General features: G+C 43.9%; 1 protein-coding gene, 3 long non-coding RNA genes and 1 other non-coding gene across 7 annotated transcripts; 3 read left to right on the top strand and 2 right to left on the bottom strand.

Annotated features, from left to right (window-relative positions):
- Positions 1–5,734: 5,734 nt before the first annotated feature.
- Gm42195 lies at positions 5,735–9,166 on the top strand. The gene is made up of 2 exons (XR_880708.2): positions 5,735–6,891; positions 7,482–9,166. It is a non-coding gene; the product is annotated as a predicted gene, 42195 (long non-coding RNA).
- A 411-nt stretch (positions 9,167–9,577) lies between these two features.
- Positions 9,578–39,904, top strand: Tmem212 (transmembrane protein 212). Of its 3 annotated transcripts, none has more exons than XM_006535431.1 (4): positions 9,578–9,784; positions 19,462–19,521; positions 21,024–21,176; positions 39,756–39,800. In XM_006535431.1, exons 1-4 carry the CDS (start codon positions 9,626–9,628, stop codon positions 39,774–39,776), a joined length of 393 nt encoding a protein of 130 aa, XP_006535494.1. In that variant the 5' UTR covers positions 9,578–9,625; the 3' UTR covers positions 39,777–39,800. The 3 variants fall into 3 exon arrangements, with proteins under 3 accessions (XP_006535494.1, XP_030108377.1, NP_001157909.1); XM_030252517.1 differs by having other exon boundaries at positions 9,589–9,784; positions 20,965–21,176; NM_001164437.1 differs by having other exon boundaries at positions 9,601–9,784; positions 20,853–21,176; positions 39,756–39,904.
- Gm26040 lies at positions 37,696–37,856 on the bottom strand. The gene has a single exon (XR_003954833.1). It is a non-coding gene; the product is annotated as a small nucleolar RNA SNORA81 (small nucleolar RNA).
- Positions 39,905–65,049: 25,145 nt separating the features above from the next.
- Positions 65,050–128,110, bottom strand: Gm42194. Its single transcript, XR_880705.2, has 3 exons — positions 127,838–128,110; positions 94,561–94,696; positions 65,050–65,740 (listed from the first exon to the last, which is right to left on the bottom strand). It is a non-coding gene; the product is annotated as a predicted gene, 42194 (long non-coding RNA).
- Positions 90,587–108,765, top strand: Gm32795. The gene is made up of 4 exons (XR_389630.3): positions 90,587–90,700; positions 105,203–105,271; positions 107,086–107,169; positions 108,002–108,765. It is a non-coding gene; the product is annotated as a predicted gene, 32795 (long non-coding RNA).
- Positions 128,111–129,265: the final 1,155 nt, after the last annotated feature.

Below are 129,265 nucleotides of genomic sequence, written 5' to 3'. Positions count from 1 at the left end.
GGTAAATTGAAAATCTGCTTTTGTCCTAGACTTTCTATGACACTTACTATTGTCAACTTGGGAGCGTCTGGAGTTCCTAGCAGACAATTATCTGAGGAAAACCGGGAGTTTCTATACTGAATTAAGTTAACATCCTAAATGTGGGTGATGCCACTGCGTAGGGTTAGGGGTCCCACGATTTAATTAAGAGGTGACAGTCGGCTAAAGAGCAGCATCCGTCACCCCACATCCTGGCTGTAAATACAGTGTGACAAGACACCCCCCCCCCCCCCCCGTCACCACATGTCCCCTGCTGTGATGTTCTGTATCCCCTTAAACCGGCAGGCAAGATACACCCTTCTTTGCTAATGATAGTTCTTGTCAAGTTTCAGGGCACAGCAATGGGGAAGGCAGCTGATACACTGTCTCAGGATGGTGGCTCTCCGTCACTAGATGGGGTGAAAGCATCTTTGCCTTTTGTCAGTAGAGGAAAGGTTGTAGGGTGTCTTCCTCCCTCCCTCCAGTGTGTGTGGGAGCACAAACCCACAACCAGGACAGTGTTATTTCTATTTCATATTTTGTTTTTCTATAAACAAACTTTATCTGTGGCCTTGTGGCAGTCAGTCAGTTCCAGGAAATGCACAGCTGACAATGTCATTCCCCTTGAACTGCACATAATATAAAAACAGACTTTAAGTAAATATTTGAATTAGGACAATTACAAAAATTTAACTTTGGGCCAGCCTTTCCGAGCACGTATCGATCACTCCTTCCCAGGGCTGCTGTTTCAATGGGCACGGTGAGTCACACCTGCTCCATTCAGAGGAAGCAGAACGTGACAATGGCTGTGCTGGCAGAGGATGGTTGAGAGCGACTATAACTGGGAGGTTAGGTTCCTGCCACCTGTCTATAAATAGCAGCAGAGCGGCACCCCGTGCTAAACAAGGAGAGAGCAGAGAGGTGCTAACAGCTGACCCTGGAAGGCCAGAACTGGCGGCCATTGGATGCTTTTTCTTGGGAGTTTAACAATGGATTCAGTCCATGAAATGACAGGCTAAGCATGGCTAGTTCTTAATGTCCGCCTGAGACTCTCCAGTTGGCTTACCCCTTCGTGCTTTCCACTGTTAGTAACACACCCGTTTCCGTGAGCTCTCTTGTTAGATAAGGTGGCCTTGCTTGGCCCCAGCTTTGTCAGTTTGTTTTGTATAGACAGTGAGAAAAAAATGTGAATGCTTTGTCATATGGAAGTTACTCAAATGCTCTTTTGTTGTGGTTTTTCTTTTCTGTTGTGGAAACAAACAAACAGCAAGGATGGAAATCTGGGTGGGTTGAAAAGTAAACATTACTAGCCTTTCTATACAGTGCTAATACCATAGATATGCCACCAAAGCATGATGCTTGTAATGAGACCTAGCTCCTAATAACCTAAATGCTATGTTCATATTACCAATTTCTTCATCTCAGAAAATATTATGACAATTATGATATCATCTGTATGGAGATACAGTAGGACAAAGAGTTTGCACAGTTCAATTCCCTTGCTTGTCTTCTCTTCTCTCTCTTCCTTTCTCTGTCTTCCTTTCTTGTCTTTCCTCCCTCCCTCCCTCCCTCCCTCCCTCCCTCCCTCCCTTCTTCCTTCCTTCCTCTTTCTTTCTTTCTTTCTTTCTTTCTTTCTTTCTTTCTCTTTCTTTCTTTCTTTCTTTCTTTCTTTCTTTCTTTCTTTCTTTCTTTCTTTTTTCCTTCCCCCCTCCCTCCCTCCCTCCCTCCCTTCCTTCCTTCCTTCCTTCCTTCCTTCCTTCCTTCCTTCCTTCTTTCCTGTCAGGATCGTAGGCACCGGAGGCTGGCTTTGAACTCTCTATGTGGCTGAAGATGACTGATCTAATTCTCCTGCCTATATGACATACATACCACCACATGAGGTTTGTTCAGTGCAGGGGATGGAACTCAAGGCTTCACACATGCTAGGCAAACAACTGACTCTGTCCCCCACCCTGTTTGATTACCATGAGCAGGGGCTAGATTTCAGATCAGCATCACTAGTAGATTAAAGAACTGCCCATCAGAGCTCTTACTCAGAGGTGACAGTCCTCGCTGGACTCTTGAGAGGCTAGTCTGTGACTTGTGCCTTCTTCTGTTCACCACCAAGTTATGTGATTTTATGCTGGTGCCCATACAGCAGGGTTAAGGCAATCCCAGCATGCTTACTTCAATGTGCCTTTCCCCTATGCCTGTATCTGATGCACAAATGATGTATTCCCAGTGCAGTTTCCCAACTGGTTTAGCTCTCCCTGAAGACAACGCTTGTGCCTCCATGTGGGTTTTCAGAGAGGAGAAGCTGGAGGGGTTCAAGGGAGCAGGAATCATGTGTCTCTCAGGGAAGAACTGCAGAACTGGCTTCTATAGCAGATAGCTTACATGCACTAGCAACTGTGAGAGACACAGCCTCGTTCATTTAATGATTCTCTTTCAGCCCACCAGTCTACCCTCATCATGTACTCCAGGCTGGATAGTGTTCTTGTTTCTGGTATGCAGTAACTAAAACAAAGGCTTTGCATTCACAGAGCTCCACTCTAGTGGGGAAGACACAATTAGCACGTAAGCCAAGAGCTATGAGAATAAAATCAGTACGATAAAGTCATGCCATCATTTGAAGTAAACTCCACAGACTCATGTAATCTAAATACTTGGTCTCCAGCTGGTGGATTAGTTGTGGAACCTTTAGAAAATGGAGCCTCACTAAAGGAAGGGAGTCAATGGGACAGGTCTTGAGATTTTATAGCCTTGTCCTCATCTCTGTCCCCTCTCTGTTGACCTTTTGCTTCCTGACTGCTACTGCAGTGGGACCAGCTACCTCCACTATAGTCACCATAGTAGGCCATGTCACCTTCAGGGGTGAGCCCAGACAGGTTGGCCCTCCCCCAAGTTTTCTTCCTGTCAGAAATTTGTTCACAAAAAAAGTAATAGAGCCCCAAGAATAGTGGGGGTGGAGATGGAACACTGAGTGAGACCATCACTGTGAGGGAGCTTTGAGCAGAGAAACTGGTGGCTGAAGGCATGAGACGAATTATTTTAACACCTACCTGCACCTCACCTGGCTTCCCTTATAACACCTGAGCCTCACCTGGCTTCCTTTATAACACCTGTGCCTCACCTGGCTTCCTTTGTAACACCTGTGCCTCATCTGGCTTCCTTTATAACACTCTACCTTGCCTGGCTTTCCCACCTGGAAAGTACAGAAAAAGGACTTTGTTTCCACACTGATCACAAATTTCTAGAGGTCCAAAAGACTTTTATACAATCCTGTTTGAGGCTCAGAGAACACTGAAGAAGAGGAGTCAGATAAAAAGGGGAAAGGTGGAAGACAGGGAGAAGGGCTACAAAATGGCAACCGAGGAGACAGAGCCATGGCAATATGAACTGGCAGCAGCTGCCTGCGTTGGGTGAGTACAAGAGTGGACCATTCAGCTGTCAGGTATGGATGGAGGAGGGCTGCGGCGTTCTGCCCTCGCTGCTGAACCACTTACTACTAATACAATTCGAGAGATGGGCAGTCATTGTGCATTTCTGTGTACCCACCCATACATAACCCTACCAGACCCCATTGCTATTTCTAATCCAGTCACAGAGCTGGTTAACTAAATAGGTCACAGGACTAAACTGAAAGTCATGAGCCTGGGAGAGGGACTGGTTGTGGTATGTTATGTGGTAGGGGTGAAAGAGAAGGGAGGGAAATAATGTGGGGGTGGGGAAGAGAGTAATCGGAATACATTACGTGCATGTATGAGATTATCAAACAACAAAGTTAGTCAGTAAAGAATGATCATTTTTTTTTGTAGGTGTCTGTTCTACCCAGTCTTTGCTTTCGGGCTCTTCTCAGGAAGATGGGGAAAGCACCCACATGGAAGCTCACAAGCATCTGTAACTGCATCCCAAGGGATCTGATGCCCCCTTCTGGCCTCTGTGGGTAGTGCACACACGTGGTGCACAGATATACATGCAAGCAAAACCTTCAATACATAGAAAATAAAAATAAAAGAAAAAATGTTTAAAGACGATGGGAAAAAAAAAGGTAGTGGTTCTATGTCTGCTGTCTGCTCGTGTGTTTTGATTTCTTTATAGCACAGACAGCCATGAGTTCAACCATTAGCTGATGGCTGAGGTTAACATATACTTTAACTATGACCGTATGTTTTGTTATGGGCCGGGGTTTGTGCCATGTGGAGGTTAGAGGATAACTGTGGAATTTGTTCTCTCTTTCTCCTTTTACTTAGATTCTGGGATAACTTGGGATGCCAGGCGTCAACAGCAATGTTTCCCTCAAGAGTCTCTTACCAGACCCTGGATGTTTATATGGTGTACAGGAGCAGTGCTTTGGTATCAGCTCTTTCCTTTAAGATAAAAAGAATCAAGAGAATGGTGAGAGTGGTGGGGAATACAGCAAGGAGTCTCTCATTCCTTTCTTTTCTTTTTTTTTAAACTGTGGTGTAAAATCCTTATCTGATGGTCTAGCGCTTCCTTGTTGTGTCTGCCTCATTGCCGCTCCCTCTCAAGTGTGCTTAGACAGAGCACGGCTCTTTATGCTTAGCAAAACGTTCACATGTACACACACAAAGCTGAAGAGGGTGGGAGGGTGGGAGGGAGGGAGGGAGGAGGGAGGGGAAGAGGAAGAGGAGAGGGAAAGAGGGAGGGACTGAGGGAGGAAGCAGGTAAAGAGGGAGGGAGGGAAACAGAGAAAAACACCTGTATTCTAACCTAGTTTTGATCTTTAGAGTCAACCAAGCACAACTCAGAATACAGTGACTACACAAAGGTGTCGGCCATGGGCCTCTACTTGTCCTGCCTGCCTTGCTGCCTTGGCCTTTGACCTGGCCTTCACTGGATCAAAAAGCACATCAAGTATCACATGGAAAAACTTGGTTCTCTCTTCTTCTTCTTCTTCTTCTTCTTCTTCTTCTTCTTCTTCTTCCTTCTTCTTCTTCTTCTTCTTCTTCTTCTTCTTCTTCTTCTTCTTCTTCTTCTTCTTCTTCTTCTTCTTCTTCTTCTTCTCTTCCTCCTCCTCCTCCTCCTCCTCCTTCTCTTCCTCCTCCTCCTCCTTCCTCTTCCTCCTCCTCCTTCTTCTCAAACATTTTAAAACAAGGAATTAAGCGATCATACATTTCCTATTTAAAAGGACCAAGAACTACAGGGACAAAATTGGAGAAGAGCCTGAGGGAAAGGAGGCCCAGTGACAGGCCCAAAGTGGGATCCAGCTCAAGACTCCAAGTCCTGACACTATTACTGATGCTATGGTGTGCTTACACACAAGAGCCTAGCATGGCTGTCCTCCAAGAGGCCCAACAAGCAGCTGGCTGAGACAGATGCAGATACTTATACCCAATCAGTGGCCTGAAGTCAGGGACCACTGTGGTTAAATTAGGGAAAGGTTGGAAGAAGCTGAGGAGGAGGGCGACCCCGTAGGAAGATCAGCAGTCTCAACTAACCTGGAGCCCCGAGATCTCTCAGACACTGAGCCACCAAACAGACATCATACACCAGCTGATATGAGACCACCCCACACACACATATACAGCGGAGGACTGCTGGGTTTGGCCTTAGAGAGAGAAGATGCACCTAACTTTCTAGAGACTTGAGGCCCCAGGGAGTGAGGAGGCCTGGCAGGGGGTGAGGGTGGGGAAAGTCTCTTCGAGAAGGGAGGATGAGGAACTGTGGGAGGGTGGACTGGACTGTAAAAAAATAAAAAGAAGAAGAAGAAGAAAAGAAAAACAAAAAAAGGGACAAGCCGTAGGTGGTGGAACACAGGGGTAATCCTAGAACTTGGGAGGCAGAGGCACATTCAAAGCTAGACTGGACTATGTGTCAAGTTCCAGCATGCTCAGGGCTATATAGTGAAACACATATGTATACGTACATACATAAGGGAGTGCAATGGGTACATGAATGCAGACATGAGGCACAGCTGCTCCCTTAAAGCAATCTGTAAAACAAACAGCGTCTGAGGGTTCTTCAGGCACTCAGAGTTTCTCTCCCCATTTTCTCCCCACTTTTTGTCCCCTTTCTCCGAATCTCTCCATTTCCTCCACTCTGCAAACATGTCTCGACCTGTTTATGAGACGCTCGCAGCTTCCTGGATTCCTGTGTCCCCCAAACAACTCTGCTTTAAAGTCCATGAGACCTTAGGTTTGTGGAGAACACAGAAAGCTGGGTATGGCCCTAGGAGTCTTTTCCTCTTGATTCCATCGTGCCTCCATCCCTTCCCTTCCGGTCCATCTTCCCCACACCCCTCTCCTCAGATACCCTTTCTATGCCTCCTTTCCTGTCGTCTAAGCTCCTTATCCCTCCTTGGAGGCCAGAGAGCCAAGCCATCACATCCGTGTTCCATCTGTGAGTTCTCTATTTCCGTGGGAAAACAAGACAGGAGTGACCATTGCAGAAGACAATGCCCGCGGTGGCCTGTGGGAGGCTGCTGGCACGGACCTGAGCCCAAGTCACAGCTGTTCACTGCAGCTGAAAAGACAGGTTGACAAACAGATGACTAGTCGCTCGAGCTTGCTGGCAGGACAGTCAAGTCATTTTGCCAGGCAAAGCTAGGGAAAAGTCTGATAGCTTCCAGATGATTTCCAAACACACTTGAGGGGGAGACATACAATTGGAATTTGGTGGGTGCAGCAATCTCTCTGTAGTATCTTGTAAATTGGAGGGTTTACAATAGAAATTTGACAGTTTCCAGTTAGGGATGATAAACATTGAACTTTGTTCCCCATCAGCCCCGGGTCATTGTGAAGAAAGAGTTCACTCAGAGTTGAAACCGAACAACCAGGAAAAGCAGAAGGAAACACGCTGCGTATGAACACTGGAGAGGCTTAAGTGGGTTGAAAATGGACTCTTTGGAAAGGAACAAAAATCTCTGAAAAGGTATGACAAAGCATGAGGTGTTCCTCCACACCTGGCATGCCTCCTCCGTCTCCTGAAGGAAGCAAACAGGCTTTAGCAGGCTGCTAAAGGAGACAGGGGAACATGTCCCCTGCACCGTCAGCCCATCAATATCATCAAATATTCTGAGCCAGCACTCTAGCAGGCCAGCCATTCACTTGAGCCTTTCAATTTATGCAGTTTGTAACTCTACCTAGCTGGGCTTGCAGGCACAGGCCTGCGATCCTGGCTACGCAGGAGGAGCTCCCCCATGGAGGTAGCCGCTGGTGCTTAGGGACAGTGCCATGGCTGAAAGAAGCTGGGGACGGGCACACATCCATTTCTGTTCTCACTGAAAAATGTCCTTGCTTCAACACAGTTAACAAGAAGCCAGCATCTCTGGAATCTGGTCGGAGATGTCTCTGGATCTACCTCACTCTCATTAGGTCATATTTAGCCATGCCACCCCTTAATCACTAATAAAGTTATGGTGACATCTGTGTTAATCCATAATGTTACAGGCACGTAACGTCTCCCCAAATTAAAACAAAACATTCTTTCTTTGTTTTCCTTTCCACTGTGTGCTGCTGAAGACTGGGGATTTCAACAGTCTTTGTTTTCCAAACGTGCTACCAGAAGAGAGTGAGCTGACCCACAGTGTGCTAACACACCACAGAGCTGCAACCTTGAGATAAGGAGTAAAGGAAAAAGTCAAAATACCACAGCTGAAGTTGAGTACTACAGACAAATCCGTCTTTCCTCCAGACCCTTCCCCCGGGCATGAGGGAACACACTGGCCTGGGCATTCGCTCTGATGAACTTGAACTCACATATATCCACCCCCCCCCCCCCCGTGCGGCCCAAATGCAGACTGGACAGGCTATCGGCTTCGTGAATTGACCCACTGAGTATTTACTAGTGTGTATCTGCTTGGTCCGAATGCCATCTGAAGTTGTCAGAGAGGCCATAGATATTTACAAGGTATGGAAGACTCACAAGTTCTGTGCCTTCCAGAAACTTCTCTAGTTTATATGAAAAGAAAATAATCTGAGAATCTAGCCCACAGAATTGAGAGGAAACACAGAAGAGTGGCCGTGTCAGACAACCAGAGCGGCTTTCCCCGGATTCTGAGTATCTGGGCAGAGACTGCATTGAAATCTGGGTCAACTTGAGTGGGATAGCTACCATAGATCAAAAGACAGAACGGGGAAAGAGATGCAGAGAACTGGTGGGAAGGGGAGGGCCCTCGGGGAATCTGTATCAAACTGATCAAGGAGTCAAGCCTAGAGTTCTGAGGTGATAGACAAAAGAACTAATACTGTCTGAGCCAGCCGCAAGAACTCTGAGGTGAGGTGATTTCAGGACATTTTCTCAGTACGGAGCTTGCTCCACGCTAAGCATCTACACACAGGAGTTCAGCTGATGCCCTCACCCAAGCGCCTGGTGAGAGAAACATTCCTCTTACCTGTTTCTCTTACGAAGAAACAGACCCAGAAAACACAAGTAGCTCGCTCTTCCTCTAGGACAAACACCTAGAAGGGGTGAAGCCAGAGTCAGATTCCTGCTCTGCCTGCCTTAAAACCCATGTTCGGGCCTGGCGACAAAGCCCTTGCCTCTATCCCCGATCACCTAAGTTCTATCCCTGGGCCCAACATAGAGGAAAAAAGAGAACTGATTCCTTCCTGCAAGTTGCCATGCTATGGCATGAACATTCCACTTCAATGCCATACAGACACACACACACACACACACACGCACGCACTCTCTCTCTCTCTCTCTCTCTCTCTCTCTCTCTCAATGTAATTATTTTAAAAATGTACTTAGTGTGTCTGGTTATTTTGCCTGCATGTATGAGTGTGCACCTCATGGACTCTGATGCCCAAGGATGCCAGAAGAGGTGTCTGACTCCCTGGGCCTGTAGTACAACTACAGCTGTGAGCCCTCAATTGGATGCTGGGAATCTAACCCAGGTCCCCTGGAAGAGCAGCAGTCAGTGCTCTTAGCCAGTAAGACATCTCTCCAGCCCCAATAAATTTAGTTTAGTTTTTTGTTTTTTTTAATTAAGAGTAGCTGAGCTTGATGGCTATATTCTTAGCCCTTGGGAGATGGAGGAGGCAGGAAGATCACTGTAAACCAAGGCCAACCTGCTCTCCGTAGCAAGGTCGCAGACCTTCTCTAAAAGAATAATCATAAACAGTTGTGTGGAATTAAACTTTGAAAGGAAAGACTCCTTTGCTTTCAACCATTTACGTTAAATATAATGATCAGTGGACCGTGATCTGCATGTGTGATTCTTGCTTTGTTTTGTGGGAACTTTTGCTGGGAATGCGGCTCTATTGTGCTCAGAGGATGTTGGCTTTCTGCTGTAACCACCAGGCAGGTTGAGTTCAGAAACAATTAGCTCAGTCAGTGAGCCTTTGAGTCTGATTAAGCCAGGAAGTGGTTACTCCCTGAGACAGGGCAAATGAAGGAATCAAGGCGGCCACTCCAGAATGAGAAATCTCCCGCCCTCCCTTCTCTCTGAAGAAGTCGGTGTTAGAGTCTAACCCACAGTCAGAGTTCACTCCTTCCACTTACCTTGGTGGAACAGAGTAAATATTGTCTGCGGGATCTTGTTTCCCATGTTCACTGTCATCCCAGCTACAGTCTCTAAGAAACTTGTGTTTATAGAGGCCTGGCCTGGCCTTGTGTTTTGGTAACAAGTATCTCAGAGCAAAGAGTCAAGCCGCAGAGGAAGATGAAGGGCCTCTACCAGGCTGCTGGCAGGACCCTGGTTACTCTGGGGGGCCTCAGCATCTTCTCAGGAGCCATTGCCTTCTTCCCTGTCTTTTCCTGCAAGCTTTGGTACACAGGATGGAGCGTTTGGATTGCCTGTCCCATCTGGAACGGGGCTTTGGTAGGATCTATTTCATTAAACAGGCTGGCATAAATGCAAGTGAAAAGAAAAGGGAAATAAAATAATATACCAGTTAAGAGTTTTCCAGTAATTCAAAGAAGTCTATATTCTGCCGAAAATCATAGTCCTGAACTTAGAGCAGGAATTTCTGTTAGTTGCATTTTAAGTATATATGTTTTCTTAATATTGTTTCATTTGTATTTGTATGTCATGTATATAACGATGAAATGTTTGGGAAATTCTCATGGGGTACAGTGGCAAAGACCTGTAACCCCAGCACCTGGAACACTGAGGCTAGATTGAGAACTGGAGGCCAGCCTGGGCTACACAGTGGGGCTTTGATTATTATGTAGCTGTGAGCTGGAGCCTCACCTGGGTTACACAGGGAGGGTTTGATTGTTATGTAACTGTGAGTTGGATTCCAGCCTGGGCTACACAGGGAGGCTTTGATTACTTTGTAGCTGAGAGCTGGAGTCCAGCCTGGACTACACAGGGAGGGTTTGATTATTATGTAGCTGTGAGCTGGAGTCCAGCCTGGACTACACAGGGAGGGTTTGGTTATTATGTAGCTATGAGCTGGAGCCCAGCCTGGGTTACACAGTGATGCATTGATTTTTATGTAGCTGTCCATCCCTTACAAGCTAGCATCCTCACAGTGGACTTAGTTTTGACTAAGATTTTATATGTGTGTGTGTGTGTGTGTATATATATATATATATATATATATATATATATATTATGTTAGATGTAGGCTGAATGTATATGTTAGGCATAGGCCAAGAGTAATTAACTGAGTGTGTATCCTGCCACTACTGAGTGGCTACCTGAGCTGGACAGAGGCAGTCTGGGGCAGGCTCAGAGTTAGAACTATAGGCAGAGGGAAGTAGTTCTGACATTGATGCTCTTACTATGTGGAGTGAGGCAGGAGCCTCAGCCAGCTAGTTCTTTCTTGCTTTTTCCTGTGCTCTGGGGACAACTGCCCAACACTAAGATACTTGGTGAGGATGAAGGCATTGACTGATGGCAAGAGCTTTGTGCTCGATTGCTAGCAAACACCAAGCCTTTAGCCTGTGCTCTGTGCAAACTCTCTGCCGTGAACCACTTGCTATGAGCCCTGCTCAGTTCCCCTGATACCCACAGTGCTGCCTCTTGGGACTCATTGCCAGCCAGCTTGCCCTTATGTCTGTGCCTTCACATTCACGGCTGCCATTCAGAATGCCAAGGCATGTTCCTCCCTAGGCCTTTGCTCTGGGGGCTCTGTCTAAACTCTTCCTGTGTTTGGCTGACTCCCAAACCTCTTTTTATTTTTTTTTTTTTAAAGGCAGGATCTTAGGTACCTCAGGCTGTTCTAAGACTCTCTATGAGCTTCTGATCTTTCAACTCCCAACTTCCCAGTGCTGGGATCGGGAGCAAACAACACTCTCAGTCTTTGTGGTGCTGGAGGTCCAGCCAAGGGCTTCACGCTGTGAGTGGACTGAGCTACACACCCGACTCCTCTCATCAACTCTCAACTAAATGTCACTTTCTCACCCATGCCTTCCCTCTTGACCCTCTTCAAAATTGCAACCCCTTGGAGGCCAGCAAGATGAGCCAGCAGGTAAGGGTGCTTGTCCCAAGCCTGAAGATCGGAGCCCAATGCCTGGAACCCACCTGGTGGACGGTGAGAACCATTCCCCATTGGAGATCCCTGACCTCCACACCTGAGCTGTGGTATCCACAGCCCACTCCCCAGCCCCACACAAATAAATAAAGTAAATGTGAAAACAAGCAAAACTCTTTAAAATTGTAACCCCTGCCCCCATCTGCCGTTCCCAATCCTATAGCCCCACTCACATCTACATTACTATATAATTTAACCATTTAATATGCATTATACAAGGACAGGGGTTCAGTTTCTCCTTTCTTTTCTACTCTATCCCCAGAGCATGCAACAAAGAGAGCTGCCTGCTGGATTTTGACAAAGTAGCATTTGATGAATATTGTTGACTAGAGTAGATGACTCCTGGGCCCTGAATTCTGGTGACGGAGAGTGTGTTGTAGAGTTCAAATCTGATAAGGTTACAAGGAGTACAGGTGAGGCTGCCATCTATGGGGGAGAAATCTTCCCCAAAAGGAAAGCAGCAGACTGTTCAGTTCTTTTATGTTTAAATTTAGAATAATACCTTTTTTCCTCTTGAGTTTCTTACTAAGCCAGGTTTGTCTGATGAAGGTCAGCTCCAAAAGGCCTCTGCCTCAGTCCGCACCACCCCTACCAACCACGTCCTTGCTTGCTGCTGAGGTGCATCTTCCTCTAGTGAAAAGGTGGCTGGTATAGTTCAGTCCGATTCCAGTTTCCTTCACAAACAACTCCGGGTTTCTTATGAGACTTATAAGAGAAGTTTTCTTACAGATGATACAATCCCTTGTATTTGTTCAAAGGTTTTTATTCAAGACTTACTAAGTCAGGTCTAAGGTTTGGTCCACAGACTCTCCTAATTCTGTTCTGAAACCCATATGGCTCACAATTTTTCTAGGATGTCTGAGCAAGGTTATTTATTTAAAGGCATCAGCTGCTAGAAAGCATGAAGCCAGCAGGCCATAGTAGCTTAAGAGCCCTATTAATCCAAGGCCTGTGGAGCCATCTCAGATGAAGACACTGCGTCCCATGAGTTTGATCACAGGACTCAGACCTAGAGAGTCCAGGGTCTTGGCCAGAAACAAGCCACAACCCGGCTCCCGGTAATACGCAGTAATGCAGTATCAGGATTCCATTTGAGCCCTGCATGTCAGGCTTCTCAACTGCTATAGAAATGGCTTAGCAGTCTAGGGACTTCCATGCACCAGACAGCATCAAAGAAAAACCAATGTTTGTCAGTGAATACAATACTGGAAGCAGATCTTATTTGGTCTATTGCAGAATGGAGAGAGGAGATGGCATAGGACAAGGTTCAGGTCCAGATATTAGAGCATAAGAGATAATTCAGGTGAAGGAGCATGGTGTAGGGCAGGGGGTAGGAAATGCTGAGGGCAAACGAGGTGATCAGACCTGGTCTTCAGGGTGATGCTGAAGAATACAGAGAGAAGTACATGGTAAAGATCACCAAATATCACTGGCGCTGAATATGGACTGCTCGCTGAAGCTCTCGGTTATGTTTTATTTATTCAATCCATTTATTGTGTGTATGAATGCGCACGTGTGCCCCTGTGCACCTTGGAGGTCAGAGAACACCATTCAGTAGCCCGTTCTCTCCTTCCACCGTGTGGAATCAAGCTCAGGCCTCAGCTTGCTCACAAGTGCCATCACCTGCTGCGCCATCTCATAGGCACCCTACTAAGATTTTACAAGGAAGTGCAGAGTCTGGTCAGGTTGATCTTTGTCAGTGGTTAGTTTTCCACTCAAATAGTCTAAGCTTTTTTATAGTCAGCTCGTCTAAAAACCAATTAGTCATCTCGTCATCCAAACCAATTTTTCCTTCTCCAACTTCCTTTTCTTTGTGTTGGGAAATCAATTTCAAAGCAAGAATGACCTTTGACTCAATTCTTTCCATTAAAGTAGCCTCTTTAAAGACTGTTTATGCAACTCACTGAGGACCTAAGATGGGAGGGTTAATGCTAGGAGACCTATAGGTATCAGGGTCAGCGCTGGGGACCTATGGACACATGGTCAGTGTGTGGATCTATAGACGGCAGGGCCAGTGCTGGAGGATCTGTGGACAGCAAGGTCATCAGGGTCAGGGCTGGGTTTAGCTGGGGCTCAGCAGTGCCTGTCAGGCGGCTCCCACTTTACCAGCTTTGGCAGGAAGGAAGATATTCTAAAGACAGATTGGTGTGCCCCTCCCTTTGGCCATTGGGCTATTGAAACAATGGGCCCCAAGGAACTGGAATTTCCCCAGGAATCTCATGCCAAGTGGGGGAAAGGCACAACTGGTGCCATCAGGGAAGGAACTTGTGTCCATTAAGATGGCTTCTGGCAACTTGTGAGACCATCTCAACAGATGGACTTGAATCTAGACAACGATGCATCTATCATGAGTGGGTGTGCGTCTTGTCCCACACTGCTTAGCTATCCTGACCTCTTGTCCTCTGCCTAAAGATAAACGTCATGTTGGGTCCTGAAGGTGACTTGGAGGGTTCTTCCTTGTTCCTCCTTTCAGCATGGCCACATTTCCTTAGTTCTCTCTACTGTCATTTTCTGTCACCTTTGGAGGACAGGTGGCCTAGTTTAGTTTGCTGGTCCTGTCATGGTGGAGGCTTTGTCACTAAAACCTTTGATAGTGCTAGAGAATGCCATGCTGTCAGCTCTAGGCCTGTGCTGTGGAGTAATGACCTAAACCAGTCCTCTTTAAATCACCTGCCATGGGTCCTCAGATTTTCCTAACGCATGTCCCAGTGCTCACTTTTCTCTTCTGCTCACTGTGTACCTTCTCCAACCCTACTAAGATGTTATTATCTCGGCAAGCATGAAGGCCAAACTGTACAGGACCTATGCGATCGAAGATAACAACACCAATATACGGGGTAGCTAACAGCAGTTTTAACGAACGGAGTACAATAGAAGAGATTAGTAGAGTTTATCACATAATAAAGCTCTGGTACTGAATCTATTAGACACAATATTAGATGGATGGGACTCAGAATGTAGCTCAGTTACTTAGCAACAATTATCATGCATGAAACCGTAGGTTAGATCTCCATCACCACATGAACTGGGCCTGGTGGTACTTAATCTCGGTACCTGGGAGATGGAAGCAGGAGGATCTGAAGGTCTAAGTCACCCTGGCTGAGCTGGAGGCTGACCTGGGTCACATGAGTTATAACTGCCCCAGAAGGAATGCAGATGCTCTATGGAGACCGTGTGACCCTCCTTTTGATCATGAGACCATTGAAACAATGACCTCTAAGAACTGAAGTATCCCCAGGAATCTCAGACACCCTGACAGAGGAGTCTGGAGCTGGGACAACAATGGGCAGGAACACACCTTGACCAAGACTGCTCACCTACGCCTGCCTACCTCTGGCTCTCTGATTAAATCTAAACCTTCTACTGAGACCCTGGAGATGAACTTGGCAGAGGGGGATGGACCTCTCAGTTCTTCTTCCCACTGTGAGGATAGGTAGCTGATGAGATGCCTTAAGGCTGCAAGGGTCTGGGCTCTGACCCTGATATCACTGCTAACAAGACCTGTCTCAAAATAAATTAAAAATAAATGAAAAACAAATAAACAAAAAGGTTTGAGACTAAACCAAGATTCAAGATGCACTGCTTACCATGGGTGGAGTTTAAAGTCTAAAGAACAGGGTCCTGCAGGGACCCTAAGACCGTACCCGTTGTAGTTCAGCTTGCATACAACATCTGTCCCCCAGGTCAACATTCTTGTGAGTCAGATTAGCTGCTTCCTTTTCAAAAGCCACCAGCATCACTTGGCTGTCCCCAGATAAACCCAATATGTACTGACCGAGATTTTGAGGTCCTCTTCATCCTGGCATAACACAGCTTTGGAGTCTGATTTTCTGCTTTTCTCTTCCAAGACCCACCTACCTCCCCTGTCCCCGCCCCAAACCACCACCACCACCCTGCTGCAGGTCTGGGATCCCTCTTGTCTGGGCCCCAAGCACAGTGTAACTTCCTCACCTCTGCAGATGCAGGTCTTCAGCCGAGCCTGCCCTCACCTGTCATGGCCATGAAAATCAAAGCCACCCTTCAGACTTGTCCCAGGCCACATTTGTCCTGAAGTTTTGATCTGTCTTCCTCCTGAACGTAATAACTAAACTCTTCTTCTGTGTCAAACACTCTTTCTTGTCTATTTTTATTTGATTTGGTAAATTTATTGTTTTGTGTTTAACATGTATGCATCAGAGACAGAGGCAGAGAGGGAGGGAGGGCAGGAGACAGGGAGAGGGGGCGGTGTTGGGGAGGGGCAGGATCACAATTGCGGGTATCTCAGAGGCCAGAAGAGGGCAGGGCCTCAGACCATGGGTGCCGGGAACTGAACTCAGGTCCTCTGTGAGAGTCACACATGCACTCTTTACTGCTGAACCTTCTCTCCTCAGCCTCTTCAGTGGAGACATTTGTATGTGTCCATTATTGCAAATCCCATTGAGCGCTGGAATCAGGGCTCATGCAGTTATTATGCGCTGCTTGTATTGATCTTTTACAGCCTCGTAGCCTCGTTTGAAAAACAGGAGAGTAGCTCCATGACAGTTTCTTTAACTTCATGCTTGAGACTCTAGTTTTGATAGATAGTATCCCTCATAGGCGCATGGGTTTGAACACTTGGTCCTCAGCTAATGGGAGGAATTAGAGAAGGTTATGGGATGGGACGTGAAACCTGGTCTTAAAAAAAGCCAGTCACTGAGGACAGACTTTGAGGCCTTATATATAGCTCAGTCCTATTTGCTGCCCACTATCTCCTTCACAAGTAGAGATGCAGTGTGAATGGCCGGCCTGCTGCTCCTGCCTCATGACTTCTCTGCCTGCTGCTATGTTTCTCATCCACAGTGGATAGTATCTCCCTGGAATTATAAGCCCAAATAAATCCTTTATCCCTTAAGCTGCTTCATCGGGATATGTTATAACAGAAATAGAAAGAAACTAATGCAGGGTCTCATGTAGCCCAGGCTGGCCTCAAACCTGCTGTGTAATGAAAGATGACATTGGACTTCTGATCCTCTCGACTCTACATAGATCTTGTAAATGACTAAGCTATATCCTCTTTTCATTGATGCCACAATAAATGCCACTAAAGTTTCCATTTCTATTGTTTCCTTCCATCCATCTGCTTCCAGGAACTGCATGCTGTACTTAGGCAGTTTAAACTTCTAGAAAAAGGGCTCACAACTACCAAGCTATGAAAGTGTTAGCTATTCCCGGGAAAGCAAGCCAATAGCATGGGGTGGAGGTGGGGCACTCTCTACTACCACCTGGCACCTCTCCTCCCCGCCCTTCCCATAACCATAAGTTTTCTCTAGCCCTTCACTTTCCAGACGCCCTACTCTTTCCTCCTTTTCTTTTCCTCTTGAGGTCTCTTCTCCACTTTCAAATCTCTCCCATTTTAATTCTTTCCCGCTCCTTATCTAAAAATAGAAGAGAGCAGCGGGCATCAAGGAGGATAGATGTGCTCTGCTCGGCAGCCCCATCCCATCAGCCAGGTGAATTTAACAAGTTATGGAGCAGCCAGCATCCCAGGCTACTGCTCAGTGAAAGAGCCTTTTCAGAGCTGTGTGTAAACAAGGCAAAATCCAAGCTGGCTGCTAGGACCAAAATAACAGGAAACTGCAGCTCTGTAGCACTTTTCAATTTTCAAAAGGAAAGAAACCCTGGCCAACACCACACTCAAGGCAAGCTAGAATCTCCGCATCCCATAATGTCAGCTATCTTCCAGAACTTCACCAGCAAAAGGGCAGCAGCAATCTCCTGCTTCTGAGCTCCTGTGACTGATGACAGGCCAGCCACAGGTCAACCTAGACACTTAGACAACCCCGGACTCCATTTCTCTGCTCTTCGTAATTCTCCCATTTGTTGGGCTATTAGCACGGCTCTGCCTCCTTAGCATCCCTTGGGAAGGTTTCTCTTGCAGAATCAAGCCAGGAACCTCTTTTGACTGCAGATGCTCCTGTTTTTATCCACAGGACTTTCATAGTAGAGCCACAAGTCTGTCATCTCAGGCTCAGCAACAGGAGCCATAAGTGAGAGGGTGTTTCCCTGTTTCCCTCTCCCGGTTTCTCTAGATCCAAGTTTCAGAACAGTAAATGCCCTAAACTCGGAGCTTTGCGAACAGCATCCCACTAAATCACATGGGTGAGGCTCTGATTTCTTTCCTTACATTAACGGATGAATTCTGGGCAGACCATCACATTCAGTCCTCTGTCAAAATAAAAACTGTTATTTTTAAATCAGTCTATACCTAGTATCTAATTTTAGGCTCATCTCTTCCTGACTTCCATCTCTAGCTGGACCTCAGAATTTGTGCTTTGAATGGGGGGTGGGGGTGGGTAAGGATTCTGTGGTTTGAGGATCACTGATTTCTAGTCTCAATAACCTCAAACAGCTCCATCTTCAGACCTCGTGATGAATCCAAGATGAGCTCAGAGATTCTTTTTCCATTATCTACTGCAAAGTTCTGGATACACCATTCCCTCTTTCATTAACCATTTCTTGTTCTGCACTTTGAGTATTTTTCTTTGAATGGGAACTATAGAGAAAATGCCTTCATACAAGAGGATGGCACTGCACCCAGAGCTCTAAATGCCTTGCCATTCTAATGACTGTCTTTATTATTTAGGAAACTGAGGTCGTGTGTCTGCACCCCATTGGTAGTTAAAGGCAGAACAATTAAAAAAAAAAGCAAGCTGCAAAAGATCAGACCATGGCTAGGAATGATTTCTGGGCTTGAGGACAGATCTCCATTCCAGTTTGTCCTGTTTGCAGCTTTATAAATTTGTTGGAAAGATGTAAACATGTCTCAGTGAGCAAAGATGTTTGTAGCTAAGCCTGAGTCTGAATTCAGTCCCCAAGGCCCCACATGGTAAGAAACAGCCAATGCTATCAATTTATCTGACCTACACCACACACACACACACACACACACACACACACACACACACACACACACACACAGAGAGAGAGAGAGAGAGAGAGAGAGAGAGAGAGAGAGAGAGAGAGATTAAAGATACATAAAATTATATAGATAGATGTAGATAGGATATAGATATAATTTTATGTTCATCCCTGATTTTTTATCTGGACTTCAAAATTCATGCTTTGGTGTATGTAAACACGCATACCACACACACACACACACACACACACACACACACACACACACACACTCACACTCACACTTTTCTGTTGCTGTGATAAAAAAAAATATAGCATAACCAAAAGCAACTTAAGAGTTTTTTTCTGCCGGGCAGTGGTGGCGCATGCCCTTGATCCCAGCACTTGGGAGGCAGAGGCAGGCGGGTTTCTGAGTTCGAGGCCAGCCTGGTCTACAGAGTGAGTTCCAGGACAGCCAGGGCTACACAGAGAAACCCTGTCTCGGAAAAACAAAAAACAAAAAAACAAAAAACAAACAAACAAGAGTTTTTTTCTGGCTATGGCTCCAGAAGGTTCAAGTCTATGATGGCAGGAAAGGAGGCAGATGGTTCTTTATATTTCTACCTTCACACAGGAAGCAGCAAGCAGAGGGAGCAAGCAGGAAGTGGGGAAGACTACAACACAGCAGAGCCTATCCTCCACTTTAACATACAACCTCCTCAAGGCTCCAGGTCCTAAAGATTCCATGCTCTTCCCAAGCATCACCACCAACTTGGAACCAAGTGTTCAGATGCTTGAGCCTACACGGCCATTTCTCATTCAAACCAGCACGCAAAGCCTAGGGCGAGATCTATGAAGCCAAGATTTAACTGTCGTGACCTAACAGGAGCGGAGGTGGTGCCAGTGACGGCAAAGTCAACAGAGAGAATGGAAAATAAGTTGGTGTGACTCATGTCCTGATGACTCTAATGGCTGCTTTTCCTCCCTGTCAACACAGCTCCTTTCACAGATGAAGAGGGGACCAGAGCCGTAAATCCATTTCCCCCTTTGCCCTGCCTTCCAGCTTGTGATAAAGCTGTCAAGCTGTGAGACAGATAGAACTCTTAGCAGAGGTCCCTTCGATTGTGGATGTTATTTTTTTTTTCCAATTTTCTTTTCACAGGCTGTCACAGCTGGATCACTTGTGCTGCTGGCTCACAGAGAGTGGACCCAGAGACACTTGGTAAATACAAAATGTCTGCAGGGATGGTTCAGTAGATTTGACACTGTGTGTGTGTGTGTGTGTGTGTGTGTGTGTGTGTGTGTGTGTGTGTGTGTGTGTGTCATGGATCTCAAGCCTGGGTCTCATGGATCTCAGCTTGTCCTTGAACTTAGTATATAGCTGATCACAACCTCAAATTTCTAATTTTCCTTTCTCTACCTCCCAAGTACTAGGATTACAGGTGTATACCACCTTACTCAATTCTGTAAACTATGTTTAAAATGTATAATATTTTTTTCATTGAGTTCTTACTCCAAATAGTTTCTCTAAGTTCATGAATATTGTTTGGTGTCGTGTCCATACTCATGAATTTAATCATGTTGTAGTAATGAAGTATAGGTGCTGCTGCTTTCAATATTCCATGTGCCCATGAATACTTCATGTTCCCACATGTGCGTGAGTGCATGTGTGCATGTGTGCATGTGTGTGTGTGTGTGTGTGCACGCGCTATGGAGTGCATAGGCAAACCCTTTACCCACTGAACTACACCTCCAGTCTCAATGCAGTTCACATCTCAACTCTGAGGTCTCCTTCCCAGCCCTCACAGACTGGGAAAAGATGAAAGGTCCGAGCGATCCTGTTTCTAATAGTGCTGAGCTGGCTTTTTCCAAGCTACAGAAAGAGCACAGCATCTGACCTTAGGCCTGTTTTCCATAGCAAAGGCTGAAGATGGGAGGTCAGCTCCGGCTGCCATGGATTGATTGAGAAGGTCTGGACAAGGTGAAAGGCAACCTTTCTGAGAGACTCCTAACCTTGTACGATGCTAACCAACCAGAGATGATATTCTGAGTAGCAAGTCCTAGAGAAGGGACTGGTTCCACTCATTTTGGTTTTCCTAACCTGAACTGGCACTTTGCATCAGATAGGAAATAAAACGTGACTGAATTGATTTCATTTTAGCTCAGGTTGGCAGATGATGTCCTCCTGCAGCATAGATTGGCAGCAAGGGAAACAGGACCTGAAAGGAAGGCTGAGAGGACAAGGGATAGAGGTCACAGGTAGTATGGGTCTGGCATTCAGGAGGCCCGGAGCTTTACATTTTAAACGGCGGTACTGGGATGGGGGTAGGGTGGGATAATCCAGCGTGGCACTTGGGAGGTAGAAGCAGGAAAGATCAAGAGTTCAAAGCCAACCTTAGCAACATAGAAAACATTGCCTGGACTTCAGGAGACCCTGTCTTGAAAGTAGAAAAAAGAAGTGAAAGCTGTGTGCATGTATCTCTCTGCCACATAGAGGGAATTAATGACCATCACTCTTTCTCCAGGTAACAGTTCGTTTCTGCTTGTTTTCAGTGGGAAGCCGTGTTCACCTTCGTAATTCTGAGCATTCTGGGATGTCCACTTCATTTCACAGTAGCCTTGCAATCTGCCCTCCTTGGTCCATATTGCTTCTACTCTTTCTCAGGGGTTGCGGGGACCAATTACCTTGGTTACGTGGTTACCTTTCCTTTTCCGTACACGAAGTTCCCGTCGGTCTGTGTGGACCCGCTCCACTATGAAGAGTATCACCTGACCCTTCAGGTCCTGGACCTGTGCCTGAGCCTCATCCTATTCTGTGTGTCCCTGGCAGTGTTCATCAAGCTTTCTGCAAGACTGATGCAGACCGGATACATAAATGTAAGTCTCAACAAAGAGAGGCTGGGCTTGCTAGGTCCTGAACAGCCAAGGGAGGGACTGGCTATATGGTGAAGGGAGGGACTGGCTATATGGTGAAGGGAGGGACTGGCTATATGGCGAAGGGAGGGGCTGGCTGTAGGGACTCCCTAAGTGTTCTCCCTTAGTCTCCTCTATGTCCTGCCATGGTAACCAGTGTCAAGAATGTTCCAGGTACTCAGTGATTGATTTTGGATGCATGTGTGGACGTATGTAGAGGGCACAACTGGTTTTGCTGTAGGCACCACTTGCCAGTTTTTCTCTCAGCCTAGAATCTTAAAACTGTGTGTGGGAATATAGCAATGGTACCTATTCCCACCTCTTTGGTATTTTTCTCTCTTTTTATAATTTTTTTAAATTAACTGACAATTTCACACATATTTATAATGTATTAGATCATACTTATGTCACGGTCCCTTCTCTCCCCTCCTTTATTCATCCACTGAACCCCTCTTTCCATAACTAGTTCCCCTTCTACTTTTGTGTGTGGTGTAGTGCGGATGTGTGTGCGAGAGAGTATATGCAGTGTGGATGGGTGATGTGGATGTATAAGTAGATGTGTCTGTGTGTACATGAATGTGTGTGTGGTGTGTGTGTATGAGAGAGTGTATATATGTGTATGTGTGGTATGTGTGTGTGTGTGTGGTATGTATGTATATGTATGTAAGTGTGTGTTTGGACATGTGTATATGCATAACCTCACTTGGCCTGATGGGTTTCATTGAAGTTTTCACTGAATCATGGTTGAAGGGACATTTACTAGCACATGGGCAGTTAACCAGTGGCTACACCACTGAAGAAAACATCTCTCATTACTCCAGCCATCATTAACCACCAAGAGCTCCCCAGGAAGGGGTGGGACCTCCAGATGATGGAGTGCTGGCTGATCCAGTCTTATTCTGGGAACTAGTAACTGTAAAAAAAGATGTGTGCCTCACCCTGTTCTGCATTGGTTATAAGAGTTATTTTTCTCCTGGGAAAATGTATGTTAAACAAAGCTCAAATTTCAAACCTTAAAAAAATAGTTTATTTGTTTCATTTTGAGAAGTCTCTTTTTGTAGCCTAAGCTAAGCTGGAACTCACTATGTAGCCTAGGATGGCCTTGAACTCTTAGCAATCCCAGACTCCCACATGCTGAATTATAGGTGTGCCTCACCATATATTTTTTTCATTTTTAATTTGTGTGTATGGGTGTTTTGCCTACAAGTATGGCTATAGAGTTCATGCAGTGCCCACAGAGACCAAAGAGGGTGTGAGATCCTTGGCACTGGAGTTGCTGATGGTTGTGAGCTGTCACTTGGGTGCAGGGAACAGAATCTGAGTGCCTTGCAAGCGCCAGGCTCTTGACTGCTGAACATCTTGCCAGGCACAAACCAACAATTAAATCGTGCTTTAGCATGTTCCTTTCCAATTTTCCTTGGTGTTAGAATAGTTAATCGTTTGCTTTATTTTACTGTATCAAACTTTATAATATCAGAAGTTTTGTGGAAACTGGATGTGCAAACACCCCTTATGCTTTAAATATTAGTCAAATACAGATGCTTTAATTTGGCATCTACCAATGAGTTCCAAAAGGTGGCTTTGCTGCTATTAAACAATGTATGTCTGTTTGGGCCATGATGGAATAGTCTGTATATTCCAAACCAAGCAAACTTTTTAGCTTTATCGAGAGAGCTAATAATAGTGCTAGCAAGTGGTCCTAGCCAACTTTGGACTGTGTGGAGCTAAGCTTGCATCTTACAGCTTGTATGTTCCTCCTAACCAGTTCATTTAAGGGCTGGGGTGCTGGTACAGTGCTTACCTGGTAAGCACAAAGCTCTGCATTTGATTCCAAGCACCACACAAGACAGATATGGTTGGTACCCATCTGTGACCTCAGCTCTTGGGAGGCAGAAGCAAGAATATCAGGGGTTCAAAGTCATCCTTGACTTTATAGCAAATCTCAAGTCCAGTGTGAGTTACCTAAGACCCAGTCTTGAATAAAGTGGGGGAGGGGGAGGGAGGGGAGAATTTAACTTGTCTCAAATCACACAGCTAAGGGGCAGAACCCAATTCTGCACCCAGAGCACCTTCTGACCACGCCTGCCCTGCCCCTTCCTGTTACTACTGCTGGTCTGCTGGCCCTAGGCCCAGCCCATTGCCACGGGATTGAAGGTGGAAGAGCCCCAGCTCCTAACTCTTCCAGGTGTGGCTGATGTCCATCCTCTGCTTCCTGAAGAGCCTTCTTTAGACAGAGCTTCTGTGATCCAGATTCCCATCTGTGCAGTCAAGTGAACCTAGGTAGTGTTGGACAGCTTCCTTTCTTCCAGTTCAGTTCTATCTACCCCAAGCAGCCAAGCTGGAGCACAGGAAGTTGGCACTCTTGATGCCTTTTGTGGTCAGTCCTGTCCTCTTCAGCTCCTACATGAGTCTGCAAAGGAAATCCTGTACATTCCTAGGAACAGCGCTGATTTTACAGGGAGGCCTGCCAAGCAGAGCGAAGCCAACCCACATTCCCTCCCCTCCCGACACTGCCAGGGCAGCTGGAAATTTAGAGCTTGACACTCCTCCCAGGTAGCAACCAGTCCACATTTTCTAGAGTTCTTTGTTATGAGGAGCCCATGGCTAAGAGAGCCAGTGAGGTGCTGGCCACCATGGGGAATTCATAGACATATGGCCACCCTCTGATGTATGTAACACCTACATTTAGTACAGATGGAGGGCAGGGAAGAAGGAAGGAAAAACTGCATGTGGAGTTTGGTCAGTGAGACTGTTTATTGCAGGAGCCTATCTGAAATCCCGGAGAGACAGAAAAAATGAACAGGAAGCAGAAGTGAGATCCCTGTGGATCCTGACCCCTTTGAGGGGGTCAAAGAACCCTTTTGCAGGGGTCACGTAAGCCCATCAGAAAACACAGAAATATACATTATGATTCCTAACAGCATCAGTGTTACAGTTATGAAGTAGTAATGAAAATAATGTTATGGTTGTAGGTCTCCATAGTTCCTCCATGTGAGGAACTGTATTAAAGGGTCACAGCAGTAGGAAGGTTGCGAGTCACTGGGGTCCAAGGTAGAAGCTCCTCCGGATGCTCCAGCAGAGCTCCTCAGCCCACAGGGCCCACCACTGCAATTTGCTTCTCAGGGGAGAAGACTGCCAGTAGACACACTCAGGCAGGATGTTAAGCCATTTGTTGTTTGTTTTGAGATAGTGTCTCACGTAGCCCAGGCTGGCCTCAAACTCACGGCATAGCTGAGGATGGCGTTAGAGTCCTCTTCTGCCTTTACCTTCAAGGTAAAGGATTGCAGGCAGGCTCTAACATGCATGAATTACAAATAGGCTCTAACTTGCCTGGCTTCTGGGTTCTTATTAAAACAAATTTCTGGACCCCCCACCTGAGCCCTGCAATGTCAGAATCTTGAGGAAGAACATAGACAATGTACATTCATGACACACATCCCGGGAAATTCTCATGACCGACCACGGAAGTCAATGAATTGACATTATAACTTGTTTATTTCCTCCCTCCACCCCCTTCTCTGCTTTAAAGACAAGCTATGACATAACCCAGGCTAGCCTTGAACTTGCAATGCAATTAAGGTTAACCTTGAACTTGTGGCCTTTCTGCCTCTACCTTCAAATGCTGGGATTTCAAGTGTGAAGCGCCATACCTGCTTTATGAGGTGCGTCGAACTGAACCTGTGGTTTCATGCATGCTAAGCAAGCACTCTACAACTGAGCTTAGTCCCCAGCCTCTTAAATCTTATTTCTCTACAAAAGCATCTCTTCTTACTGGCATTTCTGGACAGATTCCCTGTTTCCCTATCTTCCTATAATGTAGCACCAATTTAGGTAAATATCTAGATAGATTTACTAAGGTCATTTCTCTTGAGTGCATCTTTGGATGATTTGACATGGCAGATCGAGTTTCATTAGCCATCTTGTGGGACTGACACAACAGGACCTGAAGGTCTACATTAGCTCATATGGCCCTGCCCCTCAGAGCTAGAGGATATCTTTCAGGAGGTGGATCTCTCCTAGCATGTGCATCCCAGGAATGGCCTGGTCTTCAAGCTTGGTATTGAACCCCCTTACCCACTGACCACTTTACTGGCCTGTGTTGCTAGATTCTCTACATAATGAAAGTGATGTCTTTTTTTTTTCTTTTTGTTTTCTCTTCCTAATAATAATGCCCTGAATTTTCCTTTAAACTATGGTTCATATTATAAAGCATGCTTCTGGCTGGTACTTTTTTTTTTCTCTTTCAAATAAAACACTGATAACCGTTACAAACAGTAATCTGAAGTGTCATTTTGAAAAATCAATATTCTTCTAGGAAAACAGAACTATCATGAAATTTGAGGGTCAGGAGGATTTGTTTTTCAAAAAGAGAAAACAACGATCAAAATGCATTGTAAACATGTGCACAATTCTCCAAGAAATAATAATTACATTTGGAAAACAGAGAAAGGTAAAGAAAACAGCAACGGTCTGAAGGAAGATGGAGGAAGTGGAGGTAGCAGGCTGCCTGTCCCCACTAGCTGTCACACCCAGTGCTGTGTTCCTCACGGGTTTTGTCCTGTAAGTTTTCAGAAATGAGCCAGGCACTCCCTAGGGCATTCCACCCCCCACCCCCACCCCCACCCCATCCCCAACTGTCTTCAGTAGGGTTGAGGTCATCTTGTTATATAGGTCACACAGAGAAAGGGCAGGGCAATCCTAACCTAGTCACACTGAAACATGCTTGCAGGAGGAGGGGAGCATTTGATGACTCTGAGAATCATGAAGACCTTGCTGACACGCCAGCCTTTCTGTCTCCAGGGGGCTATGTGCCGAGGACTGCAAAAACAGGATGCCCCATGCAGGCCCACGCAGCCCCTAACACACAACTTACATAGGACAACCGAACCAGAAACACAGCAGTTATCAGCATTCTGCGTCCATTCAATAAAGGAGCTATAAGACAATAAGGATAAGGATTTCTGACCCCCTGCAGCAGTTCCCTGCATCTGCTCCAGATGGAGTGTCTCCTTTTATTTTTCTTTCATTATTTTTTGTTATGCTTTGTGGCTTTTTTAATGAAAAAGGGAAGGAAAACACCCCCCCCCCTTCTTGTCTCATGAGTTGATGGTTTTACTTTGTCTAATGAATGGAGATGTTTTCCTCACAGAAAAGATGCCGGTAAACCCTTCAAGTGCAATTTAAAGACACTTGAGCAAAATATTTATTAATGGGCAGCTCTTTCCTATAGTAGGAGACAAATGAGCTGGCATGTAATGGCGCATGTCTTGAGCATCATTAATTCTCTGCATCAGTACAAATATAAATGGGTTAGGGAGGTATTTTGAGACAGTTCTCACAATGTAGATGGGGCTGGCAATCCCCCTGTATCTGCCTCTGATGGACTGGGATGGAATAACAGGTACGGTTCACCACACCCAGCTTCTGTAAATGTGCTTTGAAATGGATTCATCTGAAACTATTTTTATTTTTTGTCCTTATATAGTACTTACACACCATAATAGGTTCTACTGTGACGTGTTCATATTGTGTAAAATCCACTTTGATCATATTCACCCATTACCTCTTGTCCCCACCCACAAACTCCCTCCTCTTCCAGTTAGCCTACCTTCTGCTTTCATGTCTTCAGTTCTTTTCTTGGTTCGATGAGTTTAATGCTTACAGGGACACGGGTGAGGGGTTTCATCTATAACTCTTGCATAAGGGCCTGAGGCCTCAGGCTGAACTCCAGTAAGATCTCTGTAGGAATACCGGGAACTGTATCCCCTTAGGCAGATAGAGTAGGGTTGACTTGAGGCAGGTCCTTGTAAGAATTAGAGTCCACTATATTTCTCCCTCTTGCAGTCTACTGTGCTGTCTTCAGATTAGTCAGTAGAGAAATCAGAAACAAGAAGAGTAATCCCAGAGGCTGGGGAAGTAGCTCAGGGGGTAAAGTGCTTACACAGAGACAGGCAGATCCCTGGGGCTCACGGGCCACCAGTTGAGCTAAAACATGGAGCTCCAGGTCCAGGGAGAGACTCTCTCAAAGTAGGTAAGGTGGACAGAGATAGAGGACGCTGGCTACTTAAGCCTCTGCCCTCCACATGTGCACGCACACACTTACTTGCACATTCATGGCATGCTCACACACACACACACACACACACACACTCATACACACACACACACTCATACACACATACACACACACACTCATACACATACAAACACACACACACATACTCATACACACACATACACACACTCATACACACACACACTCATACACACACACGTACACACACACTCATACACATACACACACACACTCATACACATACACACATACACACACTCATACACACACACTCATACACACATACACACACTCATACACACACACACACACATGCACACACACACACTCCATAGTGAGGATGGGGAAGAAAGAGACAGAGAGAGAAGAGAGGAAAGAGACGGAGAGAAAGAGAGAGAAAAGACAAACACACACACATACAGAGAGAGAGAGAGAGAGAGAGAGAGAGAGAGGAGAGAGAAGACACACACAGACAGAGACAGAGAATCATACAATGTGGGTATTACCACTTCTGCAATCTCAAGTTCTGTGAGAGAGCAGCAGCATGAAGACTGGTCAAAGGAGAGTAACAGTAGCTGTTGCTTACCAACTAATTACCAGCTATAGTCACTACCTTCAAGTATTAGCTGTAGCTGCTAGTTAGTTGCAGGTACTAGCTATAGTTGAAAGCTAGCTGCAGGTACTAATTTCAGATATTAGTTAGCTGCAAGTACTAGCTAGCTACAGGTAGTAGCTGTGGTTACTAGCTATCTGCAGGTATTGTTAGCTAGTTACTAGCTAGCTGCAGGTATTGTTTTCTAGTTACTAGCTACAGGTACTAGTTATCTTTAAGTACTGACCAGCTGCATGTGTATTGCTTATTGCTCAATACTCAGAAGTTCATGTGTCCATTTCACAGACAAGGACACTGAGGTGGCCCCATGAACCCTTGCAGAGTCTGGAATGTAGGCCCCTGACCCTCTTAGGTAGGGTGTTGTCACTCCTGCCACCTTGCTGAGGCATGCTTCTCTCGCTCCCTGGCTCCTGGATGACAGCCTTTCTGAGGCTTCCCACTGGTGCCCAGTCTGTGTTCTTAGGGTGCTCGTACCACCAAATCAACAGAACATGCCAAGGACAACAGCAGCTTACAAGGGCAAAGGAGATGAGTATGGTTCTTGTAGTGAACTCTGGTGCGGGCACTGGAGGCTGCTGCATTTGCTCAGCTTTCCTGTTAGAAACCATCTTAAGCTACAGCCTGTGGCCACTTCCCAGGCCCAGTCTCACCTTTTATCAGGAAATGTCCAGGAGGGCTCATTTTTCCTGTCTTCCAAATCATAGCCTAAAATATTATTAATAAATACATGTTTGGATAGATACTAAATACACTGAAAATAAGCAAGTGACAGCTACATGGGGGTGGGGGGGAGAGGCGGGGCAGGGCAAGGTGGCCTGGAGGGGCAGGAAGACAGTTCAAGGCTACAGATTGAGTTCAAGGCCAGTCTGCGCAACTTAGTGAAACCCTGCTTTAACTTTTGAAAAAGTCTGTGACTAGAAGCCTGGGGCCGGAACCAGTACAATGCTTGCTCATCGTGTGTGAGGTCCGGGGTTCAATTCTGAGCAGAAGGAAGGATGGAAGGACAGGAAGCAGGGGAGGTAAAAGAAAGAAGGGCAAGGAAGGGAAGAAAAAAGAAAATATTTAAAATAGGCTTTTTTGTCTCTTTGTTTCATTAAAAGAACTTGGGGAATTCGGAGATGGCTTAGTCAATACTGTACTGCCATGTCAACATAAGAAGCTGAGTTCTAATCCCCACCACCCTTACAATTGGTAGAATACACACCTGTGCCCACTGGTCACTGGGCAGGAGACAGATTCCTGCAGTCCACTGGCATGCCAGCCTGGCTGAATTGGCAAGCTGGTAGAAAGTGAGTGAGGCAGACACCCAGTGCCTTACCTCTGGCTTCTGTAGGTAGACCTCCTTACCTCTCATACATACTAGCAAATGTTCCTCGCTGCACATGCATGTGTGTGTGCACCCATAAACACACCCAAGCATGCATGTAATGCACTCATATCACAAGGTAGAATTTTGATTTAAAAACTCAGAGCTCCAATTCTCTAGAACTCTAAAGGAATGCAAAGAACACTATAGCTACACTTAGATCCCTGGTGATTATAATGGAGATAAAAAGGGGTAAGGGGGGGATCCAATTCCAGTCAGAAGGTACCAGTGTGGGCTTACTGCTTTGCCTTGTATTGAAACCTGGAGCTGTCCTGGGATGCCTGAGTCCATTCACTATAGAGGGAGAAAACTAGAGACATAATTAGGGTGAGAATAGGATTCTGGGCATGAAGAGAGATTCTTCCCCTGCTGGCGGGCTGGAGGATGTGGGACAGACTATGGGATGTGTTGCTCTGTAAGCACACATCAGTCATCTATGGAGTGTGCTGGCTCGTCTTTAGGACTCGGGGTTCTGGACAGGCAGACTCCAGGGATCAGTCCAGATCTCTTACCATCTGTGACTTTGAAATACAAATTTCATTTCTTCTGACACATTAGTCAGGCCCAATCTTCTGAGATCTCAGAAGGGAACATCACGTGAAAGCACGTAGAAAAGGGGGAGGTTTTGTTTGTTTTGTTTGTGAAGGACTGTGCATCTCTTTCCCTCTTTGAAGTCACTGTTGTGTTTCAAAGTTACATCATATTGCTGAGGTACAATGTCAGCCCATGACACAGTACATGCTAGGAGCATTAGTCACATGACAAGCACATGTCAACTCACAGATCCTCAGATCTCTCTCTCTCTTTTTATTTATTTATTTGTTGACTTCAACCACGTTAGAGCAAACTTTATCCAATATTCAATCTGTCATATGAAACTGACAAAAATTTTCATGTTGGCTCTCTGGGAAAACAACTTTCCACTATATTATTGAATACATAAGGGACATATCTCCAGTTTATTTGAAAAACAGAGGAGGAGGAGGAGGAGGAGGAGCAAAAATTTTAAAATATTTTCCCTACATAATCATCAGAAGGAAGAGAGAGCCTGTCGAATAGCAAAAGAACTTTGCCCACTATTCACCAAGCAATCTCAAATATAGAAAGAAATACAGACAGTAAATACATACATGTAATCAATAAGTGGGGCCATGAGCTGAATTGACAGCCTCCAAAAGAAACAATAGGTATGTGATAACTATTTAAAGATGAACACAGCATCCTTTGCCATCAGGGAAATGTGAATTTAGACTGCTGCTGAGATTACATCTCACGCCACTGATAGTGGCTATGACCAGACAACAGCAGCAGAATGCACTGGTGAGGATGTGGGAAAAGAGGAACCTCAGACTGCTGTGAGGGTATAACTAGGGCAGCCACTATGAAAATCAGCATAGAGTCTTCCCTGGTTTAAACCAGAGACTCCATAAGGTCCAGCTGAGCCACTCCCGGGTGTAAACCTGAGCAGTCTGGAGTCAACAGAGAGATGCCCACACATGCTTACTGCTGTCCTATCCACTATTGGCAAGTTATAAATCATCCCAGATGCCCATCAACAGATGCCTGGATGAAGAAAACATGGTGCATGTACACAATGGAATTTTATCAGACTGTAAAGAAAAACAACGCCATAGCCGTTGCAAGAATGGAGAGAACTGACTGTCATTATGCCAGGCAAAGTAAGCCAGAGCCACAAAGAGAGAAGCCACATGGTTTCTTTCATATATGGAACCTGGATTTCCATTTCCATGCATGTGCATATAGAGATAATATTCTGTCAACCATGTGATACATTCTTGTAATCCAATAAGCAAGATTCTGATGCAGGGAGATCTTGAATTTGAGTCAGTCTGCTCTATATAGTCAAATGTTGTCTTTAAAAACTAAAAATAAAGGCCAGAGAGTGGGAATAGCAGACACCTTTAGTTCCACCACTTCCAGAGAACCTGAGTTTGGTTCCCACCACCCACACCAGGCAGTTCACAATTACCTGTAACTCCAGCACCAAGATGCAGACAGATATACACACACACATATACATATACATATACATATTCATATACATATACACACATATATACATACACACACACATATATATACATACATACATGCATACATACATATCTAAAGTAATACTTTGTGTTTATGACCCATATATGTGTGTGTGTGTATGTGTGTGTGTGCATGTGTGTGTGTGCACATGCAGTATGCACACGTGTATAATATTTTAAGCTGTAAAAGCCCAGTACTGCTCCCTAAAATACCTACACTGTAAAACAAAAAATAAATCTGGTATCCCTTTCCTCTCTTATGCTGTGGAGTAAGGTCGCAAGTAGAAAAAGGCTGTGGCCTCAGGGGTGGATTACAATCAGAGCCTTTTTGACAAGAGCATCCTCTAGTTACCTTCTGAAGACTGCCTCCTCTTAAATGACCACGTTCATAAACTCAAAGTATTCCTTCAGATATTCATCATTCACACTCACGTCTCGGTACCCACTTACTGTAAGTTACAGTAAAGCTAGAGGGAGAGGAAGAGACAGAACTTGTCCTTGCTCTACTGACTAACCGAGACTAAAGGGACGTAGACTCTGTTGAATATTCACCCCACTGTAGAGGCAGGGAAGGCTTTCCCTGCTGTGGATTCCCTTTGTAAACTTCGTACACTTTGTAAACTTTGTGTAGTTTGTAAACTTCCTAAACCCTCAAAGCAGGAAAGTGGCTCAAACATCTGGATTGCAGCAGCAGTAGCAGCAGCAATGAGAGCAGCTATTAGAAGGGTGGGGCTTGCACAGAGGCTTCTCTTCCTCAACACCTCTTTGTTTCATCTACGCCCCCAACCCACTGGATAGTTCTGCCCACCTCCAGCCCCTACATTCACTGATCCATATGCCAATTCTCTTTTACAAATACTCTCCTGGTCATGCTCCGAAGTGTAATATGTCAATTTTCCTGATGGCTTTTAATCCAGTCAAGTCGGCAACCAAGATTAAGCATCATAGGGTGAGTATTCAGAAGACAGAACCCAGAGGACTTGGCAACGGTTACCATGGAGATACAGAAGGTATACACAGATGCAAAAGAAGCGTGAGAGATGAAACTGAATGACTGAATTTAATGAGTCATATTCTTAACAGGGTAAAACCCTCAGTGTCCAATATCTCATCATCAGTAAAAAGCCATTGTGCGTACCAAAGATAAAGCAGAGGCCGGTACATCTAGCCAAAGGAGTCCTGAAATACCCCAGACTTATATAGTCAATACAAATGGTGCCTTGCCCTTGAACTCACAGTTCCATGGTCTATAAGGGCTTTAATTTTAGCCAGTATGCATAATGATTTATGCATCTATTTCTTTTCCTGTTCTTTGACAGAGTGCCTGACAAAAGCGCCTTTGGAAGGAAGGTTTATTTGGGCTCACAGATTGAGGGTATGAAGGGCAAGTCACAGCAGCAGTGTGAGGTGGTTGGCCTCACTGTGCCTGCAGTCAGGAAGCAGAGACGAATGTCGCTGCTCAGCTCTTGCTGTCCTTTTTATTCAGTGCAGGGCTACTGCCCATGAAGCGATGGTCCCCACATGGAGGGTGGGTCTTCTCATCTCAGTTAATCCAGTCTGGAAATTCCCTTGCCGACACGCTCAGATGGCTGTCTGCCGGGTGATTCTAGATCTGTAATATTTTCAATACTCACCACCACAATTACATCTGTGCTTCCCTTCTTCCGTGACAAAGAACTCAGCTAAGGACTCAAAGGTGGCCAAATCCCATGGATTCCTGCCAACATGCATGTTCCTTGACTGCTTCCTGCACAGAGCATGTCATCTTACTGTCTTGCGCCAGCCCATGGTTCCTCTCTTCCCCTTTATTAGGGTCACCCCTTAGGATGCAGGTTCCGCAGCACCTCAGGTGTTCAGCTTCACACCTCCAGTTTTAGAACTCTTCCTATTCTAATGAGCCACACAATAGTCTGTTTCCTGGATACTTCCCCTAGGTGTTCACAGGCACATCAATTGATCTTCAAGGTGCTGATGAGGCTCTAGTGGGAACTCCTTTCAGGTGACTCTGGGTGTGGCCAGAGATCAGACACTCTCCAAGATCCTTTGTAACTCAGATCAGCTACCAAATCCTGACATCTACAATCTAAAGGTTCTCCCCTGCCACCTCTTCTCAGCGCTGATGGCTAGGTTAGGTTTTGCACTCTGCCTTCGCCCATGCTAGGATGTATCCTTAAGCTGGGTTCTAGGAAGAACTCTATCAAGTTCCACTCCGCTTTTATCACTCCCTGGCTTTTTATCTGTGAAGGGGAGATTTGAATGTGAATGGCTCTCATAAGGCTCATAGAGTTGAATACAAGTGAGTGGCACTATCAGAAAGGATTAGAAGGTGTGGTCTTTTTGGAGGAAGTTATGTCACTCAGGGTAGCCTTTGAGGTTTCAAGAAAAAAAAAATTCCAAGCTCAGAGTCTCTCTCTTCCTGATGCCAGTGGATTGGGATGTCGAACTGTCAGCTCCTTCTCCAGCACCATGTTTGCCTGCATGCCACCAAGCTTCTTGCCATGGTGGGAATGCACCAAACCTCCGAAACTGTAGGCCAGTGCCAAATCAATGCTTTCTTTCATAAGAGTTGCTGTGGTCAGGGTGTGTCTTGGCAGCAGCAGAGCACTGACTAAGACAGCATCCCTCTATGACATCCCTTCATGCTCAGGTTGCCATCCAGACCTTAGGCCTGATGGTCTCATGCATCCAGCTCTTCTCGGAATCTGAGCATTTCTTGGGGGCAGGGGTTGGCTCTGCTAATCTCTCTACAAGTTTTGAGAGATTTTTTCTTTTAAAATTTTATATGTTAATAATACACACACATATATCATATTATATAAACTCTCTACTCCCCCATCTACCTCCTCCCAGGCCCCCTCCCAATTTCTTTTCTCCTCCCTCTCTCCCTCCTCCTCCCTCAGTCTATTTAGTAAAGCCTGTATACACTTGGATACTGGGCTATTCACTGGAGCTTGGGTAACCTACCATAGGCAACACCTTTGAAGAAAACCGTCTCTCCCTCCCCCTGTAGCCTTCAACTACCAGTGGTTCCTCGGCTAGGGGTGGGGCCTTGTGAGCACCTCTCATCCATGCTGGAATGTTGACTGGCTGGATCTTGCGTCTGGCTTGGTCTTAGGCAACCACAGCTGCTTGAGTTCAGGAGTGCCTCAGTCCTGTCATGTGCAGAAGACACTGCTGTCCAGTGCTCTCTGACATTTGCCTCTTCCGAGTTTCCCATCCCCTCTTCTCTGATGTTCCCTAGACTTGAGTGGAAAGGGATGCAACAGTTCTTCCATTTAGGGCTGAGTTTGTGAGTTGCTTTTCCTTCCTGCCATCTCTGAACCAAGCAGACCTGTGCTTGGTTCACTCCCGGCTAACTCTGCACTCCATACAGATGCCCAGTGACATGTTAACATCTCTTTCATGGTTTGCGTCCTGGTAGACTTCAAACTTTGATGGCAGAGGCCATGATAATTCAACTCTAATTCAGAACTGATTTCTCACTCCTAGGATAATATCTAGTTTAAAAAACTAATTTTTAATAAGATCCTACTTTGAGAGATTGTCAATTGAAGAATAATCTCTTCTATTGATTTTTCTCATCTGGACCTTAGTTCTGAAAATATTACTGACAACCCATTGATCTTACAAATAATAGAGCTGACCCTCATCTGACATGAGCTGCAATTCTCATATTCAATCAACCACACATCAAAAATCTGGGAGAAGTACTGTTGTCTTATATTGGGGTCTTGAGTAACATGGATTTTTGTATCTAAGGGCAGCCTTAGAACCAATCCTCTGGAGTGCCAAGGGATGGGTGGGTACATGTTAAACACTTCAAGTTGGGAGCTACAGAGATTCCTCAGTGATTAAGACCATTGGCTGTCATTCCAGGTACCCAAGTTTTATTCCCAGGACCAACATGGCAGCTCGCAACTCTCTGTACCTCCAGTGTCAGGGGTTCCAATGGCCATGTCTGGCCTCCACAGGCATTCTGAACACATGGTGTATGCATGCAGGCAAAGCACCCATGGGCATAAAATATTTTTGAAACATTTCAAGTTGTATGTAGTGGTATATGCTACAATCTCAGAACTTGAGAGCTGAGACAACCTGGACTACAGTTTTGAGGCCAGCCTGGGACTTATAGCAAGGCTTGATCTAAGGAAGGGGGAAAGGGGAAGAAATGGGGAAAGAAGGAAGGAAGGAAGGAAGGAAGGAAGGAAGGAAGGAAGGAAGGAAGGAAGGAAGGAAGGAAGGAAGGAAGTCACAGAGTAAAACACTATCAACAGAAGTTCAAGAAAACACCCAAGCAAATGGGCAAGATTTATTGACAATGACTCCCATCTTTCTTGGCTGTATATCTTCTCAAAGTCTTAAAAAAAATGGCAATACCACAGGACAAGTGGATCCTTCTAATTATTCCTCGCCAGTTGGTGAGCAAACCTATGGTTTTTAAAAATCATTTTATTGTATTTCTGTACATGTTTATCTGCTTGCATGTGTGAAAGAAGCTCAGAAGACATCAGCGGCCATCCTCAGGAATGTCAGCTTTTAAGACAAGGGTTCTCACTGGCCTTGCAGTTGAGGCTGATCTTGAACTCCTTAACCCTCCTGCCTCTACCTCCCAAGTGCTAAGTTAGAGATCTGCATGGCTATGCCTGTCTACAGTTGTTTTATAAAGAAATAAAAATACTAGAAAGCTCTCAAATTAATATTCATGAGCACATCAATGCAAATAACACAGTTTATCTTGCTACACTTGTTGGACTTTGAGCAAAAATCTAACTCTGGATAATCCTTAATATCTTTTTTCCTTTTAAGGAAGAAATATGTGCCCTGATGCCCTCCCTTGGCATGTTAGGCAGAAAAATGTAACCTAAAGACTTAGTGAAAATAATCTCGAGGCATATTGTCAAAAGGATCATCATTTTTATGCCTTTTTAAATTGAATTTTCACATCAGTGTTTCTTATACCATCTTTCCTTTTCCAAAGAGAATGATAGTTATACCAGTGATGTCAAGGAAATAATTAAAATGGGTGGTAGCTTAAACAGCTGTAGCACAAAGCAATATACCGTCGAGATGAAGCAAATCTCCCCAGAAGGCTGCAAACAAGTCTTTCTCTGTGAGCATGTGTTTATGTTTGTGTCTTCATGTGCATGCGTGTTCATATGTGTGCAGATGCATGCATGTGCATGTATGTAGAGACCAAAGAGCATCTGTAGGTGTCATTCCTACATACTTATATGTTGTTTCATGAGACAGGGTCTTCCACTATCCTGGAATTCACCAAGTAGTGCAGGCTGACAGGCTGGTAGCTATAGAGATCTACCTGTCTCTGCCTCCCCAGGTCTGTAGTGACCAAGTACCACTGTACACAGCTTTTGGTCTTTGTGTGAGTTATAGAGATTGAACAGGTGTGCTCATGATTATAAGCAAGCACTTACCAACTAAGCTACCTCTATAACCCCTAAACAATTCTACTTAAAATGTAAAACAATTGATTCGCTGTGGCTGAGACAATCTTGTTATGCAGGCCAGAATCAAGCTTTTTACACAGAATGTAGCCTGGGGTAGCCTCAAATATGATGAGAAATTGCTTCTACTTTCAGTACTGAGTTCACAGGCTTGCCATACCATAACCTCCCCAAAACACATACGCGTACTGTCAGTGTTCTGGATGGACATGAACTAGACATTCAAACCATTTAATGGTGCAAAGGTTCTGTGCAGAACAGTTCATTGCAGGTCTCCTCAGCCCAAGGGATGTGTGAGAGGTCACTTCCAGCTCACGCAGGCTTTCAGGGTTCTGCCTGCCATTCAGATATGGAGGGCAGTGTGGAGTGCCTGCTATGTTGGCTATTGTTCTCCTATGACTGGGGAAACTAGTAGAAACTACATGGGATATTAGGTTTATCATTGGGACAATCACAGTACATTCCATTTCTTGTGCACCTACCATGTTCTGGGCACTATTTTCTAAACCAGGAGTTGACAAACTGTAGCCCATGTGCCAAAGCTAACTAACGACCTTTTGGGAAATTAGGGATCTAAAGCTAAGAATAGAAGTAGTAGTAGTAGTAGTAGTAGTAGTAGTAGTAGTAGTAGTTATTGTTGTTGTTGTTGTTGTTGTTGTTGATTCTGTTAGAGAAAGTTAACACTCAAATCTGATTTCTAGGCCAGAGAGAAGGTTTATTAGGTAAAGGTAGATGCCAACACTACTGCCCTGAGTTCAATCCCCAAGACCCACTTGATAGGAGAGAATCAACTCCCAGAAGTTGTCCTCTGGCCTCTCCATGCACATAGTGGCGTGTGTGTGCACCTCCACATGTACACTAAATAAATGTAAAATAAACATTCAATGTTCAACTTCCCTTTAAAATGTAAAGGTATATTTTATCAAATATTAAAACACTGGACACGAGAAGAGAGGTCCAACCCAGTCACTGGGGTCCAGTGTATCCATTTCTGCTTTTGTGTGCTCAGTATTACAAAATCCAAGACATGCTCCTAATTTTTGTAACTGTGGCACACTGCTCAACAAAAAGATCTAGCTTTTAAATGGTCTGAGGAGAAGAATCCACATCTCATGACACTTGTACATTCCATCATACAGCAATTTCTGTGTTCACAGACAAAGTCCTGGAACAAGACAACCATCCTGAGCCTGAGGCTGCTCTCCCTCTGTGGTGACAGAGCTGAGCATCAGAGACAGAGATCACGTGACCAGTTAAACCTCAAATATGCATCATCCGGCTCCTTGCAGAAAAATGTGCTTGTCCTTCCTTCAAGCACTTCACAAACAAAAAAAAAGGCCATCTACTTTAAGCAAGAGAGAATGGAGGATAAACAATATACCTCATTTACAAGATAAAATAGAGTATTTACCGGGGCCTGGCAAACACAGAAGTGGATGCTCACAGTCAGCTATTGGATGGATCACAGGGCCCCCAATGGAGGAGCTAGAGAAAAAAAAATAGAGTATTTAAGGGTGGTTGTCAAAACAAAAAAGGGGGGGCAAGAAGTGACGCCAGGAGTACAGGGTCAAAAGGAGAGCAGGCTGCAATATGAAATTTCATTTTGATGTATTCTCAGCTATAGCTAACATCTCACTTAAGCCTACATCAATCATATTTTCAGTCTAAATGCAATTTGCCTATTACAGAGAAATTACTATGGCCATATAATCAAGAAAAATCTCCAGGAAGGACTGTAAGTGGAAAGTGAGTTGGGATTTTTAACCAAGGAGCGGTGGTTGTCTGCAGAGCTGCTTTGGCATTATAAAGGCTGCGTGGAGAAGACAATGCTCTGTGCCATTGTGTATGGGTGAGAATGAATACACAGGCATGTCTATGTGCATATGTGTGTGTGTGAATGCATGTGTGTGTGTGTGTTTGTAGTGCATGCATGTGTGTATGCATGTGGATTTGTGTGTTCATGTGTCTGTGTGTGTTTGTGTGTATCTATGTCTTTGTGTGCAAGCATGCATGCACACACTCCCAAGTGAGCTCGTGCTTGTGGATAGAACAGAGATCATTTTATGTGTCTATTTCTCATTGAACTGGAAGTTATCTGCTTTAGCTAGGCTTGGAGGCCTGCAAGCCCTAGGATCCATTAGTCTTCACTCCACAATGCCAGGCTACAGACACCTGCAGCCTTGGCTGACACTTTACATAAATGTTGGGGATTTGAACTCAGGCCCTCATGGTTGCAGAGCAAGGATTATTACCCACTGAGCCAGCTCCCTAGCCCTTCATTGGCACCTTGACCCCAGGCAGACTGAGATTTAATTGTTCCTCTAACCCTTCCCATCTGGGCTGCTTTAAGCAAATCAGAATCAACTCCACCCCCACCCCCATGTCTGTGCCTCAGCTTTCCTCCTTTGGAAAGTAGAGGGAGCGCTCTCCCCATCCATTGAGGAATGACATCATTTCTAAGGAGAGCAAAAGAGGCCAGTGTGGCCCTGGAAAAGTGCTTGAGAAATGCTCCCTTCCTTCTCTCACTTCTAGTCAAATCTCAGTTCTTGGCTCCCAATTCAAGAGTTCCAAGAGTTCCCTTTAATCTCCTGTTAGTTTTTGAGAAGCCCTAAGCCAACACAATCCAGACAACACAAACAGCAAATGACCAGGAGAAATATTCAGTGCCAAGATCCCCCCACTTCCTCACAGCCCCTGCCCCAAAGGCAATGTCCTGCCTATGCTGTGTTCCTGCCAGAGTCTTTATTGCACACGTATTTCTTTTTTATACCTTTTGACACCCCCTTCACCACTGCCACCACAATATGGCTCTCTCTGTTGATGGCTCTTAAATCCTTCAGTGCTTCCATGATGCTGTTATTTGGGCCATCCTTCAGTGGTTACTGGGACACTAAAAACAGCTAAATTAAATGTCAGAAGCGACACTTGATAAACTGTACAAATAAATATTTTTCTTTTTCCCCCCTCCCTAGGGTCCAGAGAATCCACAATAAATTTGAACCTGTGTTCCCCTTAAATTGGCCTTATTTGTGGTCATTATTTTGAAATATTTACAAAGCAATTTTGTTCTTTAAACTTCCTACCTTCTGGGTTCTTATGAAATAAAATGGAAATGATTGTACATTTTGGTCCTTTCATTGACATTTAAAAAATGCCCATATTATGATGTAGAAATTGAAATACTGTTGTTGCCATAGAAATATGAAAATTAACTATATACACTTATAGCCGATGAATGGTTTGTTTTCATTTTTCTTGTTCTGTGAGGGGCATTTTGTTTGAAGGCACTCCCATATGACATAAATTAGGGGACATTTCTCTCAGTTTTTCTTTATTGCTACCACCAAAGGCGACTCTAAGTTTTCAGGACACAATTAAAACATGGAACTGTGACCTGTGTTGGGAACATTATCCTTCATGGGGTATCTCTCTTCTCATTCTTGTTTTTGACCTAATATCTACTTAAGAACTCAGGTTGTCCCTTCATTAGTAGAATAGTTTGCCTATAGCATGGGTGAGGCATGGGTTTGATCCCTGGCACTCCATAAAACTGGGTGTGAGGGCGACACCTGAGATTCTGGTACATTGCAGGTAGTGGCAGGAGGATCAGGAGTTTAAGGCCATCTCCCCGACATAGTGAATTTGAGGTTAGACTGGAGTATGATGAGGTGTCTTAAAAATTCAGTCAGAAGACCTGCAAGACAGCTCAGCCAGTAAAGAGACTTGTACCAAGCCTGACAACTCGGCCTCAATCCCTGGGCCCCACATGGTGGAAGGAGAGATCCGACTCCTGCGTGCAGTCTACTGTCTTCCACATGCATACTGTTCTGACTGCCCACTGACACAGACACATAAGTATTTTTTAAAGGTACAATACAAAAAAAAATTCAACCTTACAAACAAACAAAAACCAGTTTGTAGTTGGAAGGAACCTTGGATACATGTGAGGCTGAGTTCTCAAATCCCTGAGAACTGTGTGGCCGTTATATGCTGATTCTCAGGAAGACACTCCACGTGGCAGTGAGCTGACTACAATAGAGACATCTTTCTTAGATGCATCAGAGAGGTGCTTCCTAGAGTCTCTAGTCCTGGCCTTATGTCTGTGGCTCTCCACAGCTCAGTGCGGTGGGTTTGAGTCGTTGACCACTCATAGGACCATCAGCATGCTTGGGAAACTGTACAAACTGAGAGTCTTCTGAGGTCTCAGGGAATTGTCCCACCAGGTTGCTGCTGCTACCCATTACAGTCCGACACACGGTTATTCTGAGTCAGAAACTCAACTGGGCTTTCAAATCAGCAGGGAAGCTTCCTCCTCTTCCATTTTAAGACAGACTTCAATTTCCTCCTAGTCAAATAGGGATCATCAGAATTGCTAACTCAGTCTTGCTGAAAGAATCAATGGGATTCAACGTATAACAAAAAGCCCGGTGGTGCAGCTTGGACTCTAACAGCCAGGTCTGTGATCAGTTCTGTTGAACCCATTTGATGGGGAGGGAGAGAACTGACTCCACAACTTGGTCCTCTGACTTCACGCATGCAGTGTGGTGCATGCACACCTGTACACATCACACAGACGCATCATGTAAGAGTTCAAGGCTTCGAGCTTCGTTCCACACACTTAGTACATGTCTTCAAACATCAGTCAGTATGGATCCCACTCATCTGAAAACGGACACATTCAGAGTAAACACTTTAGACATAACACTTCAGACATAAGACATAAACACCTTCATTTTGCAGATCTGATATCTGTGATTGGGAGAGGCTTCGTGACTTCTTCAAGGGCACAGGGCTGAAACATTGCTATCTAGCAATCCAGTGCAAGTCTCCCAGGCCCCGGGTCTTCGATCACCACACTGTTATCTGCCCCGTAATGGAACGATAAGATTTCTAGCCGTGGTCTGGTGATTGCACACGTAGGGACTTGTTAGTATAATGTCCGAGTTAATAACATTTAAGCTCTCCCCTCAGTATGGGGCACCCTGCTTATTCATGCACCTACATCTTGCTTTCTTGTGTCCCACTCAGTGCTGAAATAATTAAAGCTGACCTTCAGACATTTTACCAACAAGCCAGATCTCTGGGTGCTACCACACCCTCAAAGACATGGACAGTCCAATAGTTGCTTTCTAGAACTGAGGGAAGAAAATCTGGGGGAAATGTGTACAGTTTCAGAAACCTGAACATTATCCAGTTTTCGCGGAATTATGTGAAATAGCACAATCGTATATGCCTTAGGTTAACCAGAACCCCATTCACGATGTTAAGAACTGCAACAGGTTGGTGTTTGCCATTCTGGTCACAAAGAAAAGAACAGGCATTTTACTGTGCCCTTGTCTGGGAGAAATCAAAGGGTTAATTCTTCAGCGCTGTGTGCCAAAAAATGTCTAGTTTACAGACTGGAACGAATATGGCACCTTCGTTTTAAACAGCCAATTTCCAGTTTTGTGTGGCTGTCGAGATTCCTGAGCTAGGGACAGGGGCCGGGGCAGGAGAATGGGCTGGGTTTCTTACTTTGAATGTGGACATATGGGCTGTGGGAAGGAAACTATTTAAGATGGGGCTTAGGGAGAGGGGGGAAAAGTCGCCTTTCCCCAGCTGAGATTTTTCCAGGATGTCGTCATACAAGCTCCAAAACCTCCTCTGAACAGTAGATGGCTCTCATTGGCTGTATGCAAATGATGCGCAAGCACTGGTTTCCTGGCAGAGGAAAACTTACACCAGAGCAGCGATCCAGTCCAAGCCTGGCTCTCCACAATCCTGAAAGACGGGGCAGTTTCAGCCTTTGACATGCCAGGAAGTAATTCCATAATGTCACTCATGCTGAGGGCTCACCGGTCCTCAGACAAGAAGACACAAGTGCAGCGTGTAAGATTTAAGTTTTCGGACAGACTTTAGTACAAAGAGCAGAAACCATGGGAGGAGCCAGAATTACACTGAACACCGACACTAGTAATTAAAGCCACCGTAAGGGAAGAAAGGCTTCTGCCAGGAAACTGCAAGCACAACCCGAAGCCATTCCTTCCCCCATTTTTCAGGCAGGGGGTCCTTGCCATGTGACAACCAGATAAGGCTGTGTGGGGGTCATTAACGTTCCTGCCCATCCTGGAGGCGCAGAGGCCTTCCTGAGGTTTGCTGACCTGTATGCTTCAATGTGTTTCATTTTCTCCAAGAGCAGGCAGATGAGAAAGGTCAGGAGACTTAGGTTAGAAGCTGGGAAATGGACCAGGGCCCCACAGTATGACATCATTTTCTTGCAATGCAATGAAGCAAATGACACCAGAGCAGCGATCCAGTTCCATGAAGGAAGAAAACAAAAACAAAAACAATCACAACAGTAGAGAAGCCTGACAGCCACAGCAAGTCCCAGAATCTGCAGAGGAAGGGCCTGCCTAGCTCAGCTCCTGCCTCTTTGTTAATATCCTTGGCTAGAGCACCTTGGAAGAGAGGGTAACAGGGATTGGGGGTTGGGGGGAGGGAGAGGGAGGTGGAGGGAAGAATGAGAGGGGAGAGTCTGGAGAACAGGAGTGGGGAGTCTGGGAAGTGAATGGTAGACTCTCCCTAGACCTAGGTCAGGGTTCACTACTATTTATTGACTGTCTTGTGGCTGGTCCAAGGGGAAGGAGGAGGATTTAAACCTTGCTTCAGTGTCCAACTGCCAATCCCTAGGCAGAGCTACATCTGCCCTTTTCTGACTGAAACAAATGTCTTATGACTCTGCTGTCCTGACTTTTCTGGAGACATGCACAGAAAGGCCTATTCACCTGGGCAGAGAGGGTAATAGCAGACCAAAGAAACAGAACTCTACCAGTCTCTGTACAACTTGCTGGCATCTCCGTGGAAGGGTCTACTCTCCCCAGCACCCATACACTCACATAAGCACTAGAAGGTGTGGGGAGTCAGCTACGAACTTGTGTGGTCCTCGAGAGACATAGAACTTTCCTGTGAGTTTCTTTAGCTCCCCTCCTCCTCCTCCCCCCACTCCTCCTCTTCCTTCTTAGAAAGACTGTTTCAAAGCAGCGGGAGCAGCTATAAAGGCCTTGTCCTAGGACACAGGTTGGAGTAGATGATAACACTTTCCTAAGAAGCTCTGTGAGTTTGTAGATATTCTCCTTGTGGGGTAGACCCAGAAATTTAAATGTGAAAAATCTGCCTGGTTATGAAACTTGGGAAAATGAGCCTCCTGAGTGACCACCCCCAAAACATAGAGATCCTCTTGCAGCATTGACAAAAAGATGTCCTTAAGGCACCAGCACAGGCCAGAGAAGGCTCACAGGCCTGAACAGGAACCCTGAGCGAGCTAGGCTGCAGCCTAGCCCAGTGATCTTGGACAACGTGCCAAGTGCAGTGCCGCTCCCAGCCTCCCCAGTGGCATAGCCTGACCTGGATTCCAGCCAATTGGTTCAGCCCTGAACCAAGGCAAGGCTTTAAGGGCTCTGGCCAACACATCAAGAGGCTGCACCACAGGGCCCTACCTCTGGCTGGTACCAAGGTTTGGAGAACTAGCTTCTGCGTTCTATACCTCTGCTCACTGGCTGGGCGGCTGCTTTCTGTAACCGAGTGCCTGTTACTTGTCATGCCCCAGTAGGGACTGCACGGTGGCTATGAAGGACAGTCTCAGTTAGAGCTTTTGTCGATTTTCTTTGTTCTCCTCACGCAGGTCCTCCTGGGAGTTAGCAGAAGCCACCAAACACTGACTACAGCTAAGACTGAGTATCGCAGCTCCTTGACACTTTAATATATATTTCAAAAAACCAGTTGACAATAAATCCCTTTTATAATGTCATTTCCTAGCCGCCTTGATGGATGACACACTACAAGGACTGTCCCAATCATGCCAGACCAACTGTCCAACAATTGAGCGGTACCAGGTGGCCCCTCTAATCTGGGTTCCAGGGAGTTATTCCACAATTACTCGTGGGAACCACGCAAAGACAGATATGCTCTCTGGGAAAGTCATGGATACCTATCCTCTGGATGGCTCAAAACCCTCGTCTTCTCCCTCAACCTCTCCCCTATTCTCCTGGAGAGGGGAAGTGTCTTCTTTAAATGAGTCACTATCCCCAAGATGTATTAAAAGCTCTAGTTGTTATAAGGCCAGGAAGCACTAAAAAACCCTACAGAGACAGAACTTTACATAAAATGCCCATATTACTGAGGTTGTTTTTTTCCTGCCAAGTTGTCATCCTTATAGTCTCTGGTCACTCCCCTTAAGTAGTTATGATGTCCACAGTTAACTCGATAGGGAAAGGGAATTTATTTTTACATGGGTGTAAAAATCACAAAATTCAAGGCTTGTATTTTTTGCCATCTGAATAACCCCTCATGCTTGTTCACACATGTTGAAAGTGTTGTTTAACTAAAGTACACAGAGCAGACTCATTGAAGACTACCCTTTCCCCTTGCTCTAGACAAGGAGAAAGATCAAAGCTGCCAGTATTTTTCCAGGATGACCCCTGCTTTGTTCTGAACACTCCACCCATCTCCAGTTTGTAGAAGCTCAAACAATCCCCCTCCCCCGATTTTCTCTTCTATAAACCTTCTTATAAACAAGACTCCCATTGCTCCTTTGGCATCCCATGAAGAGAGGATTCTCCCTCACAGGTAGATCTTTACGGTGTCTTCTACAGTTATAGTATCAATTCCTTCAAACTTCTAAAGCTCACAGTGTTAAAGCAGTGAAAAAGCATTGTGGGACTTGGCAGGTGAAATGCATTGTGGGACTTGGCAGGTGAAAAGCATTGTGGTACTTAGCAGGTGAAACGCATTGTGGGACTTGGCAGGTGAAAAGCATTGTGGGACTTGGCAGGTGAAAAGCATTGTGGGACTAGGCAGGTGAGGAAAGGTATTTGAGATGGTTCTGTTCTAATAAGACCGATGTTGAATAATGAAAAGCGGCTTACCTATTAACAACTCTGCCTTAAAATGCCCAAGTGGCTAGCATTTTTTAAAAAAGCAACCCTGGTTTATTAAGTAATTAATTCCTTTCATACTGGAGGAGAGTATAAGGTAATGATGATAACTGATTTCAATTATCTCATAAATTATTATTGATAAAGAATGCACAGGGTACCAGACTGTATGTTCTTAATATGGCATGATGACTTGGAAAAGCAAATCTCCCAGCTCAGGGGCCAGCAGGAGGCTCAGTAGGTAAGGCCTTTTCCCATTACGCTTGCGAACACCATCCCTGGAAAACATGTCTTATCCTCTGAACTGCGTGCATGCTGTGGCATGTGCACGCTTGTGTACACACACACAAATAAATAATTTTTTAAAAAAGATCTCCAGCCCACAAAACACAAATGATCCAGAAGATAACCGATAAAGAAGTTTGAACAAGTTACACACCAATAAACGGACTGAAAACCAACCCCTTTGCCTTTGGGGAGTTTCTGTTTTCCCACACATGAAACAAAGGAGCCAAGATTAGCTGTCATGTCCAGAATCCTGGAACTTAAAATACATGTGCTAGTGTAAAACGTTAAGCCCTCGAATGCTTTGCTTGGCAAATTTCATGAAAAAGATAAGCTCAATGGAATTATGACTTCAGACAGAGAAGTGGATGCTATCACAGACCTAGGGAACAAGAAGAAGAAAAATATGGAACTTGGCCACAGATAGAAAAGAATGCTGGTGTTGTTGTTGGTGGTGGTGGTGGTTTTGGTTTTGGTTTTGTTTTGGTTTTTGCAGCCAGCAGCCTGGACAGGAGGGAGCTCTGGCGAGAGTGGCACAGCAAGCTCAGGGCTCAGAGCACCTTGCTCAGGGCAATCAATCAACAAAGGTTTTATTTGACTCAAGTTACTTTATTTGTCAAGGGACTCTTAGGAGGTGCCTGAGATAACGTGGACGAGGGTTATATGCCCTGCCGAGTGTAGTGGATTGCAGAAATATCCTAGCGACTAGCTCTGTAAGACTAGGGAGGGAAGGGGCTGGGTAACCAGAGAAGGCTCAAGAAGTATTCCAGGAATGCTCTGAGGCTGAGCCTGAACAGTGGGGCCTGGCTAGGGATTGTAAAGAAAGGGCAGTTGCACGCAGACAGAGAATGAGAACCAAAATGGATTTATCCTCTTTAAGTAAACTACCCAGCCAGCACTCGGGAGGAGCATCATGGTTACAAAAAGCACTTTGACAGTGAACTGAAGAATAAGCCACAGATGGCCTCAAAATATAAAGATGCTTCGGTATTCAAGATTTCCCACCAGACTCAATTCTCCCAGAGAGAAATATAAAGAAAAAAACATAGAGCTTCAAGAGACTGGGTTCTCTTACAACATGAGAACTATGACGTCCAGTGTGTCACTCTTGCTGCCATGCCTGCCAGGAAGCTGAAACAGGATTGAGATTTAGTTCTACAACTTGTGTATCCAACTCTTTTTTCTTTATATCCTCCTTTATCTCCCATTTCTATCTTTCATTACAAACCTCATTCTTTCCTCCAATTCAAAGATATTGATTGTGTCCTCTGTGTCAGGCACATCAAACCTTTTGAAGGGCAGATAGCGTGAGTGTCTGGAGCAGCAGGAAGAGTTATGAGCTTTTAATGTTAGCTCTGCTTCTGACTCATCCTGTGTTTAGGTCTTGAGGCTTGAAGTTTATTCTTGGGATATAGTTCAGGCATTTTCCAGATGAGGAAGGGCTCTGGGGTATCTAGCTGGCTTTTCCTAATAACTCACCCAGTGACTGTCTTCCTCTTGTTTAAGCATGGCTTACTTCTCCGAGGGTCTTTGATCCTCTGTCTGCAGACACTCTGGCACCAGGAGCCTTAAAGGTCAAGGAGCAAAGACACACTGAGGTGGGTGAAATCGGGGGACACTTGTCAGCAACCTCTGAGAACCTGTGGGGCACACACTGGCTTCTAAGATAGATGGATGGTGTCATCCTCGGTATGAATAACTGTGTGCTCACTAAGCTTAGGCGGGGACCCAGCAGGTGTGTTCTGGAACATGGCTGTTTGGAAGAGAGCCATTAAGCTCTGTTTCCTTTTATCCATGTGGGCAGCCAAAGTGCAACATCATGAGGTCCAAGAGCAAAGTATGCACTGTGACTCAGTTTCCTCATAGGAATAAAGGACCTGGGCTCATTTATCTCCTGAGGCTCTTTTCACTTTCAATTGCTATGGTGTTTTTTGTTTTGTTTTGTTTTTTAACCCATTGGTTCTCCTTACAGTCATTTGGCTGCACAGGGCACAAAGATAGACAGTTTTGGATTCTCTCCCAATACCATGTGAAACAATACACGAATACAGTAGAAAACTATGCATAATTTGTAATATTGATTGGTAAGATGGCAATTCACTAAGAGCTCTAAGTTATACTAAAGACCTGCTATGCTGGGCGTGGTGGCACACGCCTTTTATCCCAGCACTTGGGAGGCAGAGGCAGGCGGATTTCTGAGTTCGAGGCCAGCCTGGTCTACAGAGCGAGTTCCAGGACAGCCGGGACTACACAGAGAAACCCTGTCTCAAAAAAAAAAAAAAAAAAAAAAAAAACCTGCTACATTTGTGTGGTGGTTAGCTTTAATTGTCAATGTAACAATTTAGAACTACTGGGGAACAGAGTGTCAGTAAGAGTTTGGCTGTGAGCATGTCTGTGGGAGATTGTGTCTATTACATTGATGGATGTGGAAAGACCCAGTCCACTGTGGGTGGCATCATTCCCTAGGTTTGAGGTTTTAGCTGTGTAAGAATGGAGCAGGTGTGCTGAGTACTGATTATGCATCCATAGGTTTGTCCCTGCTCTTGACTATGGATATGATTAGCTAGTTTAAGCTCCTGCCAGCCTCAACTTCCTGCTCTGGTGGAGCTGTGATTTAACATAATGTTTTTTCCCCTGAGTTGATTTTTTGTTGGGACATTTAATCATAGCAGCAAAAATGAATCTCAGTCAGCATGCTTAGCCACTTCCATTACAGCATATTCAAATACTTGATAAATGATGTTTATGCAGGTTGTCTTTGATTGTTTGTTTCAGATACAGTTGTAAGAAGTCACACAGGAGCCAGGCATGGTGGCGCGCGCTTTTAATCCCAGCACTTGGGAGGCAGAGGCAGGCAGATTTCTGAGTTCGAGGCCAGCCTGGTCTATAGAGTGAGTTCCAGGACATCCAGGGCTGTAGAGAGAAACCCTGTCTCGAAAAACCAAAAAAAAAAAAAAAAAAAAAAAAAAAGAAGTCACACAGGAAGAGATCCTGTGTAATCGCTACCAAATTTCTGCCAATTTTGCAAAAACCATAGTACAAATTCACAAACAGGTCTTGGACATTGGTAGTCAAGATGACAACCATGTCTGCCCTGCTCAGGATCCCTCCTTTGCCCTTCATGGTCTCGCACATTTGCTTTCCACCCTTAATCCTTGGAAATTTCTGGAAACCTCTTACCTATTCACAATTTTTATAACTTTATCATTTTAAAAAATGTATATAAATGTAATCACACTTCATAAATGTCTAAAATAAGCTTTTATAGCCTCAGCATCATTTTTGTTTATTAGCTTATTTATCAAGTTACTTTGACACAGAGTCTCATGTACCTCAGGCTGGCCTCAAACATACTGTGAAGCTGAGAATGAACTTGAACGTTTGATCTTTTTGCTTCTGTCTCCTGAATGCTAGGATTACAGGTATGTAAACCATGCCTCATTTATGCAAGGTAGGAATGCAGTCTAGAGTATTGCATGTGGTATGCAAGCACTCAGCCAGTTGACCTATACCCCCAGACATTAAATATGTACCTGCTGAAGTGAGTGACTGCTGGAAAGCTGTTGAACAGAATGGGGAAATGGTCTCTAAATGAAACACCAAGATTAGTTAGTAGATACAGACAGAGGGCTCTAACTTCCAAGATTAGATCAGAACTTTCCAGCTCCTTTGGAACATAACAGCTATAGAGAGCGCCACACTGTCAGGAAATAGCCAGGCACCCCAGACATCAGACAAATTCATCTGTGGCTCTGACTGAAGTTGTATTGCTCCCTTCAGCACAGCTCATCTGCTAGCTGCACACTCCCGAATGATATCCATGATGGCCCCAAGAACACAAAGATTTGCCCAGCTGAGACCTGTGTGGGTACTTGATCCACTGAATCTGGTGGCATGATAAAAACAATTGTTCTTTTAGGCCAACAAACTTGATGTAATAGTTGCATAACTATAATACCTGGACATCAGCTAAATGTTAGCTAAATCCTCAGCCTGGGCCCCTCACAGAGATTTGTTTACACAATGTCATCACTGGAAGCCATAGAGGGAGATTCAGGAGCCAACTCTCTGTCCCCAATCTGCCTCTTCCTGTCTAATGAGTGATACTATTAAGAAAGCATCTGCAGAGGAGGTTGTGTGGCATTTCTATAACCTTGGCACTCAGGGGCTGAAGCAGGAGGATCATGAGTATGAGGTCAGTCTGGTCTATAAAGTGAAAAACTCTGTGGTAACTCTGTGGTGATTTGAATATGCTTGGCACATGGGAAGTGACACTATTAGGAGGTATGGTCTTGTTGGAATAGGTGTGGTCTTGTTGGATGAAGTGTCACCGAAGGGGTGGGCTTTGAGGTTCTATGCTCAAGCTCCACTGAGTACAGAAGAAGTTTCCTGCTGACAGCCTTCAGATCAAGATGTAGAACTCTCAGCTCCTCCTCCAGCACTATATCTATCTGTACATCCCCACCATGATAATAATGGACTGAACCTCTGAAACCAGAAGCCAGCCCCAATTGAACGTTTTCCTTTATAAGGGTTGCCTTTGTCATTGTCTCTTCACAGCAATAAAACCTTAACTATCTCAAAGGAAAAAAAAAAAAAGAAGAAGAAGAAGAGGGAGATGAGGAGAGGCCAGAGGAGAAAGAGGAGAAGGAAGATGAGAGAAAGGACGAGGAGGAAGAGGGAGAGGGGGAGAGGAGAGGAGGTGGAGGAGGAAGAGGGGGAGGAGGAGAAAAATAAATAAAAGATAAAAGAAATGAACTTTTTGAGCAGGGTCCAAAAATCTATTCTTTGACAGGCTACATTTTTATTTCCATTGAATAAAAGCTGAATTAGCCAAAGGCTTTGACATATAAACAAAAAGTACACTGGGTGGCCTTACATGTGTAGTGCTTACAAACGGTGCACATAATTGGGCCATTTGAATGCAACTAGCTCCCAATTAGAGGAAGCAACATGCTGAAGTACATTAAACAAGAACATTCTCCAGTCTCAGGATTTGAAAGCTGTCTGTGCCCAACACACTGAAAGGTCTTTCCTGCTGCAAGAATAAAACTCAGCCTCTATTAATATCAAGCCTGGCCCCCTCTGAACACTTGCTTCCTGGTGATTTATGATGGCCAGGCTGCTTCCTGCTCCTTTTGAAAGTTAGATTTCAACCTAGGAGGAATTCTAAGCAATTTCTCATCCCTTGGCCCCAGGGCAACTTCAGGCGAATCTTTTAAAGAGAATTTGGGTATTTACAACTCACAAATTGATCCCAGTTGATAGCTCACAAAGGAGAAAGGGGGGCTTGTTGTTATGTCTGATGCCAACTGGGACTTGATCCAAGCACAAATAAGTCTACTGCAGGCAGTGTGTGTGAACAGATTTTCTAGGTCTCCTGCCTTCCTGACTACAGTAGAAAGATGGAAACTTTTACCCTTATACTCAGCTGCCCTGAGCAGTCAGCAATCCCTGGTGGACCTCTATTCTCCTGCCGCCTCTCTGCCACATACATCAGAACTGCGAATCCTAATTTGGAATCATAAAGCCGAAGGATAACCATCAGAAATTGGCCACACCAAGATCATCAAGGTTATTGGCCCCTCCCAATACCTACTACAACAGGAACATACAGAAACCAAAGCCATCCAGATGGCTAAAGGTCCTAGAAAGAACACAATCAACAAAAGACAGGGCAATATGATGCCTTCAGAGCACAGCTACTACCCTAATATACCAAGCCCTGGATATCTTAACTGTTAACATTCTTTCTAAGCTCCACCCTACAGTTATCTGGCAACAGCCAGGTATGCCTGACTCACTATATAAGATGCTGCTTACCCCATCTTTGCTCTCTTGCTCCTCTCTTGCAAGACTTGCTCTTCCCTTCCTGCTCCTGCCCTCTCCCCATTCCCTTTCCCCTCTCTCTCCCCATGCTTATGGCCAGTCTCTATTCCTCTATTTCTCTATTCTCACTCTCTCTGCCTTTCTCTGCCTTTGCTACCCTCTTAACTCCCCTCCCCATGCCCTTAATAAATTCTATTCTATAGTATACCATCATGAGGCTGGTCCCTTGGGAGAAGCGATGCCTCAGCCAGAATGGGCCCGCTGAGGCACCCCCTTCCCCCATACCTCACCACACCTCCATAGAACATATTCCCCCTCTCTTTATCTTTTTATAAACACATCATAACACAATGGAAGCACACCTTAAACTAAATCGTATAAAGATAATAAAGACCTACAAGGAGGAAATGAATAAATCACTTAAAGAAATACAGAAAAATACAATCAAACAGGTAGATGTCTTTAAAGAGGAAACAAATAAATCCCTTAAAGATATAATGATATACAGGAAAATACACAGGGGAAGAAAATAAATAAAACTGTGCAAGGCCTGAGAGTGGAAATAGGAGCGATAAAGAAAACACAAAGAGGGGAAAGAACAGGAAAAATCAGATGCAATTATCACCATCAGAATATAGGAGATGAAAGAGAGATCTCAGGTATAGAAGGCACAATAGAAGAATTTAATATGTCAGCCAAAGAAAATGTTAAATGTAAAAAAATTCCTGACAGGAAACATCTAGGAAATTTGGGATATCATGAAAAGACCTAACATAAGAATAATAGTAATAAAAGAAGGTGATGAGTCCCAGATCCAAGACCCAGAAAATATTTTCAACAAAATCATAGAAAATAAAACTTTCCCAACCTAAAGGAAGAGATGCATATAACATACAAGAAGCTTATAGAACACCAATCAGACTGGACCAGAAAAGAAAATCCTCCAGCCACATAATAATCAAAACAAACAAACAAACAAAAATCTACAGAACAAAAAGAAAGAATATTAAAAGCCACAAGGGTAAAAGGCCAAGTAACACACAAAGTAAGACTTATCAGAATTAAATCTGACTTCTCAACATAGACTCTAAAGCTATAAGGGCCTGGACAAATATCTTACAACCTGTCAAAAAAACCACAGATGCCAACCTAGATTATTATACCCAGCAAAATTTTCAATCACAGTAGATCAAGGAAATAAGATATTTCAAGACAAATCCAAATTTAAACACTATGTATCTAAAAATCTGGCCCTACAGAAAATAGTAGAAGGAAAACTCCAGCCCAAGGAAGACAACTACATCCAAGAAAACACAAGAAATAAGTAACTCCACACCTGCAAAAACATTGGAAACACACACACTAAATAACAGGAAAGAACAATTACTGTTCATTAATATCTCTCAACCTTAATGGACTCATTTCCCCAATAAAAAGACACAGTCTAACAGAATGAATTTAAAAACAGAATGCATCATTGTGTTGCACACAAGAAACATACCTCAGCAACAAAGATAGACATTACTTCACAGTAAAGGGCTGGAAAAACGTTTTCCAAGCAAACAGACCCAAGAAGCAAGCTGAAGTAGTCATTCTAATATCTAATAAAATAGACTTTAAACCAAAATTAATTAAAAGAGGCAGGAAAGGACACTTCATAATCATCAAAGGAAAAAAATCTACCAAGATGATATCACAATTCTGAACATGTATGCCCCAAACACAAGGGCACCCACATTTGTAAAAGAAACATTGCTACAGCTGAAATCCCACATCAAACCCAACACATTGATTGTGGGAGACTTCAACATCCCAGTTTCACATATGGACAGATTATTCAGACAAAAATAACAGAGAAATAGTGAAACATTACAAATCAAATGAATCTAACAGACATCTATTGACTATTTTACCCAAACACAAAAGAATATACCTTCTCTGCATCTCATAGACCCTTCTCCAAAGTTTTCCATATATTCAGTCACAAAGCAAGCCTCAACAGATACAAAAAATTTAAATAATGCTTTGTATCTTATCAGACTACCATGGATTAAAGCTGGACTTCAACAACAAGAGAAAAACCTTTAGAAAGCATGCACACTAATGGAAATTGAACAACTCCCTACTCAATGATCTCTGGGTCAGGGAAGTAATAAAGAAATGAAAGACTTTCTAGAATTCAATGAAAACAAAGGTACAACATGCCCAAATTTATGAGACACAATGAAAATAGTGCTAAGAGGGTAGATCATAGCACTAAATGCCTCCATAAAGAAATTAGAAAGTTCTTATACAAACAATTTAAAAGTACACCTGAATGCTCTAGAAAAAGAAAAGCAAGCACACCTAAGAGGAGTAGAAGGCAGGAAATAATCAAAATCAGGACTGAAACCAATCAGTTAAAGACAAAGAAAATAATACAAAGACTCAAGGAAACCAAGAGCTGGTTCTTTGGGAAAATAAACAAGATTGATGAACCCTTAGCCAAACTAATCAAAAGAGAAAGAGACAGCATCCAAATTTTAGAAATCAGAAGTGAAAAGGGAAACATCACAACAGACATTGAGGAAATTCAAAGAATCATTAAGTCTTATTTCAAAAGCTTGCACTTCACAAAAATCTGAAAATCTTAATGAAATGTATGATTTTCTAGACAGATACCACTTACCAAAGTTAAATCAAGATCAAGTAAACTATTTAAACATCCCTATAACCTCTAAGGAAATAGAAGCAGTCATCAAAAGTCTCCCAAGCAAAAAAGCCAAGGGTCAGATGATTTTAGTTCAGAATTCTATCAAACTTTCAAAGAAGAGCTAATACCAATACTCATCAAACCATTCTACAAAATAGAAACAAAAGGAGCACTGCCAAACTCATTATCTGAGGCCACAGTCTCCTTGATATTTAAACCACACAAAGATTCAACAAAGAAAGAGAATTTCAGACCGATTTCTGTTATGAACATTGATGTAAAAATTCGCAATAAAATACTCGCAAAATGAATCCAGGATCTCATCAAAAACATCATCCATTAAGATAAAGTAGGCGTCATCCCAGCAATGAAGGAATGATTCAATATACGAAAATCTATCAACGTAATCCACCATAAAAACAAGCTGCAAGAAAATAAAAATCACATGATTATCTCATTAGATGCTGAAAAAGTCTTTGACAAAAATCCAACATCTCTTCATTTTAGAAGTATTAGAAAGATCAGGTATACAAAGCACATTCCTAAACATAATCAAAGCAACATACAGCAAGTCAATACCTAACATCAAGCTTAAATGGAGAGAAGCTTAAAGCAATTCCAATAAAATCAGAGACAAGACAAGGTTGCCCACATTCTCCCTATTTATTCAGTATAGTATAGTACTTAAAGTTCCCGCCAGAGCAATAAGAGAGCTAAAGGAGATCAAGGGGATACAAATTGGAAAGGAAAAAGTCAAAGTATTGCTATTTGTGGATGATATGATAGCATATATAGGCAATCCCAAAATTCTACCAGAGAACTACTACAGCTGATAAACACCTTCAGCAAAGCGCCCGGATACAAAATTAACTCAAAGAAACCAGCAGCCCTCCTTTATACAAATGATAAATAGGCAGAGAAGAAAATTAGGGAAACTACACCTTTACAATAGCCACAAATAATACAATATATCTAGATGTAACTCTAACCAAGCAAGTGAAAGACCTACATGACAAGAATTTCAAGTTGCTGAAAAAAGAAATTGAAGAAGATACCAGAAGATGAAAGGATCTTCCATGCTTATGGTTCACTATGTTAATCATAGTGAACATGGTTATCTTACCAAAAGTAATTTACAGATTCAATGCAATTCCGATCAAAATTCCAACATGATTCTTTACAGGAATTGACAGAGCAATTTTCAACTTCATATGGAAAATCAAAACAAACAAACAAACAAACAAACAAACAGGATAGCTCAAACAATCCTGAACAAAAAAGAACTTCTGGAGGTATCACCATCCCTGATCCCAAGCTATACTACAGAGAAATAGTAAGCAAGATTTTGCTGAAAGGACCCTGATATAGCTGTCTCTTGTGAGGCTATGCCAGGGCCTGGCAAACACAGAAGTGGATGCTCACAGTCAGTTATTGGATGGAACACAGGGCCCCCAATGGAGGAGCTAGAGAAAGTACCCAAGGAGCTGAAGGGGTCTGAAACCCTATAGGTGGAACAACAATATGAACTAACCAGTATCCCAGGAGCTCATGTCTCTAGCTATATATGTATCAGAAGATGGCCTAGTCTGCCATCATTGGGAAGAGAGGCCCCTTGGTCTTACAAACTTTATATGCCTCAGTAAGGGGGTAATGCCAGGGCCAAGAAGTGGGAGTGGGTGGGGAGGGGAGGAGGAGAGAGTCTGGGGGACTTTTGGGATAGCATTTGAAATGTAAATGAAGAAAATACCTAATAATAATAATAATAAACTGCATAGTATTGGTGTAGGAACATACAAGTTGATCAATGGAATTGATTTGAAATAAACCCACATACCTATGGACACTTGATTTTTTTTTTTTTACAAAGAAAGCAAAAACCATTCAATGAAAAAATGAAAGAATCAACAAATTGTACTGAACTAACGGAATGTCTGTATGTAGAAAATGCAAATAGATCCATAGCTATCACCCTTCACAAAACTCAAGTCCCAGTGGATCAAAGACCCCAACATAAAACTGGATACACTAAATCTAATAGAAGAGAAAGTGGAGAATAGCCTTTAATGCATTAGTATAGGAGACAACTTCCTGAAGAGAACACCAGTGGCTCAGGCTGTAAGATAAAAAAAAAAAAAAAAAAAAAAAAAAAAAAACTGATACATGGGACTTCAGGAAACTGAAAGGCTTCGGTAAGGCAAAGGACACTGTCCATAAGGAAAAAATGGCAGCCTACAGATTTGAGAAAGGATCCTCACCAGCCCTACATATGACTAGAAGGCTAATATCCAAAATTCATAAAGAACTAAAGAAGTTAGACACAAACAACGCCAATAACCCAATTAAAAATGAGGTACAGAGTTAAACAGAATTCTCAACAAAAGGCATCTCTAATGGGCAAGAAGCACTTAATGTTCATCAGGAAAGTACAAATCAAAACAACTCTGGTATTTCATCTTACATCAGTCAGAACTTCTAAGGTCAAAAACTTAAGTGATAGGGCATGTTGGCAGGGATGTGGAGCAAGGGGAACACTCCTCCATTGTTGGTGGAAGTACAAATTTGTACAACCACTTTGGAAATCAATTTGGTGGTTTCTCAGAAAACTGGGAAAGTTCTACCTCAAGACCCAGCTATACCACTCCTGGACATATACCCAAAAGATGCTCCACCATCACAGAAAGACCCTTGCTCAACTATGTTCATAGTCGCTTTATTCATAATAGCCAGAAACTGGAGACAACCTAGATGTTCCTTAACAGAAGAATGTATAACGAAATGAATGTATATCTATCCAGTGGAATACTATGAAGCTATTAAAAACAAAGATATCATGAAGTTTTCAGGCAAATGGATGGAACTTGAGAATATCATCCTGAGTGTGGCAACCCAGACCCAAAAGGGCATGCATGGTATGCACTTACTTATAAGTGGATATTAGCCATAAAATACAGGATACCCACGCTACACTCACAGACCCAAAGATGCTAAACAAGAAGGAAGGCACAAGCAAAGATAATTGAATCTCACTTAGAAGGGGAAATAAAATTGTCATAGGAGGCAGATGGAGGGAGGGAACTAGGTGGGAGAGGGGATGGGAAGGGAGATGAGGCATTCAGGATCAGGTATGGGGAGGGACAGGAGAGATGTACAGATGGCCATGAGAATAAATAGAAAACTGCAAATAATGGGGTGGGGTTGTGGAGGGCATTTTGAGGACATAATAGAGACCCGGGACAGGGGAGGCTCCCAAGAATCAATGGGGGTAATCTTAGCTGTGACTCACAGCATTGCAGATATATAACCTGAAGAGGCCACCTCCTGGAACCCCAGTGGAGCAATAGGGATACCTACCACTCAAAAAATTTAAGCCCAAAATGTATCCTCTCTACAAGAAATGCAGGGAAGGAAGGAAGATGGAGCAGAGACTGAGGGAATAGACAACCCATAACCTACCCAACTTGATATCCATCCCATGGTCAAGCACCAACTCCTGACACTATTAATGATACTCTGTTATGCTTGCAGACAGAAGTCTAGCATGGCTGTCCTCTGAGAGGATACACGTAGCAGCTGACTCTGAGGGATGCAGAGACCCACAGCCAAATGCTGGATGGAGCCTAGGAACTCTTATGGAATAGTTAGCAGAAGAATTGCAGACCCTGAAGGAAATAAGAACTCCACAGGAAGACTAACAGAGTCAACTAACCTGGATCCTCGGGGCTCTCAGAGACTAAACCCCCAACCAAAGACCCTATGCAGGCTGGACCTAGCAGCCCCTTCCCTGGCACTTATGTAGCAGATGTGCAGCTTGGTCTTCATGTGACTCCCAAACAATTGAAGTAGGGGCTATCCCAAAAGCTGTTGCTTGTCAGTGAGATATGTTCTTCTAGCTGGGGTGCCCTGTCTGGCCTCAGTCAGAGAGAATGTGCCTAGCCCTGCAGAGACTTAATGTGTGGGGATGGGGGTGAGGATGGGATATATTGGGGAAACTCCACCCTCTCAGAAGAGAAGGGGGTGGGGAACAGATTGTCAAGGGGATAAGCAGGAGGAGGGACAGTGAGGGGGGTATATAGTAAATAAATTAAAAATTTAAAAACCACAACAACAAAAAACCAAAGATATGATTCTTTTGTTGGTGACAATAACATTGTGCTTCTAAAATAATTCCACTTGAGGAAAACAACTAAATAATCCAACTCACATGCTGCCCATAATTATATCTCAAACAACAACAGTGTAAGGGGTTCAGAGGCTGCAGTTCACTCTATTGCAACATTTTTGCTACTCACACAACAACTTAAGGGAAAGGCTGGATTCAGCTCTATTTTGAACACCTTCCTTGCCAACACCCAGCCTGGCACGATCAGGAAACTAGAGTCAGAGTCTAGAAAGTCCTACTGTGAAGTGTAAGGTACAGGGCTCACAGTGTCACTGTAAAACAGAAGAGGCACTAAGAATGTGGCTAGTTGGTAGAGTAATTACTCTTATGCTTAGTATACACAAGGCCTGTCTTAGGGTTTCCATTGCTATGAAGAGACACTATGACCACAGTAACTCTTAGAAAGGACAATATTTCATTGGGGTTGGCTTACAGTCCAGAAGTTAGTCCATTGCCATCATGGTCGGGAGCATGGTAGTATACAGGCTGTCAAGGTGCTGGAGAAGGAGTTAAGAGTTCTATAGCTGGATTGGCAGGCAGCAGGAAGAGAGGGGGGAGGGAGGGCCTGACTTGAGCTTTTGAACATTAAAACCCACCTCCAGTTGCACACTTCCTCTAATAAGACCACATCTACTCCAACCAGGCCACAAGTCCTAATCCTTTCAAATAATGCCACTCCCCATGAGTCTGTAAGACTCAAAGTGAGCCTTAGCTACTGGGAGACCCCCAACTGAGACTGGAGAACAGAGTTTGGAGTTGGATGCAAAAAGCAAGAGGTTTATTGTTCTAGCAAACTAGAGTCATCCTGCACCCAGGGGAGAGGCAATCCCTTCTCATTCTCTCATAAGCTTTTTTTTTTTTATACAATTTTTGAGGGTAGATTATAGCAACAGCAACTAGGCAGGTAATGACTGGTGGTCTTGGTGACCTTTACATTAATTGGTTGTGCAGGGAGGAGGACTCGGGTACATTCCCTAAGGCCCAGTGGGAAGTTCCAAGTTGGGGCTCTCTCAAGCCCTTGGGGGCTACTTTCATTTAAACCAACAAGGTCCCTGATTCGATCCTCAGCACTACATACACTGTGTGTGGTAGTGTATGTCTGTAATCACACTAGGGAGGCAGAGGCAGGAGGATTGGGAATTCAAATTCATCCTTAGCTACTAACCTAGGCTTCTTGAGACTCTGCCTCAAAATAATTTAATTTAATTTAATGGTAGATCACTAACTCAAACTCATTTTAATAAGAAAGGAAATTTACCAACTTCCTTAATAGAGAAGTCTAAACTGAGGTCTTACAAGCTTTAAATGAGGTGAGGAGCGGAGATACTTGGGAACTCCACTTCTAGCCTTAACTGTATCTCTCCACACTACTTCGTAGATGTTGAACTACCCTGCCCACAATCTTTCGGACCTCACTTCTGAACTAAAATGGCGTTACCCAAGGTCCCTTGTTACCTTATTTGCCAATGCAAATGTCCTTCCCTCTGTGATGGAGAGGCCATGGAGGGCTGCTGCCTACTGGCTTGCTCCTCATGGCTTGCTCAGCCTGATTTCCTGTAGCATCCAGGATCACAAGCTTAGGAGTTGGCTGGGCCCTTTCACAACAACCTCTAATTTAAACAACGAAGTATAGACTTGACCACAAGTCAATCTGGTGGGAACATATTTTTCAATTGAAGTTCCTTCTTCCAAAGGATGACTCTAGCTTGTGTCAAGTTGAAAAAACAAAAACAAAACAAAACAAAACAAAAACCACTAGCACCCTATCCCTAAATATTGATGTTCTCCAAAATTAATCTTGAGTCTTCCTTTATGGAGTCTCATTGACTGATCTCCTCCTACCTGAGGATGTAAGAATCAAATTCAAGTTCTCAGTCTTGGCCACAATTACCTTTACCCACTGAGCCATCCCATCAGCCCTGACTTCTCATTTTATCTGAACCCTTTCACTGAAAACAGGGCAATACTCACACCAATGTTCATCGAATTTTATAACCCAAAAAGGATTCATCTTAAAGTCTTGTATTAGTGAACTCTTCCATGTCTTTTAGCTTCATCTTCTTCCACTCGCCTATGTTTGTCCATCTCTGATTGAACTCCCACATTCTGCCTTCTGTTACTCCTTCATTGCAACTGTATCCCTTTCTTCTACAATACCTGCTCTTTAATTAGGGACCACCTGTGCTAGACACTCTGTAACGATTTTTGCGTTTCTTCTCCTTCAGTGTGTGGTATGTTCTACTCTTGCCTTTTGGGATGAATGAAGCAGCTTTGACTTACTAATCTAAGTGCGAGGGTTGGGGAGATGCCTCAAACAGCAAATGCTTGGCTGCTTGTCCTGCAAGCATGAAGATCGGAGTTTGAGCTTCAGAATCCATTTTAAAAACATACCACGCTTCGTCACAGTGCAGGGGAAGCAGAAGCAGGTAGACTGATAGATCCCTGGGCTCACTGGCTGCCCAGCCAGCTTAACCCACTTGCTAAAGTCTTCTGTCCTTTCCTTATTGATTAGTGGTTCTTTAAGTACTCTGACCACAAGTCCTTGGTGAGTTCTGTGACTTAAAAATGCATTCCTTCCTGTCTTTGCTTTGTCTTTTTAATCTTAATGTTGTCTCTTGATGATAAAAACTATTCATTTTGCTGGAGTTCCACATGCCAATCTTATCCTTGGTTAGCATTTCTTTTACAGGTGTTCTGTTGAATAAGTTTCTACTCCCAAGTAACAACACTATTTCTCTATATTAAGTTCTAGAATTGAATTCTTTTTACATTTAGGTTTTGGCTTTGTGTGTTTGGGTTGTGTGTGTGTGTGTGTGTGTGTGTGTGTGTGTGTTTACATGAAGGAGTCAGGGAGCACACTGTATTATAACAAATGTGTGGACATAAGAGGACAACTTTCAGAAGTTGGTTCTTGACAAGAATAGGGTTAATCTATCTTGTCCTGAGCTTACCCTGACTCAGCTTGTGTCCCTCAACCTCCTGACCTGTTGTCACATCTGTCTTGGTATCACATTCAGGACTTTCCATGGACCTGATCACACCCAGATACATAACCAAAATAACTGCTGTGTATATAGCCAAACCAAATATTGCCAGGTTCCCCTGACCTACCCCTGACAATGATGTCACTGTGGTTTTTACCTTTATATACATTGTACCCCTGAGCTTTGTTGTCAAGAGTTCTTTGGTGCAAAGGACTGCTCTCAGTCACAGGCTGTTAAAAGACTCTACTTTGGCCTTCTATGCATAGTGGGCTGTAACTCCACACCTTGTTGGAGCCCAGTCTCTCTTGTTTCCACTGCACTCTGTGCTGGGCACTCAGGGCCAGGGGGCCTATGGCACTCCTGTCTTCAGTTCCAGTCTTTCTTGTAGGAGTATTAGGATTACAGAACCACATCCCTGCCTATGATGTTTTTTAGACAGTCTCACTGTCTAGCAAGGGCTACTCTGGAATCACTCTATAGACCATAATGGCCTGGAACTCACAGATCCTCTGGCCTCTGCCTCCTGGGTGTTGTAATTTATGCCAACTACAGCCAGCATATCTGACTTTTTACATGTGTTCTGAGTTTTGAACTCAGGTCTTCAGGTGTGTGGCAAACGCTTTTACCCATTGAGTTTATCACCCCAGCTCTCAAATTCAGATTTATAAGTCATATATAATTTCTTTTATAATATAATGTGAGGTCTGGATCAGTGTGTGTGTGTGTGTGTGTGTGTGTGTGTGTGTTTGCATGTGTGTTGTCGTTTGAGACAGACTCTGGGTCTACAGTTTACAGCCGTGGCTGATCTGCAGCTCACTATCTGTACCATGCATGGCTGACAGCATGTCCCGCCAGTGCTGTCATCAACGTCATGAGACACCAGTCCCAGCTTCTCACATTGACTGCATCTGATAGATGCCTCCTATTATTTTTCTGCTATTAGTGCTGCAGGGATCTTCCTGCTTCTGCTGCCGCCTCCCAAGTGTTATCACACTTAGTCAGGTGTGCTGACTACCATGCTTGAATTTTTTTTTTCTTTGTTTGGGGTTTGGGGTCTGGTGTTTCTTTATTTTTTCCTTTGTTTCTTGAGATGGTCTCACATAGCCCAGGCTGTCTTTGAACTCTCTCTGTTGCCAAAGCTAGCCTCTAACTGCCCCTGCCTCCATCTCTCCAGTGCTAGAATTCCAGATGAGCTCCACCTGCCTGGTTCTATCACAGGGTGTTTGTCCCTCGACCCTGTCCTATGTCTCCTCCCCCGCACACCCCAGGGTCTCTCTCTCTAACTCACAGAGATCGGCCTGCCTGTCCCTTCAGTGCTGTCATCAACGTCACGAGACACCAGTCCCAGCTTCTCACATTGACTGCATCTGATAGATGCCTCCTATTATTTTTCTGCTATTAGTGCTGAAAACCAACTAATTAATACTAATAACCCTGGGTCCCTCTGAGGTAGGATGATTTTACAAACTGAAGCAAGAAAGCGAACGTGCCAGCTGTTGGTGTACAGGAACTTAGCAATCTCCCAAGAGTGCCCACTTCTCCCTCGTAGTTCAAAGGCACTCCTTGTAAAAGGAAAACATTCTTGTTAGTTTGCTTGGGTTTGTTTAGCCTGTTTGTTTGTTTGTTTGTTTGTTTGTTGAGACAGTGTCTTACATAGCTCATAGAAACCTCCATTTCACTACATAGCCAAGGCTGCCTTCTATTACACTCTGTGGTTATGCGATGCGATGCTGTTCCAGGGCCCATTCTGCGGCATCATTCTGTGACTGTGTTCTCTAGTTTCATTCTGTTGGCTCCAGTCTGTGATTCTGTGGCTCCTTTCTCCTTGCTTTGGGGCATCATTTTCAAACTGACTTTTTAAAAATTTGATTTTGTATGTCCTGAGGTTGAAAAGGCCTTTCTAACTGAGTGGCCCTAAATAATACAGTAGAAGAAAAATATTAGCTAACTAAAAGAAATCAATATTCAGATTGCAAAATTATTCCAACATTAATTGATATATGAACAGTGACCAGTGATTGTATTTCTAAAGGTTTGGCTGCATGCACACGAGAGTTGAACACAGCAAGAATAAAGGCCTCCTCCTCACCAGTTCTGAGGATCACCGTGACCTTATTTACCTCACGTAGGCAAAAGGTCCTATCTCCAAAGCTGAGACTGGCCACTTCAAATAAGAATCGGTTCTTCCAAATACATACAACTTGCTAAAACCTGCGAGGCAAGGCCGAAAGCCCTTCCTTCTAAACACACTTCTGTTGGTTCTGGTGGTAGCTTCAGTTTGGTTTTGCTGTGGTGGGGGTTTAGCCCAGAGTCACACACAGGCTTTGCAAACTCTCTCCCCCTCCACCTTAGAATAAAACCATGTCTGAAAAGTCGCTATCCACCTAGCTTCCCGAGTCCCAGGAAAGAAGAGATTGCCTTAAAGCCTGGCCACAGTGATCCCCACTGAGTGGCCTGAAAGTGATGTGCACCACAGCTTAGCCATTGGTAAGAGGCTTAAACTGTGTCTTCCTTGCTGCTTCTGTTGGAGTTCTGTATTCCTGCTCTACATTCAGGGATGGACAGAACAACTGGGAACCAGAAACACATGAGCAGAAGTGGCAGTTACCTTGGGGGAGAGTCAATTTTATGCATAGCTGATTCCTCCAGGTGCAACCCACCTACTACTAAGAAAACCAACCACACTGTACAAGAGGCCTGCTCAGAGGACAGATGCTTGCTTCTGCTGTGGCCAAAGAAGATCTATCTAATGGCTCATTTAGAAGAGTAAACTCTGAGGCTCTGAATCATTCACTAAGTCCAGTAGTAACATCTCTGGCAGTTGGCATCTAGAAGCAGAGAGAGAATGGGAAGGGATCGCTCACCAGTTACGCGCTACCTCACCCCATCAGACTGCTTATATCTCTCCTTCTCTCAATGCATAAAATTCTCACCAGCAAGGTGGAAATCTTATTGCCTAAAAGCTGCTCAGTGAGGGATAGCTTTGGTGTCTTTGAAAGTTTTTAAAAACTTTATAAAGTGTGTATGTGCATGTATGTACAGGCATGTGTGCTCCACAGCACATATGTGGGGGTGAGAGGTCAGCTCTGTGGAGTCACTTCTCGTCTGCCTTTTCATGTAGGTTCTGGGCATTGAACAGTGATCATCACACTTGCACAGCAGTGGATTCGCTGGCTGAGCCATCAGTCTCACCACATATTGCTAGTTTCTACTTCTTTTGGCTTTGTTTTTTCTGTTTGTTTGTTGTTGTGTTTTTTTGTTTTGTTTTGTTTTGCTTTGCTTTTTGGAATAGGATTTCACTATGTAGCTCTGGTCTTAAACTCAGAGATCCACCTGCCTCTCTGCCTCCTGAGGTCTGGGATTAAAGGCAAGCACCACCACTGCCCAGTTATTTTCTATTTCTTTAATTGCTTTTATTTTTATGTGTTTGTTTGCTGGGAGGTAGGGGCCACTTGTGGGAAGTCAGAGGACAACTTTTAGGAGTTGTCCCTTGTATCATTTGGGTCCTGTGAATCGACACATGTAAGGACCTTAGGCTTGGCAGCAAGTGTCTTTGCTTCTTGAGCCATCTGACTGGCCCCAGGTCTGAGCTTTTAACTGAAGTCTCCACTTCTGTGACTGCTGTGTCTAGAAAGCTGAGCTGCCGCTTGGTGGATCCCCCTGTGCCTCAGGGGTCTGCTCTATCCTCTGCATCGCTGTAAACATCTTCAATCAGTTCTGTTCTGTGAAAGGGTCTTGAGCTCCTGGCACATAAAAACCACAAACAAATATTTCCACCGTCCTGCAAAACAGCAGCTCGGGCACAGTGCTGGGCGCACAGAGCTGGGACTCTGCCTTCTTCTGAAGTCAGCAAGGAACGAGGGAGAGCATTTTTCACTTGGGAGTTGGAGAGCATTCGTATTGGAGCACTATTAGTATATACGATTACATCTTCAGCAGGCTACTTAACCCGAGTGCCCCTTCCTCCATCTGGAAACTCAGAAGATAAGCAGGAGCAATACTGTTGCACAGGCAACTGGTGAGAGACTGGAAAGCACTCTGCAAAGATTACGTGGCTGCGTTCCTGCTCGTTGCCACAGGCTGGTTTCAGACCCGTCTAGAAAACAAAACAAACAAACAAAATCACCCAGAAATCAGCAACAAACCCTAAGCTCCAAGCTGAGCAGTATGCCCTGGATAAAAGTAAGAAAGAAAGGGAAATTAGTCTGAAGTAGGGCTCTGACCACCATGAAAAAATGGCACCTCTGAAGAGAAACAGAAGCAGAACACTTCAATAGAAAGAGGGGGCACGTGACAGTGTAGTGTGTATCACCCCTGCAGACTTCTAGACACCCTCGGTCCTTCCAGTGAGAAACTGAAAGTATAGCAAGGTGATATACACACACACACACGCACACATGGTGAGTTCCAGGCAAGTTAAGGCTACACAGTGAGATCCCATCTCAGAACATAGAAAAAAATTAGAAAAGAAGAAATAAAAATTACAAAGCAGAAGGAAGAAATCCTCTAGTAGGAACAGAGAGGGACTAACGGTGAAGGAAGGGAAGGAAAGAGGACAGTGTTGGGACAGTCTCGGTGTACAACATGCGCTTCCATGAGAATATCCAATGGACACAGTGCCACGTGCAATTCATGCACAAGGAAAAAGACAAAAATCCCCTAAAAAGCAGCCAAACAAAATATATTCTCTGTTGTTTAATTAGCAGTCAGTCAACAGACATCCTTTGACCAGCAACGACCATGTGTAAAGAAAGCTTCGTGCTAAGCTCACTGTATCAGATACAATTTTAAGAAATAGCGAAATGCAAAACAAAAGATAACAGCGCTTGCTCTGAAGAGCTCTGAACCTAATTGGACAGATAAGACATTCGCCTTCGACCAGATAAGCGGCACCACAAGGCTGACTAGTTCAATACTAAGTGGAAAAGCAGGGGACGAACTGCTGTGGGCCAGAATGGGCAAGAAAGGTTTCTAAGAACAACGAAAGAGAGGCTGTGGTGGGTCAGTGTGGGATGGTAGCTAGAGAGGGAGATGGAGGCAGAGAGGAGAAGACAGGTAAGTAAGTAGTCTCCAGGTAACCTGGAGAATCTTCTACGGAACTCATTTGAAGATGAGTGGGTGTCGGACCACAGAGATGGCTCAGCAGGGAAAGAGCCATTTCTCAGGTGACTGGAGTTTTATCTCTTGGATCCTGAAAGTTGTCTTCAGGCCTCTACACTCGTAGCAAGGCATGCGCATATCAACATGCCTCCCCCACCACCAGCTCCAGCTCCACACACACTATCTCAGTTAGGGTTTTACTGCTGTGAACAGACACCATGACCAAGGCAACTCTTATAAGGACAACATTTAGTTGGGGCTGGCTTACAGGTTCAGAGGATCAGTCCACTATCATAGAAGTGGGAGCAGGCAGCATCTTGGAAGGCATAGTCCAGGAAGAACTGAGAGTTCTACATCTTCACCTGAAGTCTGCTAGCAGAATACTGGCTTCCAGGCAGCTGGAATGAGGGTGTTAAAGCCCACACCCACAGTGACCCACCTACTTCAACCTTTTAGTAGTGCCACTCTCTGGGCGGAGCAGATACAAACCATCACACACAGTGATGCTTTCCTGCAAGGAGTAGATGCACTTCCCATCAGGGAGTGAAGGTGGACAGGCAAAAGTAGCATTGTTTCCTCCTCAGACCCCCTCATATCCAGGCTACCACTGGAGAGGACTGCCCAGTCTGTCAGAGTGTCTTGCCCCTCTCTTAGTCAGTCTTATAAATACCCTCATGGACCCACACAAAGGCGTGTCTTCTAGTTGATTACAAATCCATCAACCATCAAAATTATTTATGAAATATATAGGTAAAATGCTTAGCACCAGAATGAGTTTCAAGTTCAATACAGACCAGCAGAACAGCCGCTTATGTTATAAAGTCTGTCTGACTGTCTGTGGTGCATTAAAAACCATGTTGGGGGCAGACAGAAACGAGGAAATGTCTTTAAATCAGAGAGATTCCCCAGGGACATTGCCAGAAAAGTGGCTCAAGAGTCTGAGTTAGCTGTTGAGACTCATGTTATCTTAGGTTTGGAAATAACAGTTGCCCTAGTTGGGGATTCTATTACTGTGATAAACACCATGACCAAAAGCAGCTTGTGCACACGCACCTGTTAAAGATATACGCGCTTCTGTACACACAAACAAAGACAATAGATTGGAGTTTCTTTCTATTAATTACTTAGAAACCTCAACACAGGCACCATATGTAAGACTAAAACTAGTGAAATCAGGAGATTTCCCTCTCCCCTCTTCAGCAATCCCCTCACCCCTAATCTCACTTGAATACTTAAACCTCTTGAAACACAAGGAGCCTATTGATGTCTTTCAGGACCTTAATTGGAAGAGCAGCTTTATCTCTCAGGCAGCCAGACACTACACAAAGGTTTGGTTTTCCCTGTATCAGACAGTTAGCAAGGTCCTTACAGGTTCAAGGGAAATGACTGTAAGACTTCACAAGGAGGACTCAGCAATTCTGGAAGAAGAAGAAGAAGAAGAAGAAGAAGAAGAAGAAGAAGAAGAAGAAGAAGGAGAAGGAGAAGGAGAAGGAGAAGGAGAAGGAGAAGGAGAAGGAGAAGGAGAAGGAGAAGGAGAAGGAGAAGGAGAAGGAGAAGGAGAAGGAGAAGGAGAAGGAGAAGGAGAAGGAGAAGGAGAAGGAGAAGGAGGAGAAGAAGAAGAAGAAGAAGAAGAAGAAGAAGAAGAAGAAGAAGAAGAAGAAGAAGAAGAACCTAACAGATAAGTATGAGGAGAACCAAAATCTTTTCAAGCTAGAGGTATTCTACAGGGAAAGGTAGAGCGCTGTCCGTTAGGAAACCAAGTAGCAGGATAATTGGTAAGGGTCTGTTCCTGCTGCTCACACCCCCATCCCCCGAGAATGTATAGCAGCTCTCGGGAGATACCTAGTCATTGAACGCTGCCATTCAAATTGTTCCGACCACAGGAAATCCCAATGGAGAAAGCTCTTCAACCAATTTTCCCATGGTGGGAATAGGTTTCAACAAGCTTTAAAGGGCGGGTCTTTGGTAAGCCCTGTAGGCTTCTTTCTTCACTCCCTCCTCAAATGGCCACCAGGAAAAAAAAAAAAAAGGTAAAGAGCTGCAACGAGCTGAGGTACAGCTCCAAGTGTAGAGTACTTGAGTAGCATGCATGCATGCATGATGTCCTGAGTTCACCTCCCAGAATTCCCAGCACCACATAACCCAGGAATGATGGTGCCTACCTGAAGTCCCAGCACTCAGTGGGTAAGGGAGGAAAGTCACAAGTTCAAAGTCATAGGTGACCACATAGACCCTCATAGCCAGCCTGAGCTACATGAATCCTTGTCTCAAGTAATAGTAATAAAATAATAATAATAATCACATGCACACACATTTAGATATAGGTATAGGCATAGATATAGGTATAGGTATAGGTATAGGCATAGATATAGATAGGTATAATAAAATATTTGTCTTAAATTTGGTACCCTGCACAATCACCCTGCCATCTTTGACTGCCCGGTCATGATCCCTTTGTTGTGAGATAGTTAAAAAGGGTGGTATTTACAGCTAGCTCTCTGGGAAAATGAGCACCAAAAGCTGATTCTGAAGACTCGAGCTGTTTTTCAGGCATTCAGAGAGGTTGGCTTGGACACTCCAGGTCCACAGGAAATCTGAAGGCAGAGCTCTCCATTTTCCCTCCCTCATATCAAGCTAAAAAAACCCAAAGAGCATACCTGAGCCAGGGTTTATTGCCAAACTGACCGGTCAGGCATGCAGGGAGATGACAAGCTGGAATGATTATCAGGTGTCAGGAATAAGAGATGTACCCTGCTGTGAGACTTCAAGGAGGATGCCAAGAAATGTCACTACGGGAATGTCCCACCATTTCAGGCAACTGAGAAAGGGATTTATTATTGGAAGATGGCTTCTGAGAAAGGGGTATTCTTTCTTTCTTTCTTTCTTTCTTTCTTTCTTTCTTTCTTTCTTTCTTTCTTTTTTTTTTTAATTTTTGGTATTTTGGGTTTTTTTTGTTTTTGTTTTTTTTCAAGACAAGGTTTTTCTGTGTAGCGCTAGCTGTCCTGGAACTCACTCTGTAGACCAGACTGGCCTCCAACTCAGAAATCCGCCTGCCTCTGCCTCCCAAGTGCTAGGATTAAAGGCGTGTGCCATCACTGCCCGGTGAAAGCAGTGTTCTTATTGGAGGACAGCTTCTCAGGCTTGGCCATTAGGACTTGAAAGGAATGATCAGAATAATAGCAAGTGGGAGCCAGGAAGGTAGCTCTGTGGATGACGTGCTGACGCTGACCCTATATAAAACGTGCGTGGTGGGATGTGCTTGCAATCCCAGTGCAGGGGGCAGGCAGATCCCTAGAGCCATGTGCCCAGCCAGTATGATCTGGTGAGCTCCCGGCCAGTGAGAAAATGTCTCAAGAAAGAAGATCTGGCTCTTAAGGAATGGCATTCAAGTTGATCTCTGGCCTATCCACACACACTTGAACATACTTGCCACCACCACCACCACCAACACCACCACCACCACCAACAACAACACCCAAAATAATACAGTTTGTGAACTGACAGAAACAGGAAGATAGTCGTTAGCCATCTCTGGGTCTTCCAACCTCTACTTCCGTTCTTCCTCAGGCCTTTCATTCTTTCCAGTTGGAGCCCATAGTCTGACAATGCCATGCCTACAAGGCCTGAGAGCCCAGCCCTGCTGTGAGACTTCCCTGCTGATCTCTCTGGTCTTCCTTATCTCATGCCCCTGTCTTGCCAGCCTCATGCTCCCTCTGCAGTGGTCATTTAGAGTGACATAGTTTATTATTTGTTCTTAATCTCCCTTCCCGGCAGCCCAAGCGTCACAAACTCAGCCTGTGTCACTTTTGTTCTCTTTATCATCAGGGTTCATTACAATATATGGCTTCTGGGAAGAGCTACACAAATATTTATTTAACAAAAGAATACAAACAGATGTACCAGAGTTGAAAAAGGTAAGAGTTCCCTCAGACTCTCCTAGATAACTAACAACAGCCCAAGGATGAGAATGGCACTTGCTGGAGAAACTCGGAGTCAAGGTGATGAGGATACTACGTCACGTATAGGTTGTTGACGTCTATGAAAGACCTGGTGGTTATGCTAGACGCATCATATGAGGATGGGTTCCGTGAAGCTGACTCCCTGTGGACGTCAGGAGGATGAACTGGGTTTAACACACCAGTATCCTTTCTCACCGAAGTCCAGCATCTCCACAAACCACGGCTGGCCTGCTTTCTCCTCAGCCCAGCCCACCCCTAGAGTTACACCTGATTCCCCACAGTACTTTTTTGCTGACTCAGGTCCTGTTCTTTCTCCCAGAAGTTCCTATCTACACAGTAGGACAATTGTTTCGGGCTCCAGTTGCAGCTTTTTATTTCCAGCGTTAATTTGGGGAGGACTGAGAAAGGTGGAGGACTAAAATCGAGAGGAGGGGGAGGGGCTGAGCACACTCTATTTACAGCCTCTGTATAAAGCCCGCTTTCTGATAGACGATATCTAGATTCGGACTCAAGAAGAGATACTTTATTTATTTACTTTTTTTGTTAATATTTTAAAGGAAATCTTAACCCTAGTTTTGTAATTCCCCAGAGGATCTTCAGTAGCTCAGAGGGTGTGACAAAACCCTTAAGTTGATTTGAAGTGGAATCACTCAGTCCAGTAAACATGTCACCCAATACACTGTGGGGCCCAGGAAGGGGGTGTCATGAAATGGAGTAGGTCAGCTTTTAAAGACTCTGTAAAGGACAGTCAGCCAAGGGTAAGTGAGTGCTGGGTGGTTTTCAGAATGGTTCTGTTTCTGTAACATCATCTGTCCTCCTTGATTGCCTGTTCCTGCTCATAAATGCTTCCAGAGACAACAAGGACCCTAAGTTCCCAGGTTCCGAATACCGCCCACCGACCACATCACAGTGTCTGAACTCACAACCCTCTTAGTAGGTTGATGTGGTTATCAATACTAGACACCAGTCCTGGGAAAGTAAAGCTCCAGGTTCAAGTAGCTGCTCTAATCTGCCAGATTCAAGCCTGTGCTCTCCATCAGGGCTGCATCCTGGTGGTGGATACATCCTTCCTACACATAGCCCACTGTCCATCACCAGGGCCAGTGCAAGGGGAAGCCTTGTGTGTGCTGAGGCCCAAGCCCTCCTACACATACTTTTGAAGCAGAGTGTCAGGCATCTGGGGCTGATCACAAAGTTGTTAAGTAAGTGAAGATGACCTTGAACTAATCTTCTTGCCTCGACATCCCAAGCACGGAAATTACAGGTGTGCACTGCCACACTTGGCTTTCTGTGGTGCTGGGAATCAAACCGAGGGCTTGTACATGCCAGGAAAACATGATTAACTAAGCTATGTCCTTGCCTGCTTCCTCTTTGACAAGTTTGTCATCCGACGTCACACTGAGTAGAAATTCTAGCACCAATGCGCTTTGCATTATGTCCTGTTACAGTGAACAAAGTAAAGGACTCCATCAATTCAAACTCTCACGGAATTCAGAGTCCAGTGTACAGAATACCACAGGACCAGCAAACTAAAATTTTAACCAGCTAACTGGAGCTTTTCAATTAGTTTTCCCAAGCTATTTATGACACTCTTACTGATTTATCTATTTAATAATAAACTTCATGAAAATATAAAGTATATATTGATGGCTTTTCAACAGCATCAGACTACTAAGGAATCCATAACTGTAAAAGCCCTTTACCATGTAAACAGAGACAGAAACACCAATAAACGTGTCTCATTGAGCTGGAGACAAGACTCACAAATAAAGCGCTCTCTGTGCAAGCATTAAGGCTCCCCAAATCTCATGCAAAAGCCCGGACGGTGGCAAACATCTCTGTCCCCAGCACTGGGCAATGGAGAGACACAGGTTTCAGGGGCCTTGTTGAGCAGCTAGACTAGTCAATTTCAGATCTGGGAAGAAGCCCTGTCTGAGGTATAGAGCAATACAGTAAGACAAGACACTCAACATCGACTTCTGACATCCATGAGGGCATGAGCAGGTATGTGTATCTACCTGTACCCGTGTATTACCCTCACACCTACACAGATGTGTATAGTTTATGTCCTTATTTCTAAAGCCACATTTATAACAGCAATAAAAAAGAAGCTGCCAGTACTCTATGATAAAGTGTTTGCAATGCATGCATGAGGCACTGGGTTGAATTCTCCATACCAAATGAACTGGCATAGTGCCAGAGACCAGAAACCCCAGCACAAGGGGAGTAGAGGCAGGAAGATCATGAATTCAAGGTCATCCTCAGATACATTGTGAGGCTTAAGGCTAGCCTAGACTACATATGAGTCTGCCTGCTGTGGTGGTTTGAAAGAAAATGGCCCCCATGGGCCCATTATTAGGAGGTGTGGCTTTTTTTTAAAAAGGCACATGACTAGTGTGGCTTTGAGATCTCAGTAGCTCAAGCCAGTTCACTTCCTGCTTCCTGAAGATAAAGATATAGAACTCTTGATTCCTTCTCCAGCTTCAGTGCCATGTCTGCCTGCTTGCCACCGTGTTTCCCTACCATGATGATAGTAGACTGCAACTCTGAACCTGTAAGCCAGCCCCATTAAATGTTGTCCTTTATAAGAGTTGCCTTGGTCATGGTGTCTGTTCACAGCAGTAAAGTTCCAAGACAGCTGCCAAGAATCCTAAATTCACCTTTGATGCAGAGCACACCCGCCTTCCTCTTAAGAAGCCAGCCCATAATTTCTAGCCACAATGGTTCTCATAACCAAAGGAACACAATCATGAGCTACATTTCAGCATCCTTATCACAGTTTTTAAGAGTTCTCTTCAATGGTTTTCTGTCTAGGCTGTTACCTTGGTGGGGTGGCAGGAGTTGTCCCAGACGCCTCTTATGACTCTCTTTGTTAACCGTGAGTCCAAAGTCATTGATATCACTGCAAAATGAGCTCTTTTTCCCTTTACAGTCAGTGGAGCATGGATCTTAAATCTCCACGTGGTTTCTGGTGACAGCACAGAACACTGACATCCCCATGCCCAACAGCATCAGCACAGGCCAGGGAGATCAACATGGCCTCCAGGGCATGGGCCCCAGACATCAATATGATTTTCAGTGGCAGTCTAGTCCATGCACATCAGCATGGATTCAGACAGCAGCAGAGACCATGGCCATCCACATGGCATCCTCCATCAGCAGCACAGACTCCAGATCTCAACATGGTCTCTGACAGCAGCATAGGAAACAGAGAGACTCATAGTCCTTGCAGCAGCCCAGGCCACTGACATGAACATGGCCTCCAGACCCCAGTATGGCTCCCAGCGGCAGCATGGCCTCTGGATATCAACGTGGCTTTCAGGGCTGTGGCACAGATCACAGCCACTGACATAGCCTTCAGTGGTAACACAAGATATGGACATAGCCACAGATTCTGGCTGAGGTAGGACCACAAACACCAACATGGCCTCAGGTGGCTGCCCAAGCTGCTGACATCAACATGTCTACCCTTGTCTTTGTCAGGGTTTTACTGCTATGAAGAGACACCGTGACCATCACAACTCTTACAAAGAAAAACATTTAAATGGGGCTGACTTACAGTTTCAGAGGTTCAGTTCATTATCATCATGGCAGGAAGCATGGCAGCATGCAGGCAGATATGGTGCTGGAGAAGGAGCTGAGAGTTCTACATCTTTTTTTATTTTTTTAAGAATTATTTATTTATTATATGTAAGTACACTGTAGCTGTCTTCAGACACTCCAGAAGAGGGCATCAGATCTCATTACTGATTGTTGTGAGCCACCATGTGGTTGCTGGAATTTGAACTCAGGACCTTTGGAAGAGCAGTCAGTGCTCTTAACTGCTGAGCTATCTCTCTAGCCTGAGAGTTCTACAACTATCATCCACAGGTAACAGAAGGAGACTATGGGCCACACTTGAGCATATAAGACGTCAAAGCCTTTCTGAGTTCGAGGCTAGTCTGGACTACAAAGTGAGTTCCAGGACAGCCAGGGCTATACAGAGAAACCCTGTCTCGAAAAAAAAATTAAAAATAATAAAAAAATAAGATGTCAAAGCCTGCCACCACAGTGACATACTTCCTCCGACAAGGCCACACCTCCTAAAATGCCACTCAGTATGGGACAATCATTTAAACACATAAGTTTATGAGGGCCATACCTATTTAAACCCCACACTACTTGTCTGCATGGTCCACGGACATCAACAGGGAGTCAGGCAGTAACACAGACCTCAGACATCCACACAGCCTTTTGTGGTAACACAGATCATAGCCCATGGATACAGCAGGACCAAAGGCCCCAACATGGCTCTCAGGGGCAGCATAGATCAAGGACATGAACATGGGTCCATGAACAGCCACTCACATCAACATGACCTCTGGCTAGAGGGCAGAATTTTATCTGTGCCACTCTGTCAAAGGGTATTTGTCAAATGTTACCTGTGTCTCCAGTACATGTTCTTTCTGCTGTACTCTTCTTTCCACATTGTCTTTCAAAATCAAAGCTGGGATAGCACCAAGGAGAGAAAAAGCAATCTTCTCCTATTTCTGAATTTACTGACCCAGGCAATATCAGAAAAGAGGACTCGTAGAAGCACAGAGAACAGTGACATGGTAAGTTTTAGAAAGGGACCATGGCTTCCTTCCTAGGCCACACTCCAGTGAGGAGAGATCTCCAGGACCCCTCGTAAGGGTCCTATCACAGTTCCCTCTCACACTCTTTTATGGTGTGAGAGTTGAAAAAATCACCACACACACACACACACACACACACACACACACACACACATTCAACCAACACTTGTACGAGGGATTATTGAACACAGGGGACTCTGCTAAGCAGCTGGCACTTATGAAATGATGCTCAAGAGACACTCCTGAAAAACATCTAGGCAGATGTGCACATGGCTGGCTGACACTGGGGGTCTTGTGCCACCCAGGGAGAGTGGGTGCTCAGCTGACAGCTTTGCTTCCACCATGCTGGGTAAATAGAACCTGTGCTCAGTGCTGTGTCTTTGAAGTGTCATTAAAGCTATAGGTAAGGTCTGTGAAACAACACTGGCAAAGAGCTGGGTGTGGTGGCATACCATGGAATTGCAGCCTGGATGCTAAGGCAAAGGATCATGAGTTTAAGGGTAGTCTAAGCAAGGTTGTGAAAGGCTGTCTCAAAAGAAGAGAGGAGAAGGGAGGTGACTGGAGAAACAGGGAAACAAAGGATGGAGAAATGAAGAGAGGTAGAAGGAGGGAGGAGGGAGGGAGCTGCTGTTTAGGAGGCAGAGATTCAGGGCTTGGTTAGAGCTGAGGCAGGCTAAGAATAACCCTGAGCTGGGAAGTCTCCATCATCCCTCGTTGTTTTATTTTATTTTATTTTATTTTATTTTATTTTATTTTATTTTATCATCTGTGTGTGGCCACATGTGTGCATATGAGACCAATGTTAGGTGTGGGTGTCATTCTTCAGTCACTGTTTGTGTGTGTGTGTGTGTGTGTGTGTGTGTATTGATTGATAATCAAAGTGAATGTATTTAAAAATTATATATATATATATATATATACACACAGACACACACACACACTTTGGACACAGACACATATACACACACTTTAATCACACTTTCTTTTTTTAAAAATTCTATTTATTTAATGTATGAGTGCTCTGCTGCATACACATTGTCCTTTCTGAAGAGGGCATCAGATCCTCCTGTAGATGGTTGTGAGCCACCGTGTGGTTCTGGGAATTGAACTCATGACCTCTAGAAGAGCAGCCAGTGCTTTTATCTGCTGAGCCATCTCTCCAGCCCCCACATTTACTTTCATTACCCTCTTTATCTCCCTTATTCCACTCCCATTCTCACCAAACTCCTTTCAAATATCCCCCCCTCTTATTTAGTGTTCCCTCCTTCCTTTTTCCTTCCTTCCTTCCTTCCTCCCTCCCTCCCTCCCTCCCTCCCTTCCTTCCTTCCTTCCTTCCTTCCTTCATTTATTTAGGGTTGCTTGCATGAGCATGGCTGAGGGGTTATTGCATAAGTAAGGGTCTCACTAAACCTAGAGCTCACCATTCTGGCTAGACCAACTGCCCAGCAAGCTTTGAGGACCCTCCTGTTCCCGCACCATCAGCCTGCCCATGTTCCACAACTTTACAGTACACACTAACACACCCAACTTTTACAGATGCTGAGGATCTGAGCTCGAGCCCTCACTGCTTGTGTGGCAATCACTTTATGACAGAACTACACCCAGCCCCTTCCACCTCATACAGAAGGAGCTGTGCCCATAAAAAGTCTCATGCTCTGGGTTTCATTTTGAAGTGGAACAAAACCAAAACCCAGTGAATGCTGACCACACGGCAACCACAAAGCTAGCAACTTCAGAGGATGCTCTTGGCCTTGACTCTCACCATCCTCGGCTACCTAACAGCTGGTGGGAAATGCCCTTCAGCCAAAGCAAAAATTAAACCACAAAGCTTCCTGGTCCTTGCTAGGAACCCATTCTTTTCCAGCAAAGAAGGAATAACTGAGCCAAGAACCCCTGACTTCATTTCTCTGAGACTCATCTTCTGGCTCCACAGTCCAGCCTTGGACAATGTGAGGTTCCCAATACGTCTTCTGGGATCTTCTAGTCTGGTCTTTCTTTAACCTTATGTTACTTACTCAAAGGATGAGGATTCCACATGAAATTTCCATGCAAGTTCTATGATTTGATCTTGCAGAAAACCTAAATGAGGCCAGTGGGTTTTTGTTTTTGAAGTCTTCTGTATACCATGCAACTAGACCCAACTCATTAGGCAGCCATGAATGGCCATGAACTTCGTCCTCTTACCTCTTTCCAGCTGCTCTGTATACTGGTCACACCTGGTTTATGCAGTGCTGAAGACTAAACCCAGAGCTTTGGGCATCTGAGGCAAGAATTCTACCCACTTAGCTTCCCTCCATCCCCAGCCTGAGGCCAGTGTATTTAAACCAGAGTTCACTTGGGAATTATACAAAGCAAAATATCTAGAGCATCCCACGAAGCCCAGTGGTCTGCAGACCCAGACCTCAGAGACAGACGGTGTCAGTTCCCCCTGGCTCTTGTGTCCTGTCTCCAGTTCTTCCCATGTGGTAAAGCCATCCCTAACAGCTCCGGCCCAGAGTCATTCCATGGGAAGAATGTGCATTTATGTTTTGTTTTATTCTGTGTTCTTTTAAGAATCCTTGGCCAGTCATGGTGGTGCAGGCATTTATCCCCAGCACTCAGAAGGCAGAAGCAAGGGGATCTCTGTGAGTTCGAGGCTGTCCTGGTCTACAGAACAAGTTTCAGGACAATCAGGGATGTTACACAGAGAAAGCCTGCCTCAAAAAACCAAAATCTGGCCAAACAAAAAAGGCCTGCCAGCCACCACAACACAGCAGGAGTCACTGCAGTGTACAAGCCTGTGCTGGAGAGATGGAGAGAAGGAGAAGCAGAACTGTTTGTGCACTGTGAAGAGAGGCAGAACTGGAGACCCAAGGGTGGTGAGGAACAACCTGATGGGGGTAGCTGGTGATGCCACGGTGGGATCCAGGCATGTGCTGCCACTAAGCGCCATGTCTGGGGTCTGCGTTAATGGCCACGGCCCATCAAAGGCCATGTGGAGGTTGCAGGTCTCATGCTGATGTCTAACGGCTGCACAGAGCTTGCCCCACCCCTCACTGGCTGTAGCACTCAGGATTGCAGGCCCTGCACCTCACCTGGGCAGCACAGTAGAGCTGGCCCTGGTGGTGAAGGTGCTGCCGGTGAGCCAGACCCAAAAGTGTGAGAGCTGGTCCCTCTCCTTGCCAGTTGAAACACTGGGGCAGTGCTGGAGAGCTGGCCCTGGTGGTGTGGGTGTGCAAGAGCTGGTGGAATGACCAACTTAGCTTCCACACAGACCCTGAGTTGGCCCATCCCCAAATCCAGCACATCTGTGATCTGCTGGAACACAGGAAAGGGTCAGTCCTGTAAGATCTCCATGACACGGGGCAACAGCAGGGTATCCCAGAGGCATCCCAGTGCAGATCCAGTATTGACGGTGCCACAGAAACCAGAGCCCTCGAGCCAGGCTAACGACTCATTGCAGTGAACATGTGCAAGTCAAGATGTGTGGACAAAGGGGTGTGCTGTGGGGCACACTGACACACCACAGCTTCCATGATGAGATGTCTTAGTTTTGTTCCTTTTAAAATTTTATTTTACTTCTTATTTTATTGGGGGGAGGTTGTAAAAGCCTCTGAGGGTCAAATGGGAGGTGATTGGGAATGGGGTACACAATGTGAAATTCATAAAGAATCAATGAAAAGCTTTTTAAAAAAGAATTCTTGAAAAAATGGTACAATTGTATTATGTCTCAAAGGTTTTAAAATAATAAAACCATGTTTTTAGAAGGCTTCCAAGCTAGAGAACTATTTACGATGGCTTATGGTTTCAATTTTTCAAAGAACAATTTAGTATTTTTGTATATTCCCCTTGAAGTGTTCATATTCTACAGCATTTTCACCATTATCACATAAATCCACCTCTTCTATTATGCTTTCCACAATACAACAGCCATTTCATATATATATATATATATATATATATATATATATATATATATATATATATGTTGATTTTCACAATCTTCATATTTCTCTCTTTTTAGCTTATTTCAAAAAGACCCCTGATTATATTATCATGCCTATTTGAGGTTATTAGACCATTTCCATCTAAAATTATCCTTTAAACTAGTTTTTATGATTATATAAAGAAATACACAAACTGTAGAAATTCTGGAATGAAAAGAAATAAAATGTACACATAAAATCTGATGTGCAGGCATGCAGATTTGATTTCTTTCATTTGTTTACTTTGGTTTCATGCTATGTTGAATTTGGATGTGGTCTGTTTGCCAAGAGTTCACATGCTGGGGCCTTGGTGTGGAGAGTACAAAGATGACAGAGTCTTAGGAGGTGTATCCGATATAACCATAATTACAGGCTCATGACTGGTATCGTTCTGAGACCAGGTGACTGTCCAGTGCTCTGCCATAATTGACATATCCACATCACCTCACCTCCTGCCCCAGTGCTCGGGAACATTGCTAAAGAGAGTGCAGAAAGAATGTAAGGGCTGGAAGGTGGGGCGGAGGACTGTGAAATATGCTCTTCTGGGCATGGCACTTTGAACTCACAGCTACTCCCATAAGACTAAGACAAGATTGGAGAAGAGGTGTTACAGGGACCCTCCCTCCCCTGAGAATTTATAGACAGTTATCAGTAGCTGAAGGAGAAGGGCTCACCATTTTCTGAAGGTCTAGAGTCAGGTAATGACTGCTAGAAAAAGGAGGGACATTTTCCTAAGTGCTGTAGCCACTGGTAAGATGGCCACAGTCCTGCAAATAATCCCTCAGCCATGCTCTTGTAAGTAACTCTGATGAAACTCACAGGGTCACCAAAAACTAACAGCAAAAGTCAGGAAAGCAGTGGAGAACTGGTTGGGAAGAGGAGAGAACCATCGAGAGTGGGAGGGAGATGAGCAGGTCAAAGGGAACAAACATGATCCAAATACATTAGATACATAATGAAAAGTCAATGGTCTCTTTGTTATGTATTAATTAATAGAGGATAAATAAAAATAGTAAAAATAGAGGAGACTCTGAGGGAAAGTGATTGGGTCATTGGGTATCATGGAAGGTGATCTGTTATTCACTTGGGTCATAGAAGGTGGCCAGCTAACTGGGGTATGGGAGTTGACCAGTCGACTGAGGCCACTGAAGATGGTCAACTCACATGACATCTTTCAGGTCATGAAAGATGATCAAATCACTGTGGGCTCCACCAGCCAAAAGGACTCAAGTCAGAGTTGAGTCATTTTCAGAGTCCATGTTATAAAGGGGCAATCCATACACCTGCTTTCTCTTTGGAGAAACCATTTGCTTTTCCCTGTCACACGTTACAAACAACTCCTAGGCAGTTCTTATCAGAGACTGAGCAGCTGGTATCACCCCACTTTAGACTTTCAGCCTCCCAGACTACAAGCAACAATAAATCTTTCTTCTTACACTTCAGATGGACAAATGTGTGGTTACTACAAGAAAAGTCATTTGATTTTATGGGGTTCTTGGAGCATCACAGAGTCTCAGGTACCTTGTCCTCACCTTGAAGCATGACCAAATTTCAACCTCGAGTTAGCAGTTGGTGCCACCTACAGCTACAGCCACCTGGAGCCAATCCTGTCCTTCAGGCCCTAGCTCAGTCCCCTCCTTCTGTTCTTGTCCCTTCCCTTCTTCCTCCCCTTCCCCTACCCCGTCTAGAGAAGATTCTTCTACACCTCGGCCACTCTTCTGAACCCAGCCTACCCTCTACATAGAGCATCCTCTCCAAGATGGTTCTGCAATTCAAACACATGTTGGAGCTCCATACAGCAGCACCCAAAACACCCAAGGAAGAGCCACGCCCTGTCTCTGCACAGGTTTTTAAAGTGTGGAGAGCAGCTCGATAAACTAACCTTTCTACATTATTTTTGTTCTGTTCTGTTTTGCTTTTGTATTTTTGAGTATCTTTATACTTGCTTTACTCAGAAAGCCTGGGAAATATATTTTAGTAGTCATCAGTTCTACAGATGTGGGGACTAAGGTCCAGGAAGGTTAAATGACTTGCCTTAAATAGTCACAAAACTGTATCATTAGAGGGTCAATGATACAGTTGACGTGTCTTCTCTGTTAAGACAATGCTCTTCTTAGCATGAGGACAAAGGATACTGTAATGAAGGATGTACTGTGTTGACCTAATGCACTAGCAGGGAGAAGCAACACAGAGAAGGAAGTAGACAGAAAGAAAAAGTGCCCAGAGAGCCAAAGAGAGGCAAAGTTTGCAGGGAAAAAAAAAGTAAGATGTTTTCCATCTCTTACAGCTTTGTGGGGCTTCTTGGTTGTTCCTGCTTGTGGGCACACGATGGCTCCTGATCTGATCTGTATTTGCATACAGGCTTGCCTCCATTTTTTCTAAAGATTTATTTATTTCCGTTTTATGTGTGCTGGTTTTTTGAACTGCACATCTGTCTGTCTGTGCACCACGTACATACAGTGTCCACAGAGGCCAGTGTAACCATGTGGATTCAAGAATAAGTTCTCTTGACTGCAAAGCCATCTCTCTTGGCCCCCTGCCCATCCATATACGAACAGGGTTACACTGTAATTTTGTGGTACCCAGGGATAAGTGTCAAATGTGATTATCATTAGTGCATCTCTGCTATAACTTTTGTAGGTCATCTACGTGCGTCTGTGTGCATGCCACTACCGAAGTTTCGGGACCACTGTTCTAACTTCATCACCTAATGTATCCTCCCATAGACAAGCTGGCTTAGAGGAGAAAGCAGACACTCAAGGCTACTCTTGGCTTTAGTACCTTACCCCTTCTTTCCCCCAGAACCTGTTAGAGCAGGCTCATGGTGCCACCTTCTATAGAGGGTTTGATGCAGGAGAAGTTTGAGGTAGAAGCTGGGTGGAGTTGGTGGCTGGAGGAGGGCAAGAGAAAGCTGTTCCCTTTCATTCTGTCACTTTTAACTTTTGTACTCAATGTGTTCTCTGAGTGCTCAAAAATAAACATGAAGATAAAACCACAAGTGCTATATAATTGTTTCCAGAGCTCAAATACAGGAACTCTCTTGTACCATTCCATGCATGAGCATCCCACAGTTCCTGGCTATGCTATTTTGGTCTTGGGAGCACCTCTCTATTTCCTCTTTCTCCTGTAAGTTACATTTCTATTCTTCATGACAGTCACTGTCTGTCTTATCACCCTTATGCCCTCGCTTTGTGTGTCTCACAACCATAGGGGAGTAACTCGAAGGAGTCTGGCTCTTAGGATCTCCCCGTGGCCACCTGAAATGAAAAACACAGGCTTGTTATCTCAGCAGTGATCCAGGGTGGTCTTCAGGGATGCTTTTCCCAATAATGCCCTCTGCCGAGATCAAGTAGAGATATGACTCTCATTCTCTTTGTAATTAGTGACAGTGTCCTGAAAGCTAAAAGACAAATAATTCTTAAGGCAATGTCACTGAATCAAAATCATACTAAATAGAAAATTCTTCTCTATAGTTCTTATAATTTATAAAGATTTATCCAGAAATAAACTCTAAAAATGACTTTTGTATTAGTACAAAAGTAATGCAAAGCAGCTCTGCTTGGCTGTGACTCTTTGTTTCTTGGTCTTTACCCTTCTTCAACTTTCATCTTCAATATTCTACCCAAGTGACTAAACCGCCATCTGTTATAAATCTATTTAAACATTACACCTGTGAAGCAAGCAGACTATGCCACCAGAAGAAGAGCTGTAAAGGTTGAAGCAAGGTTCAAAAACCCAGGGAAATCTCATAATTAAGAAGAGCAGGCATGGAACCAGCTCCTGGCCAGGCACTACCTGTCCTGGGACATGTAACCATGGCACCTCACTAAGAAGGCTATGACAACTGGTCATGTAGCATAAAACCCTGGAATTCCCCATGATAGTGAAATATCTTCTAGGCCCTGAGTATTCAGCCAATGAGCTTCCCTTCCTACAAAAGATATTTAATCCCTGTTCACCCTGAGTAAAACAGTATGCATTCACATCTGTCATAAAAATAAAGCAATTTGGACAACCAAGGACTGTATTCTTCATCAAGGATCCCCCAGTGGTCATACCTATTAAGATTCCAGAAGACTTTCCTATGAAGCTACACATAGCCATCATGCTCTTCTGAGAAGTAGAGCAAAACAGAAAACAAGAAACAGAACACCCACCCAACAAAGAGAAGACCACACAACAGCACATAGAATAATAGTCTTCCCAATCCTAGATGCACAGATGGTGGTGTCAAAAGAAAAACAAGCAATAATAGCAAATAAAATATATCTTCACTAGAATGCAGCAATCCAAACACAACCAGCTAAGAATATTCAAACATAGCTGAATTACAAGACAGAGACCTTGAAACAGGCTTTATGGCTATAATAGGGCTCCTAAAATAAGAATTACTAAGTCCCTTTAAAAAATCCACAAAAAAAAAAAAAAAAAAAAAGCCGGGCATGGTGGCACATGCCTTTAATCCCAGCACTCAGGAGGCAGAGGCAGAGGCAGGTGGATTTCTGAGTTCAAGGCCAGCCTGGTCTACAAAGTGAATTCCAGGACAGCCAGGGCTATACAGAGAAACCCTGTCTCAGAAAAACAAACAAACAAAAAACAAAACAAAACAAATCTATGAGAACAAAAACCTCGGAAGAAAGTGAGTAAAACCATTCAAGATCTAAAGATGGATAAAGAGATCCCAAAATGAGGAATATTTGTAACTTAAAAACAAAACAAAACAAATAAAAAGATTAGGAACTCAACCAGGAACCACACAGGCAAGCTTCATTACCAGAATATAAGAGATAGAAGAGAGATTCTCAGATATTGAAGACACAATAGAAGAACCAGATATGTTGGTCAAAGAAAATGTTAAATCTAAAAAAGGCTCCTAGCACAAAATATCCAGGAAATTTGGGACACCATAAAAAAGGCCAAATCTAAGAATAATAGAAATATAGGAAGGAGAAGAAACACAGGTCAGAGGCACAGAAAATACTTTCAAAAAAATTATAGAAGAAAATCTCCCTAACGTAAAGAAACAGATACCTATGAAAGATCAAGACAATACAGAACACCAATTGGTTTTATTAAACCAGAAAAGAAAGACCCCTAGGCATATAATAATCAAAACAGTAAATGTATAGAAGAAAGACTATTAAAAGCTTCAAGGGGAAAAGACCAAGTAACACATAAATATAGGCCTACTAGAATTACACCTCATTTCTCAGTGGACTCTAAAAGCCAGAAGGGCCTGGATAGATGTGCTGCAGACACTAAATGAACACAGATGCCAGCCCAGACTATTATACCTAGAAAACTTTCAATCACCATAGATGGAGAAAATAAGTCATTCCATAATATAAATAAATACATAAATAAGCAATATCTACCTGTGAATACAGTCCTTAGAGAAGGTATTAGAAGGTAAAGTCTAATTTAAAGAGGTTAACTACATTTTTAAAACCACAGGGAATAAATAATCCCATACCAGCAAATTCAAAAGAAGGGAAGTACACACACACACACACACACACACACACACACACACACACACACATCACCACCACCACTATAAGCACTAATAAAAACAACAAAATCAGGAATCAACAATCATTGGTCATTGATATCTCTAATCATCAATGGTCTCAATTACCCAATAAATAAAACACAGACTAACAGAATCGAAGGGCAACATCCAAGAAACACACTCAACATCAACGATAGATAACAACGCAGGATAAAGAGTTGGAAAACCAGGCGGCGCCATCTTCGGCTCCAGACAACCGGCCACCTTCCTGGCCAAAGCAACACAGCTTCTGGGAAAGATCCTGTTTTGGGCCTTCATCTTCAGCCAGGAGGAGGTCCAAACACCAGATAACTGTGCACCTTCCCTGAAAGAGGAGAGCTTGCCTGCAGAGACTGCTCTGACGACTGAAACTCAGAGGAGAGAGCTAGTCTCCCACGTCTGCTGATAGAGGGTAACAAAATCAACAGAGGAACAATCTCTAAACAAAGACAACCATAACAACTAACTCCAGAGATTGCCAGATGGCGAAAGGTAAACGTAAGAATCCTACTAACAGAACCAAGACCACTCGCCATCATCAGAACCCAGCACTCCCACTTCAGCCAGTCCTGGATACCCCAACACACCTGAAATGCAAGACTCAGATTTAAAATCATATCTCTTGATGCTGGTAGAGGACATCAAGAAAGACTTTAATAACCCACTTAAAGAAATACAGGAAAACACAACCAAACAGATGATGGAATTGAACAAAACCATACAAGACCTAAAAAGGGAAGTAGACACAACAAAGAAAACCCAAAATGAGACAACGCTGGAGATAGAAACCCTAGGAAAGAAATCTGGAACCATAGATGCAAACATCAGCAAGAGAATACAAGAGATGGAAGAGAGAATCTCAGGTACAGAAGAGTCCATAGAGAACATGGGTATAACAATCAAAGAAAATGGAAAATGCAAAAAGATCCTAACTCAAAACATCCAGGAAATCCAGGACACAATGAGAAGACCAAACCTACTGGTAATAGGAGTAGATGAGAATGAAGATTCTCAACTTAAAGGGCCAGCAAATATCTTCAACAAAATTATAGAAGAAAACTTCCCAAACCTAAAGAAAGAAACAAGCTGGTGTAGTCATTTTAAAATCTGACAATATAGATTGCAAACCAAAACTAATCCGAAGAGACAGAGGACACTAGATACTCATCAAAGGAAAATACACCAAGAGGACATTTCAATTCATAACATTTATGCACCAAACAAAAGGACACCCAAATGTATAAAAGAAAGAGTTAGTTTAAATCACATGTTGATCTTCACACACCAATAGTGGGAGACTACAGTACCCCACTGTAGTGGCTATTCCTGGTTGTCAACTTGACAATATTTGGAATGAACTACAATCCAGAATTGGAAGGCTCACCAGTGACCCTTATCTTGAGGCTTGGAGATCCTTATCTGGATCTTGGTATGAAGATCTTGAGCCATAGTGGCTATGGATTCCAGAAGATTGAATCTCCGAGTTTAAGGAACACACCTTTAATCTGGGCTACACCTTTCATCTGGGATTAAAGGTATGGTGGAGCACACCTTTAATCTGGGCTACACCTTCTGCTGGAAACAATATAAGGACATTGGAAGAAGGGAGTCTAGCTCTAGCTCTTGCTCTTGTTCTTGCTCCTTCGCCTGCTTGCTGCGTGAGACTGAGTAACTGCTAGATCCTTGGACTTCCATTCACAGCTGCGACTGAACAATTGTTGGGAATTGGGCTGCCGACTGTAAGTCATCAATAAATTCCTTTACTATCTAGAGACTATCCATAAGTTCTGTGACTCTAGAGAACCCTGACTAATACACCCACTCTTACCAATAGACAGGCCATCCAGACAAAAACTAAACAGAGAAACACTGGAGCTAACTGAAGTTATAAATCAAATGGACCTATCAGACATTTATACAACATTTCACCCAAACACAAAAGAATATACCTTCTTCTCAGCACTTCATGGAACTTCCTCCAAAACTGATCACATACTCACAGACAAAGCAAATTTCAACAGATACAAGAAAATAGAAATAACACTCTCCCTCCTATCTGACCACCATGAATTAAAGCTGGTTATCAACTACAAAAGCTTACAAACTCATAGAATCCGAACAACTCTCTACTGAATGAAAAATAAATCAAGTCAGAAACTAAGAAAGAGGTTAAAGACTTTCTACAATTGAATAAAAATGAATATATAACGTACCCAAACTTATGGGACACAATAGATGATGTTCTAAACAGCAAGTGCATAGCACTAAGTACCTATATTCAAGGAAAAAGAATGGGTGAGATCTCATACTGGCAACTAATCAGCACTGAAAGCTCTAAAAAAACAAAGAAGAGATAACATCCAAAAGGAGTAAAAAATAAGAAATAAAATCAGAGATAAAATCAATAAAATAGAAAAAAAACAAATAGTACCAAAATAAATACACACACAAACACACACACACACACACACACACACACACACACACACACACACAAACAATGTAACAAAGAGTTGATTCTTTGAGAAAAGCAGTAAGATTAACAAAGCTTATCAAAGATTGTCAAAGATTATCTAAATTAAGAAAAGGGTGGAAATGGAAAGAGAAGATCCAAATTAACAAAAGTAGAAAAGACACCACCAAACACCAAGGAAAATTGGAGTCGTAAGGACAGCAATACCACTCCTGGGCATATACCCAGAAGATGTCCCAACTTGTAATAAGGACACACGCTCCACTATGCTCATAGCAGCCTTATTTATAATAGCCAGAAGCTGGAAAGAACCCAGATGTCCCTCAACAGAGGAATGGATACAGAAAATGTGATACATTTACACAATGGAGTACTACTAAGCTATTAAAAACAATGAATTCATGAAATTCTTAGGCAAATGGATGCATCTGGAGGATATCATCCTGAGTGAGGTAACCCAATCACAAAAGCACACACATGGTATGCACTCACTAGTAAGTGGATATTAGCCCAGAAACTTAGAATACCCAAGATACAATTTGCAAAACACATGAAACTCAAGAAGAAGGAAGACCAAAGTGTGGATACTTTGTTCCTTCTTAGAATGGGGAACAAAATACTCATGGAAGGAGTTACAGAGACAAAGTTCAGAGCTGAGACTGAAGGAAGGACCATCCAGAAACTGCCCCACTCAGGGATCCATCCAATAAACAACCACCAAACCCAGATACTATTGCATATGGCAACAAGATTTTGCTGACAGGATCCTGATATAGCTGTCTCTTGTGAGGTTATGCCAGTGCCTTGCAAATAGTGGATGCTCACAGTCATCTATTGGATGGAACACAGGGTCCCCAATGAAGGAGCTAGAGAAAATACCCAAGGAGCTGAAGGGGTCTACAACCCTATAGGAGGAACAACAATATGTACTAACCAGTACCACCAGAGCTATGTCTCTAGTTGCATATGTAGCAGAGGATGGCCTAGCCGGCCATCAATGGGAGAAGAAGCCCTTGGTCTTGAGAAGATTCTATGCCCCAGGATAGGGGAATGCCAGGGCCTGAAAGCAGGAGTGGGTGGGTTGGGGTGGGGGAGGGGAGGGAAGAGGGTATAGGGGATTTTCGGAGAGGAAACTAGGAAAGGAGATAACATTTGAAATGTAAATGAAGAAAATATCTAATAGAAAGAAAGAGAGAGAGAGAGAGAGAGAGAGAGAGAGAGAGAGAGAGAGAGAAAGAAAGAAAGAAAGAAAGAAAGAAAGAAAGAAAGAAAGAAAGAAAGAAAGAAAGAAAGGAAGAAAGAAAGAAAGAAAGAAAGAAAGATGGATGTAGGGCCAAAGCACAGAAGATAGCTGGAGCAAACACCTTCAAAGTGTTTGTCTAATGTTCTTTTAGTTAGTATGTGGAGAATAAAAAATGATTGATTGCAAATGTTTTTGTAGCAAGCGTCTTCAATAGAGATGAGAACCAAATATGCTATTATAGTATACTGTTAAAAATGCAGAATGTTGCTTTATTTGAATGATATGAGAATTTTCTGCCAATGAATCATAGTGAATGAAAAAGTAAAAACGTGGTTAAGAAACAGACTGACTTGTTTTGTTTGAATTTACATAATGTCAATAAAATATAGTTTAACAAAAATGTAAAAAAAAAAAAAAAAGACAACCTCTTCAAAAAACGGAACTGCCTGTCATATGTGAAAGAATCCAAATAGATCCATACTTATTGCCTTGCATAAAGCTCAACTTCCCACGGTGATCAGAAACTCTAACTCTCTGAACCACAAGCCCAAATAAATGGTTTCTTTTACAAGTTGCTTTGATCATGGTATCTCTTCACAGCAACAAGAAATAACTAACACAGCCACATAGAGACTTAGAGAGAAGCCTGGGCCGCATGAGAGACTGTCTTAAAAAAAAGTATCATATTCCAATGGAAGACCACACATCCAAGAATATCTGGGTAGTAGAAATTGGTCTTAAATGGCTTTTAAAATGGGGTACACAAAATTGGGTGGATCGTGAACTGGGGATGAATCTGGGAAGAGTTGGAGAGGTAATTATGATCAAAACACAAAAAAACCTTGAAACTTCTCAAAGAATAATAAAAACTAAAAAAAAAAAAGTTTTATAAACTGCCAAACCTAATTATAATTTAAACAAATGGACAATTTTATGTTCTGCTGGCAAAAAAAGAAAGTGAAAATATGGTTTAGAAAATGATTAAGCATTTGGCTTGTGATGTTCTTTTTGAGTAATTCTACATCAAGAAATAAATTATAACAATAATAATCAAACATGGATATTTTTCTAACACTTTCACAATTTAAGAAAAATAGAAACTGTCTAAATATGTAGTATAACAATCATTAGAAATATGATATAATGATGTCTCCTGGTGGTAACTGTACAGCTCCTCACCATGATGCCATGCGACGTGGGTGGGGCAAATGCCCAGAGCCCTGCTCTCCACTGCACAGCACAAGAGAGCCACAGATACATGGAGGCCCTCTTGCTGCCATGCAGCGAGGGCAGAGGTCACCCAGAGGCCCACCAGCGGCATTGCCACCGCATAGTGGGAACCACTTCAATGTGCAAGTGTAAGGTGGAAAGATGAGAGAGAAAGAGAAGTGGAAGCATTTGAGCCTTGTGAAGGGAGATGGAAGGGGAGAGGAGGGTGGAGAGGAAGAGCTTGCTGTGAGGAGCCAGCTCCAGCACCTGAGGCCATGGTGAAGTTCCATCCTGTCTGCGGTCATATATTGGCTCCTATTACTACTCGAGATTATGGGGACATCCCTAGTCTAACACTTTGGAGAGTGGGCCTGCACCTCTCCAGGGCAACACAGTGGAGCTGGCCCTGATGGTGAAGGCACCAGTGAGCTAGCCCTGAGGGTGCAAGAGCAGGAGGGGAGCACAGTGGAGCTGATTGCAGGGGAGAGGGCGAGCTAGCATGAGAGCAGGAATGCTGGCCCCACATCCTGCTGATGACCACTTTGGGTAGCTGAGTCAGAGCTGTGCGAGAGATTGAGCCTTGGTGGTATGGATGCAGGAGAGCTGGTGGGTTGACCAGCTCAGCCGCGACCTAGGCCCAGATCCAGGGCTTTGAGTTGGCCCACCCCAAAATCTCCATTATCTATGAACTGGTGAGGCACGTGAAAGGGCCCGTCCTGCAGATCTAAAGCTGCAGGATCTCCAGAACACAGGACAATAACAGGATAACTGGGAGGAGTCCCAGCAAGGATCCAATACTGATGATGTCACAGAAGCCAGAGGCCTGCACTGGCAGCAATGACTCATTGCCATGATGTTCATCTTCTCATTGCAAGAGAAGATGTGTGGACAGAGGGACACACTGTGGGACACACTGGAACGCCACAGCCTCCACAAAGAGGTATTTTCTATGCTTTGTTTTGCTTATTTTGTTTGTATGATTTCTAATTTGGGGAGAGGTTAACAAGGGAGGAAGGTGGGTACGAGGGCACTCAGAGATGAGGGGGTCTGAGGTGTATGCTATGGAACTCACACAGAATCAATAAAAAGAATCAACAAAAAAATTGAAAATATTATGGTATAAGAATGGAATAATAGAAATTTAGGTGAAATGCTCAAAAGTAGGGAGAGGGAACTTATAGAGCCCACCTCCAGGAGGACATCAAGTGAGGGAGGGGGTTTCCATCCGACACTCAAAACTCTGACCCATAATTGTTCCTGTCTGAAAGAACTACAGGGTTGGAAATGGAGAGGAACCTGAGAAAAAGAAGGTCCAGCAACAGGTTCAAAGTGGAATTCAGCTCAAGGGGAGGTCCCAAGGCCAGACACTATTACTGAGGCTATGGAGCACTCACAAAAAGGGACTTAGCATGACTTCCCTCCAAAGGACCAGCAGTCTCAATTAACCTGGACCACTGAGATCTCTCAGGCACTGGACCACCAACCAGGCAGCATACAACAGGTGATATGAGGGCCCCAGCACATATACAGCAGAAGACTGCCAGGTCTGGGTTCAGTCAGAGAAGATGCACCTAACTCTCAAGAGACTGGAGGCCCCAGGGAGTTTAGAGGTCTAGTGGAGTGAGGGCTTCGGGGTGGGGACATTCCTCGTTGAGATAGGGGTGGGGTGGGGAAGGGAGGAGGTATGGGATTTGGAGTAGTTGGAGGGTGGACCAGGAGGGGAATAAAATCTGGAGTGATAAATAAATAAATAAATAAACAAATATTTAAAAAGAACTGAATAATAATAATAATAATAATAAATCAACAACTAAAAAGCCAGGAATTGTGGTTCCTGTGTATAATCCCAGATTTTCAGAGCCTGAGGCAGGAGGATTGCCACAATTGCAGAAGCCAGACTGGGATACATGTTGGGTTTCAAACCAAACTGGGTTACCCTGCCCCCAAAAAGGAACTAAAAATACCAATGATCTTTTTTAAAGCATTGAGTGGTAACAATGTAAACAAGATAGGTCTTTGTGGACTTAGAGTAACACTATATATCTCTACTCAAGTCCCCTCTGCACTTGCCCGCCCGTGTCCAATGTGTCTCCATGTTTCCCTTGTTTGTATATCTATGGTACATACTAGATTTTTTAGATATGGCCCTGGCTGACCCAGTACGTATGCCCACTATGTAGATTGATCAGTCTAGACAACCTAGAACTCACAGAAGTATGTTGCCCCTCAAGTGCTGGGATTAAAAGTAACCACCACACCAAGTATATTCGATTTTTTTTTTAAATTGAACTTACACACGTTCAAAAGAATAAGGCATCAATAGTATGAAGAAATGTTTTATGTTTATGTAATAGCAAGTTTTATATGTAACATTAAATTTTATATAAACAAGCTCTTGACTACATTTCAAAACGCTATCTAGAATGACTAAAGTGGTAAAATACATACAATAAACAAGTATGTAAGTGAACAATCAATATCATTAGTACTAGTAAGTAATGTTTACTATTTATCAATAACAGCGTTGGTTTTCCCTAGACCAGACTCTGAGTTCTCACCATCGTCATAAATCTAATAATAAAAGCAATGGCCTGACTCTCACAGCTCATGATGGAGGGCTGAGGGCACAGAGCTGCGCCGCCTGCTTCCACGTTCCATCCAAAATGACCCAGAAAAATTTTAAAATATGTAAAACCCTGAATCAGGCATAGAAGCTAAGGAAGGAAGCCATACAAATGCCAAAAACTTCAAAGAATTTCTTTGAAATGTTTTGCAATTGGGATCAGATTAAAGAAGGGCATGCAGGACTAACCCCAGAACCTGCACAAGAGCAGCCTAACACAGAGACAGGATGCCGGCAGCAGGGCCCACCTGATTCCCGGGGTTCTTCAGAAGCCGAAGGTGGCCAGGTTGGCAAGCAGTGGCAAGGATTTCCAGAAGAAACCCGGGCTTGGCAGCAGTGCTTGCATTTTTGGCTCCTCTAGGCCCAGAGCTGGGCCCAGCAAGACACTTTTATTGGTGACAGCAGCCATCCTGGGTGATGCCGTGGACTCCTGACCAGAGACCACAGCCTGACAACTTGCAGAACCCAGGCAAAGTTTGATCCCTTGTGCAGCAGAACTTGGACGGGGGGGCCATGCCTGCACTACAGGTACTTAGAACCCTGAGGAAGGGGGGCCAGAAGTTCATGTTGTAGTCTTCCACAGCTACACGTACAGAGGTGAGCTCAGGGTGGCTTGAGCTGTGAAGGAGGAGAAGCAGGGGAGAGGAAGGGAGAGGGAGGAAGGAGGAAGAGGAGGAGGAGAAGAGGAAGAGGAAAAGGAAGAAGAAGAAAACAAACAAACCAACCCTGAAGATGAAGTTTAGGTAACTATATTTTAAAAACAATTTCTCTCTTTACATAAATCATAGCAATTAGTTTGAGATGGATCTCAGATATCCTGTGAGAAGTGAACCAAGGAGGTTCCCTGGGAAACAACCGTCTTCCTATCTCTGCTTGGGTGGACTGTCACAGAGAAGACGTCCTTCTGATAAGGAACTGTTAGAAATTTGAATTTCATTAAACTGGAAAAAAAAACTGCAACCAATGTAACTGTTGAAGGATTCAAGTGCAGAAGACAAAAATGATTCCCAGTTAATAAGAGATGGCTCAATGGTTACGAGCAAGGACTACCCTAACAAAGACCAGAGTTCGGTTCCTAGCATCCACGTCAGATGGCTCACAACCACCTGTAACTTCTTCAACAAAGGTTCTGACATCTTCTAGCCAACACACACACAAGTAAAAAAAAAAAAAAAAAAAAGTTATAAAAGAAGCCTTTAATCCCAAAGGGATGGTTTTAGGAGGTAAAGATTTGGGGAGTTAACCAAGTCATGAGGGCAAAGCCTTCCTTCCTGAGATTAAATTTTTTATAAAAGAGGCCACAGAAAGAACAACTCTACTTCCTGCTACATGAGGAAACAGATGACCATGAACAGGGAACACAGCTCCATTCCAGACACCAAATCTGTGGCATCCCTAACCTTGGATTTCCCAGCCTCTATAATATAAAAAATAAGTTATTCATGAACTTATTACAAGTGTTACAGCAGCCCAATGTTCTAACTTATCCGACCACCACAACTTAAGAGAGGAATGTACAATATGTATGGTGTAGCAAGTATTCTAAGCAAAATTAGAGAAACAGTGAATTTGTAGAATCAGAGAGGACCCGGCAGAATGTGTGCTGAGTATTCACCCCTAGACAAGCCTTGTCTGTTTCAAGACTTAAGGAGAGCCTTCACAATTCTGTCAGCATCAGGCAGGCTTTTTCCTAGTAGTGGTTCTCAACTCTGGTTGTGTGTTGGAATCACTGGGCAAGACTTGTACAAAGCAGCAGTGTCCAGGTCCCATCTTAAAAGGTTTTATTTAATCATTGTGAGTTGGATCTCGGGCACAGACATTTCTTTAAAAAAAAAAAAAAATCCCTCAGTAATTTAAATGTGCAGCCAGACTTGGAAAAGCATTGCCTGGAGGAAATAAAAAACATAGACTTTTCCAGAGAACGAAACAGCATCAGTGAGTGGAGAATTTCTTCCAATCTAGGGAGGGAAAGAATTATGTACTAAAGTCAAGAGGCAAAACCCAACATTACCCCACAAGCCAGCACTCACAAAACACCACGCTCACCACTTAAGGACACAGTACAGCCCATGTAGGACTGGGTCAAGACTAAGAATCCAAGAACTATTAGAAAGCAATGGAGGAGGGCTGGAGAGGTTGCTCAGAGTTTAAAAGCACTTGCTGCTCTTGCAGAGTACCTGGGTCCAGTTCTCAGCACTCATGTGTTGGCTCACAACCATTCATAATTCCAGTTTTGAGGGTATGACCTCTCTTCTAACATCCACAGGCACCAAGCACATATATGCCATATGTGCTGTCAGAACACTCATACACCTAAAAATAAGATAAAAATCAACATCTAAAATTAAAACAACAGAGACAGGATAAACCATATACCACTGGTCATTAATATATTTAACTACGTGAATACATAATAAATACATAATGTAATTAATTGATATAGTTAATGACACCAGGTCATTAATATAATTATAAAACATTAGTATCAAAAGAAAAGTTAGTTCTATAAAACAAGAGCAATTTAGGTATAAATCCCAGATTAAGTCAATCAGAATTAAGCAGAATGAGACAACGAGCACAATAAAAATCTGAAAGAGCTTCATTTTACATATTTGGGAGTTAATAGACAACTATATTCCTAGTCTTTATTAGCAGAAATAAAATTCTTTTGCTAGGACGGTGGTACTGGCCTTTAATCCCAGAACCAGGAGGTAGAGGCAGACAAATAAGACTCTGAGTTTGAGGCCAGCCTGGATTGCTTAGTGGATTCCAAGCCAGACAGAGCTACAGACACGTGCGCACGCAGACACACACACACACCCACACACACTCACAGGTCTTGCCTCCAGACACAGCCTAACCACATAATCACCCCGACTCTGAGTAACAACAAGATATCTGAGATGAAGAGCTGTTCATTTTCTGAATTAAGTCTTCTCAAAATATGTTCATGGTCCATGCTAGCTCCAGAGAGCATGTTGTCATCCATGATCCATGCTGCCACAAGGGAACAGGTTGATGGAAGCTCATGACTTGTGCTGCCTTTGATTGCTACGGAAGGAAAGCTTTTTTTTTTTACTATAGTGTAGATTACTGCAGACCCATCTGAGAATGAGACACATTGGATGCTTCTGTGACAGCCTCCCTCCCCCCACCCCACCTCCCCCAAAAAATATTGAAGAGAGTTCTAAAAACTGCAATGAGGTAATAAGGATGACTAGTATGCAGCCCTTCACTGTTGATGGCTTCTGTCAGGGTGGGAGGAGGGGAATAAGGTTTTTTTTTGGGTTTTTTGGTTTTTTGGTTTTTTTGGTTTTTTGGTTTTTTTGGGTTTTTTGGTTTTTAAGGGGCTGGCCACTGGGTATTTGATCACTCTTCAATGAGTATGTGGGCAACACAAACTGGACTTGGTGGTTTATTTGGGGGGATTTTTTAGGGGGACATAATTGTTCATTATGGCTTGCTGCATAGTACATGTTATAAATGTGAAAACATAATTATGGAGAAAATACCCCAGAATTTTAATAGTGACTGTCTTCAGATTGAGGTCCCAGAGTTTGTGGATTTTTTTTCTCATGCCTTTTAACTTTGTCTAAATATCTCATAATTAAAAATGGGGATTTTTTTGTAAATTGAAAAAAATTACATTTTGACATTTAAAATTAACATTCATCTTATTTATCTTTTTTGCGTTTCCATGGTACTTACATTAAAGGATAAAAGTCAAGTTTCTAAATCGGCTAATTTTAGCAATTATAAGATTTTCTTTACTTGATCTGAGCTAATGACACTGTAAGGAATTAACACCTATGAATACTATAAAGGCTATTCTGTGGGTGCTTTTATAAAGTCACTTTGGGGAAGTGACTTGTTATGAAATGTGCCAAAAGCAAGAATTTTAAAATATGTTCTATATTAAGAAGGAGTCTATATCATAAGAATATTAGAAGTTAACAGGATTTAGCAGTAAGAACACATCAGGAAGGCGGGAGGGGGGGAGGTCAGGAAAATGTGCTCACAGCTCTAAATTCTTAACTATGCAGATAGAACCCTTAGATGGACTGTATCCAGAGAGCTCCTAAGCTTGAACCAGAACATGTTTATTAAAAATGTCTTCGGTGGGAGACTGGACAGATGTCTCAGCTGTTAAGAGACTTGCAGAGGACCCAGGTTCAATTCCCTGCACCCACACGGCAGCTCAAGACAGTCTGTAACTCCAGTTTCAGGACAGCCAGTGCACTCTTCTGACTCCCACTGTCACCAGGCATACACATAAATGCAGGCACACACCCACACACATAAAATGACAGTGGGGGGAGGGGGGAGTGTCTCTTCTATGGCCTTCTTCCAGTGCCCAAGTTCTTTATGAACTCTCTTTTAGCTTCTCTTTTCTAAGGTGATTTACAGAGATTTATAGATTTCTTGGCAGTACAATTCCAGGTCCTTTCAGTCACTGGACTTAAAGTCCTTAGAAACACGAACCAGAGCTTTAATTAATTTTCTTTTACTAAATTTTTGGGCAGACTAAATCAACAGTTCACACTTGAAATTTGCCCCTTTTTATTCAATAATTAAAAAAAATAAAAGCTGGATTCTGGTAAAAACATACATGCTGGACTGTGGTCAAAACTTATTTCCAAGTCACTAATCAATTTTAGTATTTAAAACAACACAAAGTCTATAGCCCTTTAACACTTCAGGTGTTCTGTCCAAGCAACAGACTTAGAACTTTATTTCATATCTGGCTTCTACATTTACTGATGGTATGAATCCAAGTTCCACAGCTTGGACACTACCTGCTTCAGTAGACCTTGTTTAGGGCACTGCTCTGTTCATTTGTTTTTGAGACAGAGTCTCAGTTTATAACACAGGCTAGCCTAGAATTCACTATAATTCAAGCTTGTCTTGAACTTGTAGCAATCCTCCTGCCTCAACGCCAGCCATGCCTGGACTCCAAATCAGGCTGGACAGACATGTCTGTACTTGCTCAGTTTGATTCCAGCTAGGCATTCATATAGAAAGAGACTTCAGGGTTAATCTTTGTTGTCTGGATTAAATTACCATGGAAACACATCTCTGGGTATACCTGGCAGAATATTTCCAGAAGGATTTGACTAAAGAAGGAAGGCCCACCCTGATAATTGAAACATGTCTGTACTTATACACATAGGGGTATTTCCAAAAAACTTTGACATAAGAAGGAAGGCCTCTTTGGAAAATAATTATTATTATATGTATCTATTTATTGTGTGAGTGGGTGGGTAGATGGGTGGGCACAGTGAGCTCACTTATGCATGGCAAACACATGAAGGTCAGAGTCAATCCTCTGTTTCCACACCTGGATCCCAAGGATCAAACTCAGTTGTTTGCTTCATTGGCCGACACCTTCCCCTGACAAGATGGAGGTCATCTCCAAATTTCTTTCCTATGACAGTGATTCAGGAGAAATTCCCATGAGAATCAAGAGGAAAGGGGGGAACTACTTAGAACAAATTTGAAAAACATTTCATGAAAATAAAAGTTTGGTGAGAGTTTTTAAGATTAAAACCACAGAATGTTCTAGAGAATTTGGTTTCTATGAGGAGAAAAAAATGCTTCAGACCTTGGAAGTCAAGGAATGAACAAGAATCAGGTACTGCCAATGTGTGGGCTGGGAATCCTGTGATTCCCCCACACAGTAGTAGTCACTTAATACAGAAAGCTCTCAGAGGAGTGACTAGTTAGAAGTTATCTAAAAGATGGGTGTAGGAGAGACCAGTGCCATTTGGATTCATTTTCTTAATTAATTTTTAAAAATTTTTTATTTGTATACATGTTGGAGTGAGGGAGCTGCCCACAAAGTCCAGAAAGGTGAATCAGATTCCCTGAAGCTGGCATTAGAGACAGTGGTGAGCCACCTGACATGGGTATTGGAAAAGGAAATGGAGCCCTCTGAGAGACTGAGTGCTCATAATGGCTGAGCAATCTTCCTCTCCCCAAGAGCAACACTTTTAAAGCACGCTCCACAATGGTTTTTTTAAGAAATGTTTGTTTGTTTATTTATTTATGTATTTAGTGTGTGTGTGTGTGTGTGTGTGTGTGTGTGTGGCCTCATTGGAGGAAGTTGCCACTGGGTTAGCTTTCAGATTTCAAAAGCCCAAGCCAAGCCCAATGTCTCTTTCTTCCCACTGCTGGTAAATCTGGTGTAGAACTCTCAGCTACTTTGCCAGCACCATATCTACCTGTATGCCATGATGATGATGGACTAAGCCTATGAAACTGTAAGCCAGCCCGTTAAAAGTTTTCTTTTATAAGAGTTGCAGTGTTCATGGTGTCTCTTCACTGCACTACAACGCTGACTAAGACACAGAGACAGTAGACTGTATTCTGTGGCAAGGAGTGGAGGAGACAAGGCACGGGGCAGAGCTGTGCTGTAGAACACTCAACCAAAAAGCACTGTGAAGAGAAGAATGGGAGAGGCTGGTAAGCTGGCGAATTACATAATTCAGGCAATAAATGAAGAGAAATTAAACTAGAACTGTGGTTACAGGAACAGAGAAGTGGACTGGAAAGTTAAAGGAAAAAGTTAAGCTCAATCTCACCTGACCCTTCTCTCGCCCCAACTCTTATGAACAAAGCTGCTCTGCTAAGTTGTCCAGTGCCATAGACACCCTCTGGGGATGCTTAGCAAGTTGCTCAGGCTTGAATCACACCATCATGGTTATCTGATGGCCACATGATCCAAAGGAATGCTGGAAGGGCCAACTGCTCTTGCTGGGGGCAGAAAATAGAACACAAGGTAGTGTTGGGTTTGGAAGATAATTCAATCAGCAAAACGAGACCTTTGTTCAGTCTGTAGAACCTATATTTTTACTCCTAGACCAGGGAGGTCCCAGACTGTGCCCCAACAAGCCAGATTCGGTGATCCGTCCTCAACAAACCAACCAAAGGATCCAAATGAACAGTTAAACAAACAACAGCAACAACAACAAAACGTGTATTTAATGTGGCCACATTGGGAAGAGGACAGAAGGATTCAATGATTCCTCTAAATTTGTCTTGAGGCAGAGAGATCTAACTTGAAGGCAGGTTCTAAGTAGAAAGCAGAGATGCCAATAACTAAAGAGTCAGTAAAGTATGGCCGTGAGTCCATGACTCTCTCAGCTCTAAGGCTCTCCTGTAAAGTCATCAACAAGTTGTTTATCTTTGTCAGGAGACAAGTTGTTCTTCTGAGTAATCACAGTGCTTTGGCCATTTCCTCTCCTATCAGAGAACTTCTGGGGAAGCTCTTTTTTTTGGGGGGGTGGGGGGTGGTTTCTCTGTATAGCCCTGGCTGTCCTGGAACTCACTTTGTAGACCAGGCTGGCCTTGAACTCAAAAATCCACCTGCCTCTGCCTCCCGAGTGCTGGGATTAAAGGCATGTGCCACCACGCCTGGCTTCTGGGGAAGTTCTAATTTCTTGGTGTTTATTATTTCCATAGTCTGATGTCAAAGAGGAGAGCATAGGTGTCTTTTTAGAATATATCAATTCGTGCCAGAGAGGCTGGTTAAAACATTTAAAAGCCAAGCATAGCAAGTGAGTATATATATATATATATAAGCCAATCATAGCAAGTGAGTACATATGCATATGTATATATGTATATATATATACACACATATGTTTATGTGCATATATTTATGTATTATATAAACATATACATATATGTTTATATATATAAATATATACATATATACTCACTTATACACATATAAACAGGTATAAATACATGCCTACACACATGCACACACACAACACAGAGGCACACACATCCCAGAAAGCCCCAACCAAAACTCAGACCAGGTTAGTTGGGTTTTAGCCTTCTAACCAGCTCTAAGGATTCTTTTTCTGATATGTATGGTAAGGTAGGACTTTAGAAACCTTTATCTCTTTTTTCATAAAAATCTTTTTTTAGAGAGGGAAGTCTAATCACATTTGGCTTTATCTCAGAGTACTTAGTATGGGTCTTTTGTCTGTGCTGGGCCATGAGGAAAGAGCTGTGGAACTCAGTCTGTAATTTGATGAAAGAAACAAGAGAAAATACAAATCCTACAAAAATGTACTAAGCATTCTGACAGAAGCACCTATACCAAAAGTATATAACAGAGACTCTAGGTGGAGAGATGGTTCAGTGGTTAAGACCACTGACTGATCTTTCAGAGGATCCAGGTTCGATTCCCAGTACCACAAAGTGACTCACACCTGTTTATAACTCCAGTCCCAGTTTATCCAACACCCTCTTCTGGGCTCCATGGGCATTCATTACATACATCTGGTACACAGACATACATGCAAACAAAACACCCATACACATAAATGATGTCAATTACAAAACAAAAACAAACAAAAAACCAGATTCCTAACCCAAAGGTATTTCCAGAGGAAGAGTTTTGAATCAACAAAAATAATAGTACCTCCCCAAAGAGAAAAGTAACCTATAACTAATGAAGATAAGTATCCATTGTGAAAGTGTGTAGGGCCTGGAATAAACAAATAAATAAAAATATCACAAAGTAAAGATATAGTTCATTCGGTGGAGTGCTTGCCTAGCATGCAAGAGGCCTTATTACTGAGTGATAACTTATGCCAAGGGCTTTGAGTCTTAGATGGTTTCAGCTTCATTCTCATACTAGTTAGGAGTTAGCACCTCTCTTATAATTTTATAGACAAGAAAAGTAAGGTTCAAAGAGGTTACAGAACGTGTTCAGGAGTGACTCACACCTTGAGAACCTGAAGGCAGAGTTCCTAGTTGAAATGTGACTCCTATCTTCCAGTTAGCGCCATCTGGTCTACCAGTCACTCCTCCACAATACTGAAGATGACTTGCCCAAAGTCCTACACAGCCTGGCCTGTGGTTCAATCCAATTTTCCCCCGGTCTCTGCCCTCTCATTCAGCTGTGTCTTGAGGTCCAAAATGTAATTACCATGGAAGAAAAGAATTTTCAAAATGGGCTCGAAAAAAATGCACTTTGCCTTTGTTTTCTTCTCTCCCTCAGCTATTAAAAAATGATCCAATTTGCACCTCCTGCCTACAAGCCAACGTTTTCCAGAAGACTCTGTCAGAGGTTACTGGACCTAGGGCAAAGACTCATCCCACCAGCTGTCTAACATCCCCAGCCAGGGCGTGGCCTGATGGGCTAGGCCAGCAGTAAACAGTTCAGAGGGAACATTCTTTTTTTCTTTTCTTTTCCTTCGTGTTTTCTTTCTTTCAATCCTTCTTTATAGACTTTCCTGGGACTCACAGCAACGTTTGCCTTGTACCAACAAGTTCTGGGACTGAGGGGCAAACCACTGTGCTCAGTTTCAAATACTATGTTCCAAAACTAATAATTTGAAAGTGGAAATATTTTATGAGTTCATTGTTTCACTTTACTATACCATGATTCCTCCCATTGAGACCATTTCCCTCTCCCCCTTTTGAAGGCAGGGTCTCTAACCTAGGCTAAGCTCAAACTGGATATATAGCTGAGGCTGAGTGAATTTCTGCTCTTCCTGCCTCTACCTTTCAAAGTGCTGGGATTACAGGCATGTGCCACCACACCTGGTTTGTGTTGTGCTGTGGATGGAACCCAGGGCTTCATGCATGAGAGGCACGCACTCTGCCAATTGAGCAGTACCTTCACCTCCGGAGTCCTACCACACTGTTGACATTCATATTTTTCAGCATTTGTAACTCTGCACCCCGAGATCTTGCCAATTGCAGACACAGAGATTTCTGCCACCACCGATAGTCACATTTCATCAGCTCCTTTTCTGCATAAGTGCTAAGCTTTCCCCAATAGCTCAGGTACCCCAGTTTTTTATGGGATTCCAGGGTGCATCTATCATTTCTTCAGGGCCTTTTTCTTCTCAGGCTTCCAGAGTGTAGAGCTGTGCCTTGGCTACCTAGGAAAGAGCAAAACTACATCCATTCACCTTGAGCTGCTTCACTCAAAGGCATAAAGGAGCTGGACTCCTTTCAGGCTTCTCTGCCAGCAACTTAGCTCTGTTCTCTCAGCATGTGCCTCTCTCCTCTCCTCTCCCTCATAGATCACCAGTTGGGCCTGGAAGCAGCCTTGCTCCTGTCTCATGAAGTTGCTTGTAAAATTCTGCCATCGTCCAGCCCATTCTCTCTGCCCAAGGACTCTAACAGAAACAGATCCAGAATTCCTCCTTCATCCTTCTCAGTCATTGTCTTTCCCTGATACAGGCTCTGGAGACCCTCTGCCTTCTCTTCTGTGAACCCATTCAAGAAAGTACTTCTCCAAAATGGTGGCAAGGGGGTGGGGTAGACGTCCATACACTAGCTTCTCTAATAGACACAGACATAACAATTACAACATGGCACACTAGAGTATCTCTGACAGGGTAGGGTTGTCCTGGGAGAAGACAAGAAGTGGCGAAACATTCAGAGAACCATTACCTCATCTACATACTTCCCCGAGAGTTGTTCTTTCTTAACCTAAATGAAGGGTGTCAAGGTAGACTGATGATGCATCCCCAGAAGACAGAGGAGGAACCTGGAGGAACGGGAGATACACCACTTCCATAACTCTGCATCCCGAGATCTTGCCAATTGCAGACACAGAGATTTCTGCCACCACCGATAGTCACATTTCATCAGCTCTTCTCAGATTCTGAGTTTATTGGATGTCCTAGATGATCTTCCGAAGACGCCACGCCGCTCCAGGGATGTGTTAGTAATTTCTCTTGTTGCTGTGACAAAACTATTTAAGGGGGGACTGGAACGTTGTTCAATTATTTGGGATTTGGGAGGGGGGTTTTAGTTATAAGGTTACAGCCCACCATGACTGGGAAGGCACCTGGCAGCAGGAGCTGGGCAGCTGGTCACCTTGCCTCCTCAGTCAGAAGGCAGACAGAGATGAATGTTGGTTCCCAGCTTCCTTTCCTCTTCCTATTCACTCTGAGACCCCAGCCCATGAGACAAGATCACCCACATGCAGGGTAGCTCCTCCATGTTCAGTTAAATTCACTAAACCTCCCTCAAAGACATGCCCAGAGTTGGGTCTAGATGATTGTAAACCAGCAGTTCTCAGCCTTCTGAATGCTATGACCCTTTAATACAGCTCCTCATGTCATGGTGACCCTCAAACCATAAAATTATTTTGTTTCTACTTCATAACAGTAATTTTGCTTCTGTAATGAATTGTAAATATCTGATATTCGACCCCCAAAGGGGTCACGACCCACAGGTTGAGAACCACTGTGAGCCCTGTCAAGCGTACAATGAATATATATCCATTATATATCCATGTCAGAAACCCATAGCAGAAAACTTCAGACACTCAGATTTGAGTTGATGTATGAACTGAGAGTCCAGAGCCCATGTGTGCATGTGTACATGTGCATTTATGTATGCACACATGCGGGTGTGTGTGTTCCTAGTTTACTCATAGGGCCAATTCTACTGCAAGTCTGAGCTAAACGAAACTCACAAACTGTTGGTAGTCTCCATAGTTCACCTCCAGCTGCTGAATTCCCTCTCTGCCCTTTTCAGCTGCATCCTTCAGCCGTTTCCCTGGGGCAATGGTCTTCCCCTCAGAACAAGGACAATACTAAAATATTCACTCTGAATGTGGGAGGTCAATGTAACCTCCCTAGGCAAGAGGTCCAGGTACTGTCAGAAAAGATACTACTAATCCTCCTCTTTTTCTTCCTCCCCCCCCCCTTCTCCTCCTCCCCCCCCCCCCCTTCCTTCATCTCTTCCTCCACTTCCACCTCCTTCTCTTTTCTCTCGAGACAGGATTGCACTAAATAGCACAGGCTGGTCTCAAACTCTCAGCAACCTCCTGCATCAGCCACCCCTGTACTGGGAATTTAGGCTTGGGTCACCATGCCCAGCTATATCACCAAGCCATATAACAAAAACAATTTGTTTTAAGGCACCATTAGAAATATGTATCTGGTAGGAACTGAGTAGTAAGAGTACCAGTTTTAACTAGTTACTATACTGCTTATTTAAAAACCGAAAATGTGATAATTCTTTTCAGGTTGTTAATGACAATTTTGGGCTTCATGCAAAAGAGGCATGGACAGAAAAATACAGTCATTGTTCAGGGTCTGGTTGGGGGGGGGTGTTTAAAACACACAGAGTGACAGATACCTTCTCACAGCCAAAGAGGAAACCCCTTTTCTAGGAGACGTACAACAGTGGCTGTCCTGGAGCTCCCTATGTAAGCAGTTGTATATAACAAACGGGGGAAGCCATCTTAATGACTTTACGTTCTAGCCAGGGTGAGAGGCATGGCTCTACAGGATTCTGAGAAGCCCTTCCTTTCTCTACTGGAAAGCTTCAGTTGTGGCATCATGGTGCCTGAGGCAGCTAGGGGTCTTGTGGCTCCATCTTTCTGCCTCACATGAGGCAGAAACTCTATGTGATGTAAAAACATTTCACACACCTCTTAAGTGTAAGTATTAGCAGTATGTGTTCGCTCATGCTCATGTGCTTGTGTATGTGCATGCATGAGTGTGCATACATGTGCATGTGTGTGTATGGAATATATATGTGGGGGGCTGGGTTAGAGCTGAGTTGGAGAGTACTTGCCTAGTTTAGAGGAAACCCTGAGTTTGACCCTCAACAGTCTATAACAGTGTGGTGGTGCACAGTTACAACCTTAGTAGTCTGCTTTGGTTGATGGAGGCTAGACAATCACACGGTGAAGATCATCCTAGACTACATTGTAGCTCAAGACCAGCCTGAACTATGTAAGACTCTGTCAGAAAGTGGTAAGGGGTGCATATATGTGCAAATGCCACTATCTTTCATTTGAATCTTTACCTTAACTGTCCTTGCGCCTAGGAGAAAGACCTCAAGGTTTTATAAAGGAGCCAGACAAGAAGGCCTGCCATAGTCTTCGTGTCTTTGCAGGTTTGACTCGGGTTTTAATTGTTATCTTCTGTATCATGTTGGTCTGTGGGCTGTTTTGATGATCGGTTGACACAGGAGGGTTGACATCCCTGAGCAGCTGACCCTAGTCCGTAGAAGAATCAGGCTACTCTGGAGCTTGTGAGCTTGTCAGAGAGATAGCCAGCAAGCATCCATCCTCCGTGGCTCCTGCCTTTAGTTCCTGCCCTGACTTCCCTCAAGGATAGACTGTGGCCTGGAAGTACATGGTGAAATAAATTCTTTCCTCCCTCTCTTTTTGGCTCACCATTTCATCACAACTACAGAAAGAACACTAGAACTCCCAGCGAGCTATTCTGACAGACCCACTCATATTTTAAGAAACTCCAGGCTAAGATGAGGTAGCCTCCCCTGTGAAGGAATGACTGAGCCAAAAGCTTCTGGGTTTCATTCCCCCAGACTGACATCCAGAGGAGCGTTGAGCTTCCCGGTTTCTTTCCAATTATACAGTAAGAGGCAGAACATGGGCCTGCCTTCAGCCCATGGGAATGAGCATTTAGTAGTCACGGACATTTGCAGGTGAATGTGCCCCCAGAACTTTTCTGTGGCTGGTGGTGAGAGGACCCATTTGTCTGGGGAGGTTGGGGCATTCAGTGAGGGCCTTGGCACTTTAGCAGCTTCAAGGGGGTGGAGTATATTGGAGGTCAAGGTTGGCACGGACAAGTTCTTCAACTGACATTTCTGTCAATCTGAGGTTTCTTTCCTCATGTAACTCCCCTCTCTTCTTCCTGCCCCCACCTCCTGACTGCAGTCAGGGTTTCTGGCCTTTTGGCCACTATTCAGTGGTAGTGCCTGTTCCTGAGTGTCATGGTGGGTGTAAAGGCATCACCTTCTCTTCAGTAAGACAGACAAACATGTTTTCTTCTCTAGCAACAAGGATAAGCTACAAAGAAACACATCCAGAGGTGAGGGTCTCAATCTGGTGAGGTTTCCCCTCGCCACTTTTCATGTGTGTGTGTGTGTGTGTGTAGGGTGCTATGGTGTGCAGGTGTGTGTGGCATGCACATAGAAATCATCCCTAAGGTGCTATCCTTGTTGGCCAATGTCTCACATCATAAACAAGGCTGCATTGTATAGTTCACAAACACACTTGCTGAGCACAAAAGTGCCGTACAAACAGTGACACATAATTTCTGCCAGCCACTAGGTGTGCAGGCATACAGCTTTAGAGACCCAGATCCTACATCGAGACTCTCTACCTCCCAAGAGTCCCTATGTTGTATGCAACTGCCATCTCCTTCTAGTAGAAACCAAAGCCTGATCTACTCACTAAAAGGAGAGAGGATTCTCTTTCCTAAACATGCCCCGTGTCTTGTCTCAAACCCGACCTCATGGGATGAGTGACACTGGGCTTTTTATTTTAGTCTATTTTGTGTGGCTAATCTATAACATTATCTACTATATAGGATCTAGAATTACTTCTGAGCATGTCTAGATTAGGTTAACTGAAGTGAGACATTCTATCATACACGTGATTGGCAGCAGTCCAGATAGTCTGGAGTCCTAGACAGATAAATAGGAGAAAACTCTGAGGCCAACATCACTGACTCTCTGCTTCCTGACTGCAGGCACAATGTAACCAACTGCTTGTGTTCTTGCCATACCACCTTCCCTTCTGTGATACCCTGTATCTGCTCAGACTCTGAGTCAAAATAGTTCTTTGCTCTTTAAATTGATTATGTCAGTGTATTTTGTCACAGTAACTGCAGTTGTAACTAACACATATACCAATACACCCAAGATGGCACACAGTAAAAAGAGCTTTATTTTGCTTACAGCTTGGGAGACTGAACCTTGGAAAGGCTCATCAGTTTGGGTCCCAAGAGGGACCTTCTCAGCCGCGTGACACTGCAGATATCCAGGTGAGACTAGGAGAGAGTACATGGTGAATATAAGACCTAAACAGGATGCCCAGGGCCCTGCTTGTTCTTTTATAACAGTTCAGTGCTCATGAAAATAGAATTTCTCCACAAGCAAGCATTAATGCACCCTTAGGATGTTAGCTTACATTGAGCCTTACCTTTTAAGAAGTCCACTGCCTATCAGTGTCACTATTCTCTGAATCAAGCTTCTGACACATCAATCTTTAGGAGACAAGTCACAGCCACACCATAGCACAGACATTCTCCTTGGAGCAGTGCCTCCTGTCACCAGGTCTGCACTCACTCACTGACCCGAGGAAGTCAGCTACCCTGAGACACTTTGCAAAGTCTGAATTATGCTCGTTTTAATTCCTGCTAAGATGTTTGTTCCTGTTTTATTCAGCATGAGACTGGATCGACTTAGCCTTTTGATAAACTCAAATCTTGGTTGCATCACTATAGTCACTGAAGAAGTGAGAAAGTAATCAGATGTGGATAATGATTTACTTTTCATAGACTGAGATAATTCTATGCTAAGATATTAGCTTAAAAGACAGAGGGATGACTCAGCAGGTGAGGGTGCTTGTTGCTCTTACAGAGGACCAGGGTTTGGATCCCAGAAACCCATACTGAGGGACTCACAACTGCCCCAAACTCCAGTTCTGGGGTTTGACACCCTCTTCTGGCCTCTGTAGGTACCTGCACACACACACACACACACACACACGCACACTTCAATTTTAAATAAATCCATTTAAAATGTGTTTCAAATTACATACACTAGAACTTAATAATACATCCAGCTGATGTTTCTTTTTTTTTTTTTTTCCAGCTGATGTTTCTAAATAGAACATTGAACTCTTCAAGAACCTGTTATGGGCTACTTCCCTATAGTCATCTCTACCCAAGAAGAAAATTCAGAAATGCCAAATCAGGTTTCTGCCCTATAACTATAGAAGCACATGACCTACCTCCCTATCTGCAACACAGGTAGTTCAAAATCTCAGGGTTTGGGGCTAGATAGATGGCTGTTAGTAAGGTACGTGGTATGCCATCGTGAAAATCTGATCCTCAAATTCTTTAGATCCTCAATACCTGTACTGGCTGGTTTCATGTCAGCTTGACACAAGTAAGAGTCATCAAAAAAGAGTGAGCCTCAACTGAGAAAATGCCTCCATAAGATCTGACTTTAAGGCATTTTTCTTACTTAGTCATCAATGGAGAGAGCCCAGCCCATTGTGGGTTGGGGCCATCCCTGAGCTGGTGGTTCTGGGTTCTCTATGAAAGCAGGCTGAGCAAACCATGATGAGCAAGCCAGTAAGCAGCACTCCTCCATAGCCTCGGCATCAGCTCCTGTCTTCAGGTTCCTGCCCTGTTTGAGTTCCTGCCTTGGCTTCCTTCAACAATGAACTACAATGTAGAAGTATACGCCCAGTAAACCTTTTCCTCCCACACTGATTTGCTCATGGTGTTTCATCACAGCAATAGTAACCCTAAGACAGTACCCATGTAAAAATCATTTTACCCATGTTAAAAAAAAAAAAAAAAAAAAAAAAAACAGACGCAAAACTGTAATACTGACACTGGAAAAGAAAAGGAAACCTGGAGCTTGCTGGCTGGCCAGCCTAGCAGTCACCGAGCTGTGGGTCCAGACAGACCCTTGACTCAAACTCCATCTCATAAATAAGATGGAAAGCCATTGGGAAAAGCACTGAACTTTCACCTGTACCCCACCCCACACCCTCGCTGTTTTGTCCCCCTTAAACTCATTGTTGCGTTTATAGAAGGTGATTCAGGCCCTTCTGGTGTCTAGCTATGCTTGCTTCCTCTCTCAGGTCTGAGAGAGTGTCAGAGTCTCATCTCAGAATTACCAGAAAAAAAAGAAAAAAAAGAAAGAAAGAAAGAAAAAAGGCTTGATTTGAATAAACAAAGTGGTACTTCTGTTTCCTCTTTTTATCTGTTTTTGTTTAAGAAACTTGTAATCAGAATAGTTAACACCACTGAAAATAAAAATCCCAAGAAAATTTTTATTTTTGTTTGGTTTTGGTGTGTGTGTGTGTGTGTGTGTGTGTGTGTGTGTGTCTTGTTCTGCAGGCCAGAACCATTGGCCTGTCTATGAAAAGGGCACTAGAGGGTCTCTTTCCAATACTGGACAGGAAACTGCCTAAGCATGTAAGCTATTATACACATACATAATAAAATATATGTGTATATCTACATATACACATCTACATATCATGATCTCTCTCTCTCTCCCTCCCTCTCTCTCTCTCCCTCTCTCTCTCTCTCTCTCCCCCCCCTCTCTCTCTCTCCCCCCCTCTCCCCCCCTCTCTCTCTCCCCCCTCTCTCTCTCTCCCCCCCCTCTCTCTCTCCCCCCTCTCTCTCTCCCCCCTCTCCCCCCCCTCTCTCTCTCCCCCCCCTCTCTCTCTCCCCCCTCTCCCCCCCCTCTCTCTCAGGGTTGGGATGTTGGACCTCATGCTTGTATGGCAAGCATTCTACCAAGTAAGCACTCGTCCCAGCCTCAGTCTCATGAATACTTATAATGATGTATTTCTTTCTGCAATTCAGTCAAAAGAATTTAAAAGCCACCTCTTTAATAGCAGTGGAGAAAACCGCAGCCACCAAATCCTTAGACACCAATGGAAAATGTTCCCTATCTTCAGTCTTGGATTGCCTTACAGAACTATTTTTGTCTTCAACAAACCATGAAAGCCACACAAGAAACTTGACACCCCAAATCCATCCTATTAACTATAGAACACACGTAGGAAGGGTGTTCACTATACAATGCTTTGACCACACCCAGACTTCAGAGGTAAGCCAGACACAGTTAAACTCTTGGTTGTAAGAGATTTCCTGAGAACTGTCTCTAACTTCACCTCTTTCATCCATTCAGGGATGCAGGGACTGAAAGAAGGGAGTAACAGTGTGGATTCATTGTGCGCTGGAAAACATCTGACAAAGGACTTTAGGGAGGAAGGGTTTGAGAGCTTCAGCCTATATAGTCTTTGGGTTTTTTTTTTTTTTTTTTCTGGGAAGGAAAGGGTTTATTTGTCTTACACTTCCATATCACTGTTCATCATTGAAGGAAGTCAGGGGAGAAACTCAAACAGAGCAGGAGCTGATACAGAGGCAATAGAGGGGTGCTGCTTATTCAGTTGCTCATCATAGCTTGTTCAGCCCGCTTTCTTATAGAACCCAGAACCACCAGCTCGGGTATGGAACTCCTCATCATGGGCTGGACCCTCTCACACCAATCACTAATTAAGAGGCTGCCTTACAGCTGGTTCTTACATAAGCTTTTTTTTTCTTTCAATCAGGTTCCTTCCTTTCAGATAACTCTAGCATATGTCAAATTGACATAAAACTAGCCAGGATAGGAAATATAACTACAAAGTGGAACTTTAGGAGCCACAAAGAGTGTATGTGGTGGTGTGGGAAGTGATGGAGTTTGGCTAAAGAGAGACTGGAAAGAGAGAGGTAAAGATATGTCAAATAACTTCAAGCCATCTTTCAGCAGCTTTAAGCACAGAAACTTACAAATCTGGACAGTGTTCTTTACTAGAGATAATAATAACAATAATAATAATAATAATAATAATAATAATAATAATAATAATAGAAGCAGTAAGGGTAAATTAAAAGAAAAAAGGAGAAAGTACTTTTAAAAAGAGAGAGATAGGAATATGGGACAAAAAAGGAACAGATCTGCTAAACTGATGTTGGCTATTAAAGGAATACATAGGTGTAGGGAGAGCTGGGTCTACAGATACAGGATATGCAAACTGATTGCTGGGTTGCATCTGACATTTTTCTTGTTCCTTCTCTGGCTTCTAAAAACTTGTCTTGCTATTGGGTCTTGCTTTATGATGGGCAGTCCCACTCCTGTATTCCGTATTTCTGAGGACTATTATGGATCAGACTCCAGCTCTGAGCCTGGTTCCAGCTCTGGCTCCTACTTGAATCGGTTATGCTTGTAGCTCTGGTTCTGTCTTTAGGGTTTTTTTTAACCCTGGGCAGAGCATCACAGCAGTGGAAGTATGTGGCAGGGGAAGCTCTCTTCATGGCCAGCAGGAAGAAGCAGGCCTTTTGTGCTGAGTTGGCTTCTGTCCCCTCTGATTCTATCTCAGCCTCCAGCCTTGGGCACCATACAACCTATTGTCAGGGCTACTACTCCAACTGAAGTTTTATCATCTCTGGAAACACTCTAACAGGCATCCCCAGAAGTGCATTTTGCTAATGTTTTAAGTGATTCCCATTCTAATCAAGTTGGTCATCGACGGAAACTACCACTCAGCAGTCGGGATAAACTTAGATTTCCACTAAAACCTTTACAAGATTTGAGACCCACTTCACAGCTGTGCCTTGAGACAATGTGACTGGGATCCCAGAGGAGTCCACATACTCAGATCTTCTCCCACACTTCCAGAACTGAAAATGGTCTTACAAACAACTGTCTAAACCAGAGTCATTACCAGAGTATATCCCAGGTACCAAACCAAGGCGACCAGCCCATAATACAGCACGTCAGAGCTACCAGGTTTAAAAAATGGTCATGATTTAAAAAACCTGCTAATGCATTATTCTGTGGAATAACTTTCTCTCAAGAATCTCTTGTTTGGGAGTGGAGTGATAAGATCAGTTAGAAAACATTATTCCCTCACTTTGTTAAATTAGTTACTTTTCTCAGTGACGTGGCAAAATACATGTCAAGAAACAACTCAAGGGAGGGAGGATTTATTTTGCCTTAATGATTCCAAGGCATACAGTCCATTAGGTCAGGAAAGTTATGGCGGCTAGAGCCGGAAGCAGCTGGTCACATTGTATCTGAAGTCAGGAAACTGTCAGAAAGACTGCCATTCAAATTCTTCCTTTTTCTTCATTCTGGAACTCCAGCCCACAGGATGATGTCACAGTTGGGGTAGGGTTTCTGTTTTTCAGTTAGGGCTTCTAGAAATTGCCTTTGTAGACACGACTAGAGATGTGTGCTCCAGTGATTCTAAATCCAATCAAGTTGATAATGAAGATTCGCCATTACATTTGGTTTCTTTTGTCTTTGGTTGTTAGTTGGTCTGTTTTTCTCTTTAAAATAAAAGTTTGGGTACAGGACCATTGGGTTATGGGCAACTTGTTGGAGGCTCATCCCTGAATAAAACTGACTCTTCTGCCTTCAGCAGCTGTTCATTGCTCCTCAAGTAGGGGTAGAGCCTTGGGAGCCTTTCCATCATCCATACTACAATGTTGACTTGGTCTTGTGCTAATCTTATATAGACAACTCAGAGCTACTGATCGTTCATGGGTGCAGCAGCCCCGTTAAGCCCAGAAGATGCTGTTTGTGGCAATCCTCCAAGTCCTCTGGGTCTTACGATACTTCTGCACCCCCTTTCATGATGCTCCCTTAGTCTTGGGCAAAGAGGTTATGTTACATATGTTAGATTTAGAGCTGGGCTCTCCACAGTCTCTTATTCTCTTCATCTTGACAAGTTGTGAACCTCTATAATAACCTCTGTCGGCTGGAAGAAGAACCTTTTTTGATGAGGAATGAGAACTGCACTGATCTATGGGTAGAAGAGTTATTTTGAAGGCAGTTGGATAGCATATCCACTTAGCAGAAAGGTAATAATAGGTTCTTCTGTAGGATCTATGACCTCTCTAGCCATGAGAATTGGCTAAGTTTACACTGACAGTCATGAATCTCCTCCTACTGAGCAGACTGTAAGTCCAGTCAAACAGCTGTTGGTTACTCCCAAGATATTAGTGTCATGATTGCCCCACTGGACATGTCTTGCCAGGCTGGTTATTACTGTAGGTCACAGGATTTGCAGTTAGGTAGAACTTATCAACAAGTTTTCTCTCCAGCGGCCTCAAAGGCTTTTCTTGAGCATGCTCAGTTTTTTCAATGAAGCCTAGGAGGGGAAGGGCTTCTAGTCCTGTCTGCCACCTAGCTTCTTTTGTATGTTAATCCTTATTAGTTCTTTTCACTCTCTGTGATGCAGAAGCACTTAATTTATTCACTCACTTAAATAGTATCTCAGGCCAGGCAGTGGTGGTGCACGCCTTTAATCCCAGCACTTGGGAGGCAGAGGCAGGTGGATTTCTGAGTTCGAGGCCAGCCTGATCTACAAAGTGAGTTCCAGGACAGCCAGGACTATACAGAGAAACCCTGTCTCGAAAAACCAAAAAAAAAAAAAAAAAAAGTATCTCAGTTATATTCACAAAGAATTCATTGGTGAAGATGACTGGTTCCTGGTTCATAGATGGATATATCAGAGCACACACACACACCATGTAAAAAGAATGATGTCACAGTACTAAGAAGTGACAGTCTTAGAATATACCAGTTAAAGAAAAGTACTAACCTGCTTTACCTAGATAACTGATCTAGGTGACTGGTAGGGGCTAATTCAAGAGTGGAATCAGCTCTAAGTTCAGCATTATATCAGCAGTCCATAAGAATAAGAAGCCATGTGGTCTGGTTCAAGAGTCTCAAAGTTGAAATGTGTGTATCTTATTAAAATGTAGTTTATGAGCCAGTGAGCAGAGAGATGAACTCAGAAATTCTATGCTTCTAACTAGACCCCACATGACACACACGTTGTGCATACAGAGACCACACTGAGGAATACTGGTCTAGTGCATGGAGCCAGGGCTTCCCACCAGAGAGAAGGAAGTTTAATTCTTGCTCTGTTTCCTATAGCCTGTGATCTCAAGGTGGCCTCATGTAAAACCTTACAGCTTGCAAAGGCTGAGTGAGAATGTATACACAATGTTCCAGAGGAAGGAAAAACTTGGTCCAAATTAGTTCCTTTCTTCTCAATTTTGAATACAGAACATATAATTAGTCTTGAAAATAAAGTTGGCTTCTCCGGACAAAATTCACTCAGAAAGCTTGTCTAAATCCACTGAGCCTTGTGACGCTTTTCCAAGTAAAAATCCCCGATATGTATTTGTTTTTACAACAAATTAAGGCATTAAGCTTCTCCCTGGGGCAATAACCACACAATGGCCAAGTCAGATAAGAACACAGGAAGTATTTTGCCACACAAACCACTAATCCACTCAACCTCTTTCTTAATGAAGTAATGTCACTGGTGGCTCAGAGTTGCCTGGGCAATTCTGGAACTTCCCAACCCAGCCATGGGAAAGGAGCCTGCAACCCTGCAGGTTCACAAACCTTAGTTTTATTTTTCTTTGTGTGTGTGTGTGTTAGGGCGGGGGCAGGGTATGCATGTGTGCAGGAGTTCATGTGTCTCTGTGCCCGTGGAGGCCACAGGAGGATATCCGATTTCTGCTCTATCACTATAAACCTTAGAGTGTATATAGTATACGTGGCATGCTCCCTTGAGAGGGTCTCTCGCTGAACCTGGAGCTAGGCCAGTGGCTTACAAACCGCAGTGAGCCTCCTAGCTCTTGGTCCTTCTTGCTAGTGCTGGGACTACAGGTACACCTGGTCATGCCAGACTTTTCAAGTAAGCGCTGGAATTCGAACTCAGCTCCTCATGATTGTGCAGCAAGCCCTTCTGCCCACTGGTTCTCCAGCCAGCCCAAGCTTTCTTTAAGATGTTTGGGAATAGAGTATGTGAAATAGACAATAGCTATATTTGCTCAGCATCTATTGCTTCAGTTTTCTCTTGCATCATGTCATCTGAGGCTCTGAGCACTGACCGGCAAGGCTAAGTGAGGTCCAAAGCAGGTGAAGTAACATCCTTTGCCATACATTGTCAAGTACCAAAAGCCCAGTCAGTTTACGCTGGTGTTAGGGAACCCCTGAGAGTGGAGTACGCTTCTTCCGTCTTCTGGCCAACTGAGGTTCGGGACTTTGTCCTTGTGTTTTTGGTGACAGCTGTTGAGCTGGAACTAAGGGAGTTACATGAGGACTCCAGGGATTATTTTCAAAAATGGTCTGGCAAACTTGCAAGCTGAGTTTGGAGGGGGGTTCACCCAGTGTTTTTCTTGCTTTAGTGAGTTTTGCTCTTGCTCTTTGCTTCAATTCCTCTCCCTGTTTGCTCTAATGTTCTCAGAAAGTATTCCAATTAAACAAAATTTGGCGAATGATCGAAACACCCATATGAGATTCAGAATTCCCTTTTCTTGCCCACATTGGAACAGATCCACCCCACATCCAGCCCTTGTGCTGGGATTAAAGGTGTGTACCACAACTAGTGGGACATATTTGTGATTTGGGGGAGCTTCATTGCCTATGTAAATCTAAATCCACAATACATAAGAGCCTACTGGGCTCAGCACTGGCAGGCCAAGCCTGTAGGCACCTACACAGTTTTCATGAGGCGTTATTGCTCCCTTGCAGAGGCCAGAATCCTCACTGTAAGAATACATTGTTCAAAAGCTATTATTTCTTTCTTCTAGAAAGCTACAGAGTAATGGATGCACACTTTCAAAGGATAGGTTGTCTCTTCATCCAGGCTCATAGTTAATGCCACAAAGCAAGAGAATTTGAGATAAAAAGAACTAGTTTTGAAAGCTAGTTCCAATGAAAGCTATTTCCTCATGCAATTAATTTACCAGATTTTTTTAATAACACCAATAAACTTGAATTCATAAATGCTCATCAAGTGACTATCATAAGCCAAAGGCTTGGCTGAATGTGACTGAAAATGAGCCCTACTCCTCAGCTTCAGGACGTTCATGCACAGTGGAGGTTGAGACTTACCATTTCATAATTAATTAGTAAGTTCCAAACGTTTTCAACTCTAAAGATATGGACAGACTATTTCATGATCAGAAGACCTTTGGACTTATGATTCCAGATGGATAAGAGTCTCTCAGCATCACAGTAGGGAGCATGTCAGGAGGCAACAGACATAGTTGGTAGACTAGCAGGCAGAGGGCTGGCATCTTAAACCACCAGCAGGGAGCAGAGATAATGAATCAGGGATGATCTGAAATCCCACAGTGTTCTACCAGTGACTTACCTCCTCCACCAATATCACATCACAAACAGGGAAGCAAGCCTTCACACATTGCATGCTATGGGGACATTCTTGTTCAAAATCACCATGAAGCCTATGGTGGGTGAACAGTTTACTTATGCCATTCTCTTCTAAGATCTGGGATGACTTGACTGCAGGGCTGGGGAGCAGCACAGTGAAGTGCTTGCAGTGTAGGCACAGTAACCTGAGGACCTGAGCTCACTCTCTGGAACCCAGAGAAACAGCATACATGAGTACAGTGGTATATACCTGTAACTCCAATGCTAGGGAGTCGGGTCCGAAGGATCCCTGGAGAGCGTTAGCCAGTCAGGCTAGGCACACTTGCCTGTTGGGGCTTTGGTTTAATGCTGCTTGCATTCAGTTAATCTGAGTACCCAAAATTGCACAAGAATCTGCATGCCCGCAAGTAAGACACTGAGGGAACCCTGCCCCTCGGTTGGTTTTGTTGGGTAAATAAAGATGCAGTTGGCCAATGCCTAGGCAGGGAGACAGAGGTGGGACTTTTAGGATTCCTGGGCAAGGGAAAGAGGAAGAAGGAGAGAATCCACCATGTGGTGAGACGGAGAACCAAGTCACCACACTGGAGAGATGCAGGACAGAGAACATGGCTGCCATATAGAAGTCAGGGGACAGCATCTCTAGTGGGCTGTGTGACTGTTTTTAGGGCAGCAAGGATGGAATATAGATTTTAGTAAGTAATAACTCAGGAATATCAGAGGGGGATAGATTAGCCATGTGGAGGTTAGGAAGTGGCCCAACCATTGAGCTGTTTAAGGCATATCAAAATGTAAAAGCTGTGTGTATATGTCTTTCATTTGGGAACCTAGAGTGCCACCGATGTCGAGTGTTGAGATTATTGGGTGCTGCTACTCTTGCCAGCTCCAAGGTCAATGAAGGTCATTGGTGGAGAGAATCAATCAAGGTGGAGAGAAACTGAGTGAGACATCGGACACCAACCTCTGACCTCTACCCACATGTGGACTTGTGCACATACACCTGCACGCACACACAAGTGCACATCCATGCACACCAACACACATACTTTTCTAATCTGACGTCTTAACCTAAGTTTCATTAGGGTCATATTTTAAGACAGTATGGACCCTACAGTCTTTATTTTCTTTTTTTATTCAGCATGCTCCTATCTATTTGTGATCGATACTTGAATAAACTTAATAATTAAACTAGGTTATCTGGAACCAAACAAGATCTAAGTCACAAAACAGGATTAGGCTGAGAATGGCCCAACAGTCACTGTGTCTAAATTTCTTATTGAAGGAAACGACACAGATATTAGGAACGGAATCTAAGAGCATCCAATGTCTTCACAGCATTTGATGCACCCCAGGGAATGTGCTGCTGAGAGTTTAACAGTGGCTTTCAGAGCCCTGGCCTACAGCATTTGGGGATTTCCATGGCATCTTGCTCTGTCTACAGCTGACAGCAGGAAGTCACAGAACAGGGAATTGGGAGGAATGCTACAACTGGTACTGGTGCCTGGATGAACTGGTGGACTTTGTCACACCAGTCAGTGAAATATCACACAAGTGTTAAAAGTCAATTCCCGGTCTGATCTGATAAATGGTTGACAGGTATCTAAAAGAAAAGAATTCCATGGCAGTTCTTAGTACCAGAAGCCCTCACCCGTACAGAGAAGAAGACATTCCTTAGACTTCTGGAAAATGCAGAGTGCAAATGAAGGGCTCTGTTAATAGATGTGTGTTACCATTCTATTTCCCTAAAAAAAAAGAAAAAAAGCACACACACAGATGGGTATGGAAGCCCCTTATCTAGAACTATCCAAGTAGGCCGGGCTGGCTGTTCAATGAGTCCCAGAAATCTACTGCCTTTCCCGACCCCACCCCAAGCTAAGGTTACAGGTTCACACTACAGCACACAGCTTTTTTCCCTTTTGGATCCTAGAAGTCAAATTCAGGCCCTGAGTCACCTCTCTAGTCCCTAATTATTGTCTTTAATGAGTCAATCTTCACTAGGAATCTTTTAAAAGTGAAAATTCATTATTTAGTGTTGTTAGGGAATCATTTATTCTGTCACTCATGTGGAGGTGGGGCCCACATGCTCTGTGCACATGTGGAGCTCAGAGGGCAAGTTGCAAGAATCAACTCTCTCTGTCCACCTTTATGTCTTGTTTTCAAACTTTCGCAGCAAATGCCTTTAAGCCAGTAAGCTGTATCTCTGACCAGTTCCCCTGCTTGCTTGTTTGTTTGTTTTAATTAGATTAATAAAATTATCTCTTAGATCAAAAAACTCTTTAAGTATTATTCTAATCCTATTGCAGTAAAATTGGGGGGAAATATCACGTTTCTCTGGCCTCTTAGACAATGCAGAATGGATGCTATTCAATGCCTGGCCCTTTAGGGACGCGAAAAAGGCTGGTCTGTGGAATGCTGGATGCATGGACTAGCTATTCAAATAAATTGAGCAGTGGGAGTGCTGGTCTCAAAGCCTGTCTTCTGGGGTGTTTAGGTTAGCTCTTTCCTAGTCTCCTGCCTTTCATCCCTCTGCCTGCTGTGGTCTGCCACTTGCCCTCTAAGTGACTAGCCTCCTGCTATTCCACTGCTTTCTCCCAGTTGCTAATTTGCTGCTTTCAACCTGCTGAGGGTGAAGAAACAAAGCAGGAAAATCACCTTTTTCACCTTGTGTAGAAAAATAGACTCTGTGAAAAGACCTGGAAGAACCTCCTATGTGTAAAGGGCAACTATTTCAATCATCAACTTGACAGGAGCCCTTCCTACTGGAATTTAATCTGTGTGTGTCCTAAAAGGGGATACACCGTAGAGTGCAACACATAGACACACACAAACACACACACACACACACACAAACACACACACACACACACACACACACACACACACACGTACCTGTAGGGGGCATGAAAGGAAAGAGAGGGTCAGGAGAGAAAGAAGGAGAGAGTGTAACAAAATATACATTTGTTCAATAGGATCTCTAGCCTTTCCTTCTTTTCCTCCCCTACATACTTCCCTTTTCCATCCCATGGATTTGTGGTGTGTCGCCCCTTCTCTAGGGATAAAGAGAGAACAATTGCTTCCTTGTATTGGGTCATTTAACACCAACAGTGGAGAGAGCTCCTGTACTCTGTATACAGGTACTCAAAGCTCAAGTTTTTCACTGAGGGGAAAAAAAAAAGCCCTCTTCACCAAACAACCTTAGCAGAGCTGTAGCAGCCATTCTTGATATTAACCATAAAAGGTCAAAGGAAGCATGCTCCTGCTGCCACACCGCCATTGCTACTGTTGTTAAGACAGGACGCAAAGCTCGAGCTGGCTATGGACTCAGTGACGATTTTGAGCTCCGGATCCTCCAGGTCCACCTCCCAAAGTGCTGTGATTACAAGAACAAGCCACCACACAGGGTCGTACAGCATAGAACTAGGCATTTGTGCCTGCCAGGCAAGTATTCTCCCAACTGAGCTAAAGCCCAGCCCCTCTGGTTGTTTCTCAATCCATTCTGCAGCTTCTGGAAGTCATGGGCGTGAGGCATGTGTCTCTCCAGTCTTCTGTAGGAGACAGTGGTTTCTAATGTTCTGAATTCAATATGAACTGGGAGCCTTGGACTTTGATGTATCTGGGGTCACTTTTCATGCCCTACTAGGCTCCTGCTGCTTAGCCTCTGTTGTGTTTTGGTTTACCCCGAGAACACAGCCAGACTAGAGCAGTATAGGTAGAACATAGGTATGATGGATGATATTGCACTGTGTAAAGACTATCCCTGTTAAATGCCCATTTCTCTGCCCCTGTGTCTGGTTGAAATCCACCAAAATTACATGGTATTGTAATGATTATTCTAAAAAAAATCTCCGGACTCAATATTGTGTAAACAATCTTTCCCATTTATTCTCTGATTTGTCAATAAAAGCTGATCAGCCAAATGAATGAGCAGGGAGAGAATAGGGCTGAGCTTCCTCCTACTCAGAGGAGAGAGGGAGAGGGAGAGGGAGAGGGAGAGGGAGAGGGAGAGGGAGAGGGAGAGGGAGAGGGAGAGGGAGAGGGAGAGGGAGAGGGAGAGGGAGAGGGAGAGGGAGAGGGAGAGGGAGAGGGAGAAAGGGGGATTCAGCCAGAAGGAAAGGGCCCAGGGGACAACATAAGAAAAGACCTGGAGCAGAGAAAGCCATAAAATACTTAACTTGAGGATTTTGGCTGGGAGGTATTTAGATTAGTTTAGAACATTAAAATAGATTAATACTGCTCAGTTGTTGTGCCATAAATCTGTTAAATAAATAAAACAGTCCAATCTCAACTGCTTTGGAACTAGCTGGATTAAAAGAGAGAACTGCAACATTTATAAAACATCCACTAACAGAGCAGGATATGTACCCCACCTCTAAAAAAGAATCGATATTCAAAATGTATTTAATGGTGTTGGGGTAGTTACTCTACTTAGTTTAGTTCAATTTAGTAGTTAAACTAAATCCAGTGGTTCAGAGCATTTGCCATTCTTGCAGAGGACTGGAGTTCACATCCTAGTACTCACATCAGGAAGTTCACATCCAGCTCCAGGGGATCTGACAGCATCTTCTGACCTGCAAGGTACACACACACACACACACACACACACACACACACACACTTTTTTAAAAATGTATTTAAGTTGTGTATGGTGGCACATTCCTATAATGCCAGGTCTGAGGTCAAACTGTTGCACTGAGACACTTTGTTTTAAAAAGTGTGTGTGTGTGTATGTGTGTGTGTGTGTTTTCACAAGTTGTGTGTGTGTGTGTGTGTGTGTGTGTGTGTGTTGGTTGGTTGGTTGGTTGGTTGGTTTTTCTGAGATATGGTTTCTCTGGAACTCGTGCTGCAGACAAGGTTGGCCTTCAGCTCACAGAGATTTCCCTACCTCTTCCTCCTGAGTACTGGAATTAAAGGTGTGCACCACCACTGCCTGGCAACACACCTTTAAAAAAAAAATGTGATTCAGGGCTACAGGGATTTTAAGTCCACTTAAAACGTTGACTTCTTTCTTACCAAGTCTTTTTCTCCACTAACTTAAAATTTATATATATAAATGCATATATATATATATATATATATATATATATATATATATATACACACACACACACACACACACACACACACACACAAATGGCATTTATTGTGATTATGTGCTTATTACAAATGGCTCAGCCATTAAGTGCACTTGCGGCTCTTGTAGAGGCCCTGGGTTGGGTTCCCAACACTCACACGGTGGCTCACAAACTAACTCTAGGTCCAGAAGATTCTGGGTCCTTCTCTGACTCTGCAGGCATGAGGGATGCATATGGTGCACACATATACATGCAGACATAACACTCATATGCATAGACATAAAAGAGAAATGTGATTTATACTTTGTTTAAAAATCTAAGTGCTAGTTGTTCTGACTTCTTACCAACGTAGCCTTTGTCAAATTGCTTGACAGTGTAATTTAAGTAAGCATAAAATTCTCAGTCCACAGCCAGTCTACCCTAATAATTAGTGCATTTATTTGTTTTAAAAAATCAGTAAATAAAATAGATTTTTATGTAAGAATTTCTGGGAAAACATTTTAATCAGTTGAACTATCGTTAATTTAAAATTTAACTAAGCTAAATAAGATTTGACAAATCCTAACCTTAAGACAAATTGTTCATATTTTCCTTAATGTGTTCATGCTTATTGCCATGGAAACAGCACAGTCAAAACATACCAGCCAGCATATTGTTCAGCTCTGCACTTCCTACTATAGATTTGATTCGGTAATCTGGCCAGCCCATTTTAAGACTCTGAGAACATAACATTGTTTCTTTAGTGAAAACACAGCATTCAAACACAATCAGCAAGCCAATGAGACCTGGATGTTAAACTCTAGCTTTGTTCCCTTCTAATTTGATAATGGAAGAAAACAGCAAATCACTTCAATTAGTTCTTTTTCGGGCAAATTCAAGTCTCAGATTTGTTCAATCAGAGCAACAGGACCTGATCTTGTAAAAGGGACGGGGTAAGTAATACTTATTTGGTAAATTAGACAGGTGGCCTTTTAAACTAAAGTCCAAATAAGGCGAGTGTTGCAGCATTTCCTTTGCAGACACAGTGAATATTACTCTCCAGCATCCAGCTCTGTGCAATGCAGGAACAGTAGGGATGTACAATGGGCGTCTTTTCAAAAGGGTGCACCTGTGGTTTTATAAGGTTGCCTTTTCCAGACCCATTCACGCTGTGATTGCTCATGGGAATGCTATTTTTAATCCCTATGGGAGTTCATCCAGAAAGTCCATATAGTTATTGTATCTACACTTGTTTCTTTGCCCTCCAGGCTGGCAAAAGAGAGATTCCTATGTGTGAAGCTGTTTCAAGGAAGACATGCCAACAGTAGTCAGAAGAGGCAGGCTCTACACATGCGAAGGCCCTCATGAGGGCACAAAAAGAGAAATGGTTTCTTTTGTTTTTTTCAAATAAAAACGATTTGTCTGAATCCCTGAGAGCAGCCAGAAGCCACCCCATTTCACCTTCTTTCCGTGCCAGCAGAAAATGTGATTTCTCTTTTAGTCTCGATTTTCTCTGTATCCAAGCACCCCGGGACTTCTGAGACCAGCCCACGGACAATAGTAACAAGCTTGGCTTTGGAGCAACGGTTTTATTCATAGTGATCCAGTCACTAAAAAAGCTTCATAATTTTGCTGACTTTCATTAAGAAAAAAGAAAAAAAAAACGCTATTTGCAGCAAATTAATTCTTTGGGTTTTCCTACTTGGCATTATATGGAAAATATTTTAACACTTGCTTTTTAAAGTGTTTCTTCCGATTAGTTAAATGTGAGCATTTGACCAGGTAATTACGTTTCATCTTGGTAGGAAGAAGTATGTGTGTAATAGCTACATATTTTAACACTGTTATTACTAAAGTATATGCAGGCATGATTGGGATAGGGAGGGACATCCGTGACAAGACATATGTGTGTAGATCAGAGGACATCTTGTAAAGTCTGTGGTCTCCTTCCAGGGATAAAATCAAGCCAGCAGGTTTGCGCAACCAGTGTACTTAATAGCTGATCCATCTCCTCGGCCCCTTATGTGGTTCCCTGCCATCTCTTCTGTGAGCCTCAAAGGGTGGCACATCCCGGATGTCCACACCGTGCCTTTAGAAGACAGTGAGTCAAGTACAGCTTTCAGGGTGTGTTGTTGGAAAAGAAAAGATTGGGCCTTGAGCCTGCCCAATGAAGAGTTTCTTCCAAAGGCTGGGCATGGAGACACCTATTTCTGTTCCTCTGGAGGTGGAGCCTGGAGGAGTCTGCCTTCTGGAAGCATCAGGCTTCTGGAAGCATCTGAGGGAGCGGTAAGACAGACCTGCAGTGTGTTTAAGATGGAATCCCTGTGTCCTTGACTCCACGCCTTTCTGCTCTGCTTTAAAAGCGGCGCTGTTTTTCGTGTTGCAGTTGGCGGCTCTGCTGGCCACTGGCTGCAGGAGAACAATCCTTCATTGAGATCAGGCAGCCCCGACCCAGACGTGGCAGAGGGCTGGGATGCAGGCACAGAGGGGCCCCTCGGTCCTCCACCCTGCGGAGGGTAAGGGCTCTGTCAGGCGCCCCGGAGATTCCAGAGGGGAGAACTCAGCAGACTTCTTATACAGCATCCATTATGCCAGCGTCACAAGCACTTCCACACTGAAGGGAGGCCCAGTTCACCGTACTTGGCTTCCTTTCATCGGTGCCACCCAGCTGGGTTTGAGCCTCCCCAAACAGGCCCGAAGCAGGAGGCTTTGCTCTGTCTCCTCATTCAGAGAGCTCTTCAACCGCACTGTGGCACTAACATTTCTAAGTAAACCTCCGAATAAAAGGCCTCTTCTGATGAAGGGGGTGGGGGTGGGGGGAGGAAGGTTTGCAGCACCACAAGGCAAGGCCAGAAAAGAAAGAGACAGGACTGCTAAGGAAGACTTTAAGTCTTATGTATAGAAAGGACCAGATACATGGCCTGCCCTGGGGCAAATTTTTTACTAAAAAAGCAAACAGTACCACACCACCACCACCACCACCTCCACCTCCACCACCACCTCCACCACCACCTCCACCTCCACCTCCACCTCCACCTCCACCTCCACCTCCACCTCCACCTCCACCTCCACCTCCACCTCCACCTCCACCTCCACCTCCACCTCCCTCCACCTCCACCTCCACCTCCACCTCCACCTCCACCTCCACCTCCACCTCCACCTCCACCTCCACCTCCACCTCCCTCCACCTCCACCTCCACCTCCACCTCCACCTCCCTCCACCTCCCTCCACCTCCCTCCACCTCCCTCCACCTCCACCTCCACCTCCACCTCCACCTCCACCACCACCTCCCTCCACCTCCCTCCACCTCCACCTCCACCTCCACCTCCACCTCCACCTCCACCTCCACCTCCACCTCCACCTCCACCTCCACCACCACCACCACCACCACCACCTCCACCTCCACCACCACCACACATCCACCCAACTACATGGACTGACAATGTGCTCCGCCATTTCTCTTTCTTAAAGCTGCCATAACAAGCCACCAAAAAAAGAACCGGGCTCTTTACAACTGTAGAAACCTGTTATCTCGTAATTCCAGAAGTGAGAGGTACAAAATCAAAGCGCTGGCAAAGCCTGGCTCACTCACTCTCTCTCTCTTTCTCTCCCCCCCCCCCCCCTTTCAGGGAGAATGTTCGCTTGCCTTTCCTAGTCCATGGTGATTGGCAGCTGTTCTCAGAGTGCGCTGGCTTGCAGATACCTTCCTCCTGTTTTGTGGTCCCCTTCTCTCTTGCTGTCTCCTGCTCAGCTTCCCTCTGTGTACCGATTATCTCTGTGTTCAAATTTCCCTCTTTGATTGGGATAGTAGCTGTGTGAGATTGGAGCCTACCCCAATAGCCTCATTTTAACTTGATTGCCTCTGTTATGACCCTGTTTCCAAATAAGATCATATTCCTAGCTAATAAGATTAGGTTTTAAACATACATTGAGAAATTATTCAGCAGGAAAAGGCAATTGTACAGAGCCTGACAATCTTTGGGCCTCAGGATATGAGCACACACACACACACACACACACACACACACACACACACACACGTATGCACCACGTACATACACACGTTCACACATCCACATACACACCAAAAAAAATATATATATTAAAAAATGTTCAGGGCATGGTATAAACTCAACCTGAAAAAGACTTCGGCTTGTGAAGTACTTCCCACTGCCCTGTGATTGCTTACGTGCAAGGAGTCAGGATAAACAGGATAGGCCCAATTTCTGTCAGACCCTAAGGCATACAGGTGACTGCATCAGGGGGATATGGTTCCTCTTCTCTTATCTCCCTGACGCCAAGAGTTTGGGTAAGCCCCACCCCTCCTCAAACAGAGCAGTTAGGAGAGCTGACCAGACTACCCCCTGGGGCATTTCCACTTCTTGTTTATTTATCCCAGGACCAGAGAGAATTGCAGAGGGACCAGTGTAGTTGGTATGCCTGTCCTGAAGAACTGTGTCTTTGTCAAGACCAGTGTAGATGAGTTAAAGCTCAGAGAGAAATGGATACAGCCCTGTCTTCAGGAAGTTCAAAGGCTCGTAGAAGAAATCAATCCCACAGTAAGAATCAGCATCTCAATACAAACTGTTTGCTGTGTCAGGAAGAGGCTAGAGGGGCCCGGCAGTTGGATGGTCCCCAAATGTGAGTTAACTGGATATTATGAGTGGAGCCGTTCAGTTCAGGATGAAAGCGTTTATGTGGTGGAGATTGACAATGGGTTGTCATGGCTACTGTGTCAGGGCCTGGAGACTGAAGCACTGACCAGGGACTGGGAAGATGGCTGTTGATAAAGCGCTTACTGGATAAGCATGAGGATCTAAGTGTGATCCCTCCCCGAAAAAAAGCCACAGGTGGTGGCTCAACTTTATAGTCTCAGGCCGCAGAGGGGGAACCAGGTAGATCTCTAGGGCTCCCTGACATACTCGGGCAAAAAACAAGGTGGACGGCTCCTGAGGAATGACAACTGAGGTTGATTTCCAGCCCTCTACACACACCACGTAGACCAGGAAAACATGGTGCACAGACATAGATGCAGGCTAAATAGTCTCAAATTTACATATACATACATACACATATAGTGTGTGTGTGTGTGTGTGTGTGTGTGTGTGTCAGAGGACAGCCTTTGAAAGTTGTCTTGTTTCTTTTGCTACGGGAATACCAGGATTTGAACTCAGGTTATTACGCTCCGTGGCAAGTGCCTTTATTCACCAAGCCATCTTCTTGGCCCCAAGTTGCTTCTGAAGCAGGGGACTGACTGAAATAAGAGGTCTAGCGAAGGTCTGACTGGAATGGAGGGACCTCTGCAATGCCAGACTTCTCACAGACACCTGGCTGTCAGGCCAGGGCTGCCTGTCGTCCTGAGGTAACCAACTGCAGGTGGTACCCCAACCCCTAGCTGGCTCTGAGTATAACCTAGAGCTGCCTAGAAGTGAGGAGCTGCACGTGGGTGCCTGATCATCTGTGGGAAAACTCAGCTTCAGGGACCACTGATGGCGGAGAAGGGGGAGCCAGGACAAATTGTTGAGAACGAGTCAGCAGGAGGGAGCTCCTGGCATCTCAGAAAACTCCTTCGCCCTCTCTTTGTCCTTCCCCCATCTACATCATTAATTTCTAAGCCATCTCCATGGCAAAGCCCAGAAGGGATCGTGGTATGTGTGCGCAAGCGTTAGCTGGCTGAACCGTTTTTCATCTATAGGTGTGTGTGTGGGGGGGGTTGGTTTTTTGTTTTAAAGACCCAGTAAATTCTGAGCAGCCCCTGAGATTGCTTTCTCCAAAAGTTAAACAAAATCAAATCTTTCTGTCTTTGCAGTCTGACTTTTAAAAAGCAAACATGAAGGGGAGAGGACGTATCCATGTAATTTTTGGGTCAATGTTTATCCTAAAAATATTCTCTGGGTAGAGAGGAAAAAAAAAAGAAACAGACTTCAGAATAGGTTTCAACATTTCAGTTCCTGTGATCCAAGTGCCAAGTAGGTGGAAAAAATCAATTCAAGTTAATTTTATTCTGTTTAAGGTATCAAATTCTATTAAGAGATATCAAGTTCTATTAAAAGCCTTAGTCAAAACATTGTATTTACATGCTTATTATTCATCCTGCGTGGAATAAGGAAGTCCCAAAAAAGATTTTCTCAAAATTGCCTCCATCAAAAACGGGCCTCAGCAGACTGTCTAGGGTACTGGGCTCCCATGGTATATAGTTCCTCCACTGCGGGATCGTAAGGTTGACGTGTGTACCGCTTTTAATCTTTATCATAGTGAAGGAAAAGAGCCTGGGGAGATGGATCAGTGGGCCAAGTGCCTGCCTGGTGCATAAGCAAGAAGATCTGAACTTTAGTCCCATATAAAAAGGAAGACACATGTAGTCGAATGCATCTGAGATCCCAGCACTCAGGAGGCAGACACAGCTCCTTGGGCATCGAGTCTAGCTTAGTGGGAAAGCCTCAGTCTCAAAGCACAAAGTGGGCAGTTCCTAAGGATGGCAACCCAAGGTTGGCCTCTGGCCTCTACACACATACACATATGTGTGTGTATAACCTCCTACATGCATACCTGCACACTCACATGCCCAAAAAGGAAGACACAATGATCTTATGGAATTTTCCAGTTCATAAGGTTTGTGTGAATCAGGAGATGACAATTGTCTCCTAAAGTACACAGCACAAAACTCACCTTGAGGAGGTAGCTGGGAGTTTTCATTCTTTTGTATCCAGTCATGGAGAAGAGCCTTGTGAGTGGTTCTGCAGGGTGGGGAAGCCTGGGAGGAATCCTGTGACCCGCTGAGTCACCGTCCCTGCATCCTGGCCCTTCAGCCTGCTGCCCCAGGGGTGACCATCTGCTCAGCGTCAACCACAGTTATCCAGAAAAAGGTGAAGTCACCTCCTACCTGTACATTAGGTGTGGCCAGAGAGTGACCTTCTCAGGAAGGCTGGTCCCGCCCTGGGAGACAGGAGTCCACCATTCCCTGTTCTTGACCTATCCTATGAACAAGTCCTGATTATGAGTTAAAGGGTACCCACCGCTCAACGGCAATGTTGTGGAGAAGAGCAGCACGCTTTCCTGTCTAGTCAAGGGTGCACTTGCTGAAGGCAAAGAAGCTAACCCATAAGCTTCAACAACAAAAATATAAATACAGCCGATGGTGAAAATGACCAGAAACAGGACAGGAAGTCTGGTTTCTGAATTCAGCTTTGAGTGTCCTGTGAGACCTGAGACAATCAACTGACTTCTATGAAATGTCCTTTTTCATTCTTGTCTTTTTTAGCTTTGTGTTTTTAAGTGATGGTTTGATTTTGAGTCAGGCTCTCACACTGTAGCCCAGGTTGGACTAAGGCTTGCACGAGTCCTCCTACCAGCAATATAAGCAGTCCTTTCCAAGGAACCATGTCAGCCAGGTGTGGTGGTGCACACCTTTGACCGCAACACATGGGAGGCAGAGGCAGGCAGAGCTCTACTGAGTTCCAGGACAGCCAGAGCCACGCAGAAAATCCGTGTCTCAAAAAACAAAAACAAAATGTCCCAACAATCCATGTTGCCAAAGGCTAATGCCACCCCCTATAAAGGACACAACCCATTAAAAAGTTTTGAAACTTTTTTTTTCTTTTTCTTTTTCTTTTTTCTTTTTCTTTCTTTCTTTCTTTCTTTCTTTTTTTTTGGTTTGTTTGTTTGTTTGTTTTGTTTTGTTTTTTGTTTGTTTTTTGTTTTTTTGAGACAGGGTTTCTCTATGTAGCCCTGGCTGTCCTGGAACTCACTTTGTAGACCAGGCTGGCCTTGAGCTCAGAAATCTGCCTGCCTCTGCCTCCCGGGTGCTAGGATTAAAGGCATGTGCCACCACCGCTAAAACTTATTTTTTATAGTGTAAAAAAAAAAAATTGAGGGAAAGTTTTTAAATTTTAAGATAAAATATGAGCTAAAAAGAAAAGAGCAAAACAAAACGTAAAAGGATACATAATCCAAGTCTTGGGATTATAGATATAAGCTACTATGCCTAGTTGACTTTTTAGAATTATTTAAATCAAACTAACTTGTGTCATTTTTTTAGAAATAATATGATATTGTAATGCATAGTACACAGGAGCCTAATGTTAAGATCAAGATAAC

This window comes from Mus musculus, chromosome 3 (genome assembly GCF_000001635.26).
Source record: "Mus musculus strain C57BL/6J chromosome 3, GRCm38.p6 C57BL/6J".
NCBI lineage: Eukaryota > Metazoa > Chordata > Mammalia > Rodentia > Muridae > Mus > Mus musculus.
Note: the sequence above shows the minus strand (reverse complement) of the source record. Positions and strands in the feature narration are given on the sequence as shown.

Excerpts from the sequence above, each read along its gene's own strand:
- Tmem212 (NM_001164437.1), top strand. The coding sequence starts at position 9,626 with ATGAAGGGCCTCTACCAGGCTGCTGGCAGGACCCTGGTTACTCTGGGG. Across the intron at positions 19,522-20,852 it reads AGTGGACCCAGAGACACTTG|TGGGAAGCCGTGTTCACCTT; the intron begins GTAAATACAAAA and ends GCTTGTTTTCAG. Across the intron at positions 21,177-39,755 it reads TGCAGACCGGATACATAAAT|GGTCCAGAGAATCCACAATA; the intron begins GTAAGTCTCAAC and ends CCCCCTCCCTAG.